Source organism: Podarcis liolepis (genome assembly GCF_965112155.1).
Source record: "Podarcis liolepis genome assembly, chromosome: 9".
NCBI classification, from domain to species: Eukaryota; Metazoa; Chordata; class Lepidosauria; order Squamata; family Lacertidae; genus Podarcis; species Podarcis liolepis.
In genome coordinates this window covers 23,881,506-24,003,401 of record NC_139564.1, presented here as the reverse complement: position 1 = coordinate 24,003,401, position 121,896 = coordinate 23,881,506, and the positions used below count along the sequence as shown (strand labels likewise).

The 121,896-nt window shown below is 43.8% G+C and overlaps 1 protein-coding gene across 1 annotated transcript; it reads left to right on the top strand.

The window, feature by feature from the left end:
- The first annotated feature begins 9,438 nt into the window (after window positions 1-9,438).
- On the top strand, window positions 9,439-59,490 carry PAPSS1 (3'-phosphoadenosine 5'-phosphosulfate synthase 1). Its single transcript, XM_083459222.1, has 12 exons — window positions 9,439-9,966; window positions 18,832-18,946; window positions 21,118-21,353; window positions 24,262-24,400; window positions 25,254-25,372; window positions 36,338-36,451; window positions 37,108-37,219; window positions 40,157-40,362; window positions 42,176-42,311; window positions 45,131-45,399; window positions 51,078-51,307; window positions 58,769-59,490. The coding sequence occupies exons 1-12, from the start codon at window positions 9,907-9,909 to the stop codon at window positions 58,905-58,907; spliced, it is 1,875 nt and encodes a 624-aa protein (XP_083315348.1). The 5' UTR covers window positions 9,439-9,906; the 3' UTR covers window positions 58,908-59,490.
- The last annotated feature ends 62,406 nt before the right edge of the window (window positions 59,491-121,896 follow it).

The window sequence follows — 121,896 nt, the reverse complement described above, 5'->3', positions numbered from 1 at the left end:
GAAAACTAGGTCCTGCAGTGATATCTCTGGCTTCTTACTGCCTGGGGAAGAGGGGCTTGCATAACTCCATGAAAGTAGAGGAGACAGATGTTTTTATAAAGATTCACATATATACGCTATGTGATCATTTCAGTTTGTTTCTTCTTTGATGAAATATAGATCATGCACATTGATGAACAATAAATAGATAGGAGGTGAATTCAGCCTGATCTGCCCTTGGATTATAGGCTCATAAATTATTGTTTGAAAGATGCTTTGATCACATCTTTCAGTCTGACCCTTGGCTAAACTTCATTCCTATCAAATGCTATGTTTTTCACAGTTATGAAAAATAACATATTACGCTCAATATTTGTACAAAGCGCTTCATGCTGGAATTCCAGACGTATAGGGGCAAGGTGGAAAAACATCAAGCTGATCTTTAAAACATGACTTTGAAAAGGACTATTTGATTACTGAAACTGCTTGAACCTTCACAGCTAGAGAATTGTTGTGGAGGCAGGTTTTTAAGTTTTCTAATTTAACTGGTTCTAATTCATTGGCTGTGAGGTTACTATTATCCAACATGAGCCATTTGGAACTGGCAGGTAACAAATCTGAGAGACTGTCACTGTTTTGCAGGAGTGGTTCAAGAATGTACTGAGACTTCAGGTTTCTGCATTTGAAGTGGACCAAAAGACTCCAGTCATATCTGCACCATACATTTAAAGCAGTATCCTACCACTTTAAACAGTCATGGCTCCCCCTATCCCCCCAAATCTGGAAATTGTAGTTTATTAAGAGCGTTGAGAGTTGTTAAGAGATCCCTGTTCTCCTCACAGACCTACAATTCACAGAGTGGTTTAACAGTCAATCCCTCTTCCCAGGGGATTCTGGGAAATACAGCTTCGTGAGGGGAAAGGGGGTCTCCCAGCGACTCTCAGCACCCTGACAAGCTAATTATCATTTATTTTATGATGGAGTAGGGAGCCTCTACCCTGTGGGCCAAATACAGCACTTCAGGCCAGTGTAATTGGTCCTTGGGATGGGCACTGTTCCATACCATTTACCAAGCTCATTCTGTACTCTCGAATACTTTTGCCTGGTTGGAAAGTTTCCTTGAACTATGCTGAGGCTTCTTGCTTAACTGGATTGAAAGAGAGGGAAGGGATGTAGAAACATCTGGCCTTTGCACAGCTGGAATGGAGCCCACGGTACAACAATAAATCACAGTCATTGCTCCACTTCCCTATGTCTCTGACCCTGCCCAACACTGGCATATACAGTAAACCCCTAGTAGGTCTTCCACAGGAGGATGCAGTCCTTGTGCTGGAAAACATATCCTAGACCAGTTTATGCTGTCTTCCCACCCATTATTTATGCGATTAAAAGTGGGCTATAACTTTTGTTTTCATAACCAACAAGCACAAAGTTAAATCACTGCTGAGGTGCACTCACAATTGTGAGGCCTGAGGAGAAATGTAGAAGTTCAGTGTGTGAGCTCTGATGAGTCACAAAGACCTGGGTTTGAATTCCACTTCTGCTCCCAAGAAAAGGCCAAAGGGGTGGGGGAGATATGCTCTTCCTTTAGCTCCCCTCCCTTTTCTCTGCCACAGTGTGGTCTTCCTGAGCCTCTCAACGAATCCTTTGCATTACTGGGATGGTGGTTTGATACACATTCTCCAAACACAAAGCCCACCCACCCACAACTTGCAATGGCTTTGGTGGTCAAATGTGGACTTGCGGTGTACAGCACGCAATTTCCCCCCTTTTGTTTTGAAGTTTCATAGCCACAAGGAATTTTTTTACATAGAAACATGCTCTGTCTTACAGTTTTTAAAGGCTTGCCTTGGGTTGCTCCAGGTCATCCTCGAAAGAGGACTTTTCCACTAAGGGTATGGCAGAGCCACCACAGATTGGCACCACCAATCCAATGCTTGTTATTGGACCTGCATAGCCCCGACCTCAGGCCCACCCCAGAACCATTCAGATAAGCAGCAACAACACCAGTGTTGACTCCACTCTACTCTTGTCTTTTCCATTTCAGAAGGTGGAAGCAGAGATGGAAAGTGGCCTTTGTCTTAGACAGACCTTAAATAGACCTTTGCCAGAGAAACTTTCCAGACAAAATGGAGACTTCAGACACAAGGTATGGGGTCCCACAATGGTGGCAAACTGATGTTCTCTGGCAGCATTTGTGATGGACTATATCCCCCCCCCCCATATTTATTTTGTGGTAGGGAACTTGCATCCTCACTTCTCTATAATGGACAGATGCATCCTTGGGCATTATTACTTGGATTCCTGTGAGCAGAAAGGAGGGGTTATTGTTACTGCAGCTCATCCTTCATGCTGCCCTAACTCCCACTCTACAGTCTTCAGTCTCCTCTAAGTACTAAGTGATGACAACTGCTCTGTATGCATTCAATACAAGAGCATCACAGACCACCAGCAGACCACCGACCCAAATATTAGAGCAAAAGTGTCTTCAGAGCACATTTAAAGATTTTTTTTCCACACCTACCTAACAGCACATTTTGTACTTATTCTGTTACACAACCTAATCTTGGAAAAGACCTCACATTTATTTATGTGTCTGCAATGGAAAATACTGTCAAAACTGCTGACCTGGGAGTGGAAATGAAAGCAGGCTTAATTCCTTTGGTTTTGTTCATACCAGTGGCCTGCTTTTCCAACACTTTGAGGATAAGTGAATATTTTTGAAACTTAGAACATATAACTAACATCAACATAGAAGGAAACATTCTAAAGAATTCGAGTAAGTATATATTTATTTCACATTCTTTAAAAAAACCTCATATTAAAATATTCCTTTCATAGTATTCAACTAGATTTTACTCAGAATAGGCCCAGTGAAAGTAATGAACAAGTTCGATTCATTTATCTCAATAGATCTGTTCTGAATAAAGCTTAGTTGAACACCACCTGAAATGCTTGCCTCTGGATCAAAAGTAACCTCGGCCTTGTGGGCTAAATGTGACCCTCCACAGATGTACCCAGAGATCAAAAAAATTTGTTTCTCTATGTTACTATGGCAGTCCAAATGATATGTGCTCAGAAGTGGATGGAGGGAACAGTACCAATGATGGAGGAGTAGCGGATGAAATTGATGGAGTATGTAGAATTAGCAAACCTAACTAACAGAATAAGAAAGCAGGAAGCAAGGAAGGAAGAGTTTTTAAAGAACATGGAGAAATGTTTGTAGAATATCTGACGAATCATTGTAAATGGGTTAAAATGTTAGCCGTATTAGAGTAAATTCAGCAAAATAAATGAAGCAGAGATCTAATGAGAAAGGGGAAAAAAATATGGAGCAATTAGAATATGCAGCAGCAATGAATAACTAAAAGGAACCATGGAAGGGGGGGGAGGGAGAAGTCAATGATCAATGTATTGTTGTATTGGTTATATATATATATATATATATGTTTTCGTAGATTTTCACGGGTACAGGAATGCAGGTTTTGGTGTCCTCGGGTGTCTTCCCGTGTAAAAGTTGGGGTGTCTAGGCGACGTTTCGACGAGGTCTCACTCGTCATCTTCAAGCACCAGCCTGAAGATGACGAGTGAGACCTCGTCGAAACGTCGCCTAGACACCCCAACTTTTACACGGGAAGACACCCGAGGACACCAAAACCTGCATATATATATATATATATATATATATATATATACACACGCATGCACACACATACACATAAACATGGCCTTCAGGCCTCTTATTGTGACTCTTTCCAGGCAACACTGCTTCCCCCTCTCCAGGCCACACCTCACTGGCTGTTCTTTGCATCCTCCTTGAGCATTTTGCCTGTCTGGAATATGCCCTTGAACTCTGATAATGCCTCTTACTTGCCTGGATGGAAGGTAGAGAGGAGTGGGTTTGAATGTGTGTAGAAACCAGCCTACTAGGCAAAGGTCCACTGCTGCTCCCACTTTGGCTTCTTGCCTCACCTCCCACTGGCATGTGGCCTCCATAAGGTTGCCTAGAACAGAATGTGTCATAGCCCTGTGCTGCTAGCCATGGCACAGCTCAGTGGAGGGAGAAGCCAGCCAACCAGCCGAGTCTCAGGGGGGAACTTGCCTGGAGGCAGAGTCCATATACAAGGTCCAGTCCAGCCCTAAGGTCAGGAGTATCTCAGTTCACATAGTCAGACGATATGGTGGTCACAAATGCCGAAGGTCCAAGGTCGCAAGAAGCAGCAAGGTCTGGCCAGGAACGACAAATGTTGTTTCCAGCAACTGACTGAGGCTGGAAACCCTTCTTAAAAGGCTGGAGCCAGCTGGTTCTCATCAGGAGCAAGAAGCAGGTGGAGTTACTTCACCTTCTGCTCCTTCAGGCTGCTGCTCAGCAGGTGAAGCCAATTCCTGACCCATGACAATGTGGCCCTTGGGGTAAAAATGGTTCCCCACCCCTGCAGTCACCCACGAACTACCTTAAGCAGCTGGGCAGTACGACTCACCTCTCCATCACCTGATACCATTACAGCATCAGATAATTGACAGATGAGTGACTCCGCCCACCTGTCAAAGTTAGCCCACGAGGGTGGGGAGACGAAGGTCTGGCCCACTGGTCCAGAAAGGACCCCCACTTCTTAGAGCTTAACAACCTGTCTGAAGTGAGCCTCGGATTAAACTTAGAAACTACCTCTTCCAACACCTTCCCCCTGCCCCACAAAGATATCAGATACTTTTTCTGCCCATCTCCCACTTTTTCTGGTCAATATCTAAGGTAAGGTATTTCCAGCACCTTGGAAAGCTCCGGTTGAACAACTTGCTCTGGTGAAGGTTGGAGGTGAACTGAGGCCTTAGAAGCCCCTGCAAACGCCCCTACCCTCCCTAAGCTCCAGCTCCCTCAGTCAATGCAGTTTTGTCCCAGCCCAGGGGTACTGCCTATACACTCCTCTCTCTTGCAATGATATTCAGGGGCAGTTTCTGGAAGTGGGGGGTGTCTATTTTTCAACAAAACTAAAGGCAGCTTCTCTTACTTTGCCCAAGCCTCTGGTTTCTGAATCCCCAGATACATGAATGGCCATGGAAACTTGCAAGTTGCAAACACATGCCTGTAGGCCCAGCCAAAGTTTGATACTTCAAAGCCCCATAGATTTTCCCCCACAGAAATCAATGGGGCTTCAAGTGATTAATGGGTGGTGCCCTATTTGGTGTTTGTGGTGTGTGGGTGAGGGGATACTGCTGAGTGCATTTCTGTAAGAATGCAGTCTTTTAAATTTCTTTAGATGTCCTCGCCCATCACTGTTTCTCTGTTTTCTTTTCCTGTTGACTGTTATTATTAATCACGATCACTTTCAGGATGCAGAGGCTAAGAGACAATTGCCCAGACCCACAATTTCAATGGGATGAATCAAAACTAGGCAAAAAGCTACTTTCCACATTCCAAAGGTTATCTAAAACCATCATTACTTATCCTAAAATGCTGCATTTACATAATTAAAACCCATGTAGGCTAATTTTAACATTGTGTCCTTATGATCTGTTTTTTCGTGTGACAAGAACATTAAAATACATTGCTGTGATTGTTGAGTTTTACTTAATAGTGCAAGAATTCTTAAGGGACATTTGCTATAAATAAATGGAGATAAAACTCAAGAGGCCAGCATTATACCCCTCTAGAAATAGCATCATAGCTTTTCTTTTTTTTAAAAAAAAGTTTGAGTGACCTCTAGTGGAAAACACATACCAATACAGAAATTAAATTGCTTGCAATCTCTCCTGCTCTAAAATGGGTTACCTTTTCAACACATCTGCAAAACAGCTACAACATGCAAATGGGAAAATATATGCAGCTTCTTTCTTATAACAACATCTAAAATGAGATGATAGCTCAGTTGGGAAAAGCCTAAGGAATAAAGGTGTTTTTAACACTCCTTGAGAGCATCCCACTGCAAGTTCCTCCGATATGGCGGGAGGGGAGTGTTCCAAAGTCTGTCCCGAATCTCCCATACTTGTGCTCCCTTGGATAAGACTCTGGGTTCTGATATTGTGAGAGGGGAAGAGAAAACATCTCTGTATCATTCATTTTCTTCACATTGTGTAATTGTTTGATCACTGCATCTTATCTAGACCCTCTCTGGAGAAAGTGTGAACAATGGAGAAAGTGGACAGAGAATTTCTCTCTCTCTCTCTCTCTCTCTCTCTCTCTCTCTCTCTCATAACACTCTAACTTGTAGACATCCAAGGAACCTGAATGCTGGAATATTCAGGACAGATAAACTGAATTTCTAAACACGGATCTGAGAATAATCTAAAGCACAATGATTTAGAAGTGCACTACAATATCCTAATATTGCCGACTACTCAGACTAGACCCACTAAAATTAATGTACATAATTCACCTAATCTTAACTGTTAATTCTGAGGGACACGGGTGGCGCTGTGGGTTAAACCACAGAGCCTAGGACTTGCCGATCAGAAGGTCAGCGGTTCAAATCCCTGCAACGGGGTAAGCTCCCGGTGTTTGGTCCCTGTTCCTGCCAACCTAGCAGTTTGAAAGCACCTCAAAGTGCAAGTAGATAAATAGGTACCACTCTGGCGGGAAGGTAAACGGCGTTTCTGTGCGCTGCTCTGGTTCTCCAGAAGCGGCTTAGTCATGCTGGCCACATGACACGGAAGCTGTACGCCGGCTCCCTCGGCCAATAAAGTGAGATGAGCACCGCAACCCCAGAGTCGGCCACGACTGGACCTAATGGTCAGGGGTCCCTTTACCTTGACCTTAACCACCTTAGTAGAAGTAATACTGGAGAATGGATTGCATAAGTAAAGTAAGTGTGTCCCTTTACCTTTAACTGTTAATTTTAGAGGATCTATTCTGAGTACAAATTAGTTGAATACCACCCTGGTTTAGCAGGTCAGTCTGTGAAGAATTCTGACTGTAAGCAAACCACAAATGTCAAATCTTATTTAATTTAGATTAATTACATGTAATTATTTAATCATATTGAATTTAGATTAATGCCCTTTAATACATTTTAATTACACTTCTCACAATCGGCATGGTAAAAGGGCAAAGAATGAGCGAAGTTTATCTAGCGCAAGAAATATGTGTGTTGAAAGGATTCTCAAATAATCAGTAATTTTTGAAGGCTTGTTTTCCACTGCTACTGAGCTATTTAATGACTGCTGTAAGGGGTGAAAACTTCAGGAAAGCAGGCTTAGGTATTAAGAAAGAACTTCCTGTTAAAAAGCCGCTGGCCAATGGAAGTGGTTGTGCAGTTAAATATTGATAGCTTTGCTTTGTGGAGACTTTGAGCAAGGCGGTAGATCAGCCTACACTGCTTCAGAAGCAAATTTTCCTTTAAAATTCTGCCGTGCTTGCAAGAGGCTGGTGAACCCCTGAAAAATCTTCCCATTCTTCATTTGCAGGGGGTTGGACTAGCTGACACCTGGGATCCCTTCCAAATCTACAATTATATGATTCTATGGAAACAGGCAAATCTTTCCGATTTCCCTGGAACAAGTACATATCTCTGAAACTGCTTTAACAATGGGACGTGCTGATGCATTTGAACCACACCGTGCTCATCCCACTCAACCTCCCCGGGAGCAGCTGTGGTACAACCGACCAGAGATGTGGGGAGTGGTGCGCAGGGCCGGATTTAGGTTTGATGAGGCCCTAAGCTACTGAAGGTAATGGGACCCTTTATATGTCCAGCTGTCCTTTGTCAACAACCAATTGTCACTGTTTTTTGTGTTGAATATATGTTATATGGTAATTTATGGACCTAATAGGTATCTAAAGCCATTTGTCACTGTTACTATTCTATTGTTTTTTTATCTTGTATTTTGGAAATGTACATCGTTTTGTTTTTGTTTTTAAATTTTTTGGGGCTTCCAAGAGAGTGGGGCCCTAAGCTATAGCTTGTTTAGTTTATACTCCTCAGAATACTGTGAAAGAATGATGTCAATCAACGTTTGATGATCTCCTTCTACTGGTCCACAATAGAAAGTGTCCTTTCATACTGCATCATGGTGTGGTACGCTGGTTTGACATCAACTGATAGGAAGTGCCTACAGAGGGTGGTGAATACAGCACAATATATTATGGGCTGCCCTGTGAATCCGCTGGATGACATCGCGGAAGAATGTTGCCTCAGGAGAGGAAAATTCTCAGGGATGATTCACACACTGGCCGGCACTTTCTTGATCTCCTGCCCTCGGGCAGAAGATATAGAAGCATGATTAGTCACACCAACAGGGTAAAGAACAGCTTCTATCCGTGGGCTGTTAGGCTGTTGAATGAAAAGATAACAACAGGGCAACTTTCGGTTTTGGTGGGTGTGCGTCAGAAAATGAGGGGAATTAAGACTAAGAAAGCTGGGGGCGGTGCTTGTGTAATCTCACTGTATACAAGTTGTACAAGTGACAATAAAGTATTTCAGTAAATCCGGCACTGCGTGAGCCCGCTCAACCTCCCAGGGAGCAGCTGTGCTCCAGCCGAACCCACCTCCCTGCATTGCATGGTCCGCTACTGTCTAGCGGTGTGTGGGGCGTGGGTATGTGGGGGGCAATGCAAATTATATTTTGAAGGCTATTAAGAACTGTTGTCTTTGTCCATGGAGTTTTCTTGGCAGGGATACTGGAGTGGCTTGCCGGTTCCTGCTCCGGGTAAATCACGTTTGGTCAAAACTCTCCACTATGACCTGCACGGCATAGCTCATAGCTTCTCTGAAGCAATGACAAACCTAGACAGCATCTTAAAAAGCAGAGACATCACCTTGCCAACAAAGGTCCGTATAGTTAAAGCCATGGTTTTCCCAGTAGTGATGTATGGAAGTGAGAGCTGGACCATCAAGAAGGCTGATCACCGAAGAATTGATGCTTTTGAATTATGGTGCTGGAGGAGACTCTTGAGAGTCCCATGGACTGCAAGAAGATCCAACCTATCCATTCTGAAGGAAATCAGCCCTGAGTGCTCACTGGAAGGACAGATCCTGAAGCTGAGGCTCCAATACTTTGGCCACCTCATGAGAAGAGAAGACTCCCTGGAAAAGACCCTGATGTTGGGAAAGATGGAGGACACAAAGAGAAGGGGACGACAGAGGACGAGATGGGTAGACAGTGTTCTCAAACATGAGTCTGACCAAACAGCGGGAGGCAATGGAAGACAGGAGTGCCTGGCGTGCTTTGGTCCATGGGGTCACGAAGAGTCGGACACGACTAAACAACAACAAATTAAGAATTTGGCACTCCTGTCTTCCACTGCCTTCCGCAGTTTGGTGGGATATATAAATGCAACCGAGGATGCTCAGCTGCCTTCCTCCCACCTCCGCCTCTCCTTCCTCCTCCACCACCAACAGCAGCAGGCAAGAGAGAGCAGCGCCGGCCAGGCTAGAGGGGCAAACCCGGAAGCACTGGGCCCCATCCGCTGCTCCTCCCTCGCCTCGCGCATTTCCCGCCCCCGCCCTCGTCTGGCAAGGCGCGCGCGCGCGCGGAGAGGCAAGCGCTGTGCGGCGTGGCAGTCAAGAGTTGCGCGCCCGCGCGCGCGTCCTGGAAGGAAACCGTGAGCGCGCCGCCGTGCGCGTGGCCAGAGCTCTCTCACTCCGCCCGGCCGCCTGATTCTCGCTCCTCCCCTTTCGGTCCCTTCTCCTCTTTGGCTCGCGTCCCACCTACTCCACCCGTCTCCGTTTCACTAGGCAGGCGCAGGCGCGCGCGCAAGAGCCTCCCAGCGCCAAGCCGGCATCTCCGAGCAAGCAGCAGCAGCAGCATCCTCCCCTCCCCTCACGCCTCGCCTCCTCTCTCGCTCCCTCTCCTGCCCCCTCGCCTTCAGGCCCCGCGCCGAATCCTAGCTCTCAGCGCGCGCGCCTTGCCTCTGCGCTCGCCCTTCCTTTTTCTGTCCCCGCATCTCCTCCTCCTCTTCTGCCAACATCCCCGGCGTCCCGGGCTCTCTTGTAAATGGATTTGCCCGCGAGCCACTGCAAAAAAGTCAAGCTGAGCAACAAAGTGCAGAGTTGGGTAAGTCTGTTTTTTTCTTTTTCTTTTTAAAGCTAGCTGCAGTTTGGCAAAATAGCACACCTGGTGAGAGGAAGGTGGCCCCTTCCCAAGGAAGAAAACAGTCCAAAGAGAAAAGAGGAAGGGGGGAGAGGGATGCCTCCCTGCCGGGATGCGGCTTTGCTTGAGCAACCTTTTGGCGTGTGGTTTTTGCTGCTGGCTGCCGGAGGCTCGAGTGAGGCGAGCGCAGCGGCTTGCAGCGCCTCTCTCTTTGCGTTTGCACAAGATGGGGCAGGCTTGGGAAGTGGGTGGAGGGAATAACGCAGGCTGCTTGGGATACGAAGCCTTCCTCGCTCGGCGGGAGGATCGCATTTCAATAGATTCCACTGACGTGTCTGCATATTTTTTGTTTTTTTTTTTGCTTTGAGGGGGGGGGAAAGAGAGGAAGGCAATTCATCTCTTTGCTCTCCTTGCTGCAAATGTCTCTGGTATAGCCTGTCTTTATGAATGAAGTTAAATATGCCAGTTCTCTGTTGCTAAGAGTGGCCTTATAGTGCCGTGTTTGCTTTAAAAGTTGTGGGTGGCAAGCATAACTGATGCAGAGGAGCATGTAACCTCATTCAGCATCACCCCCCTCTCTTTTCCTCCTTTTTCTTCATGTCTATTGGAGGAGGAAAGGAGTGGGATCTCAAGAGTACAATGTGAGCATTCATAAATCTTAGGCAGCCCCAACACTGAAGTTCTTTGTGGGTTGCCTGTTGAATGAGAGCACTGTGGAAGGAGGCATGAACAAACTTGGGTTTTAATTGCAAAGGTGCCAACAGGTCAATTTACAGTGCTGGCCAAAGGCTAGGAAACTACTGGGGGCAGTGGTGGAAAGAGGCCTTTGCTAGAAAAGAGGTGGTGGGTTTTGATGGCATAATTAATAGCCGTAATTATTGGGGGGGGGGAGAGAGAGCTATGTTGCTTTCTTAATGCATGATTCTAAAAGCTTTATCATGATACTTTTCAAATGGAAGAAGAAATTTAAAAGGCGTCCTTTACCTACTTCATCTCAAAGATTATGCTTTAGAAAAAAGACTAGTCTTGTGATGTGTGATGAACATTCAGTGTGAGACCCAGAATCTGGTCATGTGAACATAGGAACTGCCCGATACCACCAAGCCAGTGGTCCATCTGCCTCAGTATTGTCTACACTGACTGGCAACAACTCTCCAGGGTTTCAGATGGGGAAGTTTTCCCCATCCCTTTCTGGAGATGCTGAGGATTGAACCTGCGACCTCCTCCTTGCAAAATAGATGCTCTTCTACTCTGCTATATCCCTTTCTAAAGGGCTATCAAGGAGGGTGGGGTTGGGCAGTTAAGGTGATGCAGAGAGCATGTTATTGGTGGTTAGAATTCCTTGATGGTCTGCCTTCAGTTGTTTAGAGCGTGGCGCTGGTAAGGCCAAGGTTGCAGGTTCCATCCCTGTTTGGGACATCTGCATATTCCTGCATTCCAACTCTATGATTCTAAGGCCAGAATGAAGTCTGAAATGAGTGTTGAATCACACCAACCTCAGTTTCCCGCTTGAGTTCCATAGCTTCTTCTGATATGCCTCCTATAGTGGCACTTTAGCTAAAAGGAAAAGTGTTCCTGTTGAAAATGTGTAGCCCAGAAGAGCAGCTAGAGTGCTCTTAGTTTATATAACCCTTAGCCAAATCATGGCTTAGCACAGGGGTTGCCAACCTTTTCAGGCGTGTGTGCTGTCAGTGCCACTGGCAGAGGAAGAGGAGTGCGGGGGGAGTGCACTGCCCCTGGCAGGGTGCCATCGTGGCTGCCCCTCACCCCAGGACACGCGCCAGCCCTGCCCCCTTCTCCCCCCCCCCCGGTGCCAAAGCATGAAGCTCCGCCACTGGTCAGTTCCACTCCTGGTCACTTTTCTCCCCATCCCCTGACCAGATCAGCTTCCATCCCTCCAAAAGGCAGAAACAGAGACTGTGCATGTGCTTCACTTTTTCAAGGAATCTGGGTAAAACGCAAACCCAGCGGAATTGACCTGAGCCTTGAAAAGCCCAAAATAATTCACAGAGGAAGTGGGAAAGAATGCCATTCTTGCAACTTTTCCTTCAGCTCCATGTACTTTTTGAGGGAGAAAATGTTAACTACTTCCATCACCTCATGACCAAGGGGGCATTTGGACGGAGGCTTTGTGGGGTCTAGGAAAAGACTCTAAGGGTGCTGTGTTGGGGAACGGACTTAGTATAAGCATGTGGGTTCCTAGAGAGAAGTTCATGACCACTTCTTGCCGCCCCTGGTCCTGCTACTGTCTTGCAATCAGTGGCAGAGACATGGTTTGACTTACCGTACCTTTGAAACCAGACTCGTCATTTGTCTCCTATAGACAAACCATGAGCTTTAAATGAAGATCAAGCCACAGTTACATCTCATAGTTTGTCATGTGACAAACCATGAAATCAGAGGCTCTACGCTCAGGGTGGGGTGCTAGATCTTTATTTCACCCCCCCGCCATGCCAGCGTTGACCAGAGGGCAGCAGCACCCTTAGTTGACATCAGGAGACTGATAGTTGGGTAGCTCTGGCCCCCTGTCAAAGTGGACCCATGGGGGAGGGTTCTGCTTCATCTGCAGGAAGCATGTTGGCAGAACAGCAACCAGCTAATGAGCGGAGGGTTTGGTCTTGCTTTCTGCAGGGGTCTGCTTCACCCTTCAGTTCCCCACCCCTCCTCTAAGTCACACCTTGGTTCTGTCCCTGTCTCTGTAATTTTTTTAAAAAAGGAAACTTTCTTAGCTCAAGTGAAACAAATTATTCTACCCAGTGTTCAAAACTCACCCGGCACCAGTCTCATTGCACGACAGGCAACTGGCCTTTTGCAAGCAAGGGGAGAGATGTCTGGTTTCAGATTTGGTGGCTAACATTTCCATCTGGCTGGCTGGTGAGGCTGCACTAGTTAGCTGGTTAGTGGTGCACCAAAAGACATGTCTCTTTTGATGCTGCCCTGCCCTGTGAATCAGCTGATCTGTGGGGCAGCGCAGCACCAGAAGATGCACCAACAGGAGGCTGGACCTTTGATCTGATCCAAGAGGACTGGTTTTATGTTTTTATGGTAATGGATTGCCCTTTATTCAAAGTTTCAGATAATCAAAGTGTGGCTATCATAACAGCTTGTTATGATTTCTCATCCTTCTTGTAAAGTAGTAATTCCACCTCTCAATGTCTTTCTGCACTAGGGGTGTGTGCATACATGTGTGAGTTCATAAGCTTATTTATTTTCTTTGACCAATTCATGTACCTGGTAATATGGCTTCCTTGAGCCAGAGGCCACAATAAATTTGTTAGTCTTCAATTGTTGCATAAGTCTCTTTCTTAAATGTTACTTATGGAAAACACCTGACCCAACACTCTTCTCTGGCTGTGCCCTGTAGGACCAGATCAGTAATAGAAGCCATACTCTTATTGACAGTCTCACTGCTACTTAACAATGTTGTCACTGAGGACTCCCTGGTAAGCTTTGAAAATGAAATTAGCAGGGTTCCTAGGAACACGGTTGGTTGTGCACATACCACACTAAAGGGTCTCCAGTGTAACTTTATCATGCTACTCAGTAACTTTGTAGAACATCAATATAAATAGCACCGCTCCTTTTTAGTAATGCATGACTGCTATAGGTAAGGCGACTATAGATAATTAGCTGCCAAGCACTCTGGTACTCAGTGGTAGAGCACCCTGTTGCTGAGTAAACCCAGCACAATCATGGACAGCAGATAAGTTAGCTTGAGAAAAGCCAACAAAGCTGGATTTCAGCCCAGAAACCTAGTAAGTCAGCATTCTATCCCTTCAGACATCAGACATCGTGAAAGTTCAGGGTGCTAATTCTGAAAATGACGTTACTGACATTCCAAGGCACAACTTTCAAAGCAGCTCAGTAAAAATTTGCATAAATGCTTCCTAAATCAAGACATGATTATTCTTCCCTCTCTTTATTTTTTTTTTAGTTTGGACTAATTTCTTTTTTGGTATTTATAGGGCTGGGAGGTGGGGATATTCCAACTGTTTCTGTTTTCTAAGACGCAGAACTACCTGTTAAAGGCAGATGCATATACCCAGCCTTAAAGGCTGCTGTATGTAGGGAATCCTCTCAAAAATTTTAAGTGTGGGACAGTTTGGAGCAGAGAAGCCATTTCCCTCTCTTCCCCCAGCATAGGATTGCAGGCATGTGTTTTTGGGGTAAAAGTGGAGTTTTGCATATTTCTTCAGTACGCACAACCTTGCCTAACCTTGTATCATGCTTCTCTTGATAAATGTGTGGTTCTGGTTTGTTTAAATGCTCTGAACCTGGGCAGGTGACCTTAGCGGGGAGAATTTCTGTTCAGTTTAGCTTCAGTAAAACAAGGAAGGGGGTGTTTAATTGGCCTTGACGTTGGATTGGTACAAAAGCTGCCAGTAGCAAGGTTCCAAATAGAACATAACAATTGCTTAGAGATTTTTATATCTTCTGCAAGTATCTGCATTGCCTGTTCCAAATTTTTACTGGAGTTCTGTCCAGATTACAGCGAATAGATTAGGTGGGTGGTGTTGCAGAGGTGGATTTTTTTCCCAGCCTTCCTCACCCACTTCTCTCAAAATGTTAGTGTCATACTTTCACATCTGGTCTGTGGTATACTAAGAAAATATGAACCCTATTAGGGAAGAACTGTAGCTCAGTAACAGAACATCTGACTCTCATGCAGAAGGTTCCTGGTATCTCCTGGGAATAGCAGTTGCCTGAAACCCTGGAAAGCCACAGCCAATCAGCATAGACAACACTGAGCTAAATGGGCCAATAGTCTGACTGGATATAACAGTGCATAAACAATAATATAACCTAAAATATGCAAATATACTATATTGTTCTCAAATAATATATATGCAATCGATATAGCAGAAGACTAATTTCAAGTCCTTTTTGACTAATTAGATTTTTTCAGTCATGACCAAATTTCTTCAAATACATACATCACTGAGAGAAGATCATTTCTTGTTCTCCACAAGGATGCAAATAGGATATTTCACTCAAATTACATTCTCCGGTTCTTCCCAGGACCAAAACAGAAGGCTTTCCAATGTGGAAAATCTACCTCTCCTTGTGGTATTGGAATTTCTTGCCCTTTCTAGGAAGCTAATGACCATTTCTCGGTGTGTTTCAATATGGACTGTTTCTATCAATTCTTACCAAACTTGAGAAACCTCCAAAACAAAGCTGAGCAAGAAGGGGCTTTTTTTTAAAAAAAAGAGAAAAGCAATGGGTATTTATGACCAGAGAACTGTTTTTTCTTGCTGCTTGGCAAGCCAGGTAAGTATTCTCTGAAGTTGGCAAGCAGGCGTAGCCGACTGAGTTTCTGGACCTTCTCCAGTTTTTGTTTAAGCAAACTATTATATCCCCTGTATTTTAACACTTCAGTTTGCTATCATGATGGTTCCTATGTCCAGGAAAGCAAAACTTGAAGATTATCTGCTCGCTTTTCTTGTTGCTGTGGAGATAATCTCATACTTTTGCTTCTCAAAGGAAGTTCCTATATCAGCAGTTAGTGCAAGATTTTAGTTAAATGTTTTTGACCACAATGCCTAATTTGTTAAACTGCTGTTGCTGTTTGGAGGTAAGATTACCTTTGTAGGTTCACAGTGCCTGTATGTTAAGAAGTCAGCAGGAAACTTAGAAATTGTAGGCCTATTGTATATTTGGTACGTGTTGTATATGTGACAGTTATTCCCCACTTTTTAGGGCAGTGTCAGCAGAGTTTCTTGTGTCATGATTGTCAACTGTTCTTTGTTGATGCAGGTGCCATGGAAAGTTGGGATGCTTAGGGTTAAGTTATTTTAAAAATGCCTAAAATGTTTTAGGGTTGACCTTTCGTTACAGCCCAAGGCCCAAGTATTATTTCCTCTTCCTTGAATGGGCAATCCAGGTTGACCTTTGCTTCTCTGCTGCCACCATCCTGATGCAGCTCAGGCTACTTGTGTCAATTTCACAGGCAAGATCTAGAAATGCTTAGCTAAGTTCTGTGCTAGTGGACTTCAGCTGGAGTTAGCTGGTGATGAGGCCCCATGAAGTCTACATTGTTTATCTGCCAGGAGAATAGAGAGAGAGACTTCTGGTTCCAGGCTCAGCTGTTGCTGCAGCAGATAATCGAATCGTAGAATTGGAAGGGATCATGAGGGTCATCTAGTCCAACCCCCTTTTTGCCCCACATGGGTCTTGAACCCGCAACCCTAAGTCGTGCTTACCGACTGAGCTAAGCTGATAGTTCAGAAGTTAGAAGGAACTTTAATTCTATCTTTATCATGCTCTGTATATTCTGCTTGGTTATAGTGCAACTGGTATAGTTTGATCCAAGGGGATTCTGAATTCACATTCTTATCTCCAGCCTTTTAGCCAGGCTACCGTAGAGTCATATTTCTCTGTATTCCGAACTAGCAGCCTCATATCCAGTGTTGCGCAGGAGTTTTAAGAAACAAAAGGAAAAAAGTGCAGTTATTTGAAGTCAGTTGCTAAAATCAGTGCAATTTTGAAAGGTTCATTCTGCCATCTTGAGTTAAAATGGCATCCATTTTTGTATTCAAAAATAGACATAAATATATAGCAAATATGGTGGGAGCTAACAGCTGTTCTACTAATGGTTATACTTAGATGCCCAAGTAAGGTGGTATTCTTTGTGACCCCCTGGGGATGCCAGGGTGCAGAGAAGGGAAATAACTATTTTAAGGACCCCACTGTAAGTTACAGCAGGCTAAACCCGAGTAGCCAATTTGGTGCATTCCAGATGTGAACTGCAGCCCACATGATTCCTGAGTTATTGCCATTCTGGCTAGGGTTGATGGGAGTTGGGAGTCCAAGCCATCTGGAAAATACCATGTTGGCTATCCATGGAAACTTGTTTAGATAACACAATTTTGTCCTGTGAAACAGCTTTCAAATCTTGCTCCGTTGAAAACAGGCAGGGCTTTACAAACCATCTTTATCGGTCATTGTTTTTGTAGTGATTCAGCCTCCAAGTAACAGTTGGAGAGATTCAGCTAAGAATCTGTTGGGTGACTGGACCGCTGCTACCTCTTAGCATAGCCTACCTTGCAGGGTGCTTGCAAAGATAAAATTGTGTGAGTATGTTGTTGTGACTTAGCCTCCTAAGTGGATTTAGCTTGGAAGTGGAGGTGGTGTAATAACTTACATAACACATTGTTAGTCAATGAAGGTCTAGGACATGGCTGGTGTAGGGAAGGGAAAAACCGTTGCGGTTGTGTAAATGGATGTGTACAATGGTAAGGAGTGGAACTGTGTTAGGCAATAACGTATTTAATTGTGATGACCTCCAGATCCTTCTGCTTTTTCTTGTTAGGCATAGACTAGAGGAGAAATGTCATTTAAGTAACTTAAGGTTTGTATAAGAATCTTTTGAAAGACTAGTATAATTCCATTGTCAGAAGAATCCCAAGTGGGGTAAAGTAGATCGTAGGCAAATTAAATGTAGTAGAGACCAGAGTGGCTTTAAAAAGAAACTAAATTTTTGCCTGTAGCTTCTTATTTTTGTCTTGTGGTTAGTGCATAAGGCTGCACTCTGTTTTCGAGAAGTTAAATTGTTTAAATGCTGGCATTGCAAAATCATGAGATTCAGAGCTGCCCGATCCAAGTGCACATAATTTTAATTTGGGAGTTAACTTATGGATTTTTGACTGCAGCACGGGGCAATACCCCCAAGACAAATATTGCAGAAGCCATGGGGAGCCCAAGAAGGAAGTTGGTGTGTGTAGTGGGGAACAACTATGAATCAGGAGTTCCCCAGTTTAAATCTAATCTCTGCCATGCTTTTGCTAGGTAATATTTGTAGCTTCCCTATCTCTAACCTCAGCCCTATATCTGCTATATGGAAATAACACTTACCGTACCTACCATACCAGGTTGCTGGCAAGAATTATAGTGAGATAATACATATGAATCACTTTGACCTAGGGCTATACAGACACTGTTTAGATGCTGGATAGTTAATTTTGCCAACTAAAGGGGGTCATGGTAGTATCTTAATAGCCAGAAGAGTTGAAGTTTGTCATCCTTGGAGCAGTAGCTGCCAGATTCTTGAGTGACCTGAGAGCATCCTGCTGAATTTTGAACTGCCTGCTTACTCCCCTCCTTTCTTAGAACACTTATCAGCAGGAAGTTGTGCAATTTAGGTCTCTCCCAGTCCTGGGATGCTACAAAACAGGTGTGCTTTTCAATACCCTGTCTTATGAGGAAGGCAGAACTGCCTGTGTCCCCTTCTTAGTCTTAACCAGCCTTCGCCAGGTGGATGTCCTCCAGATGTTTTGGACTACAACTCCCATCAGCCCCTGCCATCTGCAGTCCCAACAACATCAAGTGGCAAACACTAGTCTTAACAAATTTTGCTACAAGGAGCTGTGGAAGGCAGCCATCTTAATATGGTTAGTTGTCCCTTCCTTGCATCGAAATGGATCTTGTGCTTTTTTAGTGGCCCTGTTAGAAATCATGAAGAAGCTTTCAAATCTCTGTGCAATTTATGCCTGTTCAATTGAGCCTAGAGTTCAGTGTTGATGGTTCTAAAATGTGATGGTGAAGTGCCCTGAAACGATGGACAATATCAACAAGTGTATGGATAATAGCATAAAAGCGTTTTGAAACTCCAGTAGCCCAAAGAGGATTATCTTCTAGTTTTGACATACTGCTGCATTATTTTACATCCTTGAGGAAAATGTCACAGAACTCCACATTTATTTATTTTTTGATCTCACGGCATTCTGTTAATAGTTCTTGTTTGTGCCAGTTCGCTTTAATATGTTACCTGGATTGTCGAAAATTGATTATTTAAGGAACTGAAGAACTTTACCTGTTTATTTCTTTCAGGGAATGCAGAGAGCTACCAATGTCACCTACCAAGCCCACCATGTCAGCCGCAATAAGAGGGGTCAGGTAGTAGGGACCAGAAGTGGCTTTCGGGGCTGCACAGTCTGGCTAACAGGTACAGTATTGCCTCCCATAAGTTTGCTCTGTTTTAGTGTGTTGTTTGCTCTCTTGCCATTATAAAGTGATGGCAGCAGCAGGAGGTACCAGCTAAATATTTTCGCAGTAGCTCTTGCAGGTGCCAGAATTGCAAATTGACTACACTGGTACCTTGGGTTGCAAACACTTCGGGTTACAGACTCCGCTAACCCAGAAATAGTACCTCGGGTTAAGAACTTTACCTCAGGATGAGAACAGAAATTGCGCAGTGGGAGGCCCCATTAGCTAAAGTGGTGCCTCAGGTTAAGAACAGTTTCAGGTTAAGAGCGGACCTCCGGAACGAATTAAGTTCTAAACCCGAGGTACCACTGTACCTTTACATAGATTCCCTTTCACTGTCTTCATTGAACATTTGTTTGTATGATCCCAACGTATCTTCACAGAAGGCTGGGGTTAGTGTTGGCTCCCTCATTTTTTAGGGAAGCAATATGACCTATATATATATGCTTGGGAACATTTTAAACATTATAGTTTGGATTGAAGATTCATTCACTTGGAGAGGCAGAAATTCCACCATCTTCCCCCTCCACCTGTAGCCCTTGCACCATATCCAGTCCGGAAGAGCCGGTGTGGCATAGTGGTTAGAGAGTGTTGGGCTAATGCCTGGGAGACAGGGGTTCTAGTCCCCACTCAGCCATGAAGCTCACTCAGTGATCTTGGGCCAGTCACTTGTCTCTCAGCCTAATCTATCTCACAGGGTGGTTGTGAGGATAAAATGAGGAGGAGGAGAACCATTAACACCCCCTTGAGCCTCATGGAGGAAAGGTGGTTAGCAATTTCACTCCTCCGATGCTGCAGATGGGATTGTTGTAAATTACATGCCTATCTGGGATGACTCTGGGAAAGGAAGACAGTCTTATCTATTCTGCTGCGGGTACTATTACACTGTACTTTCACTTATATTTCTTTCTGTTTGTTCTCTCGGAGCTGGAGAGAACGGACACCATTATGCTTTTGTCTGTACATAGTGTGTAAATAAATAGTAGATTAGCTCTACGGTGTCTCACTCTTCTTGCTGTGTTATGCCAGAAGATTATTGTGCATATATCATAATGATGTATGTCGCTAGAAGCGCACTGGAAGAGAAGGGAGATGCCTTTTCCAGAGCTGCGCGTACCGGAGGACGCTCAGAGTTTCGGGGGCTTGCAGGGCACCCCAGGGTGTTTTCCAACAAATAATAAAAAAAAGAAATCCCCAAGGGAGGTGGGCTCCCTCTCAAACCATTGCAACAGATTCTAGAGTTGGGGAACACAGAGAAGACTTACCGTACTTTTCTGTGTATAAAACGCCCCCATGTATAAGATGCCTCCTATTTTGGGGGACTCCAGATTAAGAAAACACCCCTCAGCGCTACCTGTGTATAAGACAAGCCCCAATTTTAAACCTAATTTTTTGATAAAAAACACCCCTAGTCTTATACATGGAAAAATACGGTAATTACATTAAGAGAATGAAAATTTAGAAAGAAGCTTATGAATTTCTCATGTGGCCAACCGTTTGACACAGGGAAAAATGAAATTAGCACATAGGCATGCATGTTTTGCAGTTTTGCTCACTGGCATACTGGCACGTGCCTATGCAGTGAAATGGATGCAAGTACTTCTGCCATGTGGTGATACATGCAGTTTGTTCACATTTTCCTGCACAGCGTGCTTTTGTCCTGTGTAGGAGATACGCAGCTTTTCAAGGCAGCTGATTTCTTGATGTTATCTTGAAGAGCGAACATTTTGCTGGTGAACTCTGAAAAAGTAGGGAGTGTCAAGATGAGTACCCATTTGTCTGGAAAGAGGGAGGGTAAAATTTTAGGGGGCCTTGTGCGACATTTTAAGAATGTTATGTGAATGTTAAGCATTCACATAACATAGTTCCCTCCCCCCCCCCCCGAATTTCAGGCATATACTTAAAAGCTGCAGGAGTTGTGTGGCCATAGGCGGAGTCCTAAGCATGCTAAACTTGGAAGTGTATCCCATTCATGTAGTTTATTTTGGAGTGAACATGATTAATATTGCATTTCCACTCTCCTAAATATGATGAGCCAGGCATGATTTTTAAATGTCAGTCATCTATTGACTTTTATTGACCGGATCCTGTGTTTTTTTTGGGTTATTTTTTTCTTTAAAACTAATTTAGGTTTGTCTGGAGCTGGGAAGACCACAGTTAGCATGGCCCTGGAAGAATATCTAGTGTGCCATGGCATTCCATGCTATACCCTGGATGGTGACAACATCAGACAAGGCCTGAATAAGAATCTAGGATTCTCACCAGAAGACAGGGAAGAAAATGTCCGCCGGATTGCTGAGGTTGCCAAGTTGTTTGCAGATGCTGGCTTGGTGTGCATCACTAGTTTTATTTCTCCTTATGCCCAGGTGAGCACCCCATGTCCTCATTTTACACCGAAATTTCACTGCGGTGTTAACTGTTTCAAGAATATGGTCAAATAATCCTTCCTTTGTTGAATGTGTTAAATTTTGGCTGAGATTTAGGAGCCCCTTACACACATCAGAAATTGTGTTTTTTCAGTGGGCGTTATATGCTCATCTGAAGGGGTTTATGAAATTCCCTCTAAGGGGTGTTTGAGAGGCCACGGTGAGGACAAGCTTAGTGTACAGCCCTTTGTTTCCTGTCCAGTAGATTCAGGTTACTATAAATTAAAAACAACTGAAATTAGACTCAGTGGCGCTGTGGTCTAAACCACTGAGCCTAGGGCTTGCCGAATGGAAGGTCGGCGTTTCAAATCCTCACAGCGGGGTGAGCTCCCATTGTTTGGTCCCTGCTCCTGCCAACCTAGCAGTTCGAAAGCACGTCAAAGTGCAAGTAGATAAATAGGTACCACTCCGGCAGGAAGATAAACGGCGTTTCCGTGCGCTGCTCTGGTTCGCCAGAAGCGGCTTAGTCATGCTGGCCATATGACCCAGAAGCTGTCTGTAGACAAATGCCGGCTCCCTCGGCCTATAGAGTGAGATAAGCGCGCAACACCAGAGTCGTCTGCAACTGGACTTAATGGTCAGGGGTCCCTTTACTTTTTTAATGCTATAGAACACAATAAACTAAGTACTGCAGACTCCCTGTTTTTGAAAAGCCAAGCCATGGACCCCTTACTTTTGAAAATTTTAATATCTCTATGGTCGTTTTATTGGTGTAAATGGCATCATGGGTGGGTTACGCAGACCCCCCCCCCGGGACCCACAGATCACCAGCTGGGAACTGCTGCTATGGAAAGGAAGACCTGTGGTGCAATTTATTTGCAGATGTGTCAGTTGAGCTAACCAGAGGGTGTAGCTAGAAGCACTCAGGGTACTAGGTTCATAGCCTCCTAAGTGAGAATCACCTCAGAACAGCAAAATTGGCAACTCCTTTCCACTTTGCTTAACGCTCCCTCTCTCACTCCAGGCAAAACTGGCTCACACCTTAGTAGGTACTGCCAGGATTAAGGGGGTTAGCTTCCCCTTAAGTCACATTTTTTAATTTTTGTAAACTACTTGTTTATTTAGAAGGCTTGGGGCAGGTGGACCTGCAAATGGTTAGGCAGGTAGTTAAACACAAAGGTTTAACTACCTGTGGAAGGGAAGCTGGCAACGCCTTGCATAGGCTTGGAAATGGTGCAAGAGAAATCTGAAGCAAGTTTTCATTGTATTTCAAAACATAGCCTTAGACTTAGTAAGGCAGAATTTTTAAAACATAATTAGCAAGGAGAAAATTGGCTTTTTAGAAAGAACATACCATATATTCAGTAACAAAACAAGCCTGTGTTACTTTCTAAACAAGTCATTTTCAAACCATGAGTTACAAAGCAGGCTTTTAAACCTTTTTTTTTTGAAAAACTTTTTTAAAATACCAGTTTTCCTGTTTCACACTTAACATTAAGCTGAGATCCTTTGAAAATAAACTCAGAAGATTTCCAACCCCGACCCACATGTGAACTGGGTGCTTTTTTCTGGCTCTCTGAGGCTCATTCACATAGTGCTAAATCTTGGTCTAACATTATGTGCAAACCAGCGCTTGGAAAACGTCAGAAGTACAATTCAACCTCTTCTGATCCTCAGTGTCTCTCTATCTCTCATCTCTCTCCCATCCCAGCTTCATGTTTAGGAGTAGGCTGGGACTCATCACATCCACCCCAAAGGGGTGGGATGCTCACCATGGCAAGTGTGACAAACATATGTTTATGCTGGGCATATAAAAATGCTACCTACTGTGCAAGTCTAAATTAATTACTCGTTTGGTGTGCTCTGAAGACCAGCAGTCATTCAAGCGGATACAACATTTGATAACATTTTCAGTTAGCTTGATATGTAAGCAGCCGCTGTGTCTAATCATGAGACTTTGCAATGCCTTGTGTTTCATTCCCCTCCCCCGTATTGTGGGAATGTTCTGGGGTGCAGGAGAGGATATATTGACTAATTATATCCTTATCCAACTTGTGCTAACAAGTTCCCAAAATATCAGCAGAGTTTATAGACATTCCCCTTTAAGTTCGCAACGGTAACGTGTGCACAGGTTCGCTAGAACCTCTATAATAATTACTCTGGTAATTTCCCCTTTGTTCCCTCTTAAAATACAAGACACAACACAGTCTTTATCAAAGTATAAAAGAGTTTACTCACGTTCTGTTCACAATATGATTCCAGAAGGCAGACAGGCTTAAAAAGGTTACATACATTCAGAATCTATCTTGTAGCAAGATAGTCCTTATCTCCTCTCTTGGCTGGGAGCCAAGAGGGCTTCCTTAGATGCTTCCTCATTGAAGTAAAATGGCAGAGAGAGAGAGATGGCTGCCTGCCCTGTGCTTTTGTCATTACCTGCACAGGTGAGGCCACACCCACCTCTGGTCACATGCGGAGGAAGTCCATCCCCAGGAAGTTTACCTGCTTGCTGGACAGACATCCCTCCCCATGTTCTAACATGTACACTCTAGGAATGTTGTAATTGACTGCTCCTGTGTTTACATCCCACACTTATGACATGATACCCTCATGTAGACATAGCACTGGTTCCCTGAAAATTGTGGTTTTGTAAATTGGTAGTCAGATTCACCACCTTCCATGTGCATCAGCACAAACTAGGTTTTCTCTTAAACATGGTTTGAAAGCCCACTTCAAACTGATACTACACTCTACAGTGAAGATTTGTATTTGTTATTGATACTGAGAACCAAGGTTACAAGGAAGCCTTTTTGTGTTAACCGTGACTTGCATTTCACTGGGTCGTTGTTTAGCGTGTGACGTGGTGGAAAGTTTTATTTCTGCCATTGCTTTTCTCTTTGTTACTTCTTAGGACCGTAACAATGCAAGACAAATTCATGAAGTGGCAAGCCTGCCTTTCTTTGAAGTATTTGTGGATGCTCCATTGTACGTTTGTGAGCAGAGAGATGTGAAAGGCCTCTACAAAAAAGCTCGTGCTGGAGAAATTAAAGGTGAGCTTTCATGCCAAAGTTCTTTTATGGTGTCCCAACTGGGGCTGTTGGGCTATTGCCTACTGTACGAATGAGCTAATGACAAATAAAATATAATGCAAGCCGTCTGCTCTCTGTAATACTAGGGTACAGAAGAGCACCCATTTAATTATTTTCTTACTTTGATATCTTGCCTTTTCTTAAAAACCTGGAGCCCAAAGTGGCATAAATGTAGTTCCCAAGTGGTCACCTACCCAGGCGCTGACCAGACACAGACCTGCTTAGCATCAGAAAAGTGGTGGTCTCATATGCTATGTCTAACCCAGTAACACTGCAAAGAATCCAAATGGAACCATACTTAGCTGTCGTAACTGTTACTCATTCTCCCTGAGAGCAAAATTATTGATTACTCTGGCTATTGTTTACTCTGGATACAAAGCTGCTTTTTAAAATCCAGTACCTTCTCTCAAACTGCTCATGCCCAACAAGATATGCTGTCTAAGCATATATATAAGCAATATATATATATATATATATATATATACACATGCACACAAACATTGCCCAGAAGAGAAATAAAATTTGAAATTACTGATGTATCAGTCTCCACAAGCTTTACTTGTAACTCATATTCCCTGTTCAAAAATGTGCTTATGACATTGTCTTTGTCCACAAGAAGATTTACAGTGAGACAGAAGGACCCTTTTAGTTACAGTTCAGTAATTAGTTTGGGATGGACCAGAAAAGACCAGGAATGTTAGATGCAAGCAAGCTTTTCAGATAAGTAGCTGGAATAACATATTACAGCAGGAGAGTAGAAGACCCATCTGAAAAGCAGCCTTGTAATATGTTCTGTTTTTCTCCCCCCACTCAGGTTTTACTGGTATTGACTCAGAGTATGAGAAACCTGAAGCCCCTGAGCTGGTACTCAAAACGGATTCCTGTGATGTCAATGACTGCATTCAGCAAGTTGTGGAACTTCTGCAAGAGAGGGTATGGAGTCTTGTAGTGTTGACTTGTAAACATCTTGTGAAGTTGCCAGCTTAATATTCGCTGCACATGTAAACGGGCTTATTGAAAAGTGGTGGGTGCAACATTTGGTCCCTTACTTGCTTAGATTCTTTGATTAAAAACTTCCAATGGAATGGCAATTCCTGTGTATTTTCCAAGAACAGGTAAAATGTGTCCCTCTCTTCAGAAGTGTGGTTTTGTTAATATGCAGGCTTCTGCAGATCTGCTCAATGCAAACTTGCACCATTAATCAAGTTAAGTTTCGTTGCTTGCTGATATCCCTGTTTGAGGGTGGAATTCATAATAGTGCTAAGAATATTGTCAAGCAAACATTTCTACTTGCCCAGTGGAGTGATCCCCACTTTCCTTCCTCATGTGCTTTCCTGGGGGGGGGGGGTTCTTCCCACTCTCCAAAAAGGGTTGGGGAAGCCCTGATCTGGTAGTGGAGGTCCTTGCACTGACTTCTGCTAGTGGAATGGGGTAGTCGAATCTGGTGAAATGCAACATTAGTCGCACTTGAGTGTAAAACCCCTAAAACCAATGCAGCGGGTCTAATTCTATTGGGTGAGACCCAACAATCTATATCTCGCATCGGTGAGCAAACAGTACTTCACCCGCCTGACTTCAAATATTTCAGTCTTTGCAACGTGACAGGAAAAAGGGCAGCAAAAGATAAAAACGAGAGCTGCTTTCGCATTTAGTGCTTGAGCAAAGCTATTGTTGGACTGCCATGGTAAGAAGTGATGATCTTACACATTCGGCTTATGAAGGGATAACTGCAGTTACTTCATGAATAAATGGTATTATACGCAAACTGCAGTTTTTTTGGTTTTATTGTTACAAGGCTGACTTGCCCCTTTTGTAATTGGATCATTTGAGGGTGGAGGAGGAGTGCCTGTATTAAAGTGTCTGTAATAAACGAACAGCCAAGAGCTTTGCGGGAGGAAAAGTTGTTCCGTTCTGAAATGGTAATTCCCAAAAGGCAGGTTGTAGCTGCTACCGTGGGCTTCCAGCTGTGAGACATCATAGTGGAATTGCTTGAATGAAGAAAAGTGGGGAATGAATACGCAGAGCATCAATAAAGAGACTTTACGGCAGCGCTCTTATTTTTTGGGAACTCCCTTGCCCCCCTGGAAATGGAAATGAACTACCTGTTTTTTGTTCTTGTTTTGTAGCACTGTGAATGAAAAAAGAAAAGAAAGGCATGTTGCTGTCCTTTTTTTGTATGTTTCTGCTACATTAAAGCACATTAGCAGAATCACTTTTTTGCTTTGTAAGTCGTGGAGCTATGTGAGATCCTTATTACGGAAAGGAGAAAGCAATTTGGGCTTGTATGTGGCTGCTAAAACATAGTTTAAGTGTGTTTGGCTGATCCATGTGGAGGCTCCTATTGGGTACCCAATGGGGATCCAACAGTAAACAGTGATTACTTTTCAACCTTTTGCAGTTTATGTATAAGCTGCCTTGAGTCCCAGTCTCGTAAATAACCACCTAGATAACTTCAATAAGAGAGGGCAAACCCCCTGGCATGTTACTACTGTGAAAGCTATCTTACCTCCACTGTCGGAAGCTGTATGCTTCTGAATATCAGTTACTGGAAAACTCAGGAGGTGAGAGTGTGGCTGCACGTGGTCGCTAGTTGTGGACTTCCTATGGGCATCCTAAACAGGGTGTTGGACTAGATGGGCAACTTGCAGGTTATGCTCTTAAAACTTACAGAAGAATTTCAAAGGCATTTAAGAATTAACCCCCCCCCCCAGTCAGTGAATTCACCTAAACTCTCAAACTGCTGGTATTCCTTGTACCACAGAGCCTAGAACTTGCCGATCAGAAGGTCAGCGGTTTAAATCCCTGTGACGGGGTGAGCTCCAGTTGCTCGGTCCCTGCTCCTGCCAACCTAGCAGTTCAAAAGCACGTCAAAGTGCAAGTAGATAAATAGGTACTGCTCTGGTGGGAAGGTAAACAGCATTTCCGTGCGCTGCTCTGGTTCGCCAGAAGCGGCTTAGTCATGCTGGCCACATGACCCGGAAGCTGTACGCCGGCTCCCTCGGCCAATAAAGCGAGATGAGCGCCGCAACCCCAGAGTCGGCCACGACTGGATCTAATGGTCAGGGGTCCCTTTACCTTTATACATGCATTAGCACTTCCATTTGATGCTGTTGAGTCAGGTTTCTGCTGATGCCACAGTTGTTTTTTATTGAAATAAGTTTCATTTTGCACCATTTCAGCTCGAGAGTCAATGTGCCAGTATGAAAGACTCCCTGTTTTTTCCTTTGTGCTTCTTAAAATGGGTTTTGACCTGTGCGGCCATGATAGTTCTGCTTAGAGACTGCACATGTTCCATTTTGTTCCTCTTATTGCAATGGGAAGAAGATGACATGTTTTAAACTCCCCAGCAAGTATTGCAATTCGGACCCAAGGGAGAGAAAGCAGTCAGTTTTGAAAGTATGCTCCAGCAAATGTTCTCAGCTGAGTTATAAACGTGCTTTTCCTTTGTTTTGTCACTCAAAATAAATGGTTAGGTAAAGTGTCTCATAATATTTTTCATTGCTGTTATGTCAGACTTGGGTGAAATATGGTCTCTCTGTAATTGATATACCTCCTAGGATGTAGCATCCTGGAACTCGCCGTTTTTCAAATGAGCATTGTTCACCTGGCTCCATCCACATAGAGCTCCAGCAGATTCCTGGCCCAGCCAGCTGTCCAAAACTGCTTGTGCTGAGCTGTGTGAATTCAAGTGAAATAGTTGGAAACTACTTTCCTTGGAGCCTTTTCAAAACCCTCCATAAACAGGTTGCCATTCAAATGGTAAATAAAAGAATTCAAAGCCTTGCATTACCAGAGATGAAAATAAGCAAATATTATGGGTGCTATTGGCCATGCTTGCTGGGAATTCAGGTTCAGCAACACCTGCCAATAAATGGTACATCAGGACACCAGAATGCAGAAAATGGGAAACTTTCAGATGCTGCCTCCCTGTTTATAGGAACATGGGACATTCCTAGTTCTTTCTGAGGATGCTAGGAATTGAGTTTGGGACGTTCAACATGCTAAGTAGATGCTTTATCCCTGAGCTATAGCCTTAAAGTAAGAAACCATGGCTCACAAAGAGCAGTCAAACCAGAAGAGTTTTCTGCATTGCAACAGAAGTTTAAATATTTATGCCCCGAGACACAAAATGTTTTACTCATGTGACCAACAGAGTCAGATCATTCTGGCTGTAATCCAACACAGACTGATACTAGTGGTTTTAAGCATTTCTGTATTGTGGCCTTTGACTTCTTTTGGACACAGTTTGCAGTGTGAAATGTACATGGCTGTTAAAGGGCAGGCAACATCCTTGCTGTGGAACAAATCCTTTGCAATTATTTATTTCAATTTGTATCCTCCTTCCTTTCAAAGGAGCCCAAAGGAGATTGATTTAACTAAATCTAGGGCTTAGTTCATGCAATGTTGTGCATGTCACCTGGTGTATATATAGTACAGCTAAGTTCATTTTTCTAGTTACCTCTATAATAATAATAATAATAATAATAATAATAATAATAATAATAATAATAATAATAATAAATAATATAATAAATAATTTATTATTTATACCCCGCCCATCTGGTTGGGCTTCCCCGGCCACTCTGTAATGTGCATTCTGTAATCTTCCTGTGGATATGCACTTGATTCAGGCAGTGTTAGAATTTTGTTATGTTCTGGATAGCTGTTAAAAAGAAGTTACCTCATGTTGCTGCATTCAGTTTTAGTGGGTGCAATAAACATCTTTTGGTTCCTAGTCCTGAATAATGAATCAATTAATATTGACTTAACAGCTCATTAAAATGAATAATAATACTTTTATTACAGCGGTACCTCAGGTTACATACGCTTCAGGTTACAGACTCCGCTAATCCAGAAATAGTACCTCGGGTTAAGAACTTTGCTTCAGGATGAGAACAGGAATCGTGCTCCGGCAGCGCAGCAGCAGTAGGAGGCCCCATTAGCTAAAGTGGTGCTTCAGGTTAAGAACAGTTTCAAGTTAAGAACGGACCTCTGGAACGAATTAAGTACTTAACCTGAGGTACCACTAGATTTGTACCCCGCCCATCTGGCTGGATTTCCCCAGCCACTCTGGGTGGCTTCCAACAAAGATTAAAAATACAATAAAATAACATTACACATAGCATTGCAGCTATGTAGATAATAGAACACTATTGTCAGAGCTGCCCTAGGTCCCAGCTCACAAAGGACCAACGCCACTCCGTTGTTATGTACAAAAGTCTTTATTGAAGTTCATTTTCGTTTCCACAGCCACAGCGTGCAGCTCTACGTCTGAGACCCTAGACCGTCGAAGCGCCGTCTGAGTCTCCTCCCCCCATACACCAGTTTAAGACCCTAGCCTTTCTCCACCTCTTCCTCCGCTCTTTCCTCCTCTGGGTCCGCCTGTCAGCTGGGGTCTCGCCCTTCCTAGACTCTTCTGACGCTGATTCCCCTGAGTCTTCTCCCTGCTTCCGGCGGGCTTTAGGACCTGGTTCCCGATCCGGGCTTTCTGCTGTCCCGCGCGCCTGTACATTTGAACTTGGCGCGCGCGCCCAGCCGGTAACCTTCCTTCTGACCGTTACACTGCTCCTGTCACTGCTTTCCTCCTCTTCGGGGAGGCTAGCTGGACCTGACCTCCCCTAACCCCTCTCTCCGATGGAGGCGTGGTCAGCCCCGACTCATCTCCTCTCCCTGCTGGAGGAGACGCTGGCCCTGACACACAGGAACCTTCCCCCCCGCTACGCTCTGGTGGGGAAGCTGGTCCTGATCTCCAGCTGCCGCTTTGGGAGTCCCCGCTGGCCCCTGGCTTCTGGTGCGTCCCCCCTGGGACCCCCCTTGCCCTGACCACCGGCGCCCCCTTCTGGGAATCTTCTGATTCGCTGGAGAGGCTCATGGAATCTCTCGGTTCACTGTCATTCTCCCCCCCGCTGCCCTCAGATTCTTCCCATTCGCTCTCCATCTCCTGTCTCCCCTGTGCCTCTGCCCCTGAGCCCCTGACAACTATCTTTTTATGATGGGGTGGTTTTGCATTTTTTGACTAGTGATAAATGCATTGGCACGTCCAATAATTGCAGTGAAATGTGGAACAATGACTATGTTAAGATACATTTTAAAAGAAACTTGGAAACACATACACTAAGTAGAAAAATAGAAGCATTGCCACCCCACCCTATGTACCCTCCCCACCCTCCAACTCTTCCCCCCTTTTTTCTTCCCAACCTTATACTGCATGCAACACTAACGCCTCACAACAAATGAAACTGAGCTGTAGAAAACAAAACTTGAAAAAAGAGACAATGCATGTAATTCTTTTTGTAAACGAAGACATCTTTAATAGAAGTTATTATTTTAAAAACACTTCGAAAAAAAAGCACAGGCTTCACCACTAGAGGGCTTCCAAACACCACATTTTCCCCTGAGCTGTATGTGACTCCTAAGAGATGGGGTTCTTGCCTCTGTTTTTAATCTAAAGCGATGTTTTAAAAGTTGTATCTGTATGTACCAGGAGCATTAGATTTACTAATGCTATAAATTACTTGAATGTTTAACCTTTTCATGTAGTCACGGTTTAATGTTCTGAAATGTTCTGTATTTTGTGCCCGGGCACAAGTCAAGCTTCTCAGCTCAAGTAGCGTTGAGATGCTGCTGGTGTTTGCATTTTGGGCTAAGGGTGAAATGAAAGTATGTACGGTGATTGTGCCTTGTGTGTGTCACATTTATGGCAGTCAAGATAGTAGACTCTGCAGTAGTCACACAGCATGACTTGATTCCCACGTTTGGAACAACTTCATAAAGTGTAAAAGAAAAATGCTTTAATAATTTGCTAAAATGCTTCCTAAATGCTTCTTTTACTTTCAAAGCAGACGACGGCGAAGGAGCTTTTAATATCATGTGGCTTTTAACAGAATGCTCATTCCTAACAGTTTGATTGGAAACACTCTTTAACTAAAGCTATATTTTTTGTTTTAAAACAAGGCACACCACATATTTAGATGCAGTCTCTTATATCTGTCTTGCCCACAGGCTTTCTGGCTATATACTTTAAAATATAAACATTTAAAAATAGACTTGTAGTGTTCACAAATAAAACATATGCTCCATGTGAAAAACGACTGTGCAAATGAAGTCCTTTTATTACGTTAAAAAACAAACACAACTTCGTTAAAATGCTTTGTTTCTAAAACTTTTGCCCATGACTACGTATTTCTGCAAAATAGCAGACAGTATCTTTAAGGCCGCTTACTAATAGACTTTGGCCACTAGGCGTTATGAAGTAAAGAAAGTATTAACTTCAAAATAGACATAGAGTCTTGCAATAAAATGATTCAACTTCGTTGTTAACTAAATGGGTTCCTTCTCTGTAAAGCCTGAGGGATATTTGTTCTCTGCAGCTCACTGACATCTTTTGTAGACACACTAAAAGCAAGAGATACTTGCATCTCTGCAAGCACTGAAGGGTAAATGTGTAAATGGCTAATGCATGAATCTCAGCTGTGCTTGGATCTGCTTGCTCCAAAGTTCTTTTAATGACACCTATAAGGCTGTGACTGGGACTTGTGTTAACTGTGATTCATATCCATCTTGTTTTTGCAGTTACAATGGGGGTTCAGAACCAGTTTTAAGTGTCCAATCTGATCCTCATGTTTATAGCTTATCCTAGCACTTTTTTTTTTGCAAAGACTGCCCCTAAATAGCCCCTGCTTCCATAATTCTTTGGGGCAGGATACAACATCTGATTTGCATGCAGAAGGTCTAAGGTTCAAGATCCGTCATCTCATTTCATTCATCTTTTAATATGTAATCCACCTTTCTATATTACTATACACAAGGCATTTTACAAGCCGAAGAAACAGTGAAGATTGCACAACTTACAACAATCTGATCTGATACAGAAATGTCATAATGAAAACATAACTTTAAAATTAACAACGTATATAAAATATAGTGGTACCTTGGGTTACATACACTTCAGGTTACATACGCTTCAGGTTACAGATTCCGCTAACCCAGAAATAGTACCTCGGGTTAAGAACTTTGCTTCAGGATGAGAACGGTGGTGCGGCAGCAGCGGGAGGCCCCATTAAGTAAAGTGGTGCTTCAGGTTAAGAACAGTTTCAGATTAAGAACGGACCTCCAGAACGAATTAAGTTCTTAACCTGAGGTACCACTGTAAAGTAATATTCAATAATCCATTGGAATATAATAGTACACAATAAAAATAAATATCAGCAAATAAACAAAAATTCACTCTTAATTGCAATAAATATTTTCTAAACTATAATAAATAAAAATAACAAGTTACAGTGCATAAAATAACACAGTTACAGATAGGTAGCCGTGTTGGTCTGCCATAGTCAAAATAAAAAAATTCCTTCCAGTAGCACCTTAAAGACCAACTTTATCTGTTGTATCTGAAGAAGTGTGCATGCACACGAAAGCTCATACCAAGAACTAACTTAGTTGGTCTTTAAGGTGCTACTGGAAGGAATTTTTTTATTTTAAAATAACACAGTACAACTTGAGAAGCAAAGACACTCTATCTATCTATCTATCTATCTATCTATCTATCTATCTATCATCTATCTATCTATCTATCTATCTATCTATCTATCTAATATCTTTCTGAACTCAAGGTTGGGCTGAGAGAGAATCCCATTTGAAATGCTGGAGCAATGCAACCTGTCATTGTAGTAGACAATTCTGAGCTTGGTTGAATGGTCTGACTCAGTGTGAGGCATGATCCTGCCTTTCTGTGGATGCAAACCTTTACACACTTAACCCGAGAGCAAGCCCCATAAACCTCCACTGTTGGCCTGTAGGTTCATGTTTTTTCTTCAGTATTTTGGTGCAGATCCTTAGGACGCCATCCTATGGTGTTAGTTACAGAGATCTAGATTGTGGTGGTGGTGGTGTCAACAGCCCAGCCAAAAACAGTATGTGCTTCATCTGAGCCAGCTACCTCCTGGACCTTCCTGTTGGAAAGGCGGACGGTTTGCCACTTTTGGACAGAGTTGTGTAGGGTCCCTCTGCCAAACAGTAGCCAAGGAAGACCCCTGCTGGCTTCTTCTGTGGGAAAGGATAGGGCAAGGAGAAGCTTGCCAGCTTGGCTCCTCTGAAGTGAGGCATGCTAGACATCCTAGGTCAGGGATTGCTATGCAGCTGATTGGAGCAATCCATGCTTACATCCTGCAGGAAGGCTTGTTACTTGCCAAAGGGCTACACCACAGTCACCAGGGTCACTGAAAAATATATAAAAACATGGGTTCTTTGGAGTAAGGGCCCATGAAATAAGCATTTGTCCCCCCAAATGGACAACACACCATTTTAAAGCCCTTTAGAGATATTGATACTGGCCCTGGTCACTGCTTTCTTACTCAATCTTTTGCAGCCATTATTCTTAACAGTTATTTATAAAATAAGAACTAGTGGAACATACCACTACCATTGTAAAGTCAGCAACACTGCTTACCTTTGGGTCTGACAGTAGATTCCTTTCTGTGCAGTATTATGTATGTGTACAGAACAAGTTAAAGCTGCCCAGATGCTATGAACTGAAATCTGAGTGGCAGGGTGTTTGCTTTCATTTTGTTAGTTTCTAAAATATTTTGGTAGATGCTCTTTGGATAATCAGTCAGTGTCTATATACAGCCCATCATCTTCCTTCTACAGCAATTGCTGTTTCCTTTGGGAAGGAATTAACATACAAATTTCTGAATGAGGTTCTCATCGAGCTGTTTTCTCAAACTATGCTAATTAGGTTTGGATAGAAGAATCCCCTGTGCATCTAGTTACTGAACCTTTTGACAGATTCCAAGCATATTGGTGTAGATGTTCCAGCCTTGTGAGGAATGGAAGAATTTAGGAGCAGACTTTGGTTTGTGTTAAGTCTTTTGAATGGCTGCCTTATTTTAAGACACCCTGCAGTATATTTTTCCAGATGCAGAATCGAAGCATGATAGACTTTCCTTTTTTTTTTAAGCACACAGAACTTTTGGGTAGGGGGAGGGTGGGACAAAGAGGTTTCTCAAGCACCAATATTTTAACATGTTTTAAGTTACTTATAGCATTTGAACACGTCATTGGCGAGAAATTTAACTTTGTGGTGACTCCGTCACGTTCTCTTCCCACTCGAATGTTGTTCTGGTTGTCTGTGTCCTCCTCTGTGCTGTCTGGCAAATGCTGAACTGCACTGTTTTTGGTTTTTTAATTCAAAATATTCCAAAAACCAGGCACCACATTTGTATTGTCTCATGCCATGCTTTTAAGTCTTAGCTGTGATGAGTTTGGGCCATCACACAGTAAGAAAGGGGAGGACAAATTTATCACTGTATAAGGTTTAGATTAGAAAGTGGAGGGAGGACAAATAATTCTTAGTTCCTTTGTTGCTGCTTTGTTGTCTCTCATGAAGTTGGAGGAGGAGGTACAAAGGGGAAGATGTATAGGTGTATGGTTCTGTCCATCAGTTAGGAGAACGAATGTCTCCCTGTGCAGAGTAAGCAGCAACAAAGGAAGTAAGGTAAAGGGACCCCTGACCACTAGGTCCAGTCACGAACGACTCTGGGGTTGCAGCGCTCATCTCCCTTTATTGGCCGAGGGAGCCAGCGTACAGCTTCCGGGTCATGTGGCCAGCATGACTAAGCCACTTCTGGTGAACCAGAGCAGCGTATGGAAATGGCGTTTATCTTTCTGCCAGAGCGGTGCCTATTTATCTACTTGCACTTTGACGTGCTTTCGAACTGCTAGGTTGGCAGGAGCAGGGACCGAGCAACGGGAGCTTACCCCGTCACGGGGATTCAAACCGCCGACCTTCTGATCGGCAAGCCCCAGGCTCTGTGGTTTAACCCACAGCGCCACCTGCATCCCTAACAAAGGATGTATGAGTCACCTATTCTTTTTTTCTATTCTAGTGTACATTGTTCCATCAGTTTTGTCAGTGGGGTTGCTAGTGCAGATTGATAATGCTGGGGGAGCAGATATAACTGGACAACTGCTTCTTTTTCTACCATTCATTCAAGGTAGGGTGTGCCTAGTTCTTCCCCTCTTTGTTTTATACTCCCAACAGCCCTTTGAGGTAAGTTATGATGAGAGACTGTGATTGGCCCAGAGTCACTCCATGAGCTTCGTTGCCGAATGAGAAGGGCTTTTCCCCCGCTGGAACTCACGAGAACTCAGTTCTGGCACCACTCAGGTGGGCGCCATTGCCATTGTAAGAGAACAAGGGAGTTCCAGAACCTCTTTTTCTAGAAAAATAGCACTGCACGTGAACATTTGGACACCAATTTCCCAGGTCTAATCTCAACACTCTTAACCACCACCCTGACGCTTGGATTAAGCATTAATAGGTCTGGTTGAATGGCCACTTTCATTGTAGGGATGGGCAACTGGTTTCCTACCTGGGCTCCCAATTCTAAGACACCTTCTTTTTCGTCTGTATATAACTTGTTTCCATTTAACTAGGCCTCCCACTTCTTTTTTCATCAGATTATTTACATTCTTGTGGCGAAAGTAGGGTCGAGTCTTTCTTTGGTTGAGAGGTCAGTTCAGCCTTTTTTGGCTATAAGGGAAGACAATGAGACCTCTGGGTATAGGGCGGTATATAAATTCAATAAATAATAATAAAATGACAATGCAATCTAAACCAAATCTACTCAGAAGTAAGTCTTGCTGAATTCAAAGGGACTTAACTCTCAGTTAACACCAGAATGTTTTAGAGCCGCTGCTGGATTTTTCAGCGATGTGAGATTTAAGAAGATAAAAATGTTTCTGCAGATAACTTGAATGGCAAAAGCACTGGCATTAATAGAGGTTACAGCTAGTTTTAAAAGGCAGCAGGCTGCTGACCTGCAGCACCACCATTTGATATGTAGCATATAAAATAATAATACGAAATTTTTAACAACTTTTGCCTTTTTCTTTCAGGACATTGTACCAGTGGATGCCTCTTATGAGGTTAAGGAGCTGTATGTGCCTGAAAACAAACTTAAATTGGCCAAAACAGATGCAGAGTCTTTACCTGCCCTGGAAATAAATAAGGTAATACAGGTTTGCAAAGGCCACAAAAGTATTTTTACTTGTCCAGATAGAACCTGTGTTATTTGTGGCATATTGATCTCCCAGTCTGCTAAAACTGTTTTGCCTTGGAGTCTTCTCTTGCTCACCCCTCGTGATTAGCTGAGTAACGATTTGCAAGCTTGAGATAGCAGGAATTGGGTTCTGTTTCCATGATTCAATTTCAAACAACAATTCTGATTGTTCTGCCTTTCAGCCATAAGTCTGTTTCCCCCCAATGTGTCAGTGCTTTGGGACAACTTGCCTTACTTTAGGAAGTATCTTGTTGATATCATTGAACTGGCCTATTTCCCCTTTCTAACTAGTCTGCCACTGCCTCCAGTAATTTTTTTTCTACAGCATCTGTATTGCATCTGAGTAGCTGGTAGTTTAATATAATCACGTTTCTGAAGTCTTCAGTATGCTATGCATTTCCCTTTTTCCACTTCAGTTTACAGATTTATGCCTCTGTTTTAATTGGTTAACTTCTCTTTCTGCAATCCCGAATTTGACTGTTGACCCCTGTGGCATTCATGCAACTTCATTGATCCCTTGTTTGTTAATGGCTACGTGTCTCTGTTTATCACTCTGAGCAGTGATGGGGGATCTTTGGTCTAATACTATCAACTTTTCTGTTTTAGCTGGATATGCAGTGGGTACAAGTCCTGGCGGAGGGCTGGGCAACACCGCTGAATGGCTTTATGAGAGAGAGAGAATACCTGCAGTGCCTTCATTTTGACTGCCTGCTTGATGGTAAGACACCTTGAAATTTACATACAGTAGCATCAGTTTATGTTGGTCATGTGGGCGGGCTTTGGATAATCATCTCATTTAGTCTTTTTAAAACATAGTTTGTCATAGGTCCAGTAAAAAATTCAAAGTCAGCTTCATAAGCCACTTCAAACCATGAGTCATGAAGCTAGCCTATTAAAACTACCCATTGTTTGTTTTTAAACTAGAATCATTGGTTTGAATGTGATGCTAAGCTGAGATTCTTCGAAAGACTCTCGGCTGAGTATGAGGAAAAGGGAAAAGTTTTGCCCAGGCTCCTTGAGGCAAAAGCCAATATTTTTGCAAATGTGGCTACTGGTAAAAAATCAAAACCCTCCTCTCCAGGGTTTTCCCCAAGCAATTGGAGACTGCGCCTGCACTCGACTGATCTTTCCCCTGCCTTTTTCATTTCTCTCTGTGTTATGGGGCACCAGGGAGCAGGGCAGCTGGTTGCAACAGGAGGGGGAGACTCCCTGGATTCTTCAGCAGCCTATCTCATCTGTTTCCTGGTTCCCCTCCTCTGCTGCCTCTGAGTCTGGTCTGCCTTCTGCCACAGTCTCTTCCTGCTCACTAAACGCTGTTGTCCCTTCAGCTTCCGACATCTCCTCCCCGCCAGTTTGCTCCCTCTTCTTTCTCTGACCTTACATCATTGTCCCACCACCAATCCCCTGGTTCTGAGCCTTGTTCCCCTAGGGGGTTCCCTTGGAGGTTCCCCAGCTGGTGCCTCCCACCTCTCCTCTGCATCCAGCCAGACCGTGACATCACGTATGGTTGAAACCACATACATGAAATTCATGTAAGATGTGTGCGCACACACATACTCAACACACACAGCTCCCTGTCACATATAATATATATGCACATGCTTAAATATATTTATACACACAAACATATTTATTGATTTATCTTGTGGACTAGTAGGGACCCAAAAAAATGATCTAGATGTCATTGCTGAAAAAAAGAAGGAGTCCAGGGGTCATAGTGAGTTTCATAAAGGAGTGAGAAACATGTAAGAGAAGAGCTAATATGTCAAATGCATGGATAGCCATCTGCAAAACATTTACTCTACAAATATAACCTTGTATACTAAAATTTGTTTCTTTATTGGAAACAAATGTAGTTCTAAGAATTCCAGGTAATAGCTTCCCGCAAGCATAAAATCAACTGGCAATCGTTGAAGCTTGAAGTGATAAATGCAGAACGTTTCTTTGTAAGGAAATGGATATTTAAAACAAACCATGTATTGTTGTAGGATCGCCATGCATTGCAGCAGGCTGTTGGGTGTCAAATTTGCAAGACATAGACAAAAATGCCATGTTCCAGATTAATTATGTAGGAACTCCCTATTAATATGTGCATAAGCTTTTTCAGCTTGAGCATGTTTTGTCAGTGTTACAGTAGGCTCATATTTTGGAGTGCTGTTCTTGTTATTAACATTGATTTATTAATTGCCTTCTAAGTCAGTGTTTCCCAAACTTGGGTCTCCAGCTGTTTTTGGACTACAACTCCCATAATCCCCATCTAGCAAGACCAGTGGTCAGGGATGATGGGAACTGTAGTCCAAAAACAGCTGGAGACCCAAACTTGGGAAACACTGTTCTAAGTGAAGAAGCCTGCCTGATGCCGGAAGGCAGTGTTTTCCAAAGTGTAGGAACTGGTACAAATAAAGATTGATTTATTACGACTCCAGAACAGATGCTACGTGGCCGTGCCAGTTCTGCGGATCGAAGTGGTTGAATGGGTATATATGTACTTTACCATAGTACTTTTGATGTTTGAGAGATTATTGTATTATTCCTACTCATTTTTATGTGCGTCGGTGAGCTCCCATTGCTCGGTCCCTGCTCCTGCCGACCTAGCAGTTCGAAAGCACGTCAAAGTGCAAGTAGATAAAAAGGTACCGCTCCAGCGGGAAGGTAAACGGCGTTTCTGTGCACTGCTCTGGTTCGCCAGAAGCGGCTTAGTCATGCTGGCCACATAGCCCGGAAGCTGTACGCCGGCTCCCTCGGCCAATAAAGTGAGATGAGCGCCGCAACTCCAGAGTTGGCCACAACTGGACCTAATGGTCAGGGGTCCCTTTACCTTTACCTTAACCACCTTAGTAGAAGTAATACTGGAGAATGGATTGCATAAGTCAAGTAAGTGTGTCTGTGTTTATACCTACCCCTGCCAAAATGTGAACTTCCTTTTATTTCCTCAAAATGCTTCAGTGCGTGCTTCCAACTTTTCTGCAGCAGTTGGGTATCTCTTAGCTTCCAATCTTGTGGATCACCAGAAGGAAAGATGTGTCTCTTTGCCCCAGGCATTAGTTATTTGCTTCAACTGCATGACAATAAGGCAATTTCAAGCCAATATGGCAGGGACAGTATTGGGGAACAGTCGTGTGTGCCCTACTCAATTATGGAAGAGCTGGGACTATGCTAAGTTTTTACTGTTGAGTTGGCGGGTTTTTCCACAAGGCACGTTTCCTGGGTGTATCTGTGAATTGATGGCATTGCAACTCTTCCAGAGAACCAGAAACCATTGCAATAGCAGCCCGAATGCTGCATGTGTTTGGAGAGTGCAATTGCTATTTGCTTTGCAGTGAGAATGAATATTAGAATGAGAGAGTCTTATGCAACTTGATTCCATCTTCCAGCTCGGGGCAAGGGATCTCCCACTTGCACCCACAATAGACCTTTTCCTTGGTGCCTTCACCTAGATACCAGTATGGAGAAGTAAAAAAATTCTGCAAAGGATTCCTGAGACAGGCCTATACCTCAAGTGAACCCAAGGCTAGGTAGCCCTGCTATGCATTAGGAAAGGGCAGGCTCTCAAAACAGTAGGTTTTTAAGTACGTTTTTCGCCAGGACACCTGGATGACTTTTCAGTTTAGATGACAACTACCATTGCGTTGCTTCTTCTTTTTTCACCCTACAGGGGGAATCATTAACCTGTCAGTGCCTATAGTGTTGACAGCCACAACGGAAGACAAGGAGAGACTAGATGGCTGCACAGCTTTTGCTCTGCTGTATGATGGTCGCCGTGTGGCTATTCTCCGCAATCCAGAGTTCTTCGAGCACCGGAAAGAGGAACGCTGTGCCCGGCAGTGGGGGACAACGTGCAAGGACCACCCTTACATCAAGGTAGCCTTTTGCAAGGCTTGCTAACCTGAAGCTCTTAATGAAGTTCCATACAGAAGTGCGAGGAATAATCTATATGCAAACCACAGCCCAGATTCCAATCTTCCCTAGCAAATTCTCTCTCCCGTTTGGTACAGCCGACTGCTTGTGGACACATTCTGTGGCCATTCAGAGCGTGGAAGCCAGTCTTGGATGATTGTGTGTGCATATATAGATAGATATGTGACAGAAACAGATTTAGGATGAGCCCCATAGTCTGCCAGGGAAGATCAGAGAGAATTTTGTCCTCTCCTGTGGTTTATAAATGTAGCCTTGTGTGCAAGAGACATAGAGGAAGCACACCAAAATGAATTACTCAGCAGCGATGACAGGAAAACAGCTGGCTGCTCTACTTCAGGGCTTGGCTCAGCCGGATCAGAATATTTAGAGCCCAGTCTTCAAGTTAATGATTTTTCTTTTTTTTAAAATGCTATGTTAATTGTTAAACGGCCCTAATTCAGGTCATAGTTCAAATTCTTAAATGGGGTAGAATGCCAGTTTTGCTGCAGGCGTGCTTGGGCAAAAGTGGATTTTGTGGGGCTGGGTTGGAAAAAACATCACGACAGTGGGGGGAGGGGGAGAGAACTGCCTTGCTCCATCTATGGGGCAGGTGGGGAACTGAGTTTGTCGCCCCTCACCAACAGAACGAATGCTCTGCCCCAACCACTCGTTGCCCTAGGTCTGGCCTCTGCCATAGGCCAGAGGAGCAACACTGTAGGATGAGTTGCAGAACATGTATTCAAGGAAGGCAGAGAGAGTCTGGCATAGTGGTTAGAGTATCACACTAGGACCTGGGAGAGCAGGGCTCAAATCCCCAATCCGCCATGAAGCTCACTTGGTGATTTTGGGCCAGTTGCTGCTTCTCATCCTAACCTACCTCACAGGGTTGTTGTGGGGATTAAATGAGGAGGGGGAGAACCATGTACACCACCTCGGGCTCCTTGGAGAAGAAAGTGGGATATAAATACAGTAAGTAAATAAACAAACCACCAACAGTTTGGCCCCAAGTAGACACTAAGGCCCGTTTCCAACTCACCATTTTTGTTACGGCATTGTCAAACTGATCCCCTTCCTCTGCATTTCTCCCACCCCCACCCCAATTCCCTTGTATATGTTTTCTTTTTAATTTGTATAGCTTGGCGTGATGCCACCAGGCGCATATAGCAGCTCTGTTGCGAACTAGGTGAGGGCATCTTGAACACCACCTTCACTAGTCTGAAAGCGTCAACAGTGGCTCCTGATCAGTTTCTGGGCCCAATTCAAGGTGCTTGTTTGAATGCCATAGTCCTGTTGGATCAATCAAAGTCATCTTGGTTCTGATAGTGGCCAGCTACTCCTCTTCCCAGCAAGTGGCCTTAAGTGGTATGCTAAGAGCCAGTGTGGTGTAGTGGTTAAGAGTGGTAGACTCATAATCTGGTGAACCAGGTTTGTGTCTCTGCTCCTCCACATGCAGCTGCTGGGTGACCTTGGGCTAGTCACACTTCTCTGAAGTCTCTCAGCCTCACTCACCTCACAGAGTGTTTGTTGTGGGGGAGGAAGGGAAAGGAGAATGTTGGCCGCTTTGAGACTCCTTTGGGTAGTGATAAAGTGGGATATCAAATCCAAACTCTTCTTCTTTTTCTCTGATAGTGGAGCAGAATTCAGTTATTGTAACTATTGGCCATTGATAGCAGTGCACAATCCTCAAATCTGAAATTCAGAATTAAAAACAGCTAAGACAAATTGCAGAAATAGTGTTGCATGCTGTTGAAACAATTCCCTTCCTTAAATTTCCTAGATGGTCATGGAACAAGGGGATTGGCTTGTGGGGGGTGATCTCCAAGTCCTTGATCGCATTTACTGGAATGATGGCCTTGACCAATACCGTCTCACACCTGCTGAACTAAAGCAGAAGTTCAAAGACATGAATGCTGGTAAGTTATTGCATGAAAAGGGGGTGGTGTGAAAGAGAGCGAGAGACAGAGAAATTCATTTCCCGCTGCCCAGAAGCTCACTAGCAATGTCTCTTTCAGCAAAGGGCGGCACAGTACCAGTGGGATTTTACTTTATTTCCCTTTTTTGTTTTGAACAAAACACAATTTCTGTGATTGCAGTCCTAAAAAAGCTGTAGCGAAGGACTGCGGTCAAAGTAGTTCTGAAATGGTTTGCTTGGCTTCCAAAAAGTGATTGGTGGTGGTGACAACTTTTCAAACACCTTTGGTGATGTGTGCCCAAGTTTTGCTGCACCATTTAAAAGACTTGCCAGGTAAACCCCAGTGTGTGGTGAATCCGATGATCTCTCTCAGTACTTCGACTGTTTTGCATTTGTTGAATTGTCCTAGATTTTCTTGTGAAAGCAATAAAAAAAAAAGTCCTTGCAAAGGAACAAACCACATGTGTTTCACAGGGGACTCAGAGTGCGATGAAAGGTATTACAGTTTTTCTGAAAAATTAGTTTTGGGAATAGTTTTGCTAGCTTCACAGCCGAGTTGAGAAATCCTCAGCCTGTTAGGTTGTTTGTTTTGTTTTCCATTTTTGTGTTTCGTGTTAGAGAAATAAGGAACAGACCAAGCAGTAATAGTCTGGCAGCTGATTGTTCTGTGCTGTTTTAGCTGGGATAGTGAGAGCAGCCTCCTGTACAATTCTCAAAAGGGTGCTTGGGGGAAGGCGGCTGAAAACAGAGGCAGGGGAAAAATAAAAACCCATGTTCTTCTTTAAAATAACCAAATTATAATAGGTAGGACCCCAAGCTTGAATTAATTTTGGTTTTATATGGGAGAGAGGCGGGTTAAATCTCCATTGGTAAGGTTGATATTTAAGGGTGAACTTTTTTCTTTGAATTTATTTTGTCCCTGAGATATTTCTTTAATAGGGCAAAAGGGCATGGCAGCATATGTGAAGGCGTTGTGCTAAAGGGTTGGGTTTTTGGAAGACAGTACTTTTAGAGTTACATAATTATAACTGGTAATTCATTCACCTGAGTTAGCTTTATTAAATATATTTCAGAGTCAGAATGCAGATAGCTTATTTAAATCTCTCATTGCTTATCCACTGTTGGCCCGGTTTGGGAAAGATTTGGAAGGGGTGTCCTTATCAAATTGGCTTAAAGGAGCTTGGACCGATGGAGAAATTGAACAACAAAATATGGTTAGCTCATGAACGAGGCACAAGGACTCATTTACAACTGACTACATGAATATGGGGAAAAAAAATTCTGATTTTTTTTTTGAGACATCCAGACTTTTTGTTGTTGCTCTGTGTCTTTAGGCTGCTGATTTTGTATTCTTGTGTTGTATTTTCACAAGAATTTTGTTAAGGGTTTTATGTGTTAATTTTCCAAAAATTCCATAAAGTTAATTTTTTAAAAATAGAAAAAAGTTTTGTGCGTGTGTTTGCAGTGGGAAGGAACTTCTAGTAATGATTAGTAGTTCTAGAAAACATTATCTAGAATATACTGGACATAAAGTTTTGCTACTGTACTGTTAGTTTTACTTAAATTGATCAGCTCATTCAATCAGTTAGAGCTATGAGTAGACAGCCCGGGGCATTCCAGATGTTCTTGGACTACAGCTCCCATGATCCTTCACCACTGGCCATCCTGGCTGTGGTTGATGGGAAGTGGGGTCCCATCTGCATGGAATCTCATTAGCTGCCCATGAGCTAGAAGCTAGGTAATGAAATTTAAAACCTTCCGTTGTCTTAAAAAGAAGCAACTTGACATTTACAGATCTTGAGTAGCTTGTTTGGAAAACCAAACATAACACGAGAAATGAGCTGCTGCGCTTTTCTGTAGTAAAAAATGAGCAATGAGTAGAAACAGGACTTGTTATACTTGGGTTAAGAAAACGGAGGCTCTAGTCCAGTGATAGCAAGCCATGTGGAAAGAGATTTCCATGCGTGGTGAAGTTGAAGTGGGAAAACACACACACACACACACACACACACACACACACTCCATTATGAAAGGGAGAAGCATCTTTTCTCTCCCCCTGCTTTGCCCCATGTAGTGTCTGATTCTTGCCAGTTTTGATAACTTCTAAAACATGTTTAGGGCAAGGGGGAACTCGCTGCTCCTGTAGCAATGAGTGTTTAATTTGGGGTTGGTTTTTTTGTGGCATGCCTATAATGCATACAAAAATTCCCTTGATTCAAGGGAATATGTTGATCGGCCAAGCCTCTTTTGATTCTTGGTTTCGCTACTCTTTTATTTTCAGCCATTTATCTAATTGAGAGCTATTTAAATATCCCTGTCAGAGCTCTCATCGCTCAGTTTGCAGCATTGAGACATTACACGACCAGTGATGAGATGCGGCAGCCCTGTGCTGCTGGGCTGCCGTTTGAAGGATCCTTGGCGCCAAACGCAGGTGACAATAGCGCTGGCGAAATGTCATATGATTGTAGAAAATGCCAGGCAGCCAGCCACTGGCTGAGACTTTAAATATTCCCAATAGAAGTACAGCCCTGTGTAGTAGTGTTCATTGCAGCAACTTTGTTCTTTGATCTCTCAAATGCTTGGCAGAGGCAAGCGGACAGTTGTGTTGACGTATCTCTCTTCAGTCGTCTGGCAGGGTTCCTTTCACCCACCCATTCCTCTCCCAGCTGCATTGGGAGCGAAGCCTTTCTGCAAATGATAGACTGTGCAAGGTCTGAAACCGAGGCCTATAGAACATTGCAGGCTGCTTGTCACTGACGGCTTCTGCCTGAATTAATAACCATCAAGCATATTGGCATCCCTCTCTCTTTCTCCCCTTAGACGCTGTCTTCGCCTTCCAGTTGCGCAACCCTGTGCACAGCGGACATGCCCTGCTAATGCAAGATACTCATAAGCAGCTTCTGGGTCGAGGTTACAGGCGCCCAGTCCTCCTTTTGCATCCTCTGGGGGGCTGGACAAAGGACGATGACGTTCCTCTGTCGTGGCGAATGAAACAACACGCAGCAGTCCTGGAGGAAGGGATATTGAACCCAGAAACGACTGTGGTGGCCATATTTCCTTCTCCCATGATGTATGCTGGACCAACTGAGGTATAACGAGTTGTGTTTTTGTTCTTAGTTCGTCCCGACTGATTTCCCTGATGTTCGTTTGTCAATACGGCCTCCTTCGGAGACAACCACTACACTCCAAAACCCTTGTGTGGTGGTTGCGCTGCGAGGAATTTCCAGAGTTTGGTTTCAAGGCCTTAAATGGGAGGTCCTTCAGATACTTCCTGTTTACACTTCAAGGGGCTTGTTGCGCCATCTCTTCCTCTTCCCTTTCTTTCAAAGGTCATATGAGTGCTCTTTAACAGGTTGAATCGTGGCCAAAGCCGAAAGAGCTGGGTTCTCTTCTTATTCCAATGTTTTTCGTCTGATCTACATGGAGTTGAGGAAAACAACTGAGAAGGGAACATGCTTTTGGCAGGCTCCTTGACTGAGCAAATGGCTTCGAGGCATGACATGCAGTGCTATAAAGATGGCTTTCTTTCAATCTGCGATTTAGAAATATTTGAGTTGCTTATTGGTGGGGATTAAGCTTTTTTATACCCTATTGCCATTCTGCATTTTGTAAAGCTTTTGAGGTCGTTTCACTTCTGTTCCCTCCTAATTGCTTAAAATCCATTTACTTTTAGGCCATTTAGCTTGCTTGCTGGGGTGGTGAGTAAAATTCATGCAGAAGACAGAACCACCTTAATCCCAGGATTCAGGTGAAAGATATCCTGCCACTTCTTTTGATGATCTTTCTAATCTGTGTCCTATCTGTATTTTGAAAGAGTCTCTCACTTGATGGACTATTAGGCCTAGGGGAGAAGACTGGACTAAGGTGAGGATAGTAAACTCTACTTGGGACTTCTGTCCAGGGAAATTCTACTAAAATGGTGCTAAACTCATAGCGTCAAAGCTGTTGGGTCTTGCATTGTTAGCTAGCCATCATGCCCTTTGTGTGTGTATATATAAGTTTTAAAAAGGTGTTTGCCTCAAATAACTGCAGAGAGCTTTGCAAAAACTCAAAACAGAAAACTATAATCTTAAGGATTCTGATACTTGGGCAATGCAAGTGTTTTTGTGTGGAGAATTCCATCCTTTGGTTCCCTGGCATCTTCCTTTCAGGCTTTCCTTTTCAAGACTTCCCTTATCTCCATTTTACATTTCTAAAATGCTAGTTTATTCTTGGAAGAGCACTGCCGATGCATATTTTAAATGCTTTGTACTATGGGCTACAATCTGGAACAGGGGTTGGGTAAATTCTGTTCACTACAATGGAAACAGATAACATGCCTGATCCCTTCACTACTTGCCATGTTTATTGTGTTTTCCGAAAACTTTGCATGTGAACATGCTTTCCCTTGTGGTTTTGAGATGTGCGTTTGGAGAACATGGATGCAAGGAGCTGAACAAAACCTGTAAACACTGTTTTCAGCCATGGATGCAAATAAAATAAGAAATGTTCCTTTATTTATGCCGCGTTTTTCAATGACCTCAGAAAACCATTTGCCAATAGTGTGTTTTAGACAACTAATAAAATACAACTCTTCCTTTAATCATTTTCTGTAGGTCATTTAGAAGACATTGGTACCAGATTTGTTTCTGTAGCACAAATGACTTGCAGAACAACAGACAGCTGCTAAGCCAATATGGTTATCAACTGTCTGAACATAGTTTCCCAGTCAGTAAAGATTTAATGGACATGTTTTGTTGGTCTCAATCTGATATATATTTTTTTGAAACTCCTTTAAAAACAAGCTTTTTATGGGGTGCTGTCCAATAAGCTAGGAAATTGTGTTTTCAGCCTATAGGTTTATTACCTACATGATAGCAAAGGCTATGTTTGAAAAGTACAGATACTTTTGCAGGAGTGGGGTTGGGGGAAATCCTGATTGCTAAAATCATTGGGGAAGATCAGTGCATTGCGGCTTATGTCTAACGCTATCAGTCTTTTGGAAAACAACCTTGCTCATAAACCTTATTAATTTTTACCAGTAGGATGAGAATCTTGCTTTCTTGCTTGATTGGCCTTACAGCAACCTAAAGCAAATAATTTTCCAAATCTGTCCTAAACACCCAGAGCTGGAGTGGCACAGCTGTGCATCATTGTTTAAATAGGATATACTGGTGTAGAACAAACTCCTAAAAGTTTGGGATAACAAGGGATGGGGGGGAAGGAACACACATGTTTTTGAAACATACCTCCCTCCAGCCGCAGCATAATCTGTAGTGCATGTCCCTCCTTTTTGTGGTCAAGGTGAAAATGTTTACCACTTGTTCACTCTGGCAATTGTTCAGATTAGCTGCTGGCTGTCATACTTGTACTCTGGTGTGCAGAGGGTTTGGGTGGTAAACTTCTTTTGCTAGTACAGTGGTACCTCGGGTTACATACGCTTCAGGTTACATACGCTTCAGGTTACAGACTCCGCTAACCCAGAAATAGTGCTTCAGGTTAAGAACTTTGCTTCAGGATGAGAACAGAAATCGTGCTCCGGTGGCAGGGTGGCGGCAGGAGGCCCCATAGGCTAAAGTGGTGCTTCAGGTTAAGAACAGTTTCAGGTTCAGAACGGACCTCCAGAACGAATTAAGTACTTAACCCGAGGTACCACTGTAATCTGTGCATTTTATAATGTTGCATTTTAAAGTGTTTTGAAAAAAGTTGTGAGTGTGATGGTTGCAGGGGTGCCCACACTTTTTTCAAAGAGGGCCGGATTTGATGAAGTGAACATGTGTGAGGGCCGACCAAAGTTGTTGAGCTTTTTGGGGAATCTAACCCCAAAGTTGTTGAGCTTTTTCTACAATTTTACCCCAGAGTTGTTGAGGTTTTTTATAGGATTTTACCCCAGGACATATACTGCCACGGGGGCTGGATTAAATTGACCGGCGGGCCGGATTAGGCCCCCGAAACGGGCCTTGGACATGCCTGGTTTAAAGCTTTCTCTGAAACCTGACATCTGACTTGCAACGTAATGTGCCAGAAAAGAAGAAAGAGCGTGACTGCATCTGTAGTGGCACTGATGTGTTATGTTAATGTTTATTTCTGTGCTGCCTATCAGCCAAAAAAAAAAAAAAAAAAAGCCCACAAGGAGACTCACAAGAGATAAAATAAATAAATAATGTTAGATACCAGATAAAAATCTTTTGGGCAGTATTCAGCACACCATGGAAAAGCTTAGAGGACACACTAGCCTGGAAGCTGTACAAAAACTTTATTATTTCTCTCCAGGAAGAACAGAACAGCAACAGGAAAACTCCTGAGTCTGCTGCAGTGCCACCTAGTGATTAAAGTATATAATGACACAATCCAAGCACATTGCTTACTATGAAAAGTCTTTTTCCGCCCTGAATTTTGTAACTTCGCCTTTTGTGTTTTGTTTGTGTTGTCATTTCTGGGTAGATGAGAAACTCTGCAGTCTTTGACTACTTCAGAGGAGCTTGCAAGCACGGGTGGGGGAGAGATGATTGAATGCTAAGACGTATAAACCTTTGTCAGCTTGCAGTTCTGGAGCTATTCCTAAGCATCCAGCTTAAAATGAATAATTTTTGTTGCAAACACTTTTTATTAGCAATTTATTTTATTATGTCAAAAGGATGTGAATTGGAAATCTCCTGGCTGGAATAAGCAAAATAGTGTTGTTGTTTTTCTTGAGCAAAGTTTCTGGAAAAAATTAGGAGGATCTCAGCTTACTACTTCTCTTTCCTCTGTGGTTGTGCAAAAGCCTCAGAAACTCACAGATGAATAAAAGATCTCTAACAAACCCACAAAATCCATCTCATGATTAGGGCTGCAAAGTTGGATTGATTAACTGGTTAGATTATTCTTATTTTTTAAAACAAAATCTGTCGCTTGACTACAAAGATGCCCTGGCTAACTCTTGTTATTTTTGTTTTAAAAAGCATTTGGAAAAAAATTAGAAGTACATACTCAGGGTTGCAGGTTCGATCCCCCTATGGGACAGCTGCATATTCCAACACTGCAGGGGGTTGAACTAGATAATCCTCAGGGTCCCTTCCAACTCTATGATTCTATGACCCATATAAGCCTATATCTTTCCAGGTTTATTCTGGTTTCAAATAAGGTTAATATTATGGCATATAATGGTAGCATTCAGATTAACTGGTAGCATAGGAAAGCCTCCTACAACATGAAGGGCAACATGACCACACACCCAGCAATTATCGTAATTTTCCGTGTATAAGACGAGGATTGTTTATTTTAAAATTATGTTACAAATCGGGGGGTAGTCTTATACACGGACAGTGCAGTGTGGGAATGGGCGCTTGGTTGCTTCCACGAGCAGGAGATAGTCACTGGCAATCAGGCGGGTGATTGGTGACTGTGGCAAGGGCTGTTGTAGATTGGGTGTTGCTGCAGCAATTGGGCGGGTGATTGGCAGGTGCTGGTGGTGACCAGGCAGATGATTGGTGGCTTTGTCAATGCGTGAGATTGGCTGCGTTTGTCTGGCAGGTGAGAGATTATCAGGAATCCTCCCCCCCCCCAAAAAAAAAGTTCAACAGCCCTTGGCAATCCCCCCTCAAAAAACCCAACAAGTCTGGGCAATGTTGTTGTTGTTGTTTAGTCGTTTAGTCGTGTCCGACTCTTCGTGACCCCATGGATCAGAGCACGCCAGGCACTCCTGTCTTCCACTGCCTCCCGCAGTTTAGTCAAACACTAGCCAACCATCTTGTCCTCTGTTGTCCCCTTCTCCTTGTGCCCTCCATCTTTCCCAACATCAGGGTCTTTTCCAGGGAGTCTTCTCTTCTCATGAGGTGGCCAAACTATTGGAGCCTCAGCTTCACAATCTGTCCTTCCAGTGAGCACTCAGGGCTGATTTCCTTAAGAGTGGATAGGTTGGATCTTCTTGCAGTCCATGGGACTCTCAAGAGTCTCCTCCAGCATCATAATTCAAAAGCATCCATTCTTCGGCGATCAGCCTTCTTTATGGTCCAGCTCTCACTTCCATACATCACTACTGGGAAAACCATAGCTTTAACTATACAGACCTTTGTTGGCAAGGTGATGTCTCTGCTTTTTAATATGCTGTCTGGGCAATACTCGCCCCAAAAAGCTTAACTTTTGGCAATCTCCCCCCCCCATTTTTTAAATTTGGAGTCCCCCAAAATACACAGGGGCGTCTTATATACAGAAAAATACGTATTTCTCTGGGCAATGGGTTCACTCATGACCTTGAAACCAGCTCACCAGCTTTTTGCTTTCTGCTTCTACATGCCATCCCACCAACTTGTTGCTCTTTTGAGAATCCAGTTTCCCTCCTTGTCCATGCCTTCCCACTTTAGCTAACCAGAGTTGAATGCATGACTGCGATTGAAAGCTTTCCTTGGCACTAATCTCTGTCTTGTCCAGAGGCATGCCTTTATGGCCACTTGATCAAAGGGGAGCTAATTGACACAAATGGGCAGCCTCCCTTCAAGAGTGCTAGTTTTGACTCCTGGCAGGAAGGTTTCTTTGCCAAGGGGCCGTCTACTGTTTTAGGGAACTGCTGTACAAATTACTTTCAAGTATTGCCTTTCCGAATGGCGTGTGTGTGTGTTCACCCATACCTAATAAACAAGTGGGTGACCACAGTAGCTCTGCTGCGGGTGAGCACATGACCTGGAGGCTTATTTCGGAGAGCTGGTTAATGTTTTTTTGCTTTCTTGTACAGCGAGCGATGGGCTTCTCCGGTTTCCATGGTTCCATCCTCGCTTCTGCTAACTTTGCTTTTCCGATCTCATTCTAGGTTCAGTGGCATTGCAGGTCGAGGATGGTAGCTGGAGCAAACTTCTACATTGTGGGTCGAGATCCTGCCGGCATGTCTCATCCCGAGACTGGAAAAGATCTCTACGATCCAACCCATGGTGCCAAAGTGCTGACTATGGCGCCAGGCCTGATAACGCTGGAAATCGTACCCTTCAGAGTGGCAGCTTATAACAAGAAAAAGAAATGCATGGATTACTATGACTTGGAACAGTAAGTTTTTTCGGTTTTAAGAGCTGATTAATGTCCCACGGTCCCACACAGTACGCTGGATAGGGTGATGTGGAATTTGGCTTGGCACACCATCACGTCTCAGCATGTACCTTCCAAGTAAATTCTCATTTCTCGGGGTCCAAGGTCCATTCACTCCTGTCTTCTTTGGAAACCAATGGCCCCCACTGGAAACCATTTAGCAATTTTAAGCTGGTATCTTGTGAACTTTGTATAACTCCCCCCCCCCCCGAAAACCAACTTGAATCTGCGCTGCTCTGAATTTGCTTTGCCAGTCTGGGTGGCCTTGGAATGAAACCAGGCTGTGTTCCCGCATCTATCATACAAAATATTGCTTTGCCATGATAATGTAGGCCATGTTTCAAATTTTTGTTTCAAACTTCTTCTTTTGAGGGTTTAGTTTCAGGTTACACTTGATACTGTTGTTCAGTTTTACAAGTTTCTAGGTTATGTTTCAATTTTAGTATGTTTATAATTACGGGCAGTTCTTTTGTCTGTGGTACCTGTCTAAAATCCCTCTGTATAAATCTTTAATTTATTGTTAGCACACTTTATGCAGAATGCTGCGTCGTGTAGGACAGAAATCAGATGCAAGGTAGGCTGTACATTCACGTCACTGACAGATTTAAGGAAGCCTATTTATGCTTCAGATAGAAAAACATCCTCTTATCACAGTAAATAAAGAACGCTAAAAAAAGAGACCTCAACAAAATACAGCGGATCAGTCGGTTTATTTTTATTCATTTATTTAATTTAAATATTTATCAGACACACTTTCATATAAAATATTGTTGGCAAGCAGAGGCGTTATGTTGCAAAGTTGGTGCTAAATCAGGCATGCATAATTTTATAAACTTCTATCACCTCATCTCTTACTCTCCTCCTTCTCTAAGCTAGAAAGACCCAAACATTGCAACCTTTCTTCATAGGGAAGTCTCTTCACCCTTTTGATCTTTTTGGTTGCTCTTCTTTTCCAGCTTTACAATATCCTTTTTCGGGTCAGGCGACCCTACACACCGTATTCCAAATGCAGCCCGCACCAACAATTTGTGTAATGTTATTAACGATCCTGTTTAAGTTTAATTTTCAAGGTTTTTAATTAAGATATGCTGCATCATGGAGGAGATTAAGGGGGGTGGGGGACGGTAGTTTACATAACATCACCTCTCGTATGAGAGGCAGAAAGAAATTCTGACACAATTTCATGCATTTTTTAGCATGAGTTGCGCAAGCAGCCCTAGTGACAATCCTGTTCTGGCTCTGTGCACAGTGTCACACATCCAATATTCTGTCATCTGTTGGGCTGGTTGGTCACACAGGGTTAGTCCTCCATTAGAAAGCAGGGCCAGTGAATGTGGTGTTTCTTCTGGAACACACACACACACACACACACACACACACACACACACACACCAGATTCTGGGAGGGCCCAGTCAGGAAGCACAGCTGGAAGTTAGCATTCTTGTTTTTATGCTCCATAGCAACGTCACTCTTATTTGTCTCACTGCTTCGTGTGGACAGGCATTGTCTGTCACACGGATTAGCACCTTGGATGTGTCGGCTGGGAATGGTGTCTGTACTCAGGCCTGCACTCGCTCGCAGCCAAGCTCTGCCCCGAATCAAACCCCAGCGAAGTTTCCAGAGCAGCCTGCCTTGTGGCGCAGGTGGCTGTTTGCTGGTTGGTTGGTGGTGGCCTGGAAAATTTATACTTCCCCTGCTGTATAAAAACAGCTCGCTGCGTGCTGTGGCCTTTTCCATCCGCGAGGCACGGCGGTGGTGGGGAAAAAGAAAAAAGCATGCGGCCGGGCAAAAGCTTCCAAGTGGTTCTTAATTAATTAGGCTGTGCCGATGGGTTTACTGTAGCTGGATTGGGAAGAAGATGGCTGGCAAGACGTGAAAGCAGAACTCCCATTTGGAATGGTGTCTGCAGCATGAAGCGCAGATGTAGGGTGAAAGATTCTCAGAAGAAGGTGCCTAGGGAGCGGCGCTTTAAATCCCCCTTCAAAAGGGAAGCATGCCAGCCGACAGAGCTACACACACACACACACACACACACACACACACACACACACACACACACACAGCTTGGCACTCTGGGGGAATATAAGGCTTTGATTGGCCTCCTTTCCCCTCTTTTAATCAAAAAGTCGGAACAGAACAAACTTGTAGGCTTTTATTATTCCATTTCCTGTGCCAGACAGCAGGTCATGCTCAAATCTTCTACATAAATATGGGTATTGTCACTTGAGGAATTTTTGATTAAACAAAATGCAGCGTTGGAGCAGTTTATTGCCTGAAGAGACAAGCAGCGGCCCTAGAGCACGATACAGATTGTCTGTTCTTCTCTTCCCCTTCCCTTCACCCAGTGCCATTTGTATTTGAATCTGAAAGACGTTTTTGAAACCTTGGCAGGCACCAGCCATTTATTTTATTTTTTGCAGGCCCAATGTGCAAAGTGGAAAATTGGGAAGGAGTGTGCATAGGGAATGTTTCACAAGGGGGAAATTAAAATGGGTTTAGTCTTCCCAGAGTCCTAGACTCGGTCTTGGACTATCAATAGACAGCATGTTCCTCAATTGTGTAGGTAGCACTTTGTCAAGACTTCTGGACGATCCAGGCAATGAATACAGTAGGAGGGCTTTTGAAGTATTGAAAACATTGATTGTGGTGAAAATTTGCCAGTAAACACACACACACACACACACACACACACACAGAGAGAGAGAGAGAGAGAGAGAGAGAGAGAGAGTTTGGCCAGTTTTCAGACTGCATATGATGAAAGAACATCTGGCCTATTTAATTATTTTTTTTAAGAGTACATGTATTTGGCCATGTGAGGATGGGTAACTATTACAAGACAAGACTTGGCAAGTCAACCATATTGTTTTGGTGGTGCACAGATTCATAAGCTTTTATTGGAAGCCAACTGTACAATTTAGCTACAGGGTGCTGCTCAGAACAAGCATTGTTCAGCATGGAAATGTGGCTTGCAAAAAACCCAAGAGAAGTCCGTTTGGAGAAGTTAATGGTTCAGTGTCTTTCCAGTATCAGATGTCCCTTTATCCCTTGCAGAGTTTTTGTATACAGTAGCTCTAGGAAGTTTATATCCGCTTCTGGAGCATTTGTTGTTGGTCCAAGAGAATGAGAGGTGGTTGCCACACACATGCTTCTTGACTGGTGGCTACAGTTTAGCAGGAGGGGCCTTTAGCTTGGTTAGAGAAACACGGGCTGTGCATTCAGAATTTGATAGCTCAGCTAGAATGTGTACTGCTGCTTAACAAAGGTATAAGCAAGTCCCAAGAAGATGTCAAGCAGAATTGTGGAAAACTTGCCCAGGTGAGGAAGAAAAAACCCTGGAGCAAAAACTCTTGCAAGTACCGTGGGGGGGGGGGAGCTTTAGCTTTCACTCTTTCCTGTTTTAATAAACCTCTTATTATCCAGCCAGACTAATTGGATTCAGATCAGAAGAGAGAAAATAGTTCTTCGAATGCAGTACATAATATACAGAGTTCTGTATTCCACAAGACGTCGTGATGGCAACGAAAGCTTAGATGGCTTTAGAAAACGGGGATTAGCCAGATTAGAAATCTCTATCAGTGGCTATTAGCCATGGAAACTTAAGCGGAAACACATTTTGTGGAGGCTGTGTGCCACCGAATGCTACTTGTTGGATGACATCGGATGGGCAAAGCTGTTGCTTATATGCCCTGCTTGTGGGGCATCTGATTGCCCAATGTAGGAAACAGGACACCAGGCTAGAGGGGCGTCTGGTGCAATCCTGCAGGTGTGCTCTTACATTACATCCTTATGACTTCTCATATGGCACGTGTTGTTTTGAAGCCAAGAGAAACATAAATGTTGCTCTTTCTGATCCTCCACATTTTAATGATTGACGCTATGAGAATTGTTTTTTTTTTTACCTTTATCTTTTCCATTTATAAATTGCTTCCTGTTACGCATCCCGAAGCAGTTTACAATATAATAACATATGCAAAAGCAGTTTTTTAAAAATAAAAAACCCCAGTTATAAATACAAAACAGTTTAAAACAACGGCATATACATAAAACCCAATTCAAATCCAAGGCAGATACCAACTGGGATAAAGGTCTTAGAAGACTTTGTAACAGGTGCCAAAAAGACAGTAGAAAAGGCATGGGGCTGATATGCAGTGGGAGGGAGTGCCAAAGGTTAGGTGCTGCCTCACTAAAGGCTGGATTCCAACAGACATCATGATCAGATGGCATCTGTAGGACTCCTTCTCCTTCAGAATGCAGTGATTGATTGGGGGTGTAGGGGATGAGGCAATCTTTTTGCTGAGGTAGATTTAGGGCAGCGTGACCCGTTCCACCACACTGGACACTGAGGCTAGGGGATGCCGCAGGTCACAGCAACTATGACATAGTGATTTGAGCAGGTGAGAGGTTTGGGGGGGAGGCGGGATTTCGCTTTGTACAGGGCACCGCTGAAATTTGAAAGACCAAAGTCCGACCCTGCTTTTAGGTCTGTTTGTCACAAGCTGTATAGGACTTTGCACACCAATGCCAGCACCTCAAACCTATCCCAGTAGTTAATCGGCAGCCAGTGTTGAAATGTTTAGTCGTTTAGCTGTGTCCGACTCTTCGTGACCCCATGGACCAGAGCATGCCAGGCACTCCTGTCTTCCACTGCCTCCCGCAGTTTAGTCAAACTCATGTTAGTAGCTTTGAGAACACTGTCCAACCACCTCATCCTCTGTCGTCCCCTTCTCCTTGTGCCCTCAATCTTTCCCAACATCAGGGTCTTTTCCAGGGAGTCTTCTCTTCTCATGAGGTGGCCAAAGTATTGGAGCCTTAGCTTCAGGATCTGTCCTTCCAGTGAGCACTCAGGGCTGATTTCCTTAAGAATGGATAGGTTTGATCTTCTTGCAGTCCATGGGACTCTCAAGAGTCTCCTCCAGCACCATAATTCAAAAGCATCAATTCTTTGGCGATCAGCCTTCTTTATGGTCCAGCTCTCACTTCCATACATCACTACTGGGAAAACCATAGCTTTAACTATATGGAAATATTAAGTCCTTATAAAAAGCAAAACATCGTACGATTTTTTTTATAAAAATGTCCCTACCCCAAAGATTGCAATTTAATAAATAGCATAGAAATTTCAAAAAGAGAAATCAGACACTCATCTAGCCAAATTGAAGCCTCTATTTGTTAAGGTTCTTAAAGGATGAATGAGTTGAGTGGACCAGATCTCAACAAAAGCAGAGTATTTCAAGCAAAAGAGAGAGAATGATTTGAGTTAGAAATCTGCTGCTTAGATAGAAAAGGGGGGGGGGAGGACCCAGCTCAAAACAAGTGGCTTGAACAGGACCCAGACATGAATGGGCTTCAAAAAGGCGAAATCTGAATGTACCAACTCAAACCTTCTCACAGTCAAAGTTGATGGACATCATTAAGGATTGCTCTTCATGCACTTCTGCTCGACAGGGGCAATCAAAGAATTGCAACAATCCCACCTTCAATTGCATACAAAATAACTGGATATTGCAACTTCGTATCCAGTGAATCAAATCAAAGATGTATGCCGCTGTTGTGTTGCATGCACTGTGAGAAAAACGTAGTCCCTGTTTGCTAAGTGTAGCTTAATATCCTCGCAAACAAAACGATCCCCAGCAAACATTTGGCTTCTATTCTCCCCCTCCCACCACCACCACCCTGAGCCATATCCAACTGAGGTCAGCGTTTGGCTTATATTTCAAACAAGCTAGCAGCAGATGAGTAAGAAATAGATGCTACAAACTGAATAAACAGAGTAAGTAAAACCATTGCATTTTATTGTTGGATTAATCGCTGTTGCTCCAGAGGATTTAGAAGTTCCTGTCTCTTTGCATCCTTATTTTTAATTTGTTTTAATAAAATTCAATCTAGGTACTTTGCAAAAAAAAATCTTGTGGTGACCTGGATTTTTGGTTTTTGCCCCATGGGTCCTTCTGGCAATTTGATAAATGTTATGTTTCTGACTGAATGAAAATATTTTCCATTCTAGGAAAATGGCTTCACTCTTTTATTTAAGGCCAGTAATTGCCATTCTGGGTTGCATAATACTGTCTCCCATAGCAGTCAGCTGGGTATTCAGGCATTGATGCCCACCTGTTTTATTTTTCAGTCTCAAAAAGGTCAAGGAACCCCTGACCATTAGGTCCAGTCGTGGCCGACTCTGGGGTTGCGGCGCTCATCTCGCTTTATTGGCCGAGGGAGCCGGCGTACAGCTTCCGGGTCATGTGGCCAGCATGACTAAGCTGCTTCTGGCGAACCAGAGCAGCACACGGAAACACCGTTTCCCGCCGGAGCAGTACCTATTTATCTACTTGCACTTTGACGTGCTTTTGAACTGCTAGGTTGGCAGGAGCAGGGACCAAGCAACGGGAGCCTACCCCATCGCGGGGATTTGAACCGCCGACCTTTCGATCAGCAAGTCCTAGGCTCTGTGGTACCTGGTACGTGGAGGGATATTGCTTCTAAGAATAGCAGTCCCTTTTTCAGTTACCAGAGTCACTGTGATAAATATATACACTCTCTCTATATTTTTCTACTCCTAAGAAGCCAGTAGTTTAGATTTCTTACATCACATTCTGTAGTGATGGATTTCGTAAGGTGAACAAATGGTTCATCTTGGTATCTTCTCTCTGTGTGTGTACACGCACATGTGGACACAAACATATACATTTGCAGCAGAACTATTATTTAAGTGTGGATTCTTATGCCGTTAAAACAGCACCAGCCACACCCAAGAGGAAGACACCAGCTTGCTCGAGGGTACCCGGAGAGTTACAGAAGTACAAAAAAAGGGGTGGGACAATCCCTCTAAATGGCCCAATGAGAACTGAGAGTGCTTTGTGGCCATGGAATGCCAGCTGACTTTTGGAGGGGGAAGAGAAAGGGAAAATGGAATGGGCTATATGGTGAAGGGCATGGCTGGCTGGACCTCTGAACAGGAACATTCCAAAGACCGACATTTTATTGCAGGTCCAGCTTGTGTATATGGTTCTTCCTATTTGTTCTAGTCATTACTGCATATAGAGATGCCGTAGAGCAGCAATTCCTGCACCTCATGCCTCCAGATCAGGCTTCCTCAAACTTGGCCCTCCAAATGTTTTGGCCTACAACTCCTATGATCCCTAGCTGGCAGGACCAGTGGTCAGGGATGATGGGAATTGTAGTCTCAAAACATCTGGAGGGCTGAGTTTGAGGAAGCCTGCTCCAGATGTTGGACTAAAACTCACATCATCCCTGACGGTTGGCCCTGCTGATGAGATCTGTAGTCTGACAACATATGGAAGGCCCTTAGGGTCTAGACTGCTCAGCAGTGGGCACTTGCAGATCACGGTTGTATATATAAAATATAAAGTTTAGTCAAAACTGTTGACTCACCTTCTTTTCTTGTGCTTTTGCTTTTCGTTTCAGCCACGAAGACTTTGAATTCATTTCAGGAACTCGCATGCGCAAAATGGCTCAGGAAGGACAAAATCCTCCTGAAGGCTTCATGGCTCCCAAAGCATGGACTGTGCTGAAAGAGTATTACAAATCCTTGGAAAAGGCTTAGGCTACTTATTTGTTGCAGATCAGCCTTTGACGTTTGATTTATTAGCAAGAAGGAGGACCACACAATCGCCGTTTTTGGTGCTGCTTTGTTGTCGTGTCTGTCAGGAAGCATTTCCTCTAAAAAACACCAGGCCCTTTCTCCTTAACTTAGCATCGTTTTCTGCTTCTCTTATGGGTTCCATTACTTATTGGCACCTAACAAACTGCTGGTTCTAATGTCTTCTATTTTTATTACAGTTGATATTCTTGCAGTAAGTTTTCTAAACCTCGTCTTTCTAAAACATTAGTATACCTCTGTGCCCTGCGGTTCTCAGTGCTGCTGAAACTCTCCCCCTCCCTCCTTTCACATTATTTAATGTATCTCATGTCTTTTTCTGTGTGGGTATGTTGCTTTTCATAGTTTACGGGCTAAATATGGCAGTTTGATTATACCAGCTAGATATAGGTGCTAAATCGAATCAAAACGAAAAAGATTTTTAAAAAGATACTAACCTTGTACTTTTCAGCCAGTGCTCTTTGAACTTCTTGTATGGAATCTCCAGAATAGACTACACTGTATTGCAAATTAAAATTTCTGTACCAAATCTGTGAATTTTGTGGTTGCCAATCCTCAAGCATTACTGATTTCTCTCTCTCACATTCTTGTGGTAGGTTTAACACAGTTGCCTGCTTTTTTAAAAAAAAGTTTTGCAATTTTCGCTCCAACCTCGCCCTTGTCTTCTAACATCACATTAATATTTTTTAGTTGTTGAAGATCTGGTTGTCACTTCCATTGGATGACTATCACTTAAGATACACTTTTAGGAAGTAGGAGCAGGGGAGCTACTTCAAAGGTGCTTGCTTGAATCTCACTCGTTTCTCCTTTCAAAACATGATGGTAACATACCCTTTATATGGGAAAGATAGGAAAGTCAGTGTTTGCTAGATCCTGTCTCCTCATTACTTAGACACAATGAGTTGTATCTAAAGATGTTCTGCTCCCAGTAGACCCATTGCAATTAAGACTTGCTACCATCAGCGTGGACAGCACTGAGTGAGGTTGACCAATGGTCTTACTCTGTATACATGGCAGCTTCCTATGCTCATCTCAAGTCCTGATCATTCTAATTCCACAGCAAAGTATGTTGCAGTTGTAGGTGCATAAAAAGCTAAACTAAGCTGCTCAGTATAAACACCAAGGAAAATGAGAAGAGCCCATAGGGTGTTTTTCCATGCATTTGTTCTTTCAATATTAAGTGAGTAACACAAACAGAGACCCTAAACTGTGGGCAGAAATATGACAATGCAAAGAGAAGATTGAGGAGGAAGAAGGTGGGAGGAATGTAATTCAAATTATTTATGTATCCTCATGGGTAATGTCAACAGAAAAAAGGCAGAGTTTAAAATGGCTGTGGAAAAAAATGTGGTAGGCTTCCAAGACCAGGCCTTGGAAACCTGTGATCTTCCAGATGTTGTTGGGCTACAACTCCCACCAGCCCCAGCCAGCATAGTCAGAAAGGAGTTAGAAAGACCCTAGGTGGAGATTTCTGAGAGTGACTTCTGCTTGAGACCATGGGATATTACATTAGAAAATTCTGACCTAGGTGTTCCAATTGCTTCACTCTTGAGTGAATGAGTTCCTTCTATTCATATGAACTTTACCTAATGCTCACAAAGGTGATGGTATAGAATGCTGATGCATGACAGTAAAACAGTAAAATTGGGCATTTTATTCCAGCAATTGAGGATTTGCCATTTCCTTAGCTTAGCAGATGCTTGGATGCTACATCTTTGAAAGGGATGAGGAGGAACAAGTCATTTTCTGTTACTGCATTACTTCTGTAACGGCCAAAGAATGTACAGTGGTGCCTCAGGTTACATACGCTTCAGGTTGCATACGCTTCAGGTTACAGACTCCGCTAAACCAGAAATAGTGCTTCAGGTTAAGAACTTTGCTTCAGGATGAGAACAGAAATCGTGCTCTGGCGGTGCGGCAGCAGCAGCAGGAGGCCCCATTAGCTAAAGTGGTACCTCAGGTTAAGAACAGTTTCAGGTTAAGAACGGACCTCCGGAACGAATTAAGTACTTAACCCGAGGTACCACTTTACTTGCATATGTGTCCCATAGGGAGATGTGTGAGTTCTAGATACAGTGATAGGGCAAGTGAATCCCACCTTCAACTCCAGGCACTGTGGAAGACACTAGAATGGCTTGTTGGCTCCTGTTAGCTCCTGCTAGATTTACTGGTCCAAATTGTCTCTTGAAAACCAGTGAAGTTTTCCACCTGGTTTCTCTAAAGCAGACTTCCTTTTGAACCTTTCCCAGTGCTACTCAGTATATGACAATCTATCCAAAGACCCTCTCTTCTTGGATCATGTTGAAAATCTTTTCAAGCAATGTCTTTGGGTCATTAACTTTGAATTTAGATACAAAATTCACGGAAGTGATACTTTTCCTGTCTAGCTATGGTCCTTGCCAGTGTGCTGAAATCTTCCGTTCTTAATCTTACGCAGGAGGACCATATGTTTGTCCTAATCCTGCTGTAACCTTGGAACTTTTATTTGCCCCTATCAGAAATCATCCTGACACATGGAGCATGACTGCCTCAGGGGGGTGGAGAGGGAGAGTAATAAAATAAAACTCTTGATAGTTTTGAAGAACCCTAAAATCAATGAAGCAGGAGAGTGGGGGACACTCTTCTCCTTTCCCCTGAAACTGAAGTTAATGAGGTGGATGGAGTTTGCTAAATCTTGGTGAGGAGTTGAATAAGTGCTATAAAACCATTACAGTTCATCAATGAGATATCTATTCCAGATGATGCTTTCTTCTCTAACCTACTTTAAGTGACGTCAATTATTCCCCTGGGGTCAACAAAAAAGCTAAAGGCTAGGTATATGCCACTTTGCAAGATGGAGGCTCCAAGTTGTTTATTTTTAAAGCTATATAAATTCACGTTCAGAATCTGAGGTCCTGAACTTGGACGGAGAAGTCACTCTCTTAATGAAGATTAAGGGTGCTGGCGTGGATCTGGGATGCTCGGTAAGAGATCTTAAACCCTGGATTGCTCAATAAGTACTACCAGACGTGGGACTGTTGCATAAAGCTATTATTGAAAAACCCTGGAGCCAACCCAAAGGTCTACATTGCAAATAATACCACTAATAAAAATCAGTAAGGAGAAACCACAATGGATGTATTTGTGGGTTTCAGTTTTGTTGGTCTTTGATTGTCTAAGGAGATTTGCAAGTGAAGCACTGAAGTCAGCCCTGTTGACTGATTCTTAAAAGAAACGGGCCACAAAGACCTTGGTAAGCAAATTTTTAAATAGAAGCTTTATTCTAAAAGGAGCATCATGTTTGGCAAAATGGCATCATACCCTTCTGGTGTGATCTTGGAGGACTTACACCTCCAAGGGCCATATGGTGTGAAGTAACCTCTAGAGTCCTCGGTCAAAAGGGCCAAAAAACATTTCCTAGGCTGTTCTAAACATCATTGAATTGCCCATTTATTTTCTCTCCTCATTTATAGAATGATCGTTGACTTAACGCTGCCTAATTTTTGTGTTGCTTGTGTTTCTAGCAGGATAGGTCAGCGGTTAACTTCTGAGAAGTTCCACCATCACTATCCCATTCTTTTTGATTAAGGAAAGAAGGGAAATTATAAAAGTGGAAAAAATAGAAGATGAAGAGAAAGGGGCAAGACACAGAATTGGAATTGAAGACTGCCCACCTGCATCTTGCCAAATAATTATTGAATTCTTTGCATGGCACCATGGGAGCACACATGAAGGCGGGCTATTAATCCCCTTAGCAATAAATTAAATTATATGGCCGATAGTCCAAGAAATGCACATTAAGGTTGTATTGAAATGAATGGGATTTAACTAGTCATGTTGATTTTAATAGGAGTTAAGCATGACCAAAGTCCCCTTCATGCGATGAGCAGGATGCAGGGGCTGTGCTGCAGGCTGTGCCAGCTCCCACCTGCTGATGTTGATGCATTTATTGTGGCTGACCAGCTGCTTATGTGTAAGTGCTCCTCTTCAGCCATCCATGCTCGATGCACAGGCCTTAGGATTTGGGCCAGCTGGGCCTCCCAATTCACTGTGTTCCCTCCTTGCACACATTATATGCATGAACTTTTTTGTGGATTTGGCCACTGATACTAAAGACCACCTCTTTCCCTACAGACCCCCCTGGGTGTTAAGAACCCACTGTGGTACCCTCCCAGTGTTGTTGGACTCCAGCTCTCACAAGCCAGAGCCAACATAGTCATTGTCCAGAGATATTATGGGACTTGTATTTCAGCTAGATATGGAAATGTAATATAATGCTGACAACTCCCTGCAGTGAGAGTCCTCTTGAGAGTCCCATGGACTGCAAGAAGATCCAACCTATCCATTCTTAAGTGCCCTGAGTGCTCACTGGAAGGACAGATCCTGAAGCTTAGACTCCAATACTTTGGCCACCTCATGAGAAGAGAAGGCTCCCTGGAAAAGTCCCTGATGCTGGGAAAGATGGAGGGCACAAGGAGAAGGGGACGACAGAGGACGAGATGGTTGGATAGTGTTCTCAAAGCTACCAGCATGAGTTTGACCAAATTGCGGGAGGCAGTGAAAGACAGGACTGCCTGGTGTGCTCTGGTCCATGGGGTCACGAAGAGTCGGACACAACTAAACGACTAAACAACAACAACTCCCTTCAGTGAAGTTCTTTCTCCACTGCTGGATTTCTGTAGCATTCACACATGAAAGTGTGTTCTTGATGCTGCTGTCAATGCAACCGTGAAAGCAGCCCTGAGACCTATCCCTGAGTGAAGACTCAATGCAGGGCAATGGATAATGGCACAGCTATTCAGAGGCTGCAGTCCTGAGCATGCTTAGAGAGTTATTCCCACTGATCGCATGCTAAACATGCTTACTTTTAAGTATAGCTATTCCCTTAAAAGCCTAAGAGGATCAATATGCATTTGCAAAAGAGTAAACATTAGAACAAGTATTTCTGTACGAGCGTTTATGCGCACGTAAAAGGAATTTAGAAAAATGGGAGTTAGGGAGGACATGTCAGAAATGTGTAAGATTATGTACGGTGTTGAGAAAATGGAGAAAGGAAGCTTTTTTAAAAAAATCTCCCTTGAACTTAGGGCTATCCAGTTAAGCTGAACGTTGGAAGTCTTGGAATAAACAAAAGAATGGACTTCTTCACGCAGTGCAAAATTCGACTAGAATTTGTTCCGAGAAGATGTGAGGACTGGGCTAACTTAAGAAGAAGATTAGACAAATTCATAGAGGATAAAGCTATATTCTACCTCCACTGTTGGAGGTGCTGTTCCTCTGAATACCAGCTGCTGGTGATCGAGTTGTCTTATTCGGGTAGAGACTGGTAAATGAAGGGCAAAATTTGGCTCTTTCATGACATGTTACTGCTTTATTACCAATTTAGAGACAAAAGAGATATATGAAAGAATGACATTGGTGGTAGTAGGCCGCAGGCTTTTCATCTGGGGCTTACGGCCTACCATGTCTATTCCTGGTCCTTTTAAAAGAGGCCTTCTGGGAAAACTGGTTGCTGACCAGGAGATTAGAGGCTCCTCCTGAAAGTTCCTACAGCATACCATGCAAAAAAACAAAAAGCTGTTCTTTCCCATCTCCTTTTTGTTACAACAGGGGTGAGGGTGGCTGGTAGGGAAGCCAAGTTCGTTCCTATAATGTCACCATCAATTTTCCTGGAAACTCCATGTTTATACTGCTTGAACTCTTCAAGTGGAAAGAGGAGGATAAGGCTGTTCCCCTGAAAACCATCACCAGGCTTTAAAGCCACATCTGCAACTCCTAAAAGACAAGAAATGGCCCCAAGTATAAATCACTTGAGTTCGCCCGCCCCCATAAAATTCAATGAGGCTTGGATGGAATCAAAGGAACCTTTCTCCAAACTCCTTGTGCACAAGACCATTGTGGCAAACTTAACTATGCAGTATGCTTTACCCTACACACGTAAATAAATCCCAACGGGAGTTAAACAAGTACTTGAGCCGTGCACTGAATCTCTTCATTATGGAGAATTTCACCCTCCATTTTATATAGCCATTAAAGAACAGCTACGTCATTTGTAACCCTACCCTTGTGTTTTTCCATTTTCCCACTGTCTGGTGGACTGAGAATGCTTAGTCTAGAATGGTGTCTTTCCCAGATGGTTATTTGGGCTTTGGTCCTCCCTCCAGTTCCCTTGATTATTGCTGCTGAGGCATAATCAAGAGTAATTGCTGCTTCACATTTAATTTAGATTCATTAGGAAGGATCTGATGTGCTTGTTTGGAGCTAAGGAATCCAGAGGGAGGCTTCCAGGACCTGAGATGCTGAGAGATGCCTTTGGCAATTTAATCAAGGCATCTGTTTGAATGGCTCTCCAGTGAAATATTGATTATCCCAACATCCCACCCTCCTTCAACCCCGAGGTCCTGTGTGGAAGTTACACAAGGGAGAAGTGAAATATATGTGACAAGGAGACAGAACTATAACATTAAAACTACTGTAGCTGTGCTTGTGAGATTGGTCTCCCTCATTTTGAAATCTGATTTTAGAAGTGATTTATAAGAAAACATCACTTTAAGTACAGTGGTACCTTGGGTTAAGTACTTAAATTGTTCTGGAGGTCCGTACTTAACCTGAAACTGTTCTTAACCTGAAGCACCACTTTAGCTAATGGGGCCTCCTGCTGCTACCGCGCCGCCAGAGCACGATTTCTGTTCTTATCCTGAAACAAAGTTCTTAACCTGAAGCACTATTTCTGGGTTAGCGGAGTGTGTAACCTGAAGTGTATGTAACCTGAAGCGTATGTAACCCGAGGTACCACTGTAAACTAGTTATTTTCTTTTGCTAGGATTAGGCTTTGTTATCCTGTTTTTACCTGGGGTTCCATCCTTTTTCTGACCTTACTCCGGCAAATTTCCCAGCCATTAGGAGTGTGTATGTCTATAATCTCTGCACAGTTTTTTTTTTAAATGATGTGGCAAAATCTGTCATAATCAAGTGAAATTATGAAGTTTCCAATGTGTAAGTTACAGAGCTTTGAGGTTGGATTCTCAGGAGGGCTTCATTTGCTGGAGCTAAGTGATGCTGGTACTACCCTCCAGGCTGAGACCTTAATGTGTTGAGTTTCTACATCCAGAAATTCTCTCTCTTTGCTAACATGGTTAGGTCTGCTGGTATCTCTATAACAGTTTTTGGTAAATCTGACAGGCTGTTCTCAGAACTTAAATGTCTAGCAACCGGTTGCTCCATTTCCTTGGTCAAAATCACAGATTTTGTAGCTTCTGAAATGCATGTAGTTTTACCTACATACTGTGGTACCTTGGGTTAAGTACTTAATTCGTTCCGGAGCTCCGTTCTTAACCTGAAACTGTTCTTAACCTGAAGCACCACTTTAGCTAATAGGGCCTCCTGCTGCTGCCACACCACCGAAGCACGATTTCTGTTCTCATCCTGAAGCAAAGTTCTTAACCCGAGGTACTATTTCTGGGTTAGCGGAGTCTGTAACCTGAAGCATATGTAACCTGAAGCGTATGTAACCCAAGGTACCACTGTACTGGATATGACTTCCCTACTTTTTGCACCAAGTGTTATAGATCCCTGTACAAAATAATCCAGTAAAAATATAACTTCTGTTGGAGAAGGCGATGAGCACAGAATGCCTGATTTAAATCTTCTTTATTTGCAAATAAATCATGTAGTGCTTAATATAAAATAAAGTGGTTCACATACATAAAATATAATTTTAGAGCTACAAGTGTGAGAGTGGTAATCTGTTTCTCTAGAAATTGGAATATTGTTTTTATTAATTAAACTATTACTAAAACCTACAATTAATAACAATATCACAAAAAATTAAGAACGGGAAAAAATCCACATTTTAAAAACAATGAGCAAAACTGAAATGGTTGAAGCTAACCAGACTGATAGCTGGATCTTATTTCATCATTGGCAATTGGCCTGTACCCTCCTGAGGGTAGCAGTCTTGCTTAGAAGATGCAGAGGAGCTGCATGGCCTCAACGTATCTTTGTCCTCCAACAACTTACCCACTCTCCAGCACCTGTTGTTTGAAGGTACCTCCTCACTCTGCCTAATGCCAGGGCAGACCTTGTCCCAAATCCAGCACAAACTCTTTGGGCCAGATTTAGTAATGCTTTGAGCAGACTCATTGAAATGAACAGACCTGAAGTTAGGTATAACTAACAAGTCCCATTTATTCCAGTGGGTCTACTCAAACTACTCCATGGCCTTCTCCTTCCCTGGCTCTTTCCACTCTCATATCCCAATGGCTCCCTGCTCTATAACCTTTGCTCCTCCAGGCGTACTATTCTCTGCAATATGTGGTACTTGCTCTTTTAAGCAATGCCACCATTTGCCTCTTCAAACCCCACCTCTTCTGTTAACCCTGTTAGTCCTCATCACTTTCTGAAATGAAAGGAAGCTCCGTGTAACTAAATGCATATTCTTCTCTTCTCCCCTCCCTTAATTACCTCTCACATGTTGCCTCTCAGGTAGTACATTGTCCTGGCTTTATTTTATGTGCCAAGTTCTCCTGACCACATTTAGGGAAGATGCACATGAAAGTGGGGGTGAAATGATCATCCTTCTTGGGGGAACCCAGGAGGTGAATTCCATGCATAGAAGATGCTCATCTTTGCTCCTTGTGGCAGCTGACCACCATTTTGGTTTTCTGACAATGCCTCACAGCATCATGTAGCTGTTAGAGATTTGCACTAGAATTGTGGAGGCCCACAATGTTTCTAAGAAGTTCGCTGGGTGTCTTTGTCTTTGAGCCAGTCACTGTCTCTCAGCCTAAGCTACCTCAAGAGATCTGCCATGAGCATAAAATGGAGGTACATGTACTCCACTTTGAGCTCCTTAGGCAAAATATGGGCTATTAATGTAATACATAATACACAATAGGCATTCCAGGACATCCTGAGTAAACCATTTCCAGCAGGAGCGGGGAGGATTTTTGGTGAGTTACTTATCAACTCGCCTACCTCAAAATTATCTGAAATGGATTCTCCCGCCTTTCACAACCTGCAAAGAGGAGGGCGTGGAAATTGGTTTGTTGTGCTATTTCCTTCCTACTCTGATTCTAAGCTCTTTGGTAAAGAGAAACTCACCTCTTTTGTTATCAGTCAATGGCATGACATGCTCATGGGTGCCATGATCAATGGCTCCATAAAGGCTACTTGAAGCAATATTGAGTGAAACTAAATAAATAAATAAATTTGCTGAATGAACAGCGATGGTCTTCAGTGACAGCTTTGCTTGTATTTTCAACCTCTTAGCATGAGGTTCTTTGCTTTTTCCTGCCACGGGTGCCAGAACTTTGTTTTTCTAAAGCTGCTCAGCTTTGAGTCAAGATTCTCACAGTATCCAGATTTTTTATTGTATATAAAAAAATAACAACTAAAACCTTTCAATCAACATCATTTTTCAATTATGTGAGGAGTGGGGGCTGAGGCAGACAAAGCATGTGAAAGGGGAAAACTGATTTCCTCCTTTTAAAAACGTACAATATAACTTAAAAATAGCAAAACCTCTCTCTCTTTTTTGCACACACAATGCATACACCACCACCCCAGAAAACCCCGCCCTGTAAATAAAATAAATGTTTTTGGCAGAGAATTTTAACACCAATCATTGTTTTGCATTTTGTGAATTTTTTTAACAGGCAAATTCCTGTAATGTTGCAATGAGACATGTTAAAGCAACGATTGGATGGAAAGGAGTGGGAGGTGGAAGTAGCAGATGCTTTCTTGTACCTCAGCTTGTGTGAAGAGAATGAAGGGGCTACTTGAAAATGTTGGTTAAGGGTTTCAAGTTTTTAAATGTACTTGCTTTCGCACGTGGATTGAGCGAGAAAGATCCAGACATTGCAGCAAGCTTCCTTGAATGCGTCACTGTCTGAGCTGGGTCTCAAGAACTAAGAAGGATGTGCGGGTTTTTTTGGTTCCCATTAGTAGAGCTATGCAATATAGAACTTTATGCAAGGTTCTCTTGCAGGACTGCAGCCACAGCAAAACTGGTGAGACACCATATAGTTGTTGAAAAGGAGGCAGACAGGATTCAGTTACCCCCTGCTGCTTCTCAGTCTCAGCAGGTGAAAAGGTCACCTTTTTGACTCCTTGCATCAAAGCTGGAAATAGATGCATTTAAAAGAGCAGTGGCCACCAGCAAGAGAAGCAGACTTCCTAAATATGAAAATTCCAAGCAAAATTCCTAATATTAAAATCGGCCAAAAGGTAGCTCTATTATTATTATTATTATTATTATTATTATTATTATTATTATTATTATTATTATTATTATTATTATTATTATTGCAGTGTTACATAGCTGGAAATTAAGGGAATTAATTGTTTATGGTAGCCCCTCATTTATTTCCCCTCTGTCTCTTTGCTGCAGAGCTAAGACATTATTCCAGCAGGCTGTCAGAAACACACACCACACACCAGCAATTCCTGTTTCTCTCACCTCCCTGCACTCTCTCTCTCTCTCTCTCTCTCTCTCTCTCTCTCTGGCCCAAATGAATAGCTATAACGCACTGCACTGGGACACATACTGATGGAACAATTGTACCCAGATTTAAAATACATTGGACGCCACATTTAAGATGGGGGGGGGGGGGAAATGACTATAACCCAACAGATGCATTAAAAGGCATACAGTGTCCTACCATTTTCACTCCACATATTAAGGTCAAGCTCCCTGCAATACTAAATGTGATTTTAAAAAACGCAAAACTTGGATATAGTAGGAGCAGTGAGGGGATTTTCCATGATTGGGACAATGATGCTAATCTTTTCCTGCCCTACTGGATGAACCATTTTGTTTCTCTCCGTTTCTCACTTTCCCAGTCTTAAGTTTCATTTGCCCCACTGCAAATTCTGTGAGAAAATTACTCTGCATTTTCATGCATATTTCTCCCAAAATCTGCATTATTATTTTTTTACACAAGTTTGTACACAATGTGGTCAAATCCGGCCCATGCATTTGAGGTGGATGACTTCTCCCAAAGATTCCTGGGAACTTTAGTTTACTCCTCACAGATCCATAACCCCAGCATCCTTAAGAAACTACAGTTCCCGGGGTACTTTGGAGGGAACCATGTACTTTAGAAGAAGAAGAGCTTGGATTTGATACCCTGCTTTATCACTACCCGAAGGAGTCTTAAAGCGGCTAACATTCTCCTTTCTCTTCCTCCCCCACAACAAACACTCTGTGAGGTGAGTGGGGCTGAGAGACTTCAGAGAAGTGTGACTAGCCCAAGGTCACCCAGCAGCTGCATGTGGAGGAGCGGAGACGCGAACCCGGTTCACCAGATTACGAGTCTACCGCTCTTAACCACTACACCACACTGGCTCTGAAATTTGCTTTCGGCGTGGGGTGGATATAAGCAGTGGAACCAGCTTTGTTTTCACCCTTCTTTCCTTCCTTTCTGATTAGGTGACTGGAAGATTGCCCAAATGTCTCAACAAAATATCTGGCACGCTGTGTGTGTGTGTGTGTGTGTGTGTGTGTGTGTGTGTGTGTGTGGCTTGCCTTTCTTTTTTTCTTTTCTGGTACTGCTTTTGATTTGGTATACTGCATTTCTTGAAGCTATAAAATTCTCAATAAATTATATAACTTGAAGAACTAACAAACCTCCCCCCCCCGACTCACCATAAGGGTTTGTGCTGAATGAGCAAGAATCGTAATAGAGTTCCCCCTCCCCATCATCAAACCCCAACCAGACCTGCTGCTCAGATGTGACACACTTCGTTCCCTTCGCTCTGATCTCTTGCCCAAATTGGAAAGTGGGGGGCTGAAGGGAGTTTAATTATATGGCGATTAGAGACTTTATTCTAAGAAAGCAGCTATAGATTGCCAGTGCTTTATTGCAACAAGAGTGCCATATATATTTCCTGCCCGCCCTTTCTATGCATGAAGCTTGTTTGCTTCATAAAAGGTAATCCAGCTGTGGTTGCCAATTCATTGTGCAGGAACCCAAAGGCATCGGGCAACTGCTAACTATTTCTTATGCACAGGCCCAAAAGACAAATTTGCACCCACTAATTCATGTCATGTTTTATTTCATAAAATTTACACACTGCTTGATTGTGAAAAGACTCCAGGTGGTTTAACAAAATAATAAAACAAAACAATATTATTGGTTAAAAACAACTATTTAAACATTAAAAAATCAGAATAAGCAATGATATTACTGGTCACAAGATTACACCATTGAATCTAATTACGCCTCTTCATATGTGACGCCCTTCCTATGAGATATTTTTCTCAAGCATGTGTCATAGATCAAAGGTAAAAGAATATTCCAGATGGTGGTTTTGTTTTTAGCCAGTGTGCTGATTGAGAACCTCATCCCTAAGACATGGGAGCCATTCCTTTTAAGAAACAGGTTTTAACATATAATTAAATTTTAATTACTTTTAAGTTTTACTAATAATCTATTGTTACCTGCCTGGGGCCTTCTAGATGGGATAGATTAAATCAAAATTAATTAATCATCTATTTCCATATGTTCCTTGTGTCATCTAGTAGCCATATCTCATTGGCTATGCATTCCACAATCCTTGATTAGCTGGCGTCATCCACTGAAAAAGCCCTTTAAAATAAATACTTTTTTTTATTAAACAAACGAACAAGCAGTATGTATATTGGAGAAACTCTGCCTGGAAACTGGGGTCAGGGGGAGGGGTCAGGGAAGCAGGAGAACAGGAGATTAGAAGGTTAGGGTCCATCACACACATGCCCCATTGATGGCAACTTTCACCATGACCACCATGAAAATTTAGCACAACACTGCTATTCAGTTTATGGAAGCTATCTTGCTGAGTAGGGCAGGGCTGGAGTTGACCACTGGCCAGATAGAATTCTGATGTGAGCCAGAATCCTGGCCCATAAACCAGGAGTTCCTAATCGCATCCTGGAGAGTCACTTATAGTCAGAGTAGACCACACAAATCTAAATGGGCAAAGAGTCTGACCAAGTAGAAGGCAGCATTCTCTGCAGGCTCCACATGTGCTTTGTATTATCAATATATAATGGGTGGTAGTGAGGGCACCATTTGCATTTTCCACTTCCAAAAATCTAATAATAATTGATTTATTATTTATACCCCACCCATCTGGTTGAGTTTCCCCAGCCACTGGGCAGCTCCCAATGGAATGTTAAAAACAATAAAATCTTGGGGCTGCCTCTGTATATGAATATGCAGGAGTGAAGATCCAGAGGTTGTATTATAGGGTGAGGAACATTGCACTCCCTGATGTTGCTGGACTACAACTCCCATCTCCCTTGGCCATTATCCCTGGCCGGTCCACTACAGCAAATACGGCACATATGTTTGCCATCAGTGACTCCCTCCTTACTTATGACCAAACCAGGGGTTGGGCCTGGCTGTTGGCTTTCTCCTCCATAGTCCCACTTTTGCCCTTATAGAACTCAGCAAGGAGGTGATGGGAAACTAGAATGTGTTGGCTCCTCTTGTCATTCACTCTGGTTCCACCTACAGTGAGGCTCCCAGCCTTCCACCTACCAGTCCCAATGGGCTGGGGATGATTGGAGTTGGAGTCAAATGTCTGGAAGGCCACAGGTTCCCTAGGCAGGCTTGTTTCTTCATGCCACAATCAGCTGCTTCTACCACATAGAGTGCTGTCAGTGTTGAAATGCAGCTCTTCACCACAGACACGTGAATTAGGTTAAGGAGTGAGTCCTAACAGAAGAGTGAGGCAGATGGTTTGTCGCTAGCTCATGTCTAAATTCAAAGCACAGCACTGGGCTTAACCAGGAGGCAACATCTACTCATGGGGTCGTTGCCACTCATCTGTTTTCTTTTGTGAGAAACCAAGTGTTTACTTCTGTTGGCATTGTGGATTGATAGAACAGTTAGGGAGCCAGCTGGACTCTGTCCCACAGCACCCTTTTGCCAGGGCCAAAGCAAGCATTTTCCAATTGGAAAAATGATGTGGAGATTAAATAGTTCCGTTTCTTAGTAAACGAAGACTGCAAGATGTGTTGTAAAACATTGCCCAATTATTCCGTGCTCGGCAAACAAACACAAACATTGTGAAAAGCCCAGATTGTTAATAATGGCTTGATGGCCATTTCCCAATAACTATTCCAGAGTCCCTGCCTCTGTTGGATTAGTAAATAGTATCCCCATTAGGGCTGGCTCATGAGAGCCAGTGTGGTGTTAGTGGTTAGTGTGTCAAACCAGGACTTGGGAGACTAGGGTTCAGATCTCCACTTGGCCATGACTCTCACTGGGTGACGTTGGGTCTGTAACTATTGCAGCCCAACCTACTTCACAGGGTTGATGTGGGGATTAATTGAGGAACAGGAGAACCATGTATGCCACCTTGAGCAGCTTGGAGACATAAACACAAGGTGGGACATAAACACAACAAATAAAATAAACAATATTTTGTTGTTTGATGCAAAGGACAAAATGATGTACCATGTACAGAAGTTGACTGGATTAGCAGGTCAACACAGGTGATGGGATAGCATCCTCCACCATACTTGAAGGCAGCATGATAACCCAGGGAGGTTCAGAGGAGGCCACATGGCATATATTGCTGTGTCTCCTAAATCCCCACCATTATTGCTGTGTCTCCTAAATCCCCATCATTCCTCCCCACTTTCCAACATCTAATGCTTCACTCTGTCCTGATTTTTCCCATGTAACATGGATCAGCACACAGCCTAAATATAATACTTGTGAAACACATCTAACTTGTTGTCTGGCTATTTCATCTGCTTAGCTGATGCACAGCTTTCAATACACAAAGGTCACTTTCAATTCAGAACCCAGCAAGAGAAAACAGACCTACAACAGCACTGTGTAGTAATGATTCCTTGGGCAGGATTACGTGAGGTTTATGTAAAGTTGGGGTGAGGAACCTGGGGTCATACAGATATTGTTGGACTCCAACTCCTATCATCCCTGGCAGGCTGGCTTCCAGAAGAAGGTGTCAGGCTTTCCCTCCTCGCCTGGCTTCAGGTGATATCATCCTGAGTAGAGGGAGAACAATAGACCTGTCTTGTCCTTTTGACCTGGGGTTGAGAGTGAGAGAGAGTTGCCTTGCTCTCTGCTGAAACCAAAGCTGTAACCTAACTGGGTAGCAAGATCTGTTAAAGTGTTGATGCTGTGAGTCCTTCCATTTTATGCTCAGCTTGTATAAATGTGATGATGATGATAATAATAATAATAATAATAATATTTATACCCCACCCATCTGGCTGGGTTTCCTCAGCCACTCTGGGCAGCTTCCAGCAAAATATAAAAATTAATAACATGTCAGACATTAAAAACTTCCCTGAACAGCCTTCAGATGTTTTCTAAAAGTTGTGTAATTCTTTATCTCCCTGACCTCTGATAGAAGGGTGTTCCACAGGGATGCATACGAGATAAAGACACCACAGTCTCCAGTGACCTTCATTCCAAGGTATGTGATGGAATCCTTGAAGTATGTCACTGCTCAGAGATAGAGGTGCACACAACAATATGTTTGCGCATTGCCTAAGATCAATAATATGTTAGTGGGTGAACCAAGAAGGCCCCATTGCCTTTCTGAAAGGGAGGTGACTGGCCTTTCACTTAGAATCATAGAATCATAGAATCATAGAGTTGGAAGAGACCACAAGGGCCATCGAGTCCAACCCCCTGCCAAGCAGGAAACACCATCAGAGCACTCCTGACATATGGTTGTCAAGCCTCTGCTTAAAGACCTCCAAAGTAGGAGACTCCACCACACTCCTTGGCAGCAAATTCCACTGTCGAACAGCTCTGACTGTCAGGAAGTTCTTCCTAATGTTTAGGTGGAATCTTCTTTCTTGTAGTTTGGATCCATTGCTCCGTGTCCGCTTCTCTGGAGCAGCAGAAAACAACCTTTCTCCCTCCTCTATGTGACATCCTTTTATATATTTGAACATGGCTATCATATCACCCCTTAACCTTCTCTTCTCCAGGCTAAACATGCCCAGCTCCCTTAGCCGTTCCTCATAAGGCATCGTTTCCTCATAAGGCATCGTTACTTAAGGTTAGTAAACCACACATAAGATCTTGCATGGTGGTTAGTGTATTGGACTAGGATGAAAGACACCCAGTTATAAATCTCCATTTGGCCAATCATGATTTCTAAGCCTCATAAGCCAGGATTGCTGTGAGGATAAAAGGTGAGTGTGTGTGTGTGTGTGTGTGTGTGTGTGTGTAGGAATACCATGCATGTTACCCTGAGTCCCTTGGAGAAAAAGCAGGAAAAATCTATAATCAATTAAAGCTCTGCTAAGATGAATTTAAGGACTCTGGTGTGACAGCTGGGCTGATGACTCTGTCTGAGTGTGATCCAACATGTGACATGAGGTTTTTCCAAATCACGTTGTATTTCCCATTCTATTTTGTCTTCCACTTCCTGCCGTTCCACAAGAACCACCATCACATTGTCCTGCATTATAATCATGTTTAGTGTCTGCAAAGGACTATTGTGGAAAAATAATCCAGTATTGGGTGATGCAAAGGATATATCTGCATTACACATGGCATTCTAATTCTTGGTTGACTTCCATAAAGAATAAAGGATTTCATTGTTAATCCCCCCTTCCCAAATAAACATAGTTTTTCATGGACTCCTGCCAGACTCCCTTTTCTCTGCCTGTTGACATGTCAATGATACTGTCAGGAAGACATTTCTCCGAACTCCACATAGTATCCGGCCCAATTAGATGAGCAGACTGTATAAAACCTCACTTCAAGCTGATGTTCTTGGAAACAGTTTGCATGGATGCAATGGCACGGACACAGCTATTCATGCTGGAGCTATATGATTGACATATGCTTTCCTGTTAGGCTTGTGATGATAAAGAAATTTTAATTGCTCTGGGCTTTCATTACTGTTCAAACTTTCACAGAGCCTGTTTTGAATTCAAAGTCTGCTTTTTCTTCTCTTTTCTTTTGAATGATGTACATTACAGCACAGCCATGGTTTGAATTAACATTTATATTTATGCAGAATATATACTTGCATAGCCATCCTGCATTAACCCTTCCACCCTTTCGTGGACCCTGTGTGTTCTCTTGACAAAGCTTAGGAAATGCAGTTTGTGTGCCATTGCCGAAGACCTGTGGGTAGGAGATGGCTCTGCAACTGGTGTGTGTACACTCACACGCTCAAACCAGCCTCATGCGAATGGAGTGGAAGGGAGTGATAGTGACATGTGGGCATGTGTTGAGCATGTGTGCTGGTGCTTTTTTATGACCAAGATACAACAAGGAGGTGGGAGATAATGAAGATTTGATTGTGGCTCTTTTCCCATATAAATGGTTGTTTTGAGTTTAACTGTGAATTGTTGTGCTGGGGGACAACAGGCTTTACTCATCAAAGCAAAAAGAAAAGAAAAAAACGGAAAGGGAAAAGAATGAGGTAAGGATTGCTAACAGCAATAATAATTTCATTCTGTTTCGTGGTGTTGTCCCCACCCCTCCAATCCATGCTAGTGCCAGCCATTTCAGTCTTCTTGGTTAATTTGACCTGAGATGGTGCCAGCACCTAGCATTTTTGGCCAGTGGCCAAGCCCCCAAAACTGATTCCTGCCTGGTTCAACACTTCAGTGTCAGCTGGCTGGATCCAACCACCATTTTGATTTACTAGAAAACACCCTCTCCTGACTTGACATCACTGTAGGGCATTGTGGGAAATGAAAAGAGTGGCTGCATTCAGCTGGCTAGGCTTCTTCAGAGTGTAGCTGCTGCGGCCAGGTAAGTCACTTTACTCAGGACCCTTCGAACCTAGAACTACCCCTGAATCAGTGTTCATTTCTAGCTCTTCCTGTTAATGCTCCTGACTAGATAGCTAGTCAGGATGGCTCTCTCTTCCTAAGATTTGGTTGGAGCTCAGGTTGGAGCTCAGGTTGTTGCTTCCAGCAAGCCATGATGGGAAGGAAACAGTGCTAGTCCCAGCGGACCTCCATTTATTGATACATGATGAGATAATCTGGCTAAGCTTTGCTTGCGGCACACATTTCCAGAGTCTCACTTCATCTTAATGCAGGAAGCTAGCTGAGAAACAAGCCCATCACTGGAGTGATCAAGCAGGTGGAGATCACTTACCCCATCCACATCTTCCCATTTCCACCAGGTTCCATAGCGTTTCCCCTTTTTAAAGGGAAATTCCCTTATTCCGAATAGGATTTCTCGCAAGAAAGGGAAAAGTTGACAGCTATGCTGGGTTCAACAGTTGTTGGCATCTGTTTGTCTTGAGAGACAATGGAGTGCATCTCTAGGAGCCACAGGTGAGAGCTGAGTTTGGATTTGGCCTGCATTTGCCAGGGCCTGGAAGTCAGCAGTGATACCATTTCTACTTTGCACGCCCCTCCTCATTCAAGTTAGGCAGTTCCTGGTGCCAGCACTGTTAAGGGTTCTGTACTGATGCTGGGTATATTTAAGTATATTTCAGCTGTTTGACAGCAGCAGTGCTCTGCAGGCATGGGCTTCCAGGATGCTGAGCTTTATGCTGGGTCTTGGTGGGAGATCAAACAGAAAGGGAAATGCTTGGCAGAAAGGTCATAACTCTACAATGGAAAACACGTTTTCCATATATGAAGTCCAGCTCCACATTCAATAGGAATCTGGTATTGCAAGGCTGGGGAAGATCCGGAGTTCAGTAGCACAGCATCCACTTTGTATCTAGAAGAAGAAGAAGAAGAAGAAGATTTCTTTATTTACCACCCTGTTTATATACCACCCTGTACCTGGAGGTCTCAGGGCAGTTCACAGAACAAAATCACAATATAAAATCACAAAATATATAATAAAAAACCCAATATCCTCCAAACCACACATTTTAAAAGTCATAGGTTGTCAATCAAATCATCAAAGGCCTGGTTAAAAAAGAACGTTTTTGCCTGGCGCCTAAAGGTGTATTAATGAAGGCACCAGGCAAACTTCCCTGGGGTCCAATCCCTGGAATCCCCAGGTAGATCTGGAAATGTCTCCTGTCACCGCTGGTCAGTGTGGACAACACTGAGCAAGAACTTATAATGGTCTGACTCAGCAAAAGGCAGCTTCCTATGTTCCTAAATATTTCTGCTTGAGATCTCAGAGAACTTCTATCCATCAGGGCACACTACCACTCTATTGGTCTGACTCTTTCTCACTGTGCATGGCCTTCAGCTGTTTGGCAGAAATGCAATGATGCTGTGCATACCACAAGTAGTATCTACCCACTTACGCTTCTGCAATGGAACTTCCAACCTATTTCCCCCCATGTACAACCTGCATGCACTCCAGAGAGCCTGTCAGGGACTAGCAGGGCTCTGGAGAGCATGTGGAGGAGGCACCTTCTTCTCAAGATGACTGAGAGGGCCTGACGTGATTTCCTGATGTCCCACATGCAATGCCATGAGGAGTCAGGGTGAGGAAGCAAATGCCCTCTGAACATTGAGGGGGCCCAACCCCCTCAGAAAACAATAACATTGGGGAGATCAAAAAGTGCCTCAGCCTCTAGGAGCTGGGGCCTATGGGTGGAGGCAAGGGACCAGGGGAGGAACCCAGCAGAGGGGACCAGTGATATAAGAGATGTGACTTTACCCACAAGGCAGGAGACAGGGAAGGGGGGAGAGCCAGGGGAGTCTGAGACAAAGGAAGGTGCACCAGATGTGGCTGAAGAAGCAGAGGAGCAGCAGGACCCATCACCAGGGCCAGAGGGGCCCCTGTCTCCAAGACCACGGTGGGTTCTGAGGCATAGGGAGCAGCAGGAATGGTGATCTAGGAGACTGAGGCAAGTAAGGGCCCACAGCCCAGATCCCTTGCTGGCCAGGTGGGCCTCAGTAATGCTGGGAGGAGGGATGTGATTCCTCAGCTGGAGTAGGCTTGGAACAGGTGAGGATCACATGCCTCATCAAGCCCAGATGCTGCAATCAACAGGTACCAAAGGGCAGCAGAGCTGAGGTGCTGAGTCTGCTCACCTGCCCATGTTGGTGGACCTTGGCTTGGATGCTCCTGGACCTCCATGGGACTGTGCTTCAGGTTTGACTCTAGACTGTGTCCTGACTGCTGGACTTCAAACTTGGCTACTTGGACTGACCCTGAACCTCATTTCCTGACCTTTTGACTTCACTTGTGTGGATCGACGCTCAGACTTTGAAATTGGGACTTGACATACTGGCTTGCTGCCAGGTAGGCCAGGGATTCAGAACACACAATTTCATCAATAAAAAAGATGGGAGCACGCTACAAGAAGCACATGAACAATCAAAACTACATAAGCAAAATCAAAGATAATCAGCCAACTGTAACAAACATTTCTGCCTCCTTTTTAACTGTTTGCATAAACCTGGTGGCATAGAAGAGGTTTTGGAAAACATTAAAAAATTAAAATATAGGCGACACATGCTAAGGTAGAGTAGGGAGGAAGGGAAACATAGTGATGACACAGTGGTTCTTTTTGCCATCTGAACTGTGTTGAGATTAATAGTGATTACTTGTGGTGGTGGTGGTGATGAGAGAGCTTTCTTCTAGTCCTGTTGCAAGCAAACAAAAAACCCCCACATCACACTTTTAAACAGTTTATGTTAATAAAGGATTTGCCGGAGTCCTGCTTTATATGCTTCCCATGTGCTTATTGTTGTATTAATTTGCCACGTGTGAATCAGCAGCGTCTTTGGTACATTAAAGCGCTCTCTCTCTCTCTCTCTCTCTCTCTCTCTCTCTCTCTCTCAATGAAGCATATGTTTAAAGCATCCGTATTTGTTGCATTCGGCGTAGATGTATTTGTTATTTACCTTTACCTTCAGGCACTGCTAAGCAGCTGGTCTTAATGAATAAAAATAGCCAGTGAAATCATACCATGTGGTGGTTGGGAAGGAAGAATTTATAGCTTGCAGTTTTATAGATTGAGGTGGGGCGGGGGGCGGGGGGGGGGAGGGAGAGAGACAGGATGCCCAGCCTCAGAAAGCATGTCCAATCTCTGCTTTTATGTAGAGCAAGGGCACCTGTACTGCTCAAGGCAATGGAATGCTGGGCTGATTAGCAAGTATTAATTCTCTTTCTACTGCTGATGACCATGGGAATTGGGAATCCAAAATGGAATATTTGAGATCCGCAGGACTTCCCTCCACCCCAGGTTTTTTTTTTCCTTTTAAAGCCTCATTATTAGCATCCGTATCCTAATCACCTGGAGCATGATGTCATTCAAACTGGGCATACAGAAAGGAAGTTGATTTTCCTGTCCCATTTGGTGCCTATCAAAACAGTGTAACCTAACCAATAACCTAACTGAGAAGGCAAGAGGCTCAAGGTGACTGTTATATGAGTTGCAACATAACGCAAAAGGACTGAGTCGCATTTTCATGGGGGTGGCAAAATAGCCCCAAGCTATATTTTCACACCTTTATGGAGAGTTCCACAGTGCGTGAATGACTTTCACTGCTAAAGTCGTAAGGGAATAACCTGCAGGACCAAGTAATAATTTTAAAAGCTGAGAGGGTTTCTGCAGTTTAGGAATGCAAGGAACAAGGAGCTTGAGCTACCAGCTACAAAGGACAACAGAGTTCCTCTTACCTGCAAGAGTTGTGCTGAAGAGGGAATGCAGGCAGTTCTTGCTTTCCTCACTTCAGCATGACAAATGGCACTTGGTTAATATCTGTCTCCAGTTGTTTGCTGGGAATCAGAAGTTGGAAGAGTGCTGCTGCACTCAGGTCCTGCTTGGCCACTGTGAGAAGAGCATGTTGGACTAGATGGACCTTCGGCCTGATCCAAAAGGGCTTTTCAAATGTTCTCTCTTGCATCTGGTCACTCAACTGGGAAGTTGATGGGCAGGATGATCTAGATAACTAAGCAACCCCAGGATATGAAAGGCTCACTTGGGTTAACTGGGCTGCCTTTATGGACTCTCCTATCTGAAAGTTCTGTAGGACAATAAATTCATCCATCTCTAGTGGAAAAACAAAGTTCAAAATGGAGAGGTGTGTTGAGAAGTGCAGAAGAGCAAACAGAAAGGTCTTTGGGAAAGAGTACATGCACACCTGTATATGTATATGTATGCGTGAGTATATGTGTGATATAGATCTAATGCTTGAGCTGTGTAGGGGCAGCTAAAAGGGAATCTGGGCAGAAGTACCAGAGAGAGTAGACAACAAGGTCATGAAATCACCCCATTCCCATGGCACTGTTGGACATTTGTGCATGGAACAAACACACTAAAAACTGATTTATATATTTCAATGAAAATATTGACGCACATGGTGTTTAGGAGACTTTTGAAAACTTTATTATGGAAATCTCCATATGCAAAATGGGTGTGTATGCTGTGGGATAGGGGAGAAACACACTCAGTATTCATCAACAGTTTCTTAATGTTGAGCCATTTCTAATGTTATACAGCTGAGCTTTGAGCTGCCAGTTTGCCAGCTCTAACTGTCCTTTAATAGCATTTTAATCTGCGAATGCCCTTCAGAGAGAATGACATATCATACTTGGAAGACAAACAGTGTCAGATGACAAAAAAATCATGCTCATTTTATTAATTTTTTCAAGCGGAATGGCCTCACCCAGAAAATATTTTATGCATAATAACTGTCCTTTTTAATACTTAATCTTAGTATAACTTTTTATGACACCCTCCTTAGTTCCAAGATTAATAAACTAAATACTGTATGTTGCTGATATTAAATGAAAGATTATGGAGCTATTGCAGAGATTCTCTTGTAATTACTAATAGGATCCATACCCTCCATTCCTCAGATGAAAATAGGAATGCTAGCCTGGGTTTTGAGGTGCAGCAGATTCTTTCATCCCAGAAGGCTCTGGCAGGTGCCCAGCTCCACCTCCAGCAAAGGCATTCCCCCCCCCACAGGGTCACCACCTCAGTGCCCGGCAGTCTCAGGGCTTCAGCAATCCTTCAGCTTTCTCTGTGCCCCCCAGTGCCACCTCCTCCTCCAAAGCCGGGGCAGGGATATAGAGTTGGTAGCCAAGCAAAGCATACCAGAGCCAAGCTACCATAACAGCCTCACCAACAGGCCCTGCTCTGTTCGCTCCCCCACCCACTGGTTTCTTTATGGGAGTCTGACCTGCTGAGGAAACAGTGAAAGACTTTCTTAAGGGCATCCAAGCGACCAGGATCTTGTTTTCATAAAAATAGGAAGTAACGCCATATTGACAGGAGGGGCGGGAGGAGGAAGGGAGCGAGAGGCATATAAATGTTTTAGAGGGACTAACGGATCTGAATTTCCAGTAACATGTTGAAACACTGTAGTGAAGGGAAGGCCTCTTAGAAATTTGGGACTCGGCAAGAGAAACTGAGAAGCCGTGATGGTTTAAAGGTTTTTGTGATGCATTTTGGGGGCAGCTGGAGACTATGGGAATGCAATCACCTGCAGAAGATAGAAAATGGTGGAGAACTACTGAATATCAAACTGTGGATTGAAATATAAGAGAGAATGTGATTTTGCCAATGAAATGTTGGGTATGCAGTGGTGGTTGGAATGTGGCTATGTAAGTGTTGCAAGCACCTATTTTGTGTGGCTTATTTTGTGTCACTATCTTTCATCCTCACCCATATTTAAAAAAAATATTATGGGAACTTCTTTAAATGCTCCCTACTGTGCTACTCCACCATGGAAGTCTTCATGTTATCCTTTTCATTGCACATTTAATATAATATATTGTGGTAAGCATCATTACATGAAAACATGATAAACGTGGGATGCATAATACAAAGTCCCTGACAATGTGACATGACTCACTTTCCAGCTGTTTATATTTGTCCTCCTGTCTTAAATTCAGACTGGATATTGAGCTAATTATTAACCAAATATGTTTCCAATAAGAAAATCAAGATGGCATAAAGATGCATCTCAAATGTGTGCATTCTTGCATATCAAGCTCAATTTGAGTGCATGACTGTCACATTGTCGCTTCTGAGAGTTTACTTGTCAACACCTGGAACAGCTGTGCCTTGGTATAATGCCCTTTGCAATATTATTGGATGGGTTGCGTAAAAGGTTACAGAGAACTTGTGCGCTAAGAAGAAGATGACTATCAATGCAAAAACCGCAAGTATAAATAGCTTGTGAACCATTGCACCAAATCCATTCTTCCAGTCATGTACAGTACCTGCCAAGGGTCAACCCCACCCACATTTCTGAAATCTCAGACAAGCAGAAAAAATAAGGGTTGTTTGAATATCTGATAGGTTGTTATATTTGGCTGGTGAACTGTTTTTAGCTTGATGGGTCACCATGTATGTAGATATGAACAAGAATGTTTGAACTGTCTTAAATATCTATGCTTGCACTTTCTAGGCCAGGGGTGGGGAATCTGGGATGTTACAGGTGTTGCTAGACTGGGACTCCTATTGTTCCTGACCATTTTTATGCTCTCAGGGCCTGATGGGAGATGGGAGTCCAATAACAGCAGGTCCTCAGCTATAGGCTATGCATTTTGGCATTTCTGTGGGAAGCCTACTTTAATCTTGCCAGACTTTCTGATCTCTTAAAAAGGCCTGCCTGTATTGCTAATGAATAAAACTCCCTTTTAATTCCATACCAGGAACAGTCTTAGATACTGTAACCTGTCTCCTGTGTAAAAGCCACACTGTTGCGTGGCTATTCCCTCCCCCCCCACGGGTGGAATGAATGAAGACAACGGACACAGAGTTTTAGGTTAAATGGGCGAAAATGGCCACAACTTTATTGATTACAGGAAAGAAGGGTATTGGCTTTAGGCATTGGCCCCTAACCGACTATCCGGTCTGACCGGGAAGGGTTAAACACCAACAGGGGGAGCCACCCGAGATGCGTATCCCTAGGCGCTCCCCAAGGGGTTACCGCTCGGGGGCGCGCTTTAGGCCCTAGCCTCCGTAGGTTTCGGACGAGGCGACGCCCCTCGGAGTCCTTTAACGAACTACCCTTCAAGCATTGGGGGAGGTGATGGCGTTCCTCCCCCCCAACCACATCTGCATGACAATACCCCAGCCAATGCCTACCGCCACCGAGCCGCAAGCCGGCTCGCCGCCAATACCCTCAGACCTGTAACCAATCCCTAACGCCTTGAAAAATATCAGCCAACCAAATATCATTGCCAGCATCAGATAGATGCACGCCATCCCAGCGATAAAGCATTTCCTTCTCAAACCGTATGCATGGGTGCTGAATGACCCGACCGCCCCATGCGGCCACTCTACGTGCCACCGTGCGCTCCACAATCCTCCTAGCTTTATTCACAGCCACGGGCTTCTCTGCATCCCGCCAACATCGCCTTTCCAGCAAGGATGACCAAATTATTGTAATGTTTTCATGGGATGCCCTCAACGATTCCAAGTCATTGATAATGCTCCATATCAAGTCCACCCCTTTCCTATACGCTAGGTCGTTCTCGCCCAGCTGGATGACCAAGGCACTAGGTGGGCCCTCGGCAGCGATTTTTCTGGATACAACTGGGAAAAACTCTTCCCAGCGCATACCCCTCCTCGCGATCCATGACAGTTTGACCCTGCTGGGTAGCCGTAGCTCTTTTTCCCAGCCCCTTTGTTCAGCGCGCCGCTTTGCCCAATAAACGATGCTGTGGCCGAGGATCCACAGTCGAACCACACCAGTATCTGCAATGAGAAAATTGGAGAACCAGATCAGAAGGGGTGCTAGGGGGAAGGCTGAGGGGAAATTTAGCAGGGCTTCTGGATGTAACCCCGGTATGCGTTAGATTTCCAGCGCCCCATGTCCATAATTCTTTCTGCCGGTAAACCCATATGGGCGGCGGTGGTCGCCGCCCCAATGCGAAAGGAGTGTGCCGCGTACTCCTCCTGAGGAAGCCCGATGGCGGCAATTGCCTTGCGCATGACCCTCGTGAATTGTTGCTTTGAGAGGGCGGAACCGTCGGAATGTAAGAAAAAGGGGCCCCTAGACTCTGGTCTTACACCCAGGTATTTTCTAGCATCCTTTACAGGGCAAGGGCCCGCCTTTTGCGCAGCCTGAAGGCGAACCAAGGCTCCCCTGCCAAGCTGATCAGTCTTTGAGCTACAGGTTTTTAACATTACAAGCGCATCGTCCACCGTTACGTCCTCCAACAACCGCCCCTTGGAGGCTGTGTGGTCCTCACAGACCACTTCGCCTATGCATAGGGCGCCAAAAATGCGAAAGAAAACGCTGCTGAAAATAATCTGGCTTCATATCTTGACCAACACAAGGCCCTCAGCTTCCTACGGATTTGGGTGAGTATGTCTAACGTTATGGGCCTTCTCCTGTCCTGGCCGTGAGGTCTGGATCTGCGCCAGCCCTCAAGCATCTTCCGCACCACGAAATGCGAACAGGGATCAATGGAGAACAACGTTTTAGAAAAGAAGGATATCGCTGCTGAATGAATATTGAGGGTTTTGGGGGCCCGGCCCAGATCTCTAAGGTGGACCAAACACTCTATGACTTCCGACTTGGACGGTGGCCTGCCTGGCTTGAACCGCTCCTTTTTGATGCGGAAGGATGTGAAGTCTAGCCATGCCTTATTATATGATCTCAAGGTAGCAGGCGCTAGCGCAGACGATACTCCCTTTATTGCTTCTCGTTGCCAATATTCCAGAGGTACTCCGGGAAAGGTTGCGGCAGCTGCTGCGCATCCGGCGCCAATGAACAAAAGCGTTCCATCTGGAAACGAGATAAAGCATCTGCGATGTTATTATCAATACCAGGGACAAACGTGAAGGTTCAACCGCAAGCAGGAAAGGACAAAGTACCGTAAAAGGGACGCTACTCTGGGTGAACGTGACGATTGTCTATTCAAGACTGACACGACCGCTAGATTGTCCGTCCAAAAACAGACCCTATGGTTTTTAAACTGGTCTTCCCATAAGTGAATTGCAACTACGATGGGAAAGAATTCTAAAATGTCAAGTCCCGTAGTATTGGTTTACCTTTGCCATGAGGGGGGCCAATGCTGGGCACACCACTGGCCCCTGAAGTACCCCGAAACCCAAGGACCCGGTCGCATCCGAATGCACTTGGAAATCTGACTGCAGCGCCAAACTATCCTGCCAGAGCGATATGCCGTTGAAACCATCCAAGAATTGCAACCAAACGAGGAGGTCCGCCTTTACTGCCTTGGAAAGGCGTACCCTGTGATGGGGTGATCGTAAGCCCGTGGACAGCTTGCTAGGCGGCCGCAGAAGGGACGGCCGGGGGAAACCACCCGGCAGCGAAGTTGAGGTGTCCCAGAAGGGATTGTATTTGCCTCAAGGTGACCTTCTTTAAAGGAAGCGTTTGGCTAATAAGCTCTCTAAGGGCAACCAATTTTTTAGCTGGTAAGCGCGAGGTTTGGGCTACAGTGTCAAGTTCGATGCCCAGGTAGGTCATGGTAGTGACCGGACCCTCGGTCTTCTCGCTTGCCAGAGGGACGCCCGGCTCCCTAGCTAAGGACTCGAAAGCCAGGAGGAGGGACCTGCACTCCTCTGCGTCACTTGCCACTAAATAAGATCATCGAGATAATGACCCACCCCTCGTGTGCCAGTTCTAAACTTCAGGGCCCATTCCAGGAATGTGCTGAAGGTCTCAAACGCCACACAGGCAATAGAACAACCCATGGGCATTGCTTTGTCAATGAAGTAAGCTCCCTGGAATTTGAAACCCAACCTGCGGTAGTCTTCCGGATGAACCGGGAGTAGGCGGAATGCCGACTCAATGTCGCATTTTGCCATAAAGGCGCCCCTGCCAAAACTCTGCACCAACCGCACGGCTTGGTCGAAAGACGAATACTTCACCGTGCACATTTCTTGGGGGATGGCGTCATTAACTGAGGTTCCCTTGGGATATGACACGTTGTGTATCATTCTAAGTTCCCCGGGGGCCTTCTTTGGGATGATACCGAGTGGGGAGATATGAAGCCCTTCGATGGGCGGAGTTTCAAATGGACCGGCCACCCTGCCGGCTGTAATCTCTTTCAGTATTTTCTTTTTGCAATGTCGGGCCTTGATTTCTGGTTAGGGGGGCAACTGGAGTTGGGTGTGAAGGCAACCGGGTTGTTCTTTTTGGCTGTTCTTTTTGGCGGGTCTGTGAGCTTTTCAAGACCCCTGGTGGAAATGCCCCCTACTGCCCAGAAAGGGCTGTTTACCTTTAATACATGAAGACGCTGGGTGGTTACCTAGGCACTTCTCACATTCCTGCGCATACTTACAATTTGGCCCCTGGCACACACCCGTGTTGTACTCCCAGCAAACCTCATGGTGATGGACTTGCTTAGCTTCAACTTAGAGGGATCTGGCTGCTTCCTTTCCACATAGGGACCCATAAGCTCCATCCAGTAATTCTGGTCGCTCAGGACCCAGCAGGTGGTGAGCAGCGGGAAAGCTTTTCTGAATCGTCCTCGGCATCAGAAGGCTTACTTCTTTTGCTCTTCTTGGCTGAATGCTTCTTCTTACTTAGACTTCTTTTCTCCCCTGCCCATCATTGGAGACTGGCGCTGTTCTGCAGTCGCAGACACTTCCTGTTGTCTCTGCGTCTCTTCCTCCGATGATGTTTCGAAGCCCCCTTCCGCGGTAAAGGCTGAGGTTGTGAATCCTGCAGAATACTTGGAAATTCTGGGGTATACTGAGAAGCAGAAAGGTTATAATTGGAAGCGTGAGCCCTACCACCGGATGATCTGGCATTGGAAACCCAGGGGCACGTAGACTGTAATTATGTGTGAGGATGTATAAATGGATTGCTGCCCAAAGTTGGAACCCTAAATAAGGAGGCCGAAGTGCAAGGGAGCTCCTCATTGCTGGACGGAAGTAGTCACTATTTGGTAAGAGGCCGCAGTGACCATGGGCCTGAATAGTTGGTAAAAGGTTTCAAACGCAGAGAACACACCGACTAGGCCTGTGGGTTGCAGGGCACAGGAGGCTACCCTGACCCATCCTGAACACAGGACCCACTTGTATTGAAGAGTTCTTGGGGAGGAACAGAAGATTATGCCTGATGGGTTCTCTTATGCCAATTGGCCAAGCAGGCCGGCACTGTTTAGAACTGCCAGCCTGTCTCTTTCTATTAACTTAAGCTTTTATTACAAGAGGACACTTTAGCCCCAGCCGGCCTAGTTCAGTATTGATTAAACCAACAAAACTGGGATCGATTGTTTATTATTTATCTATTTTAAAATGGTCCTCTAGTCCAGCCCCCTGCAAGGCAAGAATCTTTTGCCCAATATGGGGCTCGGACCCGCAACCGCGAGATTAAGAGCCTCATGCTCTACTGACTGAGTTATCTCAGCTGCTTCGAATCTATAACAACTAAATATTGGTCGGAGTTGTATTAACCTTTCCCCCCCAAAGGGAGTGTGACAGATTCTAAAACAAACACCGGCCTTTTTGCACAAATAACTCCAATCACTTACCATGAATTAATGTATTCAAGTAAACTGTGCTGGGCTCAAGGCAACAAAATTGCTATGAATAATTAAATTATTATTACTACTATTATGGAACTTAATTTATTTTAATATATATATTTATTTATATTTATGTTTTTTTTTATTATTTATTTATTAATTTATTCATTTTATGAAAACAAGGCCTATATAATTAGCTGTAAAACGAACAGTGTTATTTGTATTAACCTATCACTAAGCAATAAAAGGCAGCCTTCCCTCAAAAGGCAGGAGCCAGAATCACCAAACCGATTTCAACGGGCAATAATCAAAACAATGCAATCAAGTTAAACAGGTAAGAACCGAAGAATAATAATTGTTTATTTATCTATTTATCTATTTATTAATAACCGTGAATTGACTATACCAAATTATGAAACTTAATGCCTAGGCAGTGAGAAAATGACACAGCTCCCCAGAGCCCGCAAGCAGAATGAGATAATTTGAATTCAAATGAGCTGCGCAACAATGCTTCAAATGCGTTTCCTTAAAATTTCCAGAATGAATTCACCCGAGTGTAAGTAGCCAAAAGCAGTCAAATTCACTAAAAGATATTGATCCTAGGATCAGCCTTGCCAAGGACGCTGTAACCAGCCCTATATAAGCCTATGCACCAAGGGGAGGGGCTCCCAGCAGCCTCTTAAGCGCTTATATACAAATAAGGCAGATGGCTTAATTAACCAAATTCTCTACAACTTTTAATTAACCACTGAAACCGCTGCATCAATTTTGAAATGAGAGTAAATACATAGAAAACCAGCCCCAGCTACCTCCGATTATACTTAAAGCAAACTGCTCCTAGCTGCAACCGATAAGGCTTAAAAGGGGGGCTTGGAGGAAATAATTCCCACAAGGAACTGCCTATAGCAAAATGGCGGCCGCCACAGTAGGCCGCGTGGGCGGGCAAAATGGCGGCCGGGTGGGCCGGTTACTTGCAGCTACGCAACCCGGTTCTAACAGGAGAGGAGGCGACAGCCCCCAGCGGTGCTCTTCCTGCAGCGCGCTAACACCAGGAATCCCTAATTAAGTTCCACTGCGTCCGCTATGCTTCAAAGAGAGTTAAGCAAGGCAGTTCCCACACGCAGTTGCCTATAGTAAGATGGCGGCCGCTTCCCACCATGTGGGCGGTTAAGATGGCGGCCGAGGGAGATCCCGTCGCCTAGCAACGGTACAGCTTCCTTCCCGACAGTGGCTAACACGTGGCTTGAATACACAAACAGCAGAAGCAAAGCAAGGAGTGAAATGCTAACCAATTCTCAACCGCCCCAATTGCAAACGCTGCCGACACAGACGCCAAATAAGGAGACGTTCCCTGAGCACAGCGCTCTTTCAAAGACCAGATAAGCCCTCAAGCTCTGAATCAGCTGGCTGGCGCTGGGCTGCCTTGTAGCAGTGCAGCCCCTTATCTATCGCTACCAACGTGCGGGTTGGATGTATTTAACTGGTCAAAATTCTGAACAAAGCCACAACCCAGATATGAAAGCACCCGCAGCTGCCGCTCTCAATACATTACCCAACTCCTTGACCATTGTGGGGGAAACCTGCAGCGTCTTCTGCCAAGCAGCCTCCTTCTGGCGAAAGGACCTACAAGAATAAAGCCCAACCCCTGCGCCGCGAGTGACTTCAGCCCGACAAACAGGTTGTGATTGAAGCGGCTCAGGCTCCACGCGAATCGCACAGACAAGGAAGGAGAAGGAAATAAATTTCCTTCAGTGATTACGGTTCAAATTGAAGAATAGTAGCTGCAGGTTCGTTCCTGCGAGTCTAGCGCTTGCTGTTCTGAAGCTCCACGTGGCAGAAGAAGTGCTCCGACGACAATGGGATCAAACGTGGGGGCTGCCTCAAACCGCGTCGTCTCCAGGGTAGAAAGGGGCGAGCCAAGGGCTGCCCCGTCCTTAAGTGGCCTTACGAAGGCCCACCCCTGCTGCCAGCCGATTGGCTGGCGCCACAGGGTATGCTAATTGGGGGAATCCCCTGCCTCCCGCGAGGCTGGCGCCAGCCTCGCGAGAGCGAGAGTGGGCGGGGTCGTGATCCCGCAACCCCCCCTCCTCCTGACGATCGGAAGGGGCATTGTCATCAACCCAGGAAATGAAGCATTTCAAATGGGAAGTGTTGAGTCAGTTCGGAACCATCCCCATAAAGACGTTCATTCCACCAGTCACGTGTGGAAGCAATCTGGGTTGGCTTTCTTAAACAACCTGTTTTTTGTGGGGGGAGGAAAGTATTTGTTTATATTTACTCATTGCATTGCATTTCTGCCAAGGCACCCAAGGCAGTTGGCCAATGTGAAAGTGCAACACAAATCATATAACAAGCATTGTGGCACCCGGGGGTGGTGAGGGGAGAAGGGGGCAGCCTGACAGGAGCAGGCCCAATGTCTTCTATACCTGCCTCTCTCACACATTTCCTCCTCCTCATAGGGCACACTTCCATACTCGTGCATGTGTTTTCGCGGCTATTATTTTGACCAAAGGTAGAATAGCAGAAGCTTTTTGGTCTATGGAGTAATTGCAGCTACTTCAAGAGAATGTGTACGAGTGAACAATTACAGGAAGGTAGCAGAAGTGGGTCTACATTTTTTAACAACACGATGGCCAGAAACAATCACAGCATAGAAAACTTTATGAAATAATGAGAAACATCAAAACTATCAAACTGAAGTCTCTGAAAGTCCTTGAATAAGTCATGGTGCCAGACTTTACCCGGCGGAGATCAAGCTTGCAACACTGGGGTTTGTTTGTTTGTTTGTTTAAAACAGAACACAGTCAAAGTCTTGCCTCATGTGTGTGTGTGTGTGGTGGGGCAGGCTTTGCCAAGCCCATGGATCTCATTTCCCCGTCTACAAAATGGTGCTGGCAATTCAAGGCTTGGGCAGCATCAGATGTGCTGGGGCGCTTAGCCTGCTATTTGGGTTATGGTGAGGTCAAGAGTAAGGACCTGTTTCCAGCTGATTTTGCATTCTATTCATGAATAGCATTTTCCAAGGTTAAATGCCAGTTGCACAAATCTTAGCAAGCATACTTATTCTTACAGAGGGTTTGTAGAATCATAGAATTGTAGAGTTGGAAGGGATCCTTAATGTTTGATGGACTACTGTATTTTAATATTTTGTTGGAAGCTGTCCAGATTGGCTGGGGAAATCCAGCCAGATGGGCGGGGTATAAATAATAAATTATTATTATTATTTATCCTGGAGGTCATCCCGTCCAACCCCTTGCAATGCAGGAATCTCAACTAGATCACACATGACACATGGCCATCCAACCTCTGTTTAAAACCCTCCAAGGAAGGAGAGTCCATCACCCCTCATGGGAGTCTCTTCCACTGACAAACAGCTCTTACCATCAGAAAGTTCTTCCTGATCATCCGGACTCATCTCCTCCTTCTTAGGAGAAAAGTGACCAATGGTGAACAGTGGTTCTTCCAGTTCATTGTCAGACACATCAGATGGTCTGACTGAGGCCTTTGCGCTCTTGTAGTCTGCTGTGTCATCACTGTTGCTGACATCAGCAGCAGCGCCACCCACTGAGCTGGAATCCGAACTCTGCTCATCATCATCATCATCCTCATCCTCAGCTTCCTCTTCATTATCTGGTTTTTTCACATCACCTTCATCCTCCTCTGGGTAACTCTGGAAAATTCCCACATTTCCCCCCCATTTAGGATTGTACTCAACACTCTTTGTGAACTTAATGGACTTAGAGCCTGTCATCCATACCCTGTATGCACCTTTTTCGTACCCCATGAACAAACCATGTGTCCCACGCTTCCCAAGCTTGTTGCTCTGTGGGGTGTGTACCCACATGTCAGAACCAAAGATTCTCATGTGCTTGACGTAAGGTTTCTTACCAAACATCTTCTCATAGGGAGTACAACCAATAGGTGACGACAGTCTCCTGTTATAGGAATAAGCGAACGTTGACAAAGCCTCCCCCCAATACTTCTCAGGGAGATTGGCATCATGCAACAAGGTTTTCAGGCCTTGAAGCAAAGTCTGATTTGCTCGCTCCGCAAGTCCATTCATCCATGGCGATCTAGGCATTGACAAGTAATGCTGGATTCCCTTCTCAGTCAGGAAAGCTTCAAACTGCTGAGAAGTGAATTCCCCGCCTCGATCAGTAAAGAGACAGCCGATACGTTTACTATGAACATTCTCCAACCAAGCACAGAATGCCTTGAACCTAGGAAACGCTTGCGATTTCTGCTCGAGCATAAACACATGAATGTACCTGGAAAAAGAATCAATTAGAACCATGAAGTACCTTGCTCCACCCAAAGAGGGTGCAAGTGGACCAACCAGGTCTGCGTGGACTAGCTGGTAGGGTTTGGAAGCCTGCCTGCTAGACTCCTTGCCTTTTGGAGCAACCTTCACTTTGTTCTCTGCACAAGATACACATTTCATGTGAAACTTACAGGGTTTGATGTTCAAACCCTCAACCAACTCAGGCATCTTGGACAGTGCCTGCCAAGACAAGTGACAAAATCTTCTGTGTGCTTCGTGAATACATCCTGCATGAAGAACCTTGTTAGTTTGTACAACACAACAAGAATCAACATTAGACACAGCAACACCATTGTCATCATAAGTTATACAGAATAAGCCATCTATAAACTTTGCATGCAAAATGTCCTCTTTGCCTTTCCTGATGACACAGACGCTCCTCTTGAAGGAAATCTCAAAACCACACCCAGTCAGCTGTGGGACACTGAGCAAATTGTCTGCAGAACCTGGAACATAAAGTACATCTCTGATGGTAGTGTGCAGACTTGCCAGTTTCACAGTCCCAACTCCTGCAATTCGCAATGTCTTTCCATCAGCCAGGTGCATGTCACCATCTTGAGGTGTGAAGGAGATAAAAAGGTGCCAATCCTTTGCCAGATGGCGGGTCGCTCCAGAGTCAACAATAAACCTTCCTTTGGCTTTTGGGGATGCAGTGCCAGCAAACAGAACCTTGTTTTCCACTGGCTTGGGCTGCTGCTGCTTGCCCCCTTGCTCCTGGCCATCAGACTTGTCTTTAGCCTTTGGTGAAGCTGTGCCAGCAAACACAACCTTGTTTTCCACTGGCGTGGGCTCTTCACCCCCCTTCTGCTTTGGGCCATCTGTAGGCATCTGTCTCTGTTTACTTCTGGCCTTCTGGTATTTGCAAAGACGATGACCTTGGGTCTCATGAGAAACAGAGCTCTCAGCTGCTGACTCCTTGGTTCCCCCTGGAGGCTGGAATGCTGCCTGGGATATCACAGTCCGCTCCCCCTGCAGCTTGCAACCGGTGCCCTCAGCATCTCTGCATTCACTCGCATTCTGGGAAACAGCCAGGACCTCCGCCGCAGTCAAACTCTGGGCTGGGATGATTGGCAGATGGGCTACTTTCAAAGCATTCCACATCTGATGTGCTGTGGTGTTGCCAGCTAGCGTAGCAATTTCCTCCAGAGAGACAGACAAGACAATTACATCTATGGCCCTTGAATCTTGGGCCTTCCATCTATCTGTCAGAGGAACTGGAGGGGCTTCACACACAGTATGCCACACTCCAAACTGTCGCAACAAACTCTCACACCACACAGCCCAGGTCTCATAATTGTGCTGATTTAACTTTGGGCACTGAGCAGCTTCAGAAGCTTGTAAAAACTTCATTCCAGGGTTTTACTTGAGCTGTGAGCCTTATTCACTTCAGAGACTCCTTATCTTGGCAGCTCATTAATCACGAAGCCTCTGGCGCGGCTCCCAGGCCAATTAAGCCAGCTGGACATCAAAGTCACTCTGCCGCAGCAATTTTTCCACATACCTCACAGCAGTCTGTCGCAGTCTTACTCTCCTGTAAGTGCCGTGAATCTGGGCCCATAACCTCATGGAACTTTGAAGTGTCAGGCATAGCCCTACTGGCTTTAGCCCAAACGTAGTAGAGTTTTCCTGCACAGCGAGGAAGCTAGTTGCGGCAGTAATGACTAGTCAGCTAGACTCAGAATAACTATTTACAGGATTTATTAAAAGGAAAAATAAAACCAGCAGAGTTTCTGCATACAAATAAAAGCAAAATAAATCCTCTCTTTCTCTCTCTCTCTCATAACCATACACAGCACTTCTAACTCCTAACACACCTCACACCAAACTGAGCTAACAATCCCTTGATAACAGAGCAGAGTGCTGGTCGTTAACCAATCAGAGTGAGTAGTTTCTAGGTCAAGCAGACCTGGGCTTTCTGCCAAGAGTAAATTGACACCAGCTGGAGTTAATTGTGTGAAGCTAGAATCTGCAAGTTTCCCACGAGAACCAATTAACAGAAACTGAACACCCCCTCACAGATTCTGCTGAACAATTAACTCCAAATACACCTATGTAGGAGATTATTTTTCCAGCAAACCTAAACCCTTGCACATTCGCTTGTTCTTTATCTTTGCCAATGGTTTAGTTAACACATCTGCTACATTTTCTTCACTTGATACATAAGTACAGGTGATTACATTGTCTTGTACACAGCAACGTACATTTTGGTATTTTACAGAGATATGTTTGGAACGCGATTTGAAACCCTCTGTTTTACTTAAGGTTATACAAGCTTGATTATCAATGTAAACTTGTACTGGTTCTCCACAATTTACATTTAAATCTGCCATCAAATGCTTGAAATAAATCACCTCGTTGCACAATTCACTCAATGCGGCGTACTCTGATTCCGTTGATGACACACTTACAACGTCTTGCTTGCATGACCGCCAGCTGATTAAAGCTCCACCAACCATTATAACTAGTCCTGTGACAGATTTTCTATCTGGCAAATTTCCCCAGTCACTATCACAGTAGCAACTCAACATTTCGTCCTCGGAAGAATTTAATTGTAACATATAGCCAATTGTCTGTTTGAGATACCTCAGAACTTGTTTTACCCCTTTCCAGGCATTTAGTGTGGGTTTTGAGACCAATCTACTTAATATGCCTACTGCATAGCTAATATCAGGTCTAGACCACTGTGCTATATACAATAAACTTCCAATTACAGAGTGATATACATCAGGATGTTCAAATTCAGGACTCTCATCTATATGAAGTGTTTTTATGAAACCTGGATCCATAGGCACCGCTGCCCCTTTGCAATCCTGCATCCTGTATGTAGTCAGTAGTTGTTTAACTTTGTTCTGCTGACTAATTAGGCAGCTGCCATCTTGGGCCCAGCACACTTCCAACCCTAGATATGTCCTAACCGGGCCTAAGTCTTTCACTTTGAACTTACTGGACAATTGCTTGGCAAACCTTTTAGTTTGTTTATCTGTTTTGCAGGCATACAATACATCATCTACATAAATCAGACAAAATTCTTGATCACTGCCTGTACCACGTACATAAACACAATTGTCAGCTGTACTCTGCTTGAAACCAAATGACACTAAGGCCTCATGGAAACATTTGTTCCAAGATCTTGCAGCCTGTTTGAGACCATATAGAGCTTTGTTTAATTTTAACACTCTATTGGAACCTGTCTCATAACCAGGCGGTTCGGCTAGATACAGGTCTTCTGATATTGATGCATGTAAATATGCAGTCTGGATATCAAAATGGTTTAACAGGAGTTTTCTCTTTGCTCCAAGCGTTAAAATCAGCCTTACACTGTCCCCCTTAGCAGTAGGGGAAAAAGTCTCGTCATAATCTTTTCCAGGCCTCTGAGAATATCCTTGAGCCACTAAACGAGCTTTGTATTTGTACTCTCCTGTCACCAGAGGTTTAAGTTTGTACACCCACCTGCAGCCTACAATCTTTGCCCCCTCAGGCGCTGCTACTGGTGTAAAAACCTTGTGCTCATTCAGAGAGGACATCTCTTCCTCCATTGCCTGTTTCCAGCGCTCTGCCTCCTCTTTTGGTAACTTTAACACCTCCTGAAAACTCTTGGGTTCTGCAATTACACTAAACACATTTGCAGTATCTGGGGAAAAACGCACCGGAGGCACTCCTTTGTTTTGTCTTTTAGATCTTCTGGGAGAAAATTTTTCTTCTGACCCACTTTCCTCCTCAGAACTACGACCTCTCTTTTGTTGCTTAGCAACTGGTCTCTGGCTAACTCCATTTTCTTGAGAGCTCTTATCTGAACTTTCCTCCCCCTCAGACTCTGATTCTCTGTGCCTACCTTCAGAGTCATGAAGCTCCTGGGAAGGTTCAAACCAAACCTCAGTATTGGCATGTAGTCTCTCCCAGCCACTATGTTCACAAAAACTGGCATTCCTGGAGATCACAATGCCATTTGTCCCTTCAGCAAAGCGGAAACCTTTTCCCAGCTCCTGGTAACCCACAAACACTAACTGTTTGGTCTTAGGATCTCCCTTCTTCCTCATTTGTTTTGGAATTAATACCCAGGCTTTTGATCCAAACACATGCAAATGGTCAATTTTAGGTTTTTTCTGAAACAATTTAAAGTACGGGGTTGTACCTATTGTTTGATGAAAGAGCCTATTTTGGAGATAACACGCGGTGAGCATGCTCTCCCCCCAATAAGACATGGGCAAATCAGCATCATCAAGCATGGCAAACATCATATCTTGTAAAGATCTGTTTTTTCGCTCTGCAACGCCATTCTCCTCTAGGGAAAAAACGTTCGTTTTTCTATGCCCAATGCCACGCTTTTGTAACCAATCTTTAAAGGCATTTGACATAAATTCGCCACCTCTGTCCGTCTGTATCCTTCTGAGTTTAATGGACAGAAATCTTTCCACAGATGCCACCCAGCCTTTAAACTTAGTGAACACGTCACCCTTATTCTTCATGGGAAAAACCCAGGAGTAACGCGTGGCGTCATCCACAATTGTTAGTGAAAAGCGCGATCCACCCCTGCTTACAGCAAATGGACCAATTACGTCCATGTGAACCAGCTGTAGCGGTGACTCACTAACTCTGTCACTTCTGGGGTAAGAGACTCTGTGGGTTTTAACCTTTTTACACACATTACAATCAAGGTACTTGTTACAACTCTTTAAATTACCCCCATCAGCCAATTCAGACATTTTTAGTACACTTTTCCAGCAAGCATGCCCCATTTTCCTATGCAATAAGTGCACACAGTTGTCATGTATAGCTTTGTTATTCACTGCAGGCTGAGATTTACTGACTACTGCTGCAACTTGAGATCCTGCTTTAAGCCAAAACAAGCCTCCCTCTGACTTAGCAGTGCCTAAAATCTCACCAGCCTTCTTAATAATGCAACTGTCTCCTTCAAAATACACTTTAAACCCAGCTTTTAGCAAACAATCTACAGACATCAGATTGCTCCTTAATGACGGCACACAAAGTACATTTTGCAGGCATTCACGAAGACAAGGAACATAAACTGCACCCCCCGAAATCACTTCGGAAGTACTTCCGTCTGCTAGAGCCACCTGGCTGCGCTGTGCTGAGTTCTTGGAAACAAACAATTCATCTGAATTTACGATGTGGCGAGACGCTCCCGAATCGACCACCCAGACAGCTTGTTTCTCATCAGCAATCTTGACCTTGGCGGTCACCAGCTGAGCCGACTGTTTTCGTTTGAAGAATTTCCTTTTACGCTGCTGCTGCTGCTGATCTCGTCTCTGCTCCTGTACCGGCAACTGAGACTTGACCAACTCCGGACATTGTCGTTTTAGATGCGCTGAGGACCCACATCGGAAACAACGCCTAACAGCAAACGCTGACTCCTCACCGGTACGCTGCTCTTGCTTCACCTCTGGCACGGCATGAGAACTCCTTCCAAACCGTCCACCTGTAGAAGCCTCTGCAGCCAACAACCTTTCTTGCCTCTTCTGCCATTCTTCAATCAAACGCCCAGTAACGTAACTGACTGATAAATCACGCTCCTGTATGCCTTCTAGAGACAAAACTAAATTATCCCAGCTTTCCGGGAGAGAACTCAAAATAATAGCCACCTTCTCCTGCTGGTCTAACGCACAGTCTCTTTCCTGTAGCGCAGAAAACTTTAACTGTAAACTGTGTAGGTGTTCCTGCATTGTAACCCCAGGCTGTAACATTGCCTTGTACAATGCCTTGCGAATGAACAGCTTGGAAACCGCTGTCTCACGCACATGGAGTTCTTTAAGTGCTTGCCACACACCTCTAGCTGTCTTGATTCCCCTCACATACGGCAACTGGGAATCTTCCAGCCCCAAGACAATTGTGGCCCTTGCTCTTTGGTCTTTATCGAGGTCTTCATCATCAGGCTTCGTAGGAAACTTACTCACCACTTGCCAGAGACGATCCCTCTGCAGCACTGCCTGCATGCGTTCCGACCACAGCAAGTAATTGGAGTCATTCAGACGCTCAAAAGCCATCTGACCTGGTTGTGAGGCCATCTTGAGAGCGATGTCCCTGGAACCCGGAACCAGCTACTCACGACCACCGAGAGAGAAAACAGGAACCACAGCACCCAGCACTCACACGCTGCAGCTGTTGTCCTTGTATCCGCTGCGTCACCAGCTCACCACGGTCAGGAACCAGCCAGAGAACAACAACCTCTGGAACTACTGGAACCAACGCCGTTGATGCTGACACCACCGCAACTCAGGCTGGCAGCACAATGCCCATAACCTCATGGAACTTTGAAGTGTCAGGCATAGCCCTACTGGCTTTAGCCCAAACGTAGTAGAGTTTTCCTGCACAGCGAGGAAGCTAGTTGCGGCAGTAATGACTAGTCAGCTAGACTCAGAATAACTATTTACAGGATTTATTAAAAGGAAAAATAAAACCAGCAGAGTTTCTGCATACAAATAAAAGCAAAATAAATCCTCTCTTTCTCTCTCTCTCTCATAACCATACACAGCACTTCTAACTCCTAACACACCTCACACCAAACTGAGCTAACAATCCCTTGATAACAGAGCAGAGTGCTGGTCGTTAACCAATCAGAGTGAGTAGTTTCTAGGTCAAGCAGACCTGGGCTTTCTGCCAAGAGTAAATTGACACCAGCTGGAGTTAATTGTGTGAAGCTAGAATCTGCAAGTTTCCCACGAGAACCAATTAACAGAAACTGAACACCCCCTCACAGATTCTGCTGAACAATTAACTCCAAATACACCTATGTAGGAGATTATTTTTCCAGCAAACCTAAACCCTTGCACATTCGCTTGTTCTTTATCTTTGCCAATGGTTTAGTTAACACATCTGCTACATTTTCTTCACTTGATACATAAGTACAGGTGATTACATTGTCTTGTACACAGCAACGTACATTTTGGTATTTTACAGAGATATGTTTGGAACGCGATTTGAAACCCTCTGTTTTACTTAAGGTTATACAAGCTTGATTATCAATGTAAACTTGTACTGGTTCTCCACAATTTACATTTAAATCTGCCATCAAATGCTTGAAATAAATCACCTCGTTGCACAATTCACTCAATGCGGCGTACTCTGATTCCGTTGATGACACACTTACAACGTCTTGCTTGCATGACCGCCAGCTGATTAAAGCTCCACCAACCATTATAACTAGTCCTGTGACAGATTTTCTATCTGGCAAATTTCCCCAGTCACTATCACAGTAGCAACTCAACATTTCGTCCTCGGAAGAATTTAATTGTAACATATAGCCAATTGTCTGTTTGAGATACCTCAGAACTTGTTTTACCCCTTTCCAGGCATTTAGTGTGGGTTTTGAGACCAATCTACTTAATATGCCTACTGCATAGCTAATATCAGGTCTAGACCACTGTGCTATATACAATAAACTTCCAATTACAGAGTGATATACATCAGGATGTTCAAATTCAGGACTCTCATCTATATGAAGTGTTTTTATGAAACCTGGATCCATAGGCACCGCTGCCCCTTTGCAATCCTGCATCCTGTATGTAGTCAGTAGTTGTTTAACTTTGTTCTGCTGACTAATTAGGCAGCTGCCATCTTGGGCCCAGCACACTTCCAACCCTAGATATGTCCTAACCGGGCCTAAGTCTTTCACTTTGAACTTACTGGACAATTGCTTGGCAAACCTTTTAGTTTGTTTATCTGTTTTGCAGGCATACAATACATCATCTACATAAATCAGACAAAATTCTTGATCACTGCCTGTACCACGTACATAAACACAATTGTCAGCTGTACTCTGCTTGAAACCAAATGACACTAAGGCCTCATGGAAACATTTGTTCCAAGATCTTGCAGCCTGTTTGAGACCATATAGAGCTTTGTTTAATTTTAACACTCTATTGGAACCTGTCTCATAACCAGGCGGTTCGGCTAGATACAGGTCTTCTGATATTGATGCATGTAAATATGCAGTCTGGATATCAAAATGGTTTAACAGGAGTTTTCTCTTTGCTCCAAGCGTTAAAATCAGCCTTACACTGTCCCCCTTAGCAGTAGGGGAAAAAGTCTCGTCATAATCTTTTCCAGGCCTCTGAGAATATTCTTGAGCCACTAAACGAGCTTTGTATTTGTACTCTCCTGTCACCAGAGGTTTAAGTTTGTACACCCACCTGCAGCCTACAATCTTTGCCCCCTCAGGCGCTGCTACTGGTGTAAAAACCTTGTGCTCATTCAGAGAGGACATCTCTTCCTCCATTGCCTGTTTCCAGCGCTCTGCCTCCTCTTTTGGTAACTTTAACACCTCCTGAAAACTCTTGGGTTCTGCAATTACACTAAACACATTTGCAGTATCTGGGGAAAAACGCACCGGAGGCACTCCTTTGTTTTGTCTTTTAGATCTTCTGGGAGAAAATTTTTCTTCTGACCCACTTTCCTCCTCAGAACTACGACCTCTCTTTTGTTGCTTAGCAACTGGTCTCTGGCTAACTCCATTTTCTTGAGAGCTCTTATCTGAACTTTCCTCCCCCTCAGACTCTGATTCTCTGTGCCTACCTTCAGAGTCATGAAGCTCCTGGGAAGGTTCAAACCAAACCTCAGTATTGGCATGTAGTCTCTCCCAGCCACTATGTTCACAAAAACTGGCATTCCTGGAGATCACAATGCCATTTGTCCCTTCAGCAAAGCGGAAACCTTTTCCCAGCTCCTGGTAACCCACAAACACTAACTGTTTGGTCTTAGGATCTCCCTTCTTCCTCATTTGTTTTGGAATTAATACCCAGGCTTTTGATCCAAACACATGCAAATGGTCAATTTTAGGTTTTTTCTGAAACAATTTAAAGTACGGGGTTGTACCTATTGTTTGATGAAAGAGCCTATTTTGGAGATAACACGCGGTGAGCATGCTCTCCCCCCAATAAGACATGGGCAAATCAGCATCATCAAGCATGGCAAACATCATATCTTGTAAAGATCTGTTTTTTCGCTCTGCAACGCCATTCTCCTCTGGGGAAAAAACGTTCGTTTTTCTATGCCCAATGCCACGCTTTTGTAACCAATCTTTAAAGGCATTTGACATAAATTCGCCACCTCTGTCCGTCTGTATCCTTCTGAGTTTAATGGACAGAAATCTTTCCACAGATGCCACCCAGCCTTTAAACTTAGTGAACACGTCACCCTTATTCTTCATGGGAAAAACCCAGGAGTAACGCGTGGCGTCATCCACAATTGTTAGTGAAAAGCGCGATCCACCCCTGCTTACAGCAAATGGACCAATTACGTCCATGTGAACCAGCTGTAGCGGTGACTCACTAACTCTGTCACTTCTGGGGTAAGAGACTCTGTGGGTTTTAACCTTTTTACACACATTACAATCAAGGTACTTGTTACAACTCTTTAAATTACCCCCATCAGCCAATTCAGACATTTTTAGTACACTTTTCCAGCAAGCATGCCCCATTTTCCTATGCAATAAGTGCACACAGTTGTCATGTATAGCTTTGTTATTCACTGCAGGCTGAGATTTACTGACTACTGCTGCAACTTGAGATCCTGCTTTAAGCCAAAACAAGCCTCCCTCTGACTTAGCAGTGCCTAAAATCTCACCAGCCTTCTTAATAATGCAACTGTCTCCTTCAAAATACACTTTAAACCCAGCTTTTAGCAAACAATCTACAGACATCAGATTGCTCCTTAATGACGGCACACAAAGTACATTTTGCAGGCATTCACGAAGACAAGGAACATAAACTGCACCCCCCGAAATCACTTCGGAAGTACTTCCGTCTGCTAGAGCCACCTGGCTGCGCTGTGCTGAGTTCTTGGAAACAAACAATTCATCTGAATTTACGATGTGGCGAGACGCTCCCGAATCGACCACCCAGACAGCTTGTTTCTCATCAGCAATCTTGACCTTGGCGGTCACCAGCTGAGCCGACTGTTTTCGTTTGAAGAATTTCCTTTTACGCTGCTGCTGCTGCTGATCTCGTCTCTGCTCCTGTACCGGCAACTGAGACTTGACCAACTCCGGACATTGTCGTTTTAGATGCGCTGAGGACCCACATCGGAAACAACGCCTAACAGCAAACGCTGACTCCTCACCGGTACGCTGCTCTTGCTTCACCTCTGGCACGGCATGAGAACTCCTTCCAAACCGTCCACCTGTAGAAGCCTCTGCAGCCAACAACCTTTCTTGCCTCTTCTGCCATTCTTCAATCAAACGCCCAGTAACGTAACTGACTGATAAATCACGCTCCTGTATGCCTTCTAGAGACAAAACTAAATTATCCCAGCTTTCCGGGAGAGAACTCAAAATAATAGCCACCTTCTCCTGCTGGTCTAACGCACAGTCTCTTTCCTGTAGCGCAGAAAACTTTAACTGTAAACTGTGTAGGTGTTCCTGCATTGTAACCCCAGGCTGTAACATTGCCTTGTACAATGCCTTGCGAATGAACAGCTTGGAAACCGCTGTCTCACGCACATGGAGTTCTTTAAGTGCTTGCCACACACCTCTAGCTGTCTTGATTCCCCTCACATACGGCAACTGGGAATCTTCCAGCCCCAAGACAATTGTGGCCCTTGCTCTTTGGTCTTTATCGAGGTCTTCATCATCAGGCTTCGTAGGAAACTTACTCACCACTTGCCAGAGACGATCCCTCTGCAGCACTGCCTGCATGCGTTCCGACCACAGCAAGTAATTGGAGTCATTCAGACGCTCAAAAGCCATCTGACCTGGTTGTGAGGCCATCTTGAGAGCGATGTCCCTGGAACCCGGAACCAGCTACTCACGACCACCGAGAGAGAAAACAGGAACCACAGCACCCAGCACTCACACGCTGCAGCTGTTGTCCTTGTATCCGCTGCGTCACCAGCTCACCACGGTCAGGAACCAGCCAGAGAACAACAACCTCTGGAACTACTGGAACCAACGCCGTTGATGCTGACACCACCGCAACTCAGGCTGGCAGCACAATGCCCATAACCTCATGGAACTTTGAAGTGTCAGGCATAGCCCTACTGGCTTTAGCCCAAACGTAGTAGAGTTTTCCTGCACAGCGAGGAAGCTAGTTGCGGCAGTAATGACTAGTCAGCTAGACTCAGAATAACTATTTACAGGATTTATTAAAAGGAAAAATAAAACCAGCAGAGTTTCTGCATACAAATAAAAGCAAAATAAATCCTCTCTTTCTCTCTCTCTCTCATAACCATACACAGCACTTCTAACTCCTAACACACCTCACACCAAACTGAGCTAACAATCCCTTGATAACAGAGCAGAGTGCTGGTCGTTAACCAATCAGAGTGAGTAGTTTCTAGGTCAAGCAGACCTGGGCTTTCTGCCAAGAGTAAATTGACACCAGCTGGAGTTAATTGTGTGAAGCTAGAATCTGCAAGTTTCCCACGAGAACCAATTAACAGAAACTGAACATAACCTGTTGTTGGGATACTGCCAGGGAGACAAAGCCATCATGGCCCCCACGTCGATTCCGGACGATCCATCAATCTCCTGTAGACACGCAGTATCATTCAATCAGCGACATGAGCTCCAGAAATAGCTTGCCACATTCCAGAGCTGGTGCACGCTTTATCAGCAGAGTTCGTTCAGCGAAAGATGCACTAAGGAGAGCATATTTACAACTTTATTCAGCGTTGGTCAGAACAAAGGAAAAAACATGACTGCCTGCTTGCGTGTTCAGGCACAGACAGAGAAACGAAAGCAATAACAAAACATAAACTTCCTGTGAACAGGAAATACGCAGACTCTGTGACTCACAAAGCCTGCTCCCTTTTAAGGTGGAACGGAAATATCCTAACAGTTTAGTCAGTATCTCTTCTCTTGCGGCCACTCCTTTTGAATCTGAAAGACCTTGTTCATCACATCAAAACACAGGAATATAGCAACCTGCCTTACACTGAGTCAGTCCATTGGTCCATGTAGCTTGCTACTGGTAACTCTGACCTGCAGTGGCTCTCCAGGGTTTCAGGCAAGAAATATTCCTGGAGATGCCATAATTGAATCTGGGGCCTTCTGTATGCAGAGCAGATGCTCTACCACTGATCAAACTGATTCTTTCCTTTTGCCGACTCACAAAAAGCTCCAGAGCTGTAACAAAAGCATTGACAAAGAATCCCAGAAAGAGAATGCTAAAGATATCTTAGATGTTTAAGTCAAAAAGCCTTTGCATGAAGTCTTAGAGGATCTGTAGCCATCATTCTGATGCCCTTTCATGGTGTTCCAGACTCTGAACCATAACCCTCTTAGTATGTGTGTGTGTTCCCACTCTTTTTCCTGCTCCCACTCATTCCGCCCCCAAAGGAGGAACTGATTATCTTGAACACAGGATGTGCCTCTTGAGAAGAAATTAGGAAGGTGACTTCTTGATGACTCTGAAGATATGTCAGAGAGTCATGTGAGCAACAGATGTGTTCTTTTGGTTTTGTTGCAACGCGTGTCAGATTATTTCACATGCTGTGCAAGCTGCAGTTTTGTAACGCTATAATTGCATCTAAGTAAAATGCTATTTTAATCTTGGCCCACTAAACAGATACTCTCAAGCTCACCGTGACTTTTGTGTGTGTTAATATGAAGAAGGAAACTTAATCCTTCCCTCTTTGTGTGCCCCCACAGCCATAATATTTCTTTGTACGTTCTTAGTATTTTATAAGCTAATGAGTCCCCAAGTCACCATTAATACTGGGTAGATGACATTCAAAAGCAACAAGCTAAACAGTTTGGTCTCCATCCAAAATTTACTGGTATATCAAAGAAATCTAAGCATTGCTTTGATTTAATGTTCATGTTGAACCACTTCATTTTCCTATAAAACTCAGGGGAGTATTGGAGTCAGCCCACATTACATTTACATGAGTACATTTCTTTTCCTTTGACTAACAGCCTTGATACTACTGATCCATGTGGAAAACCTGCCGTGCTTCTGAGAGCCAGTGGATATGCCATGACCCCCCACGTGGAAGCTCTTTGAAGGGAGCCTGTGGGCTGCCTGGTCCATGCCCCGGACTAATGCCATTATGCAGTTTTAGCTCCAAGAATTTGGAAGCTCTTTGGCAAGGAACCGTCCGTGAGTCCTTTTAACTTCAAAGAACTAGAGTTGCAAATCTAGAATCCTCACTTACTAATTCTCATCTTATTTAAAAGTTTTATTTGAATGGTTTATATTCCAAAGCAGTTTACAAAAGCAAGATGCAGCACATAAATAAAATATAACAACTTTTATTTTGTATTAAGAAAAGTACATGAAAAAGATCAAGGGAATCAAAGCATCTTTGCCTGGTGCTGAAGGGATAGCAATGTTGATGCCAGGAGGGCCTCTCTGGGGCAGGAATTCCACAGAGGGGATGGGACTTACCAACAATGAGAAGGCCTCCTCTCTGCCTGCCACCTACCTTACCTCACATGGCAGGGGCGTGTGGATGGAAGCCTCCAAAGATTACCTCAATGGTTTGGACAGGGTGATTTCGGAGCAAGTGTTCCTGCAGATACTTGGGTCCTAAACTGAACTGGGCTTTAAAGCTAAGCACTAGCACTGTGATACTCTAAGGTGCCATTAGAAAGGCAACACTGCTGGAGTGATGGGGTTCTTGCTGGCTAGTAGGAATGGTTTGATAAGATGGCATGATTAAGAAGGACAGAGAGATTTTGTACCTGCATATACAAAATGGGACAATTTGCTTTGAACTGCATCCAGATGGATGATTAATCCCTGCTGGCATACTCTACCAAGAGATAAACTGTAAGGGCAATTTCACAGGCACAAAACTGTATGCCTTTTAAAAACCTTGTGTACATTTGGGCTTTTGTTTATTTATTTAGGATGACATTGCCATACATAAGTCAAGGTACAGATCATGTTTCATTGCAACTGAAGTAAAATACTGCACTTGGATGTGAGGAACGCTAAAGTGGAGATTAAGCAGAGATAAGATTCTGCGAGGGGAAACGTGTGCTAGAGCAAGTGAAACTCTATTGACCTTGATGTCTCATACTTACTTCGCCTTCAAATTGTAAAATTGCATGTTTGACAAGTTTCAACTGAAATAGAATGGCCTTTCTGTCTGTGCGGAATAACTTGCATTGGAGAAAACATGCAAAAGGAATCTCTCGTGTTGTCGATCTGTGCAAAACTGTATGGCCTAAACTGGAACACCAAGAGCGAAGACTACCATTTGAGTTGAAAATGTCTGGGTATAAATAATATTGGCCCATAATAAAGGTGCAGTTTACAATTTATTGCAAAGTGGCAAACTCCTTAAAGACAGGTGCTCTGGTCAAGTTAGGAATCATACGAATGCAAGGAGAAAGCTTTTGCAGCCAAAATCCTAGCTGGAGGTGTAATTGTGGGTGCACATAGGTGCTGCATGTGCAATGCCAATCCAGGGGCTAGAATGTGGACTTGTAGCACAGAATACTTTTCAATAGAGGACTGTCTTCTGACAGTCCTTCAAAATAGAGGACTATCTTCTGTAAAAATAAAAAAAATTCCTTCCAGTAGCACCTTAAAGACCAACTAAGTTAGTTCTTGGTATGAGCTTTCGTGTGCATGCACACTTCTTCAGATACACAGTGTATCTGAAGAAGTGTATCTGAAGAAGTGTGCATGCACACGAAAGCTCATACCAAGAACTAACTTAGTTGGTCTTTAAGGTGCTACTGGAAGGAATTTTTTTTATTTTGACTATGGCAGACCAACACGGCTACCTATCTACAACTATCTTCTGTAAAGTGAGGCATGTGGGCTACCTTAGCACCAGCTCCATTCTCTTGCCATTCCCACCTGAAGCTGGGTGGTGGTGATGGTGAAGCTTTTCTACTTGGGTGGGCTCCCTGTGCAATTTAGAACCCCAGTCTTCCAAGACTCTAAATCCTTCAGGCACCTTTCATGAGTAAAAGAGGATGCCAATGAGGATGGTGATGGGTGGGTGGCAGAGCCAATGCGCTTGTTCTTGCTCCCCCTCACAATTTTTTTTAAGGTAAAGGGACCCCTGACCATTAGGTCTAGTTGTGGACAACTCTGGGGTTGCGGCTCTCATCTCGCTTTACTGGCCGAGGGAGCCGGCGTACAGCTTCTGGGTCATGTGGCCAGCATGGCTAAGCTGCTTCTGGAGAACCAGAGCAGCACATGGAAATGCCGTTTACCTTCCCGCCAGAGTGGTACCTATTTATCTACTTGTACTTTGACGTGCTTTCAAACTGCTAGGTTGGCAGGAGCAGGGACTGAGTAACGGGAGCTCACCCCATTGCGGGAATTCAAACCACCGACCCACAGCGCTACCCGCGTCCCCCCCTCATGATTATAATTGCACGGGGGATGAAAATCATCTAGTCTGTCTGTCTGTCTATCTATCTATCTATCTATCTATCTATCTATCTATCTATCATCTCTCTCCCTCTCTCTCTCTCTCATCTATCTATCTATTCTATCTATACTTATGTGTCGCATGACAAGTTTGGTGGAGATAGTTGGAAATGTCATTGCATAGATGACGCTGAGTTGCTTGTAATTTGTGGAGATAGTTGGAAATGTCATTGCATAGATGACGCTGAGTTGCTTGTAATTTGCTATGAAAATCTGCCTATTTCAATTTCTCTCATTTCTCCACATTTCAGTTTGGTTCTCCATGTTGTTGCATCATTTTCTGTTTTGTTTTTTTTAAAGTCATCCTGAAAATTCAGCATCAGTTTAGTGTGAATTTCTCCCAATCGACACATCTTTTAATACAATTTCCCTTAATGCACACATTTTTGCAAAGCACATTTCTCCTTATATAATGCAGTTTTGTGTGATTATGATTGCCACTGATTTGTTAATCACCTTCTAAACCACTGTGCAGCTTGGATAGCTCAGTTGGTTAGAATGTGGTGCTCACGATGCCAAGGTTGCAGGTTTGATCCCTGTATGGGGCAGTTGTTCATTCCTTCAGGGGGTTGGACCGGATGACCCCCAGGGTCCTTTCCAACTCTACAATTCATCTATGAAAGTGATTTATTTTCACTAATATATGCATTTTTGAACATATTTCTTAGATGTGGAACTGAAAAAAGTGTGGATTTTGAAGGATGGTTTGTGTTTTGGTTTGTGTCCTGTTTCACAAAGTGCAAATTAGGTAGATTAAATATGAACTGACTCAAATTTCTTGTGCTAACCAAGTAGCTGTATGTGTAATTTTTGTCTGTCTTCAAATGGATATTGGAGCAATGAATCTAGCCTATTGCTAATGCGCTACTGATGCCTTGTTCTTGTGATTCCTCCATCTTTACATATGTTTGTTCCCTTCCCCCCTCCTTGCATAATAAATAAAATAAAATTGTGTGTGGATCAAGGGATATAACATACAGATATGCCCTCAAGTAGGTAAGGAAGGATCAAAAGAAAAGCCAAGGAACTTTATACCAGCTACGGCAAACCTAGACATTATGAATAACAGAATTAAATCCAGGATCACTTCAAAGGGGATTGTTGAGGAAATGGATAAATAATGATTCTGAACACATCAGAGGATCCTAGAAGCAAGGCTTTAGAAATATACATTAGATGATCAACATGAGCAATAATTTTATTACCATACCAGCATAAATAGTTCAGCGGTCTTTATAGAGTTTTGCTGTTTTTCATTTCAGTCCATTTATCTGACTGGCATTTGAGGTACCATAAGGAGTCAGGGTGCTGTGAAGTTGAAGACTTGGCTTGTAGCTGTCAGCTGATCTCCATAATCCTCTAGGCCTTGGATATTTTTTCAGGCTCTGGAAAGCCAGCTGGACTCCCATAGGTGATGTGGCTCAGAGCCACTGCTGCTATGGCGGCAGGGAAGTGAAAGTACTCTCAATGACTTCCACAAAGACTGCAAGCCACAACTTTATTTAATATGGCACCAGGAGGTTTCAATTATTCCCCACAGGGCTGGGGGGAGGGGAAGCTGCCTGTTGATTCTGATATGCAAAAGTATGAGCTAAAAGACCATCTCATCCTTTATATACCACTGCTCTGCAGGAAAGGTCATCCTGCAGGTACCATCTTATCATGAGATCCATTCTGCACGATGTCAGAATCGGACCGTTAGTGTGGAAGTACCTTCCCATTATGTATCAGACAGGCACCATCTCTATTGTCTTTTCAGCATCGGTTGAAGACTTTCCTTTTTGAAACAAGGATTTTTTAAAAAATTAGATTCTTTATTGGATTTGAAATTGTCTCTCTATATGTAACTGCTTTAATTATTTTATATGTGTGTGTGTGTGTGTGTGTGTGTGTGTGTGTGTGTGTATATATATATATATGCTTTCGTAGATTTTCACGGGTACAGGAATGCAGGTTTTGGTGTCTTCGGGTGTCTTCCCGTGTAAGAGTTGGGGTGTCTAGGCGACGTTTCGACGAGGTCTCACTCGTCATCTTCAGGCTGGTGCTTTCGGCTTCTTGTTACTGGGACAGAGCAGGATCTCAGTGTTTGAGTTCCTATAAATACTGTTGAGGGGGTGTGGTGTATAGCCTCCAACGTTCTGGGCAGAGAGGAAGTTCCCAGGTTAGTGTGCCTTTTCTTCTTTTGTTCCTTAATTACTTGAGGGATATCTTGAGTGATTTCTTGAGTGATATTCTGAGTACCACTTAGGTGGGTCATTAGGTGTGGATTAGTTGCTAAAGCTTTCGTGTCTTGACCTCTTGAGCTTGTGAAGAGTTTTTCTGAGAAGATGGCTGTACTGCACTTAGTTGTGCTCTGGCTTGGCTTCGTGTATAGGGGCGAGCTGTGGTTTTGTGCCCTGTGCCAGCCAGATCTGTGTAGGGATTGCAGGGGGGTGCAGCATCCGGAGGTGCCACTATGGTTTGGCTACTGGATGGTGTCTGTAATTTATCTGTGGAGAGGGTCTGGGTTTGGGTCTGGTGTGGTTGATTGGTGATGGCGTTCTGTGTGCCTCTGGTTCTGGTGTCGGTTTTTGTGGGGAGGGCTAATTTCCAGATGTCTGGCAGGCGGGACGTGTCGTCACGCTTGTTCATGTTGTGAGGGTGTTTTTCTATCTCGATGGCTTCCATGATTATTCTCTTGTGGTGATGTTCCATGTTAAAGAGCAATTTGGAATCTGCAAAATTAATTTCGTGTCCTGTTTCTTTCATGTGTTGGAAAAGAGAGGAAGTTTTTTCTTCTTTTTTGACGGCATTCTTGTGTTCTGCGATACGTGCATTTATTCGTCTGTTTGTTTGTCCAATGTACGTGGCTGGGCAGACTTTGCAGGGTATTTCATAGACCCCTTGGTTTTCCAACTGGATTTTATCCCGCCTGCCAGACATCTGGAAATTAGCCCTCCCCACAAAAACCGACACCAGAACCAGAGGCACACAGAACGCCATCACCAATCAACCACACCAGACCCAAACCCAGACCCTCTCCACAGATAAATTACAGACACCATCCAGTAGCCAAACCATAGTGGCACCTCCGGATGCTGCACCCCCCTGCAATCCCTACACAGATCTGGCTGGCACAGGGCACAAAACCACAGCTCGCCCCTATACACGAAGCCAAGCCAGAGCACAACTAAGTGCAGTACAGCCATCTTCTCAGAAAAACTCTTCACAAGCTCAAGAGGTCAAGACACGAAAGCTTTAGCAACTAATCCACACCTAATGACCCACCTAAGTGGTACTCAGAATATCACTCAAGAAATCACTCAAGATATCCCTCAAGTAATTAAGGAACAAAAGAAGAAAAGGCACACTAACCTGGGAACTTCCTCTCTGCCCAGAACGTTGGAGGCTATACACCACACCCCCTCAACAGTATTTATAGGAACTCAAACACTGAGATCCTGCTCTGTTCCAGTAACAAGAAGCCGAAAGCACCAGCCTGAAGATGACGAGTGAGACCTCGTCGAAACGTCGCCTAGACACCCCAACTCTTACACGGGAAGACACCCGAAGACACCAAAACCTGCATATATATATATATATATATATATATATATATATATATATATATAGTAATGGGTATGAGTTACTCGTGCGTAAACAGGTGCCTTTCTTGGTTAATTTGCCTTGTTAAAACTTTCTGACTGCACAGCCCTTGTTCATCGCGGCTGCCTCAGTCACTGGCAGAATCCCTCAGTGGGCGTTTCTTGAACCTCTTCCAACATAAAAGTTGTTTGACACCCAGTCTCCTCCTCCTCTCACTGCGCGGGAGTCTTCTGCGCAGGGAAGGCGTGGGTAGCGGAGGACCTGGGCTCTCCTCACTGATGTCCAGTGAAGAGTCCTGGAGCCCTCTCTCCAATTCCCCCGTCTGCCCCCCTTTATCCCTGGTGTTGCGCTGATTGGCTTCCCCCTCTACTGAGCTGCTTCTCCCCCTGCTGCTGGGTCCTTCACCAGCATCATCTGGGAGCCTCCCCTTCGCCTCTCGCTCCGATGTCAGTTCACACACACACACACACACACACACACACACACACACACACACATTAGAATCACAGAACTCTAGTTAAAAGGGACCCCAAGGGTTATCTATTCCAACCCCTTCTATGCAGGAATCTCATCTATGACAGATAGCGATCCAACCTCTGCCTGAAAACCTCCAAGGAAGGAGAGTCCACAGCCCCCCGAGCCAGGCCATTCCACTGCTGAACAGTTCTTACTGTCAGAAAGTTTTTTCTTATGCTTAGTCAGAATCTCCTTTCTTGTAACTTGAAGCCATTGGTTCAAGTCCTACCTTCTAGAACAGGGTATGTAATGGTTGTTGTTTCTTTTAAATTAACAGCTATTTTGTTGCATTGTGAAATTGCTTTGATATGCTTCATAGGAAGCGATTCAGAAATGACATTAATAATAATAAAGATCATCATCATAGCAAGTTCTTATTTATTTATTTGTCTCCTTCCTTTTCTCTTTGGTGCTCAAGGTGACATACATGGTCCTAGGGGTGGACTATGGTAATCTTTCGTAATATGGCGCCTTGAGTGAGGCCAAAATTTGGTGCCCCCAATGGATCGTCTTAATTTTGCGCCCCTTTGGCTCGGCACCCTGTGCCTACACCACCCTAAATCTGTCACTGATGGTATTTTGCACTACCACCACCACCACCACTACTAATTTATTTCTACCTCGCCCATCTGGCTGGGTTTCCTTTCATACTGAGAAAACTATACTTCTTCATTCCTTGATGTGTTTATTCTTCCCTATTTCACAAAAAGTAGCCTCTCAATACCCGGTCCATCTGGATTGTCCTGCCCAAATTCAGAGAAAGACAAAACAGGGTCGGAACAGCAAGAAATATAATGTGTTCTAATGCCAATAACTTGTCTTGAGAAGCAATATTCTAACCTGCTTGGATTTATGGTTTGGCCTTGGGCAAGTCACTTTTTCAGTGTCGGTCTCCCATCTGTACGCTAGCCCCACATTTCAGCACCGTGTAACATCTGGGGTTATATTTTAACTTCTATTAGCTAGCTTAAGAGCGGAAGGATTTGTTCCTGTTATGCCTCTAAGACTTCCACATTTCATTTGATTGTTCAGCCCGCAGTTGAATAGATTGAAGCTGTGCCTTCCAGCCAAAGGTTTTCAGAAAATTTAATGCTCAGGTAGAAGCTTGACCTGACCTATTTGTCGCTCATCAACAGGCAAAGAACAGGGCTCAAGGATACTTACTCCTGTGGAACAGTGTTCCTCTTGTGATATGGCAGGTGCTTACTATCTGCACTTCTAATAAAAAATTGAAAACATGTTTGTTCCAATGACTTTCTCAGCTGGTTGAATGATTCTCTGCCATGGGTTTCTCTCCCCACCCCTCTCTTTTCATATTTAAACTGTACTTGGAGCAGATACCCCTTCATTTATCATTATCATCATTATCACTATCCTTCCCTTTCTCCCAAAGTTGCCTAGGGTGACAAATACACAAGTGGTAAAACACTTAAAACATCTAAAAAGTCTAATGCAAGCTGGAAAAGATCTTTTCTTAAAAGGCTTGAAAAGGAAGGTCTTCATTACAGTCCATGCCAGTTGTTTCTGCTCAATGCAAGTACCAATTGAGCCTTTAAAAGGTGAAGGTTGGAGAAGCTACCTCTCTAGCTTGGCTCTCTCTTCTTTAGCTGGATGTAAGTTCTGTTGTGCTTTTTACTCATGAGTTCCAAGTGTTTTGAATTAAGAATAAGATGGAAAGTTCACGACGAGAAAAGCATAATGTTGGCTGCAACAGAGCTAACCAAACAAAAACTGAGTAGTAGTTGGATAGTATTTGGAAAGCTTTAAAATATTTCTCGCCCTCAATTTTCAGCGAGCGCTGTACATTTTACAAGTAATGAATGGGCTATATATCGCCGGCATTAGTCTTTGGGCCAGGATTATGACTTGTGTGATGAAGTTTTGATTGAGGGTGGGTGGGGAATATTTTTACTAGAGTGATAGATTGGAACAAAGGGAAATGAAAGAGGTAGAAAAGGCTTAAAACAAGTCACTTGCTTGATGGATGGTTCCCATAGGAATGACCATGGGAATCTATATAGAGTATAATGTGAACGGATTGAGATTCATTGCCTAGCCTTTTTCTAGGGTTTTGATAAAAGGGAGGCGGGTGACAGGGTTGTAGTGCTGCAGAATAGAGTCCATGCAATGATAGTACTGGTTACTGATCTGTCATACTTCCTAAACTCACAGACTCTTGATCCAATAATTGGCACAAGACAGTAAGCCCTGGCAGTGGCATAGCATGGTTGCCAGCCCCTGGGGCCACATGTGAGGCTCTCATGAAGCATTCAGCCTGAGTTGTGTATAGAGCTGTCCACTAGCTTCTGTTGACCTCAGCCCTCTCAAGAGAATGCACACTCAGAGGTAGGATATAGAAGTAGGAGAACTGCACAGAAAGGAGAGGATGGATGAGAGTATAATAGTACAGTGGTACCTTGGTATCTGAAGAAGTGTGCATGCACACGAAAGCTCATACCAAGAACTAACTTAGTTGGTCTTTAAGGTGCTACTGGAAGGAATTTTTTTATAGTGGTACCTTGGGTTATAGATGCTTCAGGTTACAGACGCTTCAGGTTACAGACTCCGCTAACCCAGAAATAGTACCCCGGGTTAAGAACTTTGCTTCAGAATGAGAACAGAAATCATGCAGCAGTGGCATGGTGGCAGCGGGAGGCCCCATTAGCTAAAGTGGTACCTCAGGGTAAGAACAGTTTCAGGTTAAGGACAGACCTCCAGAACGAATTAAGTTCTTAACCTGAGGTACCACTGTAATACCACCAAGAAATAAAGGAAGAATGGCAGACTACTACTATGAGGTAGATAAGTAGGTGGTTTTTCCAATATAGATCTGTCTTCCTCTTCTTCCTCCAACCCTACAAAGCTAGATTTAGCTCTGTGGATGTTTTAAAGAAACAGTGAGAGATATGATCACAGATCTCCCAATATATTCTTCAGAATTCAAAAGAAGCTAGGGGAATTTTGGACTGGTGCTGTGGTGCACAGGGGACAATTTAACTCTTTCTCTGTGTACTCATTCAACTTCCCCACCCCAAAAGTTGCTAAATCCCTTTCTGGGGGAAAGAGAGAGACACTATAGGCTCCCTACCCGCTCTCCTAATGTGCTGTGGCAAGGCTTTCACAGTTTCAGTGATATCTAAGAATTGGGGGGGGGGGATTCATTTTGCATATTAAAGTAACTCTACCTAATTTATACTTTCTGAAACACTATGTAAAGTGAAATGCAGCCATTCTTTGGAATTTGCATTTCTCCTAATTTCATTATGCAGTTTTCCTAACAAATGATGTGTACAAAACTGTGTATATGGGGGAAAATGTGTTTAACTGCATATACACTAGAAAAAAATGGATCTACTCTAAGTATGTTGGATGTTGGCTATCACCCAATGAGTCTAAGCATGCAAAACAATTCACACAACTGTAAAAAACACTTCACTGCACTTTTTTTTTAAAAAAGTGAGACCTTCTTTATGAAATCTTCAGTGCTATTTACTTGCTTTTACATGCTTGACAGCCTGTAACGATGTGTGAGATGATAACTACATATGGTCACTTATTAACTGTAATAAAGTGAAATACTTTACTGACTCCAAAGTCACCCAGTAGCTAGAGCAGAACTTTCCTGTGGGCAGTTGCCACAGTCGACTTTTCTCCCATTCTCTTTATTTATTTTTTTAATCAGGGTCCAATTTCCTCCATTGAAAGGTGTGTCTCCTTGATAACTAGCAGAACCTGCCTTAAATTTGTATCATTGACGCAGACTTCCCAAGTGGCTCCCACAAATAGGCACGGGAGTGTAATTAAACTGACAAAATTACAGTGAGTGGAAAAGTTGCTTATCTTGTACTTGTCAGCATGTATATATACAGCCTTCCTTTTTTGCCAGAAGACCATTTTCAAGCTCCACAAAATTGGAACCTCCTGCTTCAGCTGATAGTTCGGCAAATAATCTCTTGCTACAGTTGAGCAGGAGTTGAGCAACCCTCTCTGCTGGCTACAACTCTTTTTAATGTGCTGTTCTTTAAGGGGAATGGCCAGGATTGTAAATGTTTTAGGGAAAATGCAGGTCTTTTGCATTAGCTATTGTCCCTCCATGAGGGTTGATAGCTGTAGGGGGATGGACGGTAAGCACCAGATATGATACATGAAGTAAGGAAGAGCCTGTGTTGGGTAGTCATTATGGTAGCGGTCACCAACATTTTTCGGTTAGTGAGCACATTTGGAATTCTGAGGAAGTGTCATGGGATCCAGTCACAAAATGGATGCCCTGTGAGTGTGGCACTTCACAAAATGGATGCCATAGTGGCATGGCATAGAAAGAAGAGGAGTCAGGGCCACAAAATGGCGAAGGCACACCCTCTATCAACCACACTCCATCAATGAGGGAAAAGGTTATTGCATCTGTCACTTCCTTTCACTTCTCCTATGTTTAGAATGGAAGCAAAGGTGGGTGTCCAAAGCTGGTATCAGGTGGATTTCTAGGGGGTAGGGAACCCAGAAAAACACATGGAGCTTAGCAGAGGGACATTAAGGAGGTCCCGTGTGCAGAGATCTTAACTCCCAGACAGGAACGTACAGGGAGAGACACTCCTTCAATAACTTATTTGTTTTCTCTAAGCCTTCTGACATCTTTTTCTGTGTGTCCAGAACAGCCCCCACTTCTCTATTTACCAATTTCATATCCCTCCAAATGATAGTTGTAAAAATGCAGGTCTGCTCTCACAGACCTGAAAAATACTTGCAGAGGGAAGACTTTATTGCAATGATGTAATAGGTTAACTTCACCCAGCCAGTTAAGCAGATACAATTTACGAGAGGTCAAAGGTAACTAAACAAAACAAATGATGCTTTTGTGGTTTCATTTTCTGCATGTGGCCATGATAGGAGGGCAGAGTGGGAACCATATGAAAAGTGCAGCTTCAAAAGTCTTTTTCTTCACAAATTTCTGCGTTTTTAACTCCTCCCCCCTCATTTCTTCCTGCTGACCTTCTTTTTCCACTTTCATGTCAAGCCAAGTATATCTCGCAAATCCCTGGACTTTTATAGTCCATCTCTCTACAGATTGCTAGAGAAGCAAACACTTTGTGAATGAAACAGGTGCAACATTGTTGAACAATCCAAGTCATTCTGCTTGAAATCACAGGTGGGTCTAGAAGGCAGCAGCACTGGGTCTAACTGTTCCTGAACAGGAGAGAACTTTTGATCCTGAAGCAATTCTCTTTTTATTGTCTCAATCTGTTCCTCTGCTCAGCATCCAGGTCAATATGCTATACACCTGGCAGATTAATTTTAACATTTCCCCCATATTCTTTTTGCACTTCACATTCCAAATTCATATTTGAACAAATGCGGACCTGCACTTTTAAAATTGCTAGCTGTTGCTTATTGAAAGGTGTTTGAGATTTGTGCAATAAAAGAATCCCCTCTTCCAAATTATACAGTTGATAAATCAAGATGTTTAAGAATAATCCTCTATTTCTGATTGCTTTCTCCCACCTCCTTTCATTCTCTACTACACCTGAGAGAAGCTAGCTAGATTAGGGGGTGCAAGGCAAGCAGCGTGGCACACACAATTCTGCCCTGTCAATACCTAAGTGCAGCGCACTCCCCTCTGCTTCACACCTGCTTGCTGCCTACTCGAACAGATGCTGTAATTTAAGAGTGGTGTCACCAGTGTGTGTTACATGAGCAAAGCAACGTGTGCAGAAGTGTTGTAGTTTGCTGGAATTCCTAGGCCTAGACCTTTGATCTCTCTGCATGCAAACCACCAGCATTTCCTCACAGTGGTGCTGTTTGTAAGGAGTTGCTGGAAGGCTACTCTCAGGTGAGATAGCACCACTGTTGGAAGGTCAGCTCAGGAGGATGGGAGTAGCAGGGAAAACTCCAGAGAAATGACTGCAGGGGCTGCCGCTGCTCCCTAGCATCCACTGCTAGAAGTGGCTACCTCACTGGCTAATAGTAGGGCCAGCCCTGTATCTAGTTAGGAAGTACCTGGGTCAGTTAGAGAGGCTGCAGTGGGGCTTGTGGTGGTGGTGGTGGGAGGAGGTTTGTCATGGAGGACATATTGCCTCGGACCACTATGGTGAAGGGCAGGTAAGAAATCTAATCACCATCATCTTCAGGTTCCTTTTTCTGCTGAACCCCTTCCCCTTCTATCTTATTCTGCAACCTGGACTTGGGAACCATTGACCCACAGTGCCCCATTCTTGCTAGGATTCACTCAGTTTGTTGGCCCAGCCTACCACCCCAACCAGGCACAGGTCTACAGCTTGCGCACCCTTTAATGATTCAGATGTTACTGAGAAATAGAACTGGGACATCTCACACCAAATTTTCTAATGGCTTCATATAGACATTAATTAGCAATAGGGTCAGGATGATACTCTGTAGTATCCCACAGCTCAACTGTCAGGTCATTGAAAGACAATCACCCACTGCTATTTTCTAAAGCTGATCCCAGATACAGGACCAGAACCATTGTAGAAACAGGGTGCTCCAAAGCCATCTTGGTTCAGATGTATACCATGGTCAATGATATCAAAAGCCACTGAGAAATCAAATAAGAACAACAAGGTCACACTCTCCTTCATCTTTGATGAAGGCCAGTTCAGTCTCCAAACCAGGCTAGAAGTTAGACTGGAATGAGTCAAGGTGATCAGTTTCATCCAAGATCAGATTCGTTTGCTGTAGAAATAAAGAAACAAAACCTGAAACTTATATCAAGTCAAGACCTCTTCGAAGTATTGAAAATTCATTATAGCAATACATTGTCAAATGGAGGCCTATTCTACATAAATTATAAAAATATAGCTATATCTACTGCTCTGCTATGAGAGCATCACTCAGTTTGATATTGTACTGGCATTGCAAAGATGTTACTCTAGTGACAGAATCTGTATCCACATTGCTACAGGGAAGTTGTTTGCCTATAGGTCTTCCTAAACTGTTCCCAAGAAACGCATCATACCTATTATTCCAAATGAAATCACAGCAAGCAGCTCATGTCTGTTTTCAGTTCCCATTTTGGTGCTTCAGGGGAATAGTATGTCCCTCCCCAATCCTTGCTCAATGCTTCGAAATAATGTTTTGCATGGTTGGTGGGTGGGTGGCAAGATCTCCTTCACATGCCTAGGACATATGCTGCAAAGAAAGATCACAAGAGGCAGATGAAAAAAGCAAAACAAAACACCAAGCTATTTGAATTACTTTATTTCTGATTGTGGAATTTCTGGCCACTTTTGAGAACAAAACCAGATGCTGAAAAACCAGGGGGGCGCCCCTCTGAAGCCTTCTAAGTGTCAGAGTGCTCCAGGCTTTGGTGCATGCGGGGGCTTGGCTCCCTCTCGTCATCTCAAACAAGGCTTGTGTAGCAAGATCTCACTTCTAGGAAGCAGTGACTAAGTCAGGATGTTAATCCAATTTCACTGAGCCTCAGGGTTGTTTCTCTATTGGACCACTTGCAGGACCATCTTCCATTTCATCTTAGAAGGCAATCCACCCACATGTCAACAGCTGTTCATGAACAAATGTCAGCCTGCAGCTAAAAGGACAAATGTATTTTTCTTGAAGTTGCACCCAGTCTGCCTCATGACAATGGCATGTGAGTGACAGTCTTGACCGTTTTGTTTTGACCTCATGACCTTGAGATATGAAAATGTTACTGCCAAGTGTTTAGTGTGGTGATTGTCCCATATGTTTCTTGAAAAGGGGCTTCAACTTGCTTGTAGAGAGCATATGATTTGCCTGAAGACAGTCTCCAGATACAGTGCCCAGTACATTGAGTTAAAGGCAATTGGGTAGCCGGAGAATCAGTGCTAGTCACAGTGGATGATGCTGAGCAATGCTGACCAATGGCATTGTTGCTTAAGGCAGTTTAATATGTTAAGTAAAAATGGTGCCAACATGTTGAATGGAAGTAACAAACAAACAAAAATCAGTTTGTGAAGAATCGGCTTCCAAGATACGTTGTTTTGATGAGCATATTGTAACAAGGCAGGTGTTGCTGTGCTGAAGGACCTAGTCTAAGCCAAAAAGATATTTGATGTGTGTCTAAGAATCGTCACAGTAGGTGCCTGTCTGATTTCAGCTTGTAATTGATTCTAGAGAGTTGGAGTTGCAATGCTAAAAGCCCAGCTTCTAATACAGCTATGGTCCTCTCAGCAGTGTCCCATCTGAGGAGCACAGTTCTAGACAAGGCAGTCTCTTAGGTGTCCTGGTCGCAAGTCGTTTAGGGCTTTAAGTGCTAAATGCAAAACTGTTAGCTGAGCCCAGTAGCTCATTGGCAGCCAATCTGGTGTTGTCAACCAACTAACTGCTGCATTCTTCACCATCTTCAGCTTCTGGGTTAAGCCCAAGGGAAGACCTACATAGAATGCGTTACAGTAATCAGATCTTGAGATTAAGCCTTCAACAAGCTGTGCTCCCTGCATTTCAAGTCAATGTGCCTTCTGCTGGGGCTTATATACAAAAGGACTGGCCTCGGTGGTTTGTGAATCATAGTTTGAAAGGTTGGTTACGTGGAGCACATTACAAGTGGCATATATCTGGTCTCTTTTGGATGTGATGAGTGTAATTTGTAGTGCTGTATGTGAATCCTTTGCATTACACTGAATGTCTCCATGTCACTGCTGGAGTTCCAGGTGGTTGTTGATAGTGGTGGCATGAAGGTATTGTAGGATGCATGTGGTGAACTGTGCTGCATTATTCCTGCAGTGTGCAGAAACGATGTGGCAGAAGACACTTAGACCCTGCGGTCTTAGTTGTGCTGCAGCATGGTATGCCAGTTTGCAATTTTGGACCAATGAAAGTTTGGCTATGCAGCCTAAATATGGATGCAGAAACCTGCGTTGCTCAGCCTTTTTTCTTTCTTTTTTTGAACCTTACCCAAAGATCTTACAATCATGATGTGTTTTGGCAGGTATTTAGAATTTGAAGAAAGGTTTTCCAGTTCTGGCTAATCTCTTGTATATTTGCAAAAGTGAAATTTGTGAATCCCAATGGAAGGAGGAGCTGAAGGTCACTGAGGCGTGCATATGGGTCAACCACTTGCCAGCTCCCAGTGAGAACAGGTTGAAAGGAAAAGCCTGTGAGAGTCTTGGATGCGCAGCTAATACTGTATTATGTGATAAAATTGGCAGACATGTTGGCATATGTTTTAGCTTCCCATTTCATTTTGGTCTCTTCTTCTGTTAGTGAGCCAGAGATAATGGCTAGAACAGCAAAGAGGTGCCAGTTTAGGCTCATTTCCCACATTATATGGTGACTGGAGAAGCCTCACTAGGAACCATTGAGAACATTATTTAAGAACACAACTCTGGACAGAAGCCACGTGCTAATATTTAATTTCCCTTTCTGGTTCACGAGCACTTGCAATAGATGGACACCAGTATCGAGCAAACTACTGAGTAAGAGGAGGAAATTAAAATTTATTACGTGGTCTAGAGGATGGCCTCTTCCAATAAAGAAGTGCAAATTGAAACAACATGATCATAAATGATACAATGATGTGTGTTGTGAGATATTGCTCCCCCAGTATCAAATTTTCAATTGCAAGCTCCACAGGTAAGGGACTTTTGAAAGCCCCATGCACACTGCTGCTGCTATATTCGCAACAACAGCAACACAAAACCCAAAGGAGGGACATTCAAGCTCCTTATCCTGATGTCAAAGTCCATACTTAGGCCTAGGTTGAAATTTCTTATAAATTTCTTACAAAACAACTAGGCCCTACTTCTTCTCCCCTCCATTATTTGTCCAGCACTTCTTCCCCACAACACTGGGGCTTTGGGTCAGTTGAAGGAACTGCAAGCAGTTCAGGCTCAGACATGTGCAAAGAAGACTGGACTTATCCCGGCCCA

Coding starts and splice junctions, on each gene's coding strand:
- PAPSS1 (XM_083459222.1), top strand. CDS start 9,907: ATGGATTTGCCCGCGAGCCACTGCAAAAAAGTCAAGCTGAGCAACAAA. Junction 18,947..21,117: donor CTGCACAGTCTGGCTAACAG/GTACAGTATTGC, acceptor AAACTAATTTAG/GTTTGTCTGGAGCTGGGAAG. Junction 36,452..37,107: donor CTGCCCTGGAAATAAATAAG/GTAATACAGGTT, acceptor TTTCTGTTTTAG/CTGGATATGCAGTGGGTACA.